Below are 121,896 nucleotides of genomic sequence, written 5' to 3'. Positions count from 1 at the left end.
CTCACTTATTGTCTTTGGTCCTGCCATAGGCTCCGTACATATTGGAGCGCTGTGGCAGGAGTAATAGAGAGGGTCTTGGGGATCGAAGTCAAGGTGGATCTGGTCTCTTTGCTACTCGGATTGCTGAATTTACCTCCCTTTAATATGCATGGGAAAAACATTTCTAACATTTTGTGTGAGGAAGAACATTCTGATGGGCAGGGTGTCTGAGAACCCCACCCCAGGTCTGTCAGGGTGGCATAAGTTAATTATAGAACACATTCCTTTAGATTTTCTTACAAAAATGGTGCACCAGAAAACGGACAACCTTTACAAGATATGGCAGCCCTTTTTGAATTATTTGGAAGCAGATCTGTTCAGCATTTTGATTTGGGCTTTTGTTTAGCCATGATGGTTTGGTCTGATAAACTTAATTCCATGAGAGGAAGAATTTCAAACAAATGTTGGTTTAATAACTGAAGCTATGGTGTGGTTGTGCTCAGTGACGTTATTTTTTGTTTATTGTTTTGGAATCAACGTAGTGTTGATTTATTTTGTTGAGTAGTATAGTAGTTGGTTTATTATTGTTTTTGATGTATGATGCGACATTTTCATATTTTTGTAACTTTTTAATTTTGTAAAGAAAAAAATTTCAATAAAAATATTTAATAAAAAACCCTTTATGCCATTAAATATTAAAGATAACACTCATCAGAGACCGAGGGCTTGCTACTCAAACACCACTTGCAATATAAATCCACCTAATTGATGAGTTTCTAATGGAATATTATTGACTTGAATTATTGGGAATACTTTTTCCCATTGGCTTTGGAACCCCAATGCAAACCTCAATCCTACACCTTGTGGAAAACACTCACTCAATTTTCTTAAATTAGCCAAGTATTGGTCAGCAGGCAACCTTTCCTTTCAATTAAGGGCAAGGGAAAAATGCTGAGAAGAACAGCAGGCTGCCTTTTCAAACTCAAAAGATGAAGCAAGATAGAAATGCGCTCTCTTCAACTTTTTTTAGATATTTTCTTATCAACCTGTTCAGAGATGTTATTACACACCACTGGAGCAAGGACATGAACCTGGGTCTTCAGATCCAGAGGTAGAAACATTACCACTATGCTACCAAAGTCTTCGATGTCTAGGTCCCATGAATGAATAGAAGAAAATCTTAAATTAAAAAGGATTTAGCTGCTGGCCAAAGGTTCAGTTTTGCTACCCTCTTTAACAACAATGTTTCACACTTCGAGGTTAGAGATGATCAATCTGTGTTATTCTGCATTTTGGATGAGTGATGCAAAACCAATCAGCTTAGTGAATACTGGTGGCATCAGATCAGGTCAGGGGAAGTTGTTATGCTTCACATGATTGGGAAGGGTTATGTGACTCGTACAGAGATCCATTAGAACTTGCCAATAAAGAATACATTAAGGTTATCATGGGAATCAAAAAGATAATAATTTCCTGAATTCATTTGATAAATAAATAATTAGCAGTGAAAATAGAGCCATGAAAGAAGAGCTTCCTTTTTGCATCAGTCATGCAAGTGTTGGCAGTCTTGTTCAGGTAATACCCTGCGTTAGTGAGACTAGACGGTAGTAAATATATAAAATTGCATTTAATACAAAATCATTTTTAAAATCATCTGTGTAATAAGTGCACTTAATGACTGGGTGAGAGATGGCTTCACCTTGTTGACAGGATATCTTGGTTCATTTTTCACTTATCTTTAGTTTCTAACTTCATTCAATGCAATCCTCTCCCAGTGCTCCACTGGACATTTTGCAGTCAATCTTCCGTTCATATTAAGTAAGTAAAACAAGAGTAAGAAACTTACTTAAACACTTAATTATTAACTCATTTTCATACACATAAATACTTGTGTTGAGTTACAAGATGTCCATTTATTTTCTTATAACATAAGAGTTGGACTTCAGTAGCAAAAGTTGAGATTTCCTGATCTGGAAATAAAGATGGCACAGTGGAGCCTCTCTGTACTTTAGTGCCCTGTACGTTTAATTTTTAAGCAAACAAAATTATCAAAAACTAAACTGAAAGATTCTGAAAAAACTATACAGGACTTATAATTTTTTGAACAATTTGACATTTTGTGTAAGTCAAGTAGTGCATTGCAATTAATTCACTGTATTATCTTACTTCTGAGTAGTTATATTTCCTGTGCCAATTTTAGCCTGAAAAGTATATGAAAGTATTCTATTTGTAACAGAGCAGAAATCATTATGGGCAAATCGTGAATATCAATTGTTTTATGCCTTGCTTTATGGCATGCTGTTCTATGAAATGTGTAAGATTTTAAATTTCAGATCAGAAACGACACAATCCTGTTTCTGGATACTTATTTTGCTGTGAACCACAATTGCAATTTATTGTCCAAACATTTTATTATAGATAAGAATGATTTCTTATTCAGGTGTAATGGATGTGCAGATACACGTTGTGTCACTTTGCATTCTCACAAAATGTGAAAGGATCAACTGACTAGTCATTGCAAAAGCGGAGAGTTTCATTTGTGGCATTTAATTTTAACACACGCCCAGCATGAACCGATTTAAAAATGAACATCAGAAACTCTAAATACATGAAGCTAAAGTATAACCATATGTATAACATTTGTTTCAAAACTGCATGATTTTTAGGAACGTTAAGTGATAGTCATTATTGCAGCTTAGCAATGTTTGGATACCATCACTGTAGTGGCTGATTTACACAAGTGCAGAAGCCAGTATCGGACAACAAAAACAGTTCAGTGGTAATGCTCCCATATTTAATTTGTTATTATTGTTTTGTAAATACCCGCAATACAAATCTAATATGTGACTGCCTGGCTGTCCTATGTACAATATACACTGTTAGCTGCCCAGATCACATTGTGATAACCTGATGAAGTCACTGTTGAATACCTTCCCATTACTAGAAAGTAGCACCAATTTCACAAGATACCTTGAAATCACAACATCATTATGGACTGATTAAAGAGCTACCCTTCAAAAAATAATTCTGATTCTAATTGAGCATTTAAGCTGTGATCCTGAAAGTTTTAAACTTTAAACTGCAACCTGTAACAATTAGGTTAGAATAAAGAGAAAGGCTGTTAGATGTTCCCACCTTTTATAAATACTTAAAGTAATGTGCAGTGTGAAATACAGACCCAGTGTGATCTCATTATGTCCTGCTCAGAATTGCCACCCATTTGCTTTGGATCAGACAATCAAAGTTTTGAGTGGACAGTCTGAACAACCCTCAAACATAAGCTGTGATCCTGTAAAAATCCACAGCTTCGGGTCATTATCCAAGAAATAATAAATCTTCCTTTGGTCTCCCTACATCTTATGACAAAATGCAACATGTGACTGGCTGGCTCAGAATTGAAATGTGGGATTCCAGAAACATTACAGAAGTGCATACAGGAATATCTGCAATCCTAATCACATCTTTCAATTGTCTCTTAATGATTTCAAATTTTTGGCTGCCTTGCCTAGAAATCTATTTCAAATATTGATTATTCTACAAAAGAACTTTCAGACATTAGACCTAAATTTACCATTCGATAGATTGCATCTGTGTATTGTTTCCCTTTTGTAAGTCTAACTTGGTAAAGATCCAAACTTTATCATTCTATATTGTCCTTAAGCTAACCGTTCAGTCATTTCCTGTCATGGTGGAAGAAATAATGTTTCTATAGGGTTCCCTTATAACTATATTTCTCCAGCATTAGGCTACATGCTTCAAGAATCTTCTATGCACCACCGAGGGGACTCAAATGTCTTTTTAAGAAACACTAGCGTTTAATAGATTAATTCTTTTTTCAAACTTATGTATGCTGTATGTAGCTCAAACTTGCAACTGCTCTAATATTATTTAACTTCAAATGTCAACTTGAGAGACAACCATAAGTTTCTTCTGGTTTTACCCTCATGTGTGCCAAAATAATTCATGGTTTATCAATCATTTTCCTTCTGATGTGCAATAATTTACATTTACCATTACTCCTATTACCACTTAAAGATATAACTAACTCATTCTTTAGTTTCTTGACTATCTCACTAATATTGATTGCACCACCTGATTTAGGAGTTTTTTTCATTTTTGATGTATTAACTTTTAGATTTCGACAGCCAAAGTGCTGTGGCTTACTTGAAACAAAAGGAATTCCCGTACAGAACTTATTGGCTATACAGCACAGTAATTTTTCTGTCCACTATCCACCCCACTGGTGTACTCAATAAAAGTCAACAAGTGAATGCTGCTTCCTAACCACCAATCACTTTCTTAACCATTTCCAGGTTTTACATTAACTTTCATCAATTTGTTCCAGATTCTTGGACATCACTCTATCAAAACCTTCTGGAAGTCTAGTTAACACAACAATTAATTACATTTTTTAATGATCCTCATGAAAAGAAAAAAATACAAGTGTTTGACATTGGAAAATGTGAACAGTAGAAAGGAAAGATGAAATGTATCTAAGAGAAAGTGCACAATAAAACAGTATGTGTTTCAGAGGTTTGGAAGGCAAAACAAGAGGTAGGAGGAGAACAGGCAGAGAGCATCACAGCTGAAAGTGTGCCCAATGTATTTAAAGTCACAGAAAACAAGAAGTTGGAGTTAACTGTGTTTGGGTAAATGGATGGAGGAAATGTGGGAGGGAGCTATGGATTCCAGGTAAAGCATTAGAATCTTGAAGTCAGTATTCTTGGAGTGTAGTAAACCAACAGAGTTTAGAAAAGACTGGAATGATGCAACTGAAGAATTTTTGCGTGCAGGATGAGAACCATAGAGTTCTGAATAAGTTCAAGATGGAAACAAGAACATGAGGTGAAGGTGGAAGAGGTGTAGCAATGTAGAGGTAGTCTTAATAACTGAGAATGAGAAATGCGACAAAGTTCTATAGAGTCTCATTTAGACTGATGTGCAATTACAGAGATTAATGGACATTTGGGAATCATCAGCTGCTGAAAAGATTTCAGATTTACTGAAATACTAGTGGAGGAACATTTAGACCACCCAACTCTTTCTACTGGACTGGCAGATAGAAATTGTATCAATAGTCTTTGGAGGAGATGAAGAGGTAGAGTTTGATTCTGTTAATGATACGCCTAACCTGACCCCATGCTTCTCCATAATTTCATTAGGGGTCTCCATCAGGTGGTGCAATCAATTCCCTCTCATTGAGGGAATTATGGATAAATAATGAAGAAATAACACATCATAAAACTTCCTGCAGTTCATAAAAAGTTAAAAGTGAAAGTTATGTTTTGCTGTATTTGAGGGCAACCTTGACGATCTTCTAGCATTTGTTAAACTAAAGGCTGCAAATGTGAATTCTTCCAAAGTTGAATTATGTACTTGGCAAAAAGTGATGACCCCATACTTTAGACATCCATTACATGCTGACATACAACATTCTTCTTAAATCAAAGCCATTTGATGTCAAATTATCCTCATGCAATTTCCTCCACTAATTGACTATCTCCATTCGATTACAATTCTGACTCCAATCCAGGGACAGGTTGTTTAATAGATTCGAAGTGCTAACAAGGATATCCTCACTCTTTATGTACAATATATTCTATAGCTTTCAGAATATAAATGATCCATAATGGGAATTTTTAACAGTTACCTCTATCCAGTTAGAACTCTATCTTGATCTAGCTTGATAAGAATGACTGTAATCAGCAGGTTTTAGTTTTCGGCCAGGAGAAAGAAATCTGCAATCAGCAGGCATCAGCCTCTAGATTCCAGCCCAGAGTAAGGTTACTGTCAAGGAGACCCTGCTTTCAGCCTAAGAAGGTAAGCCAGGACTTCTGGTAAACTATTTTTGTGATGCTTTTATGGCAGCAACAACCAAACCTATCGGAAAGGCACAAGTGCAAAGCTTTAAAAACAAATTGATAAAGTTCTTTGGTCCTCTACTAAAGTGAGTTGAAATGACCTTCAGTACGTAGAACAAGTGTGACCACATTAGAATCATAATGTTGACAGGACATCCCATTGAATCAGCTAGGCCCAAGTAATAGGAGAGTAAATGGCAATTTCCAAGTGTTTGTAGTAAGTTACAGTAAGTAACTTACAAAGATACAATGGAATAGCAGATATCTCCCAATTACACAGCTGTATTATTGAAGCTCACTGAATGTAATTAGTGTAACTGCAATAAGTCTAAGGTATGAAGAAACAAGGCAATTTTTTTGTACCTGCTCCAATGAATGTATGATTTTTCTAAGACTCACTGTAGTTATCAGCAGTTGTCCCATCACCAAATCATGATGATCCTAGCCAATATTCAGAAAATCTTCTTTCAGTTAAGGAGTGGTGATTTTTTCAGAGGACTAAAGCAATGGGATTAGATAAAAAATATTTATGAATTAATCCTAATGAATAATGTGCACATATGGTATTAGTTATTTCAAGCCTTGTAGTTCATCATTTCTAGCCAGTGAAACTCCTCTTGGAAGCCTTCTCAGGCCAGGCTTCAAACCTTTGTACCATCCCACTCAGCACAATTTAAGGGTTTGGAGATAAAGAGCAATGGAAAGCATTCCTTGGAACCACATCACAAATTCTTTTAACCCGATAACACTGGCACCATCTCAAAATACCCCAAATTCTCTATGTTTCTTATGTTAATGCCTTATTTAACATCATTGAGCAGGACTGTATAAAATAAAACAACAAAATTGAGAAGTAATGTCACCTGGACTCAATGACTGTGACCCAACTGCGAGCCATCTAGTAACAGCATCAATGAGAGAGTCAAACCCATTCCTGCATTGACCGTTTACAGTACAGCAGGAGTCTTGGTGTGCCTTTCTTCTGCAGCTGGAGTATGGCATAGATCAATCCCAAAATGCAGAGCAGCAGAATTAGTGGAACAATGACAATTACTATATTCATTGTTCTGGTATAGTCATCTACGGGGATGTTAATATGGATATCCACCTCTTCTTCTCTCTCTTTTTCCTTCTCTTCCGTTGTCTCATCTTCTTCATCATCCTCATCATCAATATCATTAGCATCATCAAAATCATCAATATCAAAATTAGGCTCCTTTTCATCAAAACCAGGTTCAACATCCTGATGGCATCCCATCCAGTCACGAAGAATGGATTTTGGATAACCAGGTTCTGTTCTCAGCAACTGGTTATTAAACTTCCAGTATTTGGTACCTTTGTAAAAATGCGTGTAAGCTGTCAATCAAAATATAAATAGCTTTAGAAATGACATTGCAAGAAAAGTACCACATAATTAGTTCATTCAACATTTTTACTTGATAGATACTTTATGTATTGATGATCATTATGTTATTGACAATTTGAACACAAGATGAAAACATTACATTTTTAGATGACATCAATTTGGGACAGTGATGCTTAGTCAATACTGAGGAGGGCTGCAAAAATTTACATGACTCCATAAAAGAATTCACAGAATGGACATTGCATTTCATTGGACATGGCAATTTAATTTCAACACATAATGGAGATATTTTAATTTTTGTAAGTAAAGAGGGCACATATTACTTGTAAAACAAAAATGTATATAGGACTGAAGAGTAAAAGATTTGTGAGTGCAAATACGTGAATTACAATAGGTAGCAAGACCAGTTAACTGGGTCATAATGAAAAGCAGCAAGCACTAAGGGTTATTCAGAGTAACAGAAGAGTCCATACTGTACTTGGGCATAGAAAACTCATTATAAAGCAGTAACTAATAGCTGAATCTTTTTGGCTAAGTCCAAGTTGCATCAATTTTTTTTAAGAGGATCTGTCGCTGTGAAGCTTAGTGCTTTCTCTCACTCTATCCTAACAAACTCTCCTAATTAATTACCAATCCTGCCCGTATGGAGCCTCTCTTGTCCAATTTCTGCCCCATCTTACCATAACCCATTCCTAGAACAACTCGCTACTCACCAGTAGAATTCACTGGCATCCTTTGTACCCATGCCATCATACAGACCTGTTGTGCACCCAGTCAAGCATTCAGTCCCGGACTGCCTGTATGGTTCCTGACATTTGCTCTTTGCATAGAAGACAGGGGGAAATTGACAGCTCACTTTGTTGGCAGGGTCCTGTAGGCTGTGCAGGGTGGGATGGTGCTGACATAGAACTTCCTTTCCCACCCCAGGACCAATAGTGATAGTCACAATATCAGGCAATGCCAGCTCGGTTCGGGATTGTCATCCAGGTTAAAGATGTTTGGAAGAATGCCCAGCACTAAAAAAAGATCAATGTTCTTTGCCACTCCACCAAGATTAGGCTCAGCATCTCCTTTCCAATGATTCACACTTACTCTATTATTACTACTGCACTCACTTCCCACCAAGGTTCATGAACTACTACTCTCACTACTGTCAACATCTTCCCTCACCTGTTCTCACCTATCCCAATCTCCAACACCACTAGCCCTGCACGCCTTCTACACTGCTTATACACTCTCTTGGACCAACTCTCCATCTGCATCAAATGTGCAGTCACTGTAGTCCCAGAAGATCAATAGGTTCACTCTTTCATTAGACAGAGACAATTGGTGGTGGGTTTAACCTGTGGGTCACCACAGCTCAGGCAAGGGGCAACATTGGGAAGGCAGGGACCTTCATGGCAACCTCAGCTACTAGAAAAATTGAACCCTTGCTGCTGGTGACATGCTGCATTGCAAACTAGCTATCACGTCAACTGAGCTAACTGGCTTACCAAATGTCATAGCTGATCCAACAAATTTTATCTCCCCTTACCAGCCTTCCTCTTTCATTCCCGGAGGGAACAGCCACAGTAGAAAAGAAAGAATCAAGACAGGTGGAGTGCTGCATGATATGTAGCTCCTCACCCTGATGAGATCCTGACTTTGACCATCCTAAGAAGGTCCTGAATTGGCATTGGAGGCTGCCCTTTGTTGTTCCAGGACCCCAGAGTGAAGATGATCCTCTTTGACTTGGCTAAGGTCCGCTGGTAACAATGACAAGCGTCCCAGTTTTGCGACTGCACAAAATGACAAGGCAAGACAGCTGTTCTGTGAGCCTAGTATCAATGTCTGAGTGGGCAAAGCATAAAAAAGCAAGAAAAGGTGATGCAAGGCAGGAACGCAATGAACACCCAGGTATGTTCAGACTGAGTAAGCACTATAAGAGCAAGCTAAGAGCCAAGAGATGCAGCCTGGCCCAGTTCATGATCTGGGCACATGCCCCTGAGTGCACAGTGTCCTTGCTGTAGCATTAAAATGATTGCGGACTGCGATACAGAATTGAAGTGCAAAGGTGCAGAAGCCACATGTAAGTGAATCGGAGATGTGCCATGAGGGTCCTTATGGGTTGGCACATGTCCAATGTCGAAGTCTGTGGACATGGGGTGCATCTGTCCACCATCTACAAGACACAAATCACAAATGGGGAAGGCTATTGCCTAGTGGTACTATTGCTTGCCTGTTAATCCAGAAGCCCAGGTAATGTTCTGGGGACCTAGGTTCAAATTCCAGATGTTGTCAGATGTTGGAATTCAATAAAAATCTGGAATTAGAGTCTAATGATGACCATGAATCCATTGTTAATGATGGAAAAATCCATCTGGTTCACTAATATCCTTTAAGGAAGGAAACTGCCATCCTTACCTGGTCTGGCCTACATGTGTCTCCAGACCCACAGCAATGTGGTTGACTCTTAACTGCCCTCTGGGCAATTAGGGATGGGCAATAAATCCTGGCCTAGCCAGTGATGCCCTCATCCTGTGAATGAATTAAAAAAAGAAGTGTGATGGAATACTCCCCACTTACCTGGATGAATGCAGCTCCAACAAAACTCAAGAAGCTTGACACCATCCAGGACAAAGCAGCTCACTTGACTGACACCACAACCATTCACTTCCTCCAACTACCAACACTCAGTAGCAACAGTGTGTACCACCTACAAGACACACTGCAGTAATTCATTAAGGTTCATTACACAGCACCTTCCAAATCCATGACCACAGCCATCTAGGGCAAGTTACAGTAGAACACCACCACCTGCAAGTTCCCCAAGAAACTCACCATCCTGCGTTGGATGTATATCACCATTCCTTCAATGTTGCTCGGCTAAAATCCTGGAACACCCCCCCAATAACACAATATGTGTTTATCTACAAAAGATCAACTGCTGAGGTTTAAGAAGACAACTCACTACTACTTTCTCAAAAGCCAGTAGTGATGAGTAATATATGCTGGCCCTGCCAGCAAAGCCTACATCCGATGAATTGTTTTTTCAAAAATGTGGCTAATGCTCATGGAGAATGCCCTAGGATATTGGAGTACGGTTCCCAACAATGGTTCAGGGCAAGGGGCAAATTACATCTGCCAGGTGCTCATTCTGGTCTTCTTGTTGAGTTTTCCAATGTTTTGCTTATTTGGTTAGACGAGAGTTTGAACAGTAATAGAGTGATTTGTGGCATTAACAAGATGTTTAACAATAATGGCCATCAACTGGCATCACGCCACTGCCTTTTAAGAATCTTGCTATGCTGCTTCTGAAAATCATAGAAGATTGAGCAAGACTTTCTCAACCTTTGAGATGGGCCTCAGTGCGCGTGATGCCTGATACTACCACACAGCCTGCTGTAGTCCACATCACTCAGACCTCATTAGATTCTGCCCTAAGTGACTATTTTTTCCATTATGTGTTATACTATTATTGACCTTGCACTCTTTATAAAAAATGATGTTTCATGTTCACATCATACAACAGTATAGCCATTACCTGAAGTTAAATGCAATTTCTTTTCATTTATCAAATAGAAGCAATTTCCAGCATTCAAAGTGCTCAGCAATTTCCACTTAACCGGGCTTGCTATTTTCTTATAATTCTCCAAATGGAGATTTTGCTTACCTCCATCATCAGTAAGGAAGGCCCCCTTTGGTGAAGGTGGGACTCCTTTCCAAACACTGATAGGCTTTGGATAGCCATTATCTACTGCTCTCCTCTCTTCACTGAAGCGCCAGTATCTGAAATGATCAGAAAGTCTAATCAATATCCAGTGTTAAGCAACACCATAAAAGACAAATCAGTCTCTCTTAAACTCACATTATTGTCTACATAAGGGATATTAAGTCTGGGTAGGTAACTCTACATCAAAGGCCATACAAGGTCAATGGACCAGGTCAGGTAATTAAATTCAAGGCAGCAAATAACTCAAATGAAATATGAGTAGACATATTTATACAAAATACTTTTTGAAGTGCATTGGGCAGGGATATGTTATTGAATACTTCCAGTGCAGAATCTGTGCCAGATCACAGTCAGTAATGGCCTGAAAACATTTTTTTGTTATTATGGAAGTAAAATGTCTTTGCAGTACAGTTAGAGAAGTGAAGATCGTTGCAATTCTAACACTAAGGCCAGAGCTCTCTTCTGCAATCCCACACGAATATCTAAATGTAAAATGGCATGAAACTCAAAACAAACCTGTCACCTCTGAAGAAGTATGTCTGACCAGTGATTTCCCACCAAATAGCTGCATCAATCCTGTCATGAGGCATTCCAGCACCAAGTTCCATCAGATGACGAGGGTACCCTGGCTCCAACATCGCTTCATTGAACAGCCAGAATTTGTCACCTGGAAATGAAGAAAGAATACTATTAACCTTTTAACCTAATTTGAATTCTATAAAACATTGAAACCTCAAGACATATTATTCTTATGCTGCCATAAAAATATCTTTATTTTCAAACTTAGAAATTTAATGGGTGACATCTTACATCCTGAATAAGCTGTGTCATCAGTTTCTAACCATTTTGTGTAAGGTGGATATTGTTACAGATATAGGTAGATCCTACCTAAAACACTGGTGTCAGGAATTTCCTTGGGTAAATTTCCTACTCTGCAACTATATTATTGCAATTCTAATGAAGAAAAAGAAATCAGGAGAAAACATCCAGCACAAGTCCACAACAATCTAAGAAGAGCACTGGCATAAATGGGTTTCTACCAATGTGCACACAGAATGAGCACCATGGTTAATACAACAATTTTGAAGCAATTTTGGCCCATTTGTTTCGTCTGGCATTTATATAAAAAATGTCATCCCCAGCACCATCACTGAAACTAGTTTCCCAAATGAAATATCCTTGCTGAAATGTTTGGGACAAGTTGAGGAGTATCTGAAGCAATTCGTGTTGTGTGAGAGGTATTCTAATATCTACCTGGTATTCACATATATGTATATCTACAGACAAAGGTCAAAGGGCCTTGAATAGCAGAAAATCAGAGCCAGGGGTGGGGGAGTCCTAAGTTTCTAGTTAGGTTGTTACAGGAGGTATAATGGCGCAGTAACTTGGAAGACTGAGGAATGTTTCAGAGCTTCAGAAGTATACTATGCTATCAGGATGCTACATAAAAGACGTGCCAAGTGATCGTCACTCAGTGAAACCAACTGCCTACATGTGCCAACATGCTAGTAAGTATATCAGTTCTGCACTTGCCTTGGAGCAAATGAGGGGATCTGTTTTTCACTATATTCAAAGAGATGTGCTACCTTCCTGTAAATCTCTGCTTAAACTCAATCATGACAGTTTTATCCCAGTCAACTGGAAAAGTCAGCATCAGATGGCATCATGGCAGATTTAAAGGGCTGACAGCCCTGTACTTAAAGAATCCATCAGATTTATTGAGACACCCGAATTGCATCTTCATAAGCCAAGTGGCTTGCTCAATGGTCACATGTTGTCGTTTCATAGGTGTTATAACTCTCCTTTGCATCTGTACAAGAGATACTCATAGACATGAGGATCCAGAGCTTTAGTGGGTAGATCTTGTCAACATAGTACTCCAGCTGCAGTCTAACCAAGCTGTTATACAACTGAAGGAGTACTTCGCTACTTCTGTGCTCAAATCCTCTTGTGACAAAGGCTAACATTCCATAACCTTCCTAATTGAATATTGCACCTGCATACTAGCTTTCTTTGACTTATTAACAAGGATACCCAGTCCCTTTGTATGCTACATTTACAATTTCCAACCTCTCGCTAGTTAAGAAATAATCTGCAAATTTGTTTCTCTTACCAAAATGGATAACCTCACATTTTCCCATGTTTTCTGCCCATTCACTGAGCCTGTTCAATCCACATGAAATCCTTTACACCTTCCTCACAATATACATTCCTGCTTAGCTTTGTATCAATTGCAAATGTGGAAATATTTCATTTGGTCTGTATGTCCAAATCATTGATATATATTATGAATATGGGGCACATGTGCTGATTCTTGTGGGACCACAATAATCAATCTGCCAACACAACAATGACGCATTTATGCTGACCCTGTTTTCTGTCTGTTATCAAATCCTTAATCCATGCCACTACATTAGCTCAGATTCCCATATGCTTTAACTTTGCTAACCAACTTTATGTGGGGGCCATCAACAAAAGCATTCTGAAAATTCAAGTATACTACATCCACTGACTCCCCTTTATCAATTTTGTTAGTAACATCCTCAAACAGCACCAACAGATTTGTAAAACACAATTTCCACTTCACAAATCCATGCTGATTATGCCCAATCAGATCATTTTTATCTAAATGCCCCTTTATCAAATCCTTTATGATAAATTCCAGCATTTTCCTTACTACTGATATAAGACCTACAGGTCTGTAGTTCTTTCTTGTCCTTTCTTAAATAGTGTGGTGACATTTGTGTGCTTTTAATCTTCAGGAATCATTCCAGAATCTATGGAATTTTGAAAGATAACTACCAAAGCACTAATCACCTCGATAATCAGCTCCTTCAACACTGGGATGTAGCCTATCAGGTCGTGGCATCTATAAATTTTCAGCACTATTCAAATTTCTCAATATAGCCTAATGTTAATTTCCTTCAAATTCTCATTCTCTCAAGTCACTTGGATTTCTAATTCTGGGAGATATTTGTATCTTCTTCAGTGAAAACAGATACAAAGTAATCATTTAGTTCTCTGTTGCTTCTCTATTTCTTGTTATAAATTCTCCCGAATCTGTCTATGTTTCTCACATATTTGTGGAAGTGTTTAACAGTCCAAGTTTACATCTCTTTTCCTAAATTGTATTCATATTCTATTTTTCCTTTTCTTCTCAGTTTCTTGGTCTTCCTTTGTTGCATTCCAAAAACCTTCCAGTCCTCACATTTATTACAATTGGAGGCCACTTTGGAAACAATTCTTTTAATCTTATACGACCCTTGATTTTCTTTGTCACCCATTCTTGACTGGCCTTTCTGCACCTGGGAGAATCAATGATGGCCCCAAAGCTGATGATCCCACTGAATGACTGTCTGGATTGGTGTGGTAGCATACACAGTTAACAGCCCTCTTAAATGTCCCTTGGTCACATCCTTAATTAAGATCTGCAGACTGTGAAATTTTATTCATCTCTCCAGTAGATTCCTATATAGGGCTGGAAAGTTGATAAGCACAGAGATCTTTGGCGCAACTGACATCAGGAGTCCATTAACTTTAGTAAATGTCAGTTCATCCTGTAGAACAATGCAGAGATTGATGACAGTCTGTCTGGAGAGTGGTTGGCTTCATTGACACTTGGACTTTTGAAACAAGTTCAACCTCATGCATTCACATTCTCCTCAAGATAGCTTTTTCTGTACCTTTGGCTTGCTCCTATGCACATTTCTGTGACTGTTCCTGAGATTTCCAATGTGCCCCTATTAGTGGCTGAACCTCCCTGTCCCTGAGATGGAACTCCTTAATGAGGATCCAAGGCCAAGGTGGATGTGCCTTACAAGATGAATCTCGTCCTTATTTCTGGTCTTTCTACTGAGTAGGCTTCCCCATCCTAAAACACATCTATCCGTTCTTCTTCAGAGAGGTGCCACTGCTCCAGATGAACATGCCAACACACCCCACAGTTCTGCCGATGTCTGGTAGTTTCCTTTGTGAACCACACATGCTGCCACTGCATACTGGCTCTTTCGATGAATACTTAACAGAGCCAACACTTGACTCCTAATTTAATAGGGTTGGACTCAAAAGTTAATATGTTCCCATGCATACATGGTAAAATGAGAAATTTGCCATGAAATTGCAGTAAATTGGTAATTCAACAAGCTTAACTGGTATTTCTACTGCCTTGATGTCTGAAGTCTGTGCTCCATGCTTCCTGTTAGATAAATACAGTCTTACCATTTTCTGGCCGCTCCTAGCTGCTTCCAAACTCACTTTAAATCAACAGGTTAAATTCTAGTCCATATTTCTGTTGAAAAAATACTGGCTGTTATTATCAGCAGCAGAGTTAATGTTTGAATCCAGTACAAATCTTCCTCAGAACTGAAAGGAGCTGGGTAATGCTCTTGCCATGACTGTCTGCAGCAATGATCCAGGGAGAAAATGGGGACTGCAGATGCTGGAGATCAGAGTCAGAAAGTATGGCACTGGAAAAGCACAGCCAGTTAGGCAGCATCCAGGGAGCAGGAGAGTCGATGTTTCGAGCATAAGCTCTTCATCAGGAATGAGGGGATGGCCCCAGGGAGCTGAGAGATAAATGGGGAGGTGGGTGTAGCTGGGAATGTGATAGGTAGATGAAGGTGAGGGGTGATGGTGATAGGTCGGGGAGGAGGGTGGAGTGGATAGGTGGATAGGAAGATGGACAGGTAGGACAGTTCAAGAGGGCGGTGCCAAGTTGGAAGGTTGGACTGGGATAAGGTGGGTGGAGGGGAAATGAGGAAACTGGTCAAATCGACAGTGATCCTGAGTGGTTGGAAGTTCCCAAGGTGGAAGATGAGGTGTTCTTCCTTCAGACGTCAGGTGGCTAGAGATTGGCGGTGGAGGAGGCCCAGGACCTGCATGTCCTTGGCAGAGTGGGAGCACAGGTTTTGCACTTCTTGCCCTGAATGGAGGGTGGATTGGTGGGGGGCGTGGACCTAACAAGGGATGCGTGGAGGGAATGGTCTCTCCAGAATGCAGTTAGGACTCTAAGTTCTTTGAATTCTTTCCTTAAACGTTCTTTCTTCTCTTCATTTTCATCTTCTGAAAAACTACCATTTTTATCAAGTTTTGGGTCATTTGCCCCAATAATTCCGGGGGTTGGTTTGATGTCAAATCTTGCAGTAAAGTTCCTGGGAAGCATCTTCAGGTATTTTATCGAGGTGAATGCACTATATGAATACTGTTGTCACTGTCAGAACAAGAGCATGCCTGCAACCAAAAATTCTCCTCGGCTGATCCTCCATGATGAGGACACTGCACAGTAATCTCAAGAACAAGAAGGTCATTTTAAAATTGGATATTATAAACGTGGTTTTGGAGAATGGGAACGGATTGAACAGGCAATACCTTTGCTGCACAGGCACAGCCTTTGACGTGTGTGAACTCTTTAAAGGGCATGGAAGAAAACTGAAGTCCCTTCCCCCCACCGCACCCAGTATATATTATTCAAGACTTTCCTAACTTAAGACAAATAATACTGTTTGGCCAACCTAAAAAATGTTGTAAAAATATTTATGATTGCTATTCTATGACTAGTAACTATTTTCTATAACAGATGCTTTGCTAAGAAATTATTTTGGACCTGTGAAACTACTAAGCCTATTCACTTTCCACAGCCAGCATCTGTCCAATTTTGGATTTGGCAAAGAGCAATAGCCCTATCAGTATGCTGCATGGTTTCACTCATTGTGTGTACTTGTAAGGAAATAGAATCTGTAAACAGCCTTCTGGGAGTGCTCATGTGATGCAGAGGCTGCCTCACCCACAGCTGTTCTGTGCTTATGTCTGGGAAATCTAAATGTTCAGCCTTAACCCTCTATACAAAGTAATGATGTTTCATCCTGCCTGGAAACAATGGTAAATATACAACAAACACACATTTTCCTGCACTTTACACCAAAGTCTCCTGAAAAAGCAGATAAGAAGTCCAGCCACTTCCCACCTATAAAAGAATCGTTGTTGAGAAAATACAAAAAAAATAAGAAAAAGGCTGAAGGTCAAAGGTTTAAACATCCTTACAAATTAAAAAAAATTATATTGTTTGCACTTTCAATTACTTCCATCGCTGAACTCTCATTTGCTCTGCAGGGCACAGAGCCAATAGACATAGTCATGCAGAGGGAAATTTCAATCTCTCCCAGCAGGTGGAAACTGGACAATTAAACAGAGTAGATTTTACACTAACAACAAAAAAAATCTATTTACACAGCATCTTTAACATAGTAAACATTCCAAGGTATTTCACAAAAGCATTATGAAAAAAAGATCTGACCCCAACCTACATGAGGAGATATGAGAGTGGATAATCAGAACTTGATTTTATAACATTTTAAGAAGTGTCTTGAAGGAGATCTAAGAGGTAGAAAGGCAAAGGATTCAGGGAGTGAATACAAAGTGAAATAACTCCATGAAGGCTGTTATCCTGTCACCAAGTCACCCTTTGTTTACATGTGCAGAGTACAAGACACTGATCCAACTAGCTCAATGCCAGCTCCAAGAGCGAACAGAATCCCTGACACTCCTATTTAAATCTGTCTGCCAGCACTCATTGACTGGATCAAGTTAACAGCCCAAATCAGGAACTCATATTCTGAGATCTACCTGGTTGACCTTGTCCTAATCACTACATCCCTCCCACATCTAATTTCTGGTTCGTAAGCCCATTCTTACTCCTGTAGTTTCTCACAAGGCATTTTCGCACCAGGTCTAGTTCCCCCAACTCTGGCTCGAATACTGGTGGCATGTACTGGACCATAGCCCACCTCTTGCACCCAGAGGACTCAGCCAAATCTCATCATCTTCTTCAGGCGGTAACAGTGTGGAGGCTGCGGCATCTGCTGTGTCCACCTCATCCTCAGGGGTTTCTTCAGCAGAGGGGAAAAACCCATTAGTTCTGACAGCCTTGCTGGATGTTTTGAGGAGCTGGGTATGTTTTGTTCCTACCCAGTTTGCAAGGTTGCAGCTTTCACGTGATCCATGTGCTTGTCCAGGACCACCTCACTGACCCGAACTTTGTATGTCATAGGACCTGACCTCGCATCGTTGATGCCTCTTACCCATGCAGAGCTATTCTCATGATTTTGACACCAAATTTTGTCCCCTGAAGTAAACTGTCTCTCTCATTTCGAGGCAAACGATGCTCACAATTTTTCAATCCCCAAGTTTGACAAATGAAGTCAATGCACATCCAACCACTTTGAATGGGCATCGACAATGATTTAAAAAGTTCAGCCTAAGAAAGAACCTGCATAGTTGACATGTAACTGAGTTCAGGGTTTATCCGACCATTCCTATGAAAGTGGGGGTGCTCTGGCAGTAATTTTTGTCCTTGTTCACACTCTGGACACTGCCCCATCAATGCAATTATATCAGCATCCAATCCTGGCCAGCAGACATAACTTCTTGCCAACATCTTTATTTTAGAAATCCCTGGATAACCCTGGTGGGGTTTCAGCCAGTATCTGTTGGTGACCTTTGCTCAGGACAATCTCTCTTGCTCCCCATAATAGTATGTGTCTCTACATTGATCTAGTCTTGCTAGGTCCAGAAAGGTTTCAATTCTGGTTGTGATGGCCCTTTTGATTCTCCCATCACCACCAGCTGTTCAGATCTTTTTGTACCCACAGTCTGATATTGTCAGCGATGATCAAAACAGTATTCAGAAAGTTTAAAATCAGAACGGACGCTTCTTGTGGCAACACCATAAGTGTGTATTACCAGTGGGAGGCGGCTCAAAGCATCCCCATTTGCTACTTGGCCTCCCAGACTGTAGTCTAACTTGCAACTGTACTCACTCAGAACGCTGAATTTATCCTGAAGCTATGGGCGAGATGACGCGGTCCTCTTTAAATAACACTAGCAGGGGGTGTGGTCCATTACCATTACAAAATTCTGTCCGTTAATGCATGGGTGAAACTTTCTCAAACAAAGATGACCGCCAAACCTTTCTTCTCGATCTGGGCATTTCTTCTGGGCATAAAGTTTGGGAAGCATACGCTATCAGGTACTCCTCTCTGCTGAGCCATCAGTGAGCCAACATAACCCCAATACCATAGAGGGAGGCATCGCATGTTAGCATTACATCTTGCTTGGGATCGCTTTCTAGCCTCCTGATCTCTGCCTCTACTTTTGCACGTAAGTATTATGGCACTGGGCAGGCCTTGCAGAATTGTGGAATTGCTTCTCTATTGACATATAAAGTCAGAAGTTATATAACACCAGTTTACAGTCCAACAGGTTTATTTAAAACCACAAGCTTTTGTCAGGCAACAAAGGAGCAGTACTACAAAAGCTTGTGATTTCAAATAAACCTGTGGGACTATAACCTGGTGTCATGTGATTTCTGGCTTTGTCCACACCAGTCTAACACCAGTACCTCCACATCACAACATATAAGGTGGCCTTGGCTCCTTTGATATTCCCTAGACCTTCCTGAGAAATGTCCAGGTCTTTATTTAGGACTTCACTCAGTGACCATTTCATAACTGAAAAATGTTGAGTCAATCAAGTTGAATCTTTCTCAACCAATTTTATCTCATCAAGCTTGGGCCTAGGTCTTTTACTGCAACCAATGTTAACTGAACCAGTTGCTTTTCATAAAGGACTGGTACTAAAGTTGTACCATTAATCTGTAGGGGCTCCCCTGCATAGGGTCTCAACTTGGCCGAGGTCTTACACAAAATTAGGGGTTGGAGTCAAAAGCAAATTTTAGTAAAGATTGGTTCTGCAATCATTGATGCAGCCGTGCTGGAATTGACGTCCATTAGAATGGGGTGACCATTTAACCAAATAGTTTTTTCATTGTTTCTGGTGGTCTTTCCAGGGTGTGCACTCTCATGGAAATGGGCATATGAGTTCTCTTACTCAATACAGGCTCAATATTAGGATTCTTTTGCTGCCTCGGATTCACATAATGGCAACAACTACAATGGCCTGCCAGCCCAGATCCTTGAGAAATTTTAAGGCGTTTGGCAAGGACTTGGCTTTGTTTTGGGGTTTTGCTATTAGCTGAGCTAGAATCCCTCTGTTCAGGATATGTCTTGAGTGAGGTTATACAATTGCCTTCTGTCAAGTGGTGTTCCCCAAGTTCAGTCAGCCTGGAGAGGATGTCCACTTCTGTCCGAATAACTTGTAATTCATTAGCTCCACTTGATGTATTCTCTAATGATAAAGCCAGTTGTACTGCTTTTTAAGTCCATTTGGGCTTCAGTTAGTAGGTGCTTTTGCATGCTGCCTGAACTGCTGTACTCTTCCAGCACCACTAATCCAGAACGTCATTAATGCTGCATATCAAACAGTCCCTCAGCATCTCACTTAGGATTAAACCAAACTCCCAAGGCTCTGCTCAGGAATATTACGACCCCAAGCTTCCTCTAATTCACAGGTTCTAAAAAGAAACAGTGCAAGATAACAGACGATGACACATCCCGCCCAGATCTGCTCAACGCCTTCTATGCTCACTTTGAGCAGAATTTCGGCGGAGAGGTAACACCTATTCCAACAAGTCCTCACGAACCTATCCCAACAGTCACTGCATCAGGGGTCAGGTCAGTTTTCCTTCGTGTGAATCCAAGGAAAGCGATGAGACCAGACGGAGTACCAGGCCGTGCACTCAGAACATGCACAGATCAATTGGCAGGGATCTTCTCGGTCAGCTTCAACCTCTCCCTGTAGCAGGCCACTGTCCCTGCCTGTTTCAAGAGGGCCAACATCATCACTGTGCCTAAGAAGGCTCATGCAGCATGTCTCAATGATTATCCCCCCCAGTGGTCCTAACTTCGGTGGTCATGAAGTGCTTTGATAGGCTGGTCATGGCATTAAGCAACTCCAGCCTCCCCACTACTCTTGACCCACTCCCATAGATCCATGTCAGATGCCATATTACTTGCCCTTCACTCCTCCCAAGAACATCTTGACACCAAGAACAGCTACTTAAGAATCCTACTCATTAACTACAGTTCAACTTTCAACACTATTATCCCCTCAAGACTCATTACTAAACTTAGTGATCTCGGACTAAGCCCCACTCTCTGCAACTGGATCCTCCATTTCCTGATCCACAGGCCACAATCAGTAAAGATTGGGGACAATATTTCATCGTCACTAACACTCAACACTGGAGCCCCCAAGGGGTGCATATTCAGCCCCCTACTGTACTCACTGTATACTCATGACTGCGTCACCAAATACCAGAATAATGCCATTTACAAGTTTGTTGATGACACTATCATAGTCTGTCAAATCTCAGATGGCGGCGAACAGACTATAGACTGGAGGTGGTCGACCTGGAAAAATGGTGCACTGAGAACAACCTAGCTCTCAGTGCCTGCAAAACCAAGGAACCCTATTTTTTTACTTATGTCCCCCTACACATTAACAGCACAAAGGTGGAACTAGTGGAGAGTGTCAAGCTCCTGGGAGTGGTCTTCCACAACAAGCTTTCTTGGATTCTTCATGTGGACGCACTGGTTACAAAAGCCCAACATCTCTTCTTCCTCAGGCAGCTGAGGAAATTTGGTATGACGGCGAATACCCTTGCCAACTTTTATAGATACGCTATTGAGAGCATTCTGTCTGGATGTATCACTACCTGGTATGGCAACTGTACTATTCAAGATCAGAGATGGTTACAGAGAGTGGTGAACTCGCCCCGGACAATCACAAAGGCCAACTTCTCATCCATAGAATCTATCTACCAGGTCTGCTGTCAAGAAAAGGCCACCAGTATTCTCAAAGATCCATCCCACCTTGGCAATGTTTCTCTACAACCTCTACCATCAGGAAGAAGGTACAGAAGCCTGAACACACGCACCAGCCAGTTTCGCAACAGTTTCTACCCTACTGTTGTTAGAATATTGAATAGGCTCACAAACTCTTAACATTTGCCTGTACCTGTGTTTTTGTTTTTGCCGCTGTTTACCTATTATTTACTATCTATGCTACTTAACTATGTAATCTGCCTGTATTGCTCGCAAGTCAAAGCTTTTCACTGTGCCTCGGTACACGTGACAATAAATTCAATTCAATTCAATTACCCCAGCTAATGAATCAGTGATCCCCCATTCCATGCCCTGATGATAGCAAAGACACAGAATGATGGGAGAGCACAGGGTGTGGCGATGATGACTCAGTATGAGGAGGAACAAGTGCTACATTGAGAATTGGTATGGTTGAAAATTTGGTTTGGTAGGGGTAAACAGTTTCTCTTTGTTATAATATTTCTCAGCCTTTAGTAGCTGAGCTTTAGTAACTTAACTGATTAAACAATTAAATAAACCAGGTTAGACAGAAATGGAAAGGATGGTATTGCACTGTGGCTGCAACATATGGGAATCTGTAGAATGCTGTGCTGTCCCTGATGACCTTATCTGTAGTAAATGTCCATGGCCTGAGCAGCATCAGCTCCAAGCTGTGAGTGCAAACATTTTGAACATCTAGTAGGGAACAGTTATTGGGCCAGTTTGTTCGAGCAGACACTCATAGGCTAGGTTAAACTTAAGAGCAGAGCTGGAAATGTGTTGCTGGAAAAGCGCAGCAGGTCAGGCAGCATCCAGGGAACAGGAGAATCGACGTTTCGGGAATGAAGAAGGGCTTATGCCCGAAACGTCGATTCTCCTGTTCCCTGAATGCTGCCTGACCTGCTGCGCTTTTCCAGCAACACATTTCCAGCTCTGATCTCCAGCATCTGCAGACCTCACTTTCTCCTGAACTTAAGAGTAGACCAATACTAAGAGGTGGAGCTTAGCACTGAGTTAAGTGGCTATGGGTATCTAATAGATCATGATGGACTTAGCCTTTTGACTTTTAGAAATTTGTTGATCTCTACTTTAAACATACTCAATGACTTAGCTCCCATAGCCCTTTGGGATTGCAAATTCCAAAGATTCAAAACTTGCTGAGTATAAAAGAAATTCACATTTTGCTCCCAGTGGTAGCCTTGTTATTTTCAAATTTAGTTCCCTAGTTCTAGATTCTCCAATCATGAATTTTACATCCAACTATACAGTTATCCCTTAAAGTATCTTGTAGGTTTCATTGAAATCACCTCTCATTCTTCAAAATTCTAGAGAATATGGCCTATTTTCCCAATCTCTCTTCAGGGGGCAGTTCCATCATCCTTGGAGTCTGATAAACCTTTGTTGCACTCCCTCTATATTAATAATATCTTGCCTCAGGTAAGGGGACCAAATGCAAACAATACTCCAGGTGCAATCTAACCAAGGTTATACACAATTGAAGCAAAATTTCATGACTCACCTTGTGATAAAGGCTAACATACTATTAGCTTCTTAAATGCTTGCTATACATGCGCCTTACCCTTCAATGATTTATTGACTAGAACAACTGCTCTCCTTTGTATATCTAGACTTTCTAAGCTCACATTTCCACATTATATTTCAACTGCCATGTTCCTGCCCACTCACTAAGTCTGTTTAGTCCCTTTGAAGCCACTTTGCATTTTCCTCACATCATTAATATTCCTACCTACTCTTGTGTCATTTGCAAACTTAGAAATATTACATATGATACTCACATCCAAATCAGTGACGTATACTGTGAGCACCTGGGACTCCAATACTGATTCTCGTGTTACACCAATAGTCACTGGCTACCAATGTGTACTTGGTCCATTTATTCCTACTCTCTTGTTTTCTACCTGTTGGACAATAATTATTCCATGCGAGGACATTACTTCCTACTCATGTGTTTCATGTTTCTAACCAAGCTGCTTTGGAGAACTTTATCAAAAACGTTCTAAAATTGCCAAGTATTCTATGCTCATCTATCATCTTTATCAATTCTGTTAGTAACATCAGCAAGAAAACTCCAAAAGATTCAGCAAACATGATTAAACATTCCCAAATCCATGTTAATTATGTCCAATCATATTTTCCAAATGTCCATTTATCTCATCATATATAATTGATTCTAGCATTTTCATTACTTCTGCTGTAAGGCTGAAAGATCCATTGCTCCCCTTTTTCTTTTCCCTCTCTACCTAACCGAGGGCTAATATATGCTGCTTTCCAATCTCCAAGAACCATTCCAATATCTTAGAATTTTGGAGGATGATCACCAACACATTCCCTATCTCCATAGCTACCTACTTCAATACTTGAAAAGTAGAATATTATGTCCCAGGAACTTATCAATCTTGAGTTCCACTTATTTCTCCAGCACAACCTTCTTATTACTACTTATTTCCACTAATTCTTCATTCTCTCTACTTTCTTAGATCAATAATTTTGGGAGATTTCTCATAACTTTATGTCTGCCTTCACTGAGGAAGGTAGACATAAAGTTATCATTCGGCTTCTCCGCTATTTCTCTATTCTCCATTATAATTTCTCTTGATTCTGCCTTTAATGGATCACTTGTACGTTAACCAAGTATTTCCTTTTATGGACCTACAGAATGCAGGTTTTTTGCATACTCGTTTGCATTCATATTCAATTCTTCACTTATTTATCAGTTTCTTAGTCTTCTTTTGCTGTAGTTTAACATCCTCCCAATGTTACTACTTTAAGGCCTTTTAATTTTAAATAATCCTTAACTTTCTTCATTATCCATAGACGACTGACATACTTTTCATACTATGAATGAATGCATAATTGCTGCAAACAAATGTAGTAATTATCTAAGGTCAATGGATTACATATGTATCATTAACTGTTTTTAATATATTGACCCAATCCATTTCAGCTAATTTGCTCTCATACCTTCAGGTTTTATTTTATTCAACGTTAACAACCTGGCTTCAGATTGAGTCTCACTTTCAAATACAATAGAAAATTCCATCATATTATGATTACTCATCCCGAAAAATTTTTTTATACAAGATTATTAATCTTTTGGCTGTATATCACCAGCTCTAAAAGACTATTCTATAGTAAGTTCCTCAAAACACGGTCCCAAAATACTATCCTCAACACTTCCAAAAACTCATCCTCCACAGCATTAGTGTTCATTAGGTTTACCCAACCTATATGCAGGTTAAAGTCAACCATGAATCTTATGTTACCCATGTTACATGCTTTTCTATTCTCCTAATACCATGTCCCACACTACCACTGCTGTTTAGTAGTCTATAAAGAACTCTAACTAAAGTTTGTTGTTGCTGAACTCCACAAAAACAGATTGCACACTTTCTGATGAAGAGTCACTGGACTTGAAATATAACCGTGCTTTCTCCCAACTGATGCTACCAGAAGATTCTTCAGCAATTTCTATCTTTGTTACACATTTGTTCTTCTAATCTGAGATCTTCACATACTAATGAATCGATCCCATCAATTATTATAAGCACAATATCATCTCCTTTTCCTTTCTTCCTGTCCTTCCTAAATGTTGAATGTCTATGAATATTCAGTTCTCAGTTTTGGTCTTCCTGCAGACATTGACAATGAGATTGTACCTGCTCACTTCTATTTTAACAACCAATCTTGTCACGAATGCAGCACATATTCCTGGCTTCTAATTTCACTTTGCATTTTTTTACTTTTAATTACCAGCTTTACTTCCTTCGAATTTGTACTATTCCTCAGATTTCCAATTGCTTGACAAGATAGGTCAAACCCTCAACTACACCTGCAAATTTCCCTGTAACGATAATGGTCCCAGTGCTATTAAGATGTAACCATCTAATTTGTACTGCCAGAACCAGTCCTAATGCCCCAGAAATCCTCTCCTAACCATTTTTTCAGATAGTGTTAAATCAATCAATCCTCTTATTCTTATTCTCATTACCATGTGGCACTGACAGAAATCCTGAGATTACTACTCAAGGAACTGCTTTTTAATTTCCTTTCCAAATGGCTAAAATCCACTTTCAGGACATCATTCCTGTTCCTAAATATGTACCAATGTGGACCATGACCTCTGATGTTCAATGTCTCCCATAAAGATGACCTGTAATTGCTCCCCGAATTCCTTGATCCTGGCACCAGGGAGGTAACATTTTGAAGTCATGTTTATGGCCACAAAAACATCTGTCTGATTCTTCAGATTATTGAATCCTCAATCACTATCATTCTTTCATTCTTATTCTTCCCCTCCTAGACAGCTGAGTTCCTCATAGTGCCTGTAAAGATTGCTTCTTTAAAATCTGTGGACAGCAAGGAGAAAGATATGTTTTTACAGATAGGGCTTTACCAGGATGGCTGCATAATTTCACAGCAAGGAATTTGATACTTGTTGTGAACTCTGCTTTGTATGCATTAGCTCTTGTAATGTACAGACAATAAGAAGCCAAGAGTTGTTTATAAGTGAATTTGTTTGGATCTTGGCAAACTAAGCAGGTTAGAATTGGAAACAAATTAGAGAGATACAGAAACAGAGAGAGAGAAATGAACAGAAAGGTGTGCAGAAAGGTCTCCCCAGTAGAAACCGCCTGTTTCTGTGGTAAAAAAAATCTCAGTTGAAACTTGACAAAACCAGTTGTCTTTGCTACAACAATTGCTGTGGACTGTGACTATTGAGCTGGTAAATCAAGAGACATTTTACAAGTGAACCATTCATTCTGAACACAAATGGCACATTCAAATAGAATGTGTGTGTGTGTGAGAGAGAGAGAGAAAGAGACAGAGAGAATGGGGGGTGTGAGGCAAAGTTATAAGGCAATTAGAGTTGTAGTTACTTGCGTTATAAGCTGATGGTTTATATCTGTTAACTGTAGCTATAGTTTGATTATTTTTTAGTGCAGAAATCTGGTCCTTGTTCTCTCAAACATCAGTTGTCAGGTAAACTGAGTACTATGCATACCCTAAAAAAAACAACTTTAACATTTGGTACGATTCGGGAGTGGCAGGGCTCAATTTACTATCATAGAATCCCTACAGTGTGGAAATAGGCCCTTTGGCCAGTAAGTCCACACCGTCCCTCTGAAGAGTATCCTACCCAGACCCATTCCCTATTATTCAACATTTATCCTGGACTAATGTACCTAACTGAACACATCCCTGAACACTATGGGCAATTTAGCATGGTCAATTCACCTAACCTGCACATCTCTGGATTGTGGGAGGAAAACGAAGCACCCGGAGGAAACTGATGCAGAAATGGGGAGAATGTGCAAACTGCAGTCACCTGAGAGTGGAATCGAATCTGGGTCCCTGGCACTGTGAGGCAGCAGTGCTAATCACTTAGCCACTGTGCTGACCTCTAAGGAGCCATTACTTCCCCAATATCTGAGGCCTGGACCTCAAACTTCTGAAACTGGTGACACCTTCTGCAGATGCATTCATTTAAGGCAGTTGGTCTATCTGGACCTCTGGCTTACCACACTAAGTATATTCCATTTGGCAAAGCTGACCTGCCTTATCATAGCTTTTACAATGATTGTTTACAATTAGAAGAAGAAGAATAAGTCACCAGTTACTCACCAATCAGGTTCTTCACTTTACCAAAGTAAGAGCTAATTACTGGAGGCTTAAAATATATAAAAATCGCATTGTTTGATTTTTAGATCTGGTCATGTTACTACACACCACATGCCCCACCCCATCTCCTTTTCTGTTAAGCTGGCATTGAGGGCCTGTTATTACATTCGGTAATCTTTGTTATGACCCCATCACCCAGGTAGGGATTCCCAATTCATTATGATTCCAGATGAGACACCCCAAAGTCATTACATTCCCAGTGAGGAAGAGGAACATGTTCACCCTCTTTATTCAACCTCTATGCAGACTAGTAGCAATGAGGGTGGCATCTTTTTCTGTTCTCAGAAAAAAAGTATTCAAGCTTCTAAACCCATTTTACGATAGCCAACTCATTAGCTAGGTCCAGCTGCTCTTAGAGAGCTTATACATTTCTATTTTAAGGCTGGAATGAAACATAATTTCCTTTACTTAAAGACTAATTAAGGGAAGCACAGAATCATTATGATGCAGAAGATAGCCATTTTGCCCACTGAATGTACCAGCTCTTTGAGCATTTGAGTCAGTGCTGATCTCTTACCTTTTTCCTGTTGTTTCAGTTTAATTATCTAATGCCTGCTCGAATTCCTCAATTGAACCTGTCTCCACCACCTTTTAGGTATTGCCTTCCAAACTCTATACCACTTGCTGTATGAAAATGTTTTCTTCTCATCTCACATTTGATTTCTTTCACAACACTAAATTTTAGTAAATTGCTAAATTAAAGATAAAATAAACATTTTCACAGAAATTAATCCTTATAACATTCTCACTCACAAAAGCTCTCACTACTATGGTATGCACTAATTGTCATATGGTGATGCAGTTTAGATAATTAAATGCTGACCTGAAACAGTGGTGAGAGAAGGGGTTTAATTTCAAGGTGAACTAGCACCAGTTCTTAAGAAAGACAAGGAGCTGTTCCATTAGGATGGGACCCACTTAAATTGGACTGTGAATAGTATCTTGACGAATCAAATAAGAAGGCCTATGGATTAGACTTTAAGCTACATAGATGCGGAAGGAGAATTTAGCTGAAAAAGATTTAGAAATCTTAAGAGAATAATTGAGGCAATGGAGTAGTATAGCATGTGGGAGATGATACGACGGGTGGGACAGAGAGGGAACTGAGTAAGTTCTATGTGAGGAATAGGAAAAAAGAATAAAGACTCTGTATCTGAATGTACAAAGCATCCACAACAAGACAGATCACAGGAGTGACACAAATAGACAAACATGGTTTAATCATAATTACAGAGACGTGGTTACAAGGTTACCACAGTTGGGAAATAAATATTCCAGGGTATATAATATTTTGAAAAGACAAACAGAATGATAGAGAAGGATGGGTAGCCCTGGTAGTAAAGGAGACATAAGGACATTAGTAGGGAAGTATCTTGGCTCAGAAATTATGATGTAAAGTTCATAGGTAGACATTAGTAATAGCAAGAATCAGTAAACAGGACTCCTAACAGCAGCTATACCATTGAACAAGATTCAGAATATTGGAGTGGATCACAAAGGCATTGCAATAATTTTGAGGTACATTGGACGAGGCAAGGTATCAACAAGGGAAGGATTCCTTGTGTGAAATTAACCTTGATGCAACCAACCAAGGTAAGGGGAGAGGTTGAATAAAGAGGGTGGACATGTTCCTCTTCCTCATTGGGAATGTAATGACTTTGGGTTGTTTCATCTGGAATCATAATGAATTAGGAATCCCTACCTGGGTGATGGGGTCATAACAAAATTACCGAATGTAATAACAGGCCCTCAATGCCAGCTTAACAGAAAAGGAGATGGGGTGGGGCATGTGGTGTGTAGTAGCATGACCAGATCTAAAAATCAAACAATGCGAAATGTCCAACTGGATAGACTAGCTGGGATTTCTACCCACCTTCCATGCTACTGCTTCCCTTCACCATCCCTGCACTTAATCCTGGGTCGAATACTGTTTGACTTAAGTACTAAAGAAGAAATGGCATTTGGCTAAATTGATGCTTTTAATCTTTGTGCCAGGGAAATCCAGGACCTTTTTGCCCTTCTATTTGAAATGAGGCTAGAAAAGAAAGGGAGATGAATTGACAGTGGGAGGTGGTATTTATGAGAAGGATTCTAGGGATTACCATCCGGAATGACCTCATAGCAGTTCACAATTTTTACAAAGACCACGTAGGCTCAGTAAAATGAGACTGGGTCAAATTATTTCTGACCAAGCTAGTAGTATCCTCAAATTTGTGTCCCATGAATGTCAGAGAGCAAAATGGGAGATGGTGCAGAGGTTATGGGACAATGAAGACTTTTCTAGTGTTGAAGTATTTGAAAATAGAGCTGAGGCAGTGTTCAGCACATCAATAGCTGCAGCACTGTTCATTTGAAGGTAGCTTCCAAATGAAGGAATTGAACAAATAGGGAAAACTCAGAAGTCTACTGAGCAATATAACCATATTCATCTTCACTTTTGGAACATCAACAGCATACTGCCATGCTTCCAAAGTGATTAAGCTATTCTGCCAATTTTTTGTAACAATATCACCCACTTTTACTTTCAGAATTTAAATCTGTCACATCTCAAAGTCAATAAACTTACCCTGTAAAAAAAATCAACCTGTATCAATGAAAATGAGTAATAAATCGACACTGAATTCGATATGAAGTACTGAACATTTGCTACAATGCCACTATCAAGCAATTCACCTTGTCAGATGAATTGTAATAAACTCTTCCTTCCATACCTTGGGAGTAATAAGCACACAAGGGCTAATTTTAATATTTGTTGAAAAGCAGTAATTTGGTGGGCAAAGTATATTCTCCAGCCATCTTTGTTTCTGTCTTGTATCCAGGTTAATTTTAAATCCTGAACCACACTTGGATATAACTGATTGGCTTATGGAGCTAGCTTGTTGAGGAGAACAAACTGGCCCCTTTGCATAGTGCCGGGGTCACTGGGAATTAATTGCAGATTAATTGGAATATATTTTACTGGGTCAGAAGCACCATTTCTACACCTCCTTACATTATAAAAATAAGTGTAACAATAACCTTAAGCAGATTTTTGACTGGTCTATTTAAGGACTGCTGAGAGGCAGCTCCATGCAGATTCAAAATGGTACTCCACTTTTGTGTTACTCAAAATTCCAACATCCATTGGTTCCCAAATTAAGTACAACCTTCAGTTTGAAAAACCCCAGTGATCCATATATCTCTAGTGTTGCTACTGCTGAAATAAAACCATCACACCTATACAGCAGATTAATTTTATAGCAATTAATACAACAGTTAATTCATGAATCTCAAGGTTGCTACTTGTGACCATTGGCTTTAGTAACAGTCTTCAACAAATGTAAAGTAATACATTTGTAGCAAGTTCATTGACAATATGGAGATGTGATTGGTGAGGAGTTTTGACCTCTTCTTTCCTGATGTTCCATCACCTCTTATCTATGCTGCAGAACTATTGGAAGTCACCTGCTTTTGTAGAGTGCAGAGCCTCCAGAATAGCAGCAACTTTATTTATGCTGGTTTGACACTGATGATAGCACAGCTCAAAGTGGTAACCTTCCAATGTAAATAGGGTATTAAACTGTACTTGAAAAGATGGTGATTAAAAAAAAACACGTAATGCGCTGTCCTCATTCTCGTTCCCTACTGCATACAGTCAGTCAGAATTCATAACCAACCTTTAAAAAACACAAACTTTCCATCATGCCGTTCATATGCTGCATCAATATTGGGTGGCAGTCCTCTCCAGAAATGACCGATAGGCATTGGATAATTGTCGAGTACTCGGTTATTTCGAACCCTCCAGAACCAAAGACCCTATTTAAAGATGAGAGCAAAATCAGGCCACACAGATTTTGGATCTGTACAAGTTCAGAATTTCTCACGTAGTATATAATTTATAGATTTTTTAAAAATGTCTGTTATCATCAAAAATAATCCATAGTTGTAAGGGACCAAACAAGCCTAACTGATTAGTATAATTGTTATACAATGGTATAACTGTAGTCCTGTGAATCAGTAAACTTGGTTTAGTAATATCATCCTTGTGAGCATCTTACAATAATAAGTGATCCAGCATCAAAATTATATTACTAACCCAAAATGTGGGTACACATCTGGATAATTCCTTTATTGTTATTTCCAGTTGTCTAGTAATATATGTTTACATAGAACAAGACAATCAGATAACTTCTTCTGCAGTTACTGCCTCTCCGCACATTGTTAAGAGACACAACTAATTATTTATGATTATTCCTCTTTTCTGCATTACCTACAGGGAATGGCAAGAGTGTCTGTAGACCACAAATTTATCACTGTTAATTCTGCTGCAGGTTACTTGACATTCATTACCACATATTTGATCTTAAGATTTTAAAAATTTACTATACAGACTTACTCTGGTATACTTGACAAATAACTACATTTTTTTAAAAAACTCAATAATAACATGTAGTCTATTTTTACCTTAAATACAAACATTTCTCCCCGCAACATGGCCATAGAATCAAAATTGCCATCGCATATGTTCGGACCATATTGGGTAGGTCCATCGGTAGACCTGGGAATATTTGAATCAGGGTCCCTGGGAGATGGTTTTCTCTCCGTAGGTGTTTTGGGTTTCTTTGGTCTCCGTGGTGTCACAGTTGGCAATGAATTTGTAGGTTTGGGTTTGCTATCTGGTGGACCTAGAAACAAAGCAATGAATTTTAAGAACCTTAAAGCAATCAATAAATTACACACTTGCAGGGGAGAAGTGAAGAAGGAATGAACTGAGGGAGAGATGCAAATAATAAAACTCACCCATACAGTGTGAGGTACAGACTATTAATTATATGAAAGATAATTGACTGATAGGTTAACTCTAGTTTTCTCCCATTTGTTTTCTACTTATGTTGCCAGAGCAGCAGAGTGCTTCCTGGAACTTTCTGCTTTTATATCAAAATTTCAGCATCTCATTTTGATTTATTATTTTTACTAGATCTCTTGTGATTCAATGATTAAATAGATGTAATAGTGTGGCCCTCAGCCACAAAGACCACCAAAGTCCTTGGTTCATCACTGTTCTGTATTGAACTAGATAATCTTTACTGTGACTGAGAGCACTGTAATTGATGTCTTTCCAAGCCAGCAGAGGGAAAAAAAACAGAAAATAACCAAGGTTACTGCTTCTGAATACAATCCTAGTGCAAAACTGACATGGCATAAATGTCAGGAGACTATGTTGGCACTGATGCCCACTATATTTGGAGAACAGTTACTTGGATCAGTCCAAAAAGCTGTCAGTGACCATGGAAGCATACTTCAGTGTGAGCCAAGCTTTTAGAAATGCATAAGGCATCTGTGATTAAACTGAAAGTCATGACGCAATGGAAGCATAGACCAAGCTTAAATTAGAACTGTATTCAAACAAAAATTGGTGAAGAAACTCATCAGGCATGACATCATTTGTAGAGAGAGAAATAGAATTAACATTTCAAACCTAGCAATCTGTCTTCAGAACTGGAGTTCTGAAGCAATTTCTTGTTTTGTTTGTTTTGGACCTCCAGCATCCACAATTCTTTGTTTTATATGGCACTGCATTCACTCTTGCTGTGCACTGTTATTAGGAATTTGTCCAAAGGCTGAAACACCTCCTGTGTGTCTACCAACAGTCTTCTTTGCCTTCAAAATATTAGAGGGCATTCTTTACCTGCTGTGAAATTTCTTTAATACATAGACAGAGCTGGGAATTACAAATGAATGATCAAAAATGAATCTCATGTCAAAATATAACTTAGAGGATAAAGAAAGTAATATCCCTCAAGCTCACCATAAATTTGCTGTATCCCCCTCAGATCATCTTCTGGAAGCACAAATTTCTCTGTATCCATCCATTGGTAAAAGGGTGCCATAATGGCACTTGGGTTATTCGAATGTTCTAGGCCCAGAGCATGGCCCAACTCATGTACTGCCACAAGGAACAGGTCATTTCCTGTAGACAAAAGCAATAGATTTTAACTAAAACTAGTTAAACAGTAACATACCACAGTATAATAATTTTGAAAACCATAGTAAGATACATTTTTCATTTCATGTCAGAGAACAAATAGGACAGAAGACACGGGGAAATCAAAAAAGAAATGCAAATGTACTGGTTAACATAGCATCAAATATGACATTGGGATCAACATAATTTGTAGTTCAGGGTACAGTTAGAATAATGCACATATCATTTGACTCTACTAAATGGGTAACAAAATAAACATCGGATCTATAATTTTAAAAATTGCCAAGAAGCAGCTGGAGAATTGTAGTAATGTTACATACATTCAAGAAATAGTCATTTGTCAAAGATAATTAATTTATCTCCCATCATAAACTTCTCGAAGTAAATCAAGTTGATGTTGCATATATTTCATAATGTTCTCTAACAATCCAATTTACTTTGAAGAATTTTGTAGAATGAGTTTCGTTGTCATGTGTACTCAAGTACAGGAATACAAGTATATGATGAAAAGTGTACAAAGTGGCCATTCTATGGTGGCATCGTAAGATACAAAATCAGAATTTACAAAAGAGAAATGAAAGAAACCACTGCACTGAAAAACGACCGACTCTCCTTTATATACATGTTAATAGATATTTTCTAATCAACCTGTTCAGGAATGTTATGACACATGTCTGAAGCAAGTGGAACTTGAACTCAGGCCTTCTAGTTCAGAGGTAGGGACACTATCACCGTACCACAATAACCTTAAAATATACAAGTCAATAAATTGTTCATCTTCAAGACAGGTCCTCACTGGCAAGGCAAGCATTTATTGACCATCTTTAACTTCCTGCAGCGGATGGCTGCAGATTTACTTTTAATAAACTTGTTCATATATATTATGACAGCTCTGGAGCAGGTAGCATCTGTATCTAAACACCCTGGCTCAGATGTAGGGACATTACCACAGCATTACTCGAGCCCAACGTACATGCTGATTTTTTCCCCTAATAAACCTGGTCAGAGACGTTAATTCATTATTGAATTGAATTGAATTGATTATACAATCTTTAATATGAATTATTATACAATCTTTAACAAACCCTATATTCCACTCATCTTGAAACAAAAATTCTAACATGAATATTTCTATTTTATCACAATTCATTATAACACAAGGACATCAGCAAATTTCTTGAAAAATCACTTCCTTTTGTTAAGCTGTCCAATGTTTACTTGTGTCACCCCACGTTATTTTTAAAACTGACTTTTTTCTTAATGTCCTTTACATACACAAGGTTCATTCTTAATTTCATTTCTGTAATACTGTGCATCAAGTGGACGTGACCCCAGAGTGAACAATCATCAATGTTGCATTCTGTTGGCACATTTTTTCCCCCAGTTGGCCCCTATACAAGTTCCATTAAAAAATGAATACATAGCCATATCTGGCACTTCTACCAGCACAACTATCTCTGTAACCCAAGGTGATTTCAACTATGCTTTTTACGTTTGTCGATTCCAAAGCACATTTCCTCCCACTAAAAATTTAATGAATCCTGCAGCACTTGACAAACTATCAGGATGATTAGCAAGTGAGGTATCATTAAGAATTATGAATTTAATTCCTTCCAGATCACCAAGGATCTGGAATTTATATTCTGGAAATCTGAATATATAGTGTCATAAACTTAATATTTTTAATATCTTATTTGCCTTGAGCACTTCTTTAACTATCAAATTTCAAAATGGTATTAAATTCTAATACATCAAGGCATGCATCCAGCAGTTTGTGTGCATAACCAGTTTATTTACCCAATTAAATTTCTCAGCTAGTCTGTCTCTTCCTTATTTATGGAGTCTTCCTTTTACTTGGATCTAATCTGATTTATCAATATCCTATTAACACTCTTCAGGCAACACTGTTAATTCAGAGTTATTCCCAACTCAGTCTGGTGAATATCTAATCCTATATATTTAAATGTTCCTGAAGCCTAAGTACAGGTACCAGATCTGAATTCTGCCTTAAACCAATTAATAACAATGATTTCAAATTCCTTACTTGATCTGCACAAAAATATGACTCCATCTATCAGAAAGTTTCACCCATAGTGCCAATAAAACATGGCAAGGTCTGCAATAATTGGAGTTAACAAAATTTTAATGGGATGGAATGTACTGAGAAATACTGTATTCTAGAGGCATCCTTGAGGAGAAAGTGAGGTCTGCAGATGCTGGAGATCAGAGATGGAAATGTGTTGCTGGAAAAGCGCAGCAGGTCAGGCAGCATCTAGGGAACAGGAGAATCGACGTTTCGGGCATAAACTGTTTCGGGTCCATTCTTGAAGAAGGGCTAATGCCCGAAACGTCGATTCTCCTGTTCCCTAGATGCTGCCTGACCTGCTGCGCTTTTCCAGCAACACATTTCCATTTCTAGAGGCATCCTCCAGGCAACAAAGATTTATTTAACTTCTAAAGAGCTCAAGTTCTTTTCGAGAACGTGGAAACATTTACTTCCCTTTCTGCTGACTGGCCTACAAATATGCAGTTGAATATGAATTGATCTATGTTCCCAAGTATTTGTTGCTAACAAACCCAGTAATATTTTCAAAATTGCTTTTCCTGTAACAGGTGAATCTACTTTTATATCTTCTTCAAAACCTCAGACCACAAGCCTGGCTTTAGGATTGTATGTTCCATCAGGAAGCACCTGCATTTCCATACATAGCCATCTATATGATAGGGCTGGCTGTTCCCTATTTTGCACTAATGTGTACATCCCAAATCTTCTCCACCTTTGCAATTCTGGTTAATCAGCATCTTTTGCTAGTTTATCTTAGTCATTGAGGTCTATAGCATAGAAGGCCCTTTGACCTTCTATGCAGGTCAAAATCAACCATCTAATTATTCTAAACCCATTTATCAGTACGTGCCCCAAAACATTGTATGCTTTGGCACTGCAAGTGCACATCTAAATACTTAAATGACATGGTGGTGTCTGCATCTACCACCCTTATAGGAGGTGAGTTCCATATTTCTATCATCTTCTGGGTGAAAACATTTTTTCCTTACATCTCCTCTAAACCTTCTGCCCCTTACCTTAAATCTATGCCCCCAGTCAGTTATCCCTCAACCTAATCACATCTTCTAATTTGTTCATTGCTACTTAGTATTTTACCTTTACTTTATCTATCACTTGCTGCGTATGCTGTTTTGTAGCTTCACCATTTCCATCCATATCCATCTATACGATAGGACTGGCTGTTCCCTAATTGTACATTCCAAATCTTCTCCAGCTTTACAATTCTGGCTGAGCAGCATCTTTTATTTATTGTGGAGCACAATTCTGCTGCTGCTCACAGCCCACAGTGCCTGAGCGATGCCCAGTCTTGAATTGACCGATGCCCAGTGTTGAATTGCTTGGTCTGTTCAAAGTCTATTCCATTCAGCGCATTGATCATGCCGTACAACATAACGGAGAGTATTCTCAATGTGAAGACAGGAGTTCATTTCCACAAGGATTGTGTGGTGATCATCAATACCAATACTGTCATGGACTGCAGCAGGCAGATTCGTGAGAATGAAGTCAAATATGTTCAAAGATGGTTTTTCCCTCTTTTTGGCTTCCTTTAGGACATTACCAGCACAGTCAGTAGTCCCCCTTGGTGGTGGACAGAGGGCACCCTTTTCACCTTCAGTGTTTCTGCTAAATGCAGTTCAGCATGAAAGAGTACTGAGTCACCAGCAGCAGGATGGAGGGGTACAGATTCAATGTTGAGGATTCCTCAGGCAACTCACTCCTAAATGTACACTATTTTTTCACCACTTTTGCTTGTCTGTCCTGCAGGGGGATGGTGATGGGGCATGGTGTTTTCATGATTCCATGAGTATGACTATTTTAGGCTGTTGCTTGACCAGTCTCTAAGACAGCTCTCCAAATATCATCACTAGCCTTGAAATGTTATTGAGGACTTTGCAGAATCAACAAGACTGTGTTTGCTATTGTCATTGCCAGTGCTTCAGTCATACAAATTCATTCCTTTTTTGCTTGCTACTGGTTAAAACAATAGCTAGGTCATTTCAGACGGCAGTTAGGAGTTGACCACATTACTGTGGGTTGTATGTCATATATAGTCCAGACCAGATAAGTACAGCTGTCTTCTTTTCTAAAGGGCATTAGTGAAGCAGATGAGTTATAAGACAACCGATTGTGGTTCCATGGTCATTTTATTTTAATTCTAAATTTTTATTGAATTCAAGTTCCATAATCTGCCCTGTTGTATTTCAAACCCAGGCCCCAAAACATTACCTAGGTCACTGAATTTCTATTATATGACAATACCTTGAGGCCTTTATCTCCCCTTTACTTTGCCTACTATCTCCTTCTGGGCAGTTTAACTTCTTTCTCCTATGAATAGATTTGTTTCAGTGGTTGTGGTCTCTTTCTGAGGGCATGCTCACTCCCAGACCCATTGTCCGAGCTTACACTGTGTTTTCTGATCTTCAACGTGGTAATATTTCATATTACTAATTTTTTATTCCCAACCCTGATCTCTGGTTGTACATTAAACCAACGTAGAATCATAGACTCATGGAGATGTACAGCATGGAAACAAACCCTTCAGTCCAACTTGTCCATGCTGACCAGGTATGCTAAATTAATATAGTCCCATTTGCCAGCACTTGGCCCATATCCCTCTAAACCCTTCCTATTCACATACCCATCCTGATGCCTTTTAAATGTTATAAATTGTACCAGCCTCCACCACATCCTCATTCCACATATGCACAATCCTTTGCATAAAAAAGTTACCCCTTAGGTTTCTTTTAAAGCTTTCCCCTCTCACCCTAAACCTATGTCATCGAGTTCCAGACTCCCCCACCCCAGGGAGAAGACCATGTCTACTTACTATTTACTTTCTCATGGCCATCCTTGCTGCACTTAAATAATTGCCACATTCTCCACAGACTAGCTTTCTGGCACGTGTTTAGCTGTAGTACCCATTCATATCAGTTGTTCTTTGAGACAATGCAGCCTCATTTTGATTATCAGGCCTGACTTGTCCATTATCAACAGTTTGATCCGCATTGTTGTGTAACATTTGGCTATGAGGTGTACCTGGTTCCTCCTTGCTTTCTCTGATTCCTTTAGAATCAGCAAGTTTACGATCCATACCAAGCAACCATGAAAAGTATACCCAGTTACTTCCCATGTTGTACAGTTATGTTTCTGTCTTTACCAATATCCTTTCCTGGTCCTTTCCATTCTTTAAGCCTCTTTCTCTAGTGGTAAAACACAGCTCCATGTAGTAAACTGATTTCCAACGGTCATATATTATATTTTAATGTTCACTAAATTCCTTGAGTCCTTGGCTTCAATATAAACTTTTCTGTTGGCATTGAGTGCATTCCCTTCCCAAGCTGGGGGCTGATCACGTATTAATGATGGAATGTTAGGAGTTCTACCAAAAAATAATGGAAATGGATTATGTCCTCAGATTATTTGTTCAGTGATAATACCGTTGCATCACAGTGCCAGGGACCTGGGTTCGATTCCAGCCTTGGGTGACTGTCTGCATGGAGTTTGAACATTTTCCCCGTATCTCTGTGTGTTTCCTCCGGGTGCTCTGGTTTCCTCCCAAAATCCAAAGATGTGCAGATTAGGTGGATTGGCCATGTTAAATTGCCCATAGTGTTCAGGGACGTGTAGGTTAGGTGCATTAGTCAGGGGTAAAGGTAGAATGATAGGGTAGGGGAATGGGTCTGGATGGGTTACTCTTCAGTGAGTCGGAGTGGACTTGTTGGGTCAAATGGCCTGTTTACACACTGTTGGGATTCTCTGATAGTGCTCATGATAACTTATAGTTTAGTTGCTATGCCAAAAGCTCTGAGCTGTTTTGTCCATTAGGGCTAAAAGGAGTTCTGCTGCCATATTTATATCCTTTATCTTTATATTTGTACACATATTTCTAAGTTCATTGTTATCAAATTATCCCCTATTATCAGTGAAACATTTTGTCAGTGGTCCAGGTCTGATCCTTACCCACTTTTCTATTACCTTTTCCACAATTATCTTATCTTTGCTAGTATTATCGTCAACAGAAAAAATCTGGTCGCTAAATCAACAAAGTGTAAAATGATTTCTTTTCTCGATCCAATGTTTTAAATGCATAGCCCCTACATGGTTGAAATCTCTTGGTCGGGGCAGATTTACTATAGTTTGTGACAGTGTTCTTCGGTATTCCTTACAAATCTCAGATTTATTATTCATCCCTTCTATAACCTTATTAAACACCCTATCCCTTTTCCTATATCCTTTACTAAAATTCTTAACCTTTTTTGATGGCAAAATGCCATTGCAGATTTACTTCAATTGACTTTTTGTTCAACAGAAGTATTCATTTTTTTCAATAATACAGAAGATGAGTAGTGCTGAAAAATATACATTTTCTCAAAACTTTCCATCTTTCACTCATCAGGACAATTCACAAGAATGCCAATTCAAGCAGAAAAACAACATTTATACCACAGGAGAGGAGAGTGCTGATTGATGGCCAAGTGGCTTTGGATTGGAAGAGGTATTGTTGTATAGAATGCATCCATAAATGGTGATTGAATTTAACTGCCAGGCTTTAAATTTTAAACCAGACAGGTTGATTCTGATTGGTTAGGGCATTATTGTGGGAAACGAATGAACAAATGGCTATCACATATTTTAATGAGTGGAAAGGCACAGTGTCTGCATATATTCTTTCTGTTTGCAAAGATCTGGGCTCTGTATATTATTATATATAGTTTCCAGTACAGGCACTACATTGCCTTACTGTCAACAGTCCAACAAATTGTTTTAGCAATAGCAGAGGATGGTTTCGATCCATCGACTGCAGGGTTATAGGCCCAGCACGCTCCCGCTGCGCCACTCAGACCAATGACATTTTAGCAATAACAGAGGATGGTTTCAATCCATCAACTGCGGAGTTATGGGCCCAGCACGCTCCCGCTGATGAAGGGCTTTTGCCTGAAATGTTGATTTTCCTGCTCCTCGGATGCTGCCTGACCTGCTGTGTTTTTCCAGCACCACTCTAATCTAGACTCTGGTTTCCAGCATCTGCAGTCCTTGTTTTTACCTAGCCCAACAATTGTTGTCTAACTGCCAAATCGCATTTAATGATGGACACTGCGTTGAGAGTTTTGCAAATTTGGGCAGGATGGGTATGGTCATTACCTTGCATGTTGCAAACAGTTGAAGGACTATGTTGTTTGATATGATCTGCCATTCACATAGCCGACATAGCTAGTGTCATACCAGCACAGAAATTCACATGCATTACTAACATGTAGATAGGCAAAGTGTACTTTTGACTTGACAGCAACATCCCGAGTCAAACACCACTTGTGTTGAGACTGCATAATAGCAGTGTGAATTAATTAGCTTCACCTGTTGCTCGAACATTGAAATATCTTATCCTGCCAGGGTAACCGGAGGTCAACTGGGCACTTTTCTAGAACAAGAGTTTAGGTCCTTTCACGCATTTGCGTGATATATAGCGAGAAATTATCTGATCAAGGTAGCCATAATCACAGAGATGGGTTTTGATGCGCCCTATTTCAGCATCAAGTTGGCAGGGTGGACAAATCACTAAAGCCATATTTACAAGGTTGCCAATCTCAGAGTGCATAGAACTATGGTATCAGAACCTTTAGGGATGAGTGATTATATGGTTGAATATGCTTGAAATCCAGTCTGAATCCAAGGTATTAAGTTGGAACAAAGGAAATTATGAAAGTTTGAGAGACAAATTCATTGTGGTGGATGCAGACAAAACTTCAAAATGTTTGTTAGTAATTGGCAATAGAGAGTCTTTAAAAAATTATTATATACATTATAGCAACTATATTTTCCTTCAAAACAAAATCCCAATCAGTCAACTGCAGTTAACAAAGATAATTAAGGATTGTATAAAATTAAAAGAAAAGTCTTGAAAAGAAATAGTAATGAACCTGTGGATTGGGAGGGTTTTAAAATAGAACAAACGAGAACCAAGAACTTCATAAAGAAATGAAGAATGGAATATGAATTTAAACAAAGGAAATGAATTGCATAATATTCCACAGCTCCTCTGAAAGCCTTAACTGCGACATATGTCAATTGAAATCCCAAGATTTTGTAATGGAGAATAAAGAAATGGCATAAAAGCCAAATAGCCAGATTGTGCCTATCTTCACTGAACAAAATACAAGAAATCTTCCAGGATTAGAGATGCAAGGGACAAGGGAGAATAATAAATTAACAGAAATTAGTATTAGTAAGAAGGTTGTATTGGAGAAATTAATGGGACTCAAGTCAGTAAGCCTTTGAAAGCTAATACTCTACATCTCAGAGTGATGGAAGAGTTGGAGATCAGGGATACATTAGTTATGATCATCTAAAATTTTACAGATTCTGGAATGGTTCCTGCAGATTGGGAGGTAAGGAGGGAGAAAGAAAACAAGGAATTACAGAACTGTTAGCATTATGCAGTAATAGGGGAAAAAATAGAATCATTTATAAAGAATATGATGAATGAATACTTGTATAATAATAGTTAGCTCAGATTTGTGTATTGGAAATAATTTTTGGTGAACCTGTTGGAGATTTTTGAGATGTTACTAACATGTTTGATAACGTAGACAATTAGTTTCCTCAGATTTTCATAAAAATGTTCCCAATATGAGATTGGTTAGCATAAAAAAATGCACGTGAGAGGAAATGTATTAGCTTAGATTAAGAATTGGCTAACAGACAGAAAACAGAGAGTAGGAATAGATGGGTCAAATAGGCTATGACTATTGAAGTACTGCAAGGATCAGTACTTTGATCCCAGCTGTTCACAATATTTGGCACTGAATTAAATGTGTGGACAAACGTCCTTATTCCTGAACCGAAAGGCCCAGGTTCAAGTCCAACCTGCTCCAATGGTGTATAATAACATCACTGAACAGATTGATTTAAAAAATAGGTATTTTTTTTAAAAAACAAATATTTCCAAGTTAATGGGTGACTCAAACTAGGTGGGAATGTGTGCTGTGAGGAAGATGCAAATCAGCTAGATGAGGATTTGGACAGACTTAGTGAATGGACAAGAACATGGCAGGTGGAACATAATATGTATGTGTTAGGTTATTCACTTTGGTAGAAGAAACAGAATGCACAGTATTTCTTAAATGGGAAGAAATTATAAAGCACTGATGTACAAAGAGGCCTCATCATTAAGTCACTGAAGGCTAAAATGCACGTGCAGCGAGCAGTCAGGAAGGCTAAGATTATAGTGGGTATTATCGCAAGTTGATTTGAGCATAGGAATAGTGAAATCTTGCTTCAATTGTATAGAACCTTAGTCAAATAGCATGGAGTATCCTGTACGGTTTTCTGCCCTTACCTTAGGAAGTTATTACTGCCTTACAGAAAAAGTAACAAAGGTTCACAAGACTGTTACCAGGGTGGTGGTACAGTCCATAAAGAGATATTGGAGAAATTGGGCCTGTATTCTTTTGTTTCAAAGAATTAAAAGTGATTTCAAACTAAAAGGAGACACAAAGTCAAAGCTTTTCAACTTGTACTCGTCAGTTTTTGGATGCAAGAAACAGACTTGAGGAAAGGAACACCAAGTTATAGGGCATGAGAACAGGGTGATTATTGGTTGACCATCATTGGCATAATGATGCAAGAACAATTAACTATCAATTTTAGTTTTCAAAGCAGGAAGGCAGACTCTGATTGGTCAGAGCATTCTCATGGTACAACATAGAATTTGGCTGTTTCTATGAAACAATTGTAATGTATATAGGATTTCTTTTTATCTGCATCAAACAGAGTCCTATGTAGACTGTAGCACTTGCAAATGCATCACACCGTAAGCTCGACCAGTGATCTTAAATTGGCTTCCAGTGTAATTCAAAGCATAGTTCAGGTTATTTAATAAATATTTTCCAATAGAAGAATCATATCTAATGGCAGACACACTATCCTGAGGATCAACAAGCATAGACTGAGCATGGTTGGTATGCTGTCCGCTGAGAATTGTCAATGGGACATGTTGTTTGATACAGTCTGCCAGTAATTGGGATTTATAGCCCACACACATGGCATCACACAGACAATGAATCTCATCCATCACATTACTCTTTCGATCACATAAGTGGTTTGATGGCAGAATTCTGTTATTGGAGAAAACTACTTGTGCGTTTACTGTGAAGTTGCAGCATGAGATATCTAGCTGTTATTCAAATCTTTTAGACATCTTCACCTACTCGGGTATCTAAGGTTAATTGGATACTGTTAAGGTTAAAGGTGATGGACATAGAACCTTGCTTGAGTTTTTCTGACATACAGCAAGTGATGATTTGATAGTCACATAGAAATAGTTTTGATACGATTATCTCAACATCCCTCCATTCAAGCCTGTTTCTTGCATATTAGTCTTGATGTACAAACAGATCTCGGTGTAAAGCTTTGGCTTTTTAATCTCCTTTTGCAATATTTAAATGATGATCTCATTGAAACCTACAAAATATGTGAAGGGATAGATAGAACATGCAGGTAAGACGCTTCACCTAGATCGAGAGTCATTTCAAAATAATGGGGCAGCCACACTGGATCAAGTTGAAAAGATTTTTTTCTTTTCACTCAGAGGGTTGTGAATCTTTGGAATTTTCTACCCCAGAGAGTGATGAAAACTCAGTCATGATTTAAAGTAAGATTAACAGATTTCTAAACCTCAAAGATGCAAAGGGATAGTGTGGGGAAAAGGTACTGAAGTGGATGATCATCCAAAATATTACTGAATGGCAGAGTAGGTTTGACGAACTGAGCTGCTTAGTTCTTCTCCTAAGTTCCCCTGTTTCTGCGTTGACTGCAGGCAACTCTTAGCTTTCAACTGGAATAGGTAATTGCTGCTTGGATCCACATGTCATGGCTCTCAGCAAGTGCTGGATCTCCTGCACTTTCTCCATTCACCAACTGTTCCTTGGGTCATAGGTTTTATTGGAGAAAGTGAGGTCTGCAGATGCTGGAGATCAAAGTTGAAACTTTATTGCTGGAACAGCACAGCAGGTCAGGCAGCATCCAGGGAACAGGAGATTCGACGTTTCGGGCACAGGCCCTTCTTCAGGATTTTATTGTTAAACCTGTCTTTCTTTTCTGTAGGCCTGCTTTCTTTCACCTTGAATTTTTTTTTAAATTTTGATGATGTTTCCAGTTCATGAACACCTTACACTTGTGGTTTAGCTATTGCAGAATCTCCTGGTCATTCTCATCAAATCAGTCTTAATGCTTCCTCATACAGAAATAGTATCTTCATATGAGCTGTTTAGGACACAGAAGGGCAGCCAAGCACTACATCTTTGGTTCCCATACATTGATCATTATCACGCTGACTGTGAGACACTCAATGAGTAGGTCTTTCTCGTCATCCATCGACACTGTAGTTTTTGTGGCAGCTGTTCTGCTGCCTCTGCAATTTTTGGACCAGGTTAAGAGAGATAGTAAACAGGATTAGGCTATGGTCAGTCCAGCAGTCATCTGTCATGGCGAGGATGAAGCAGGCATATTTCCAGTTCTTTGCTCAGATGATGACATAGTAAAGCAGGTTATCAATGTCAGGAGTGAGGTGTTACCACAAAGTTTTGTATTTGTCTCTCTGATAAAACAGGATGTTCATTATGATCAGACAACTTTCCAAGCATTTTGTCAAAAGGAGGCCTCCAGTGATGTCAACCACACCTTTCCAGAAGTTTGAGTCCTTTTCAACTCTGGCATAAAAATCACTAAGAAAAATCAGTCTATCTTCCTTTGATATACAGGTCAATAAGACTGGAGTAGAATTTCTCTTTGTCCTCATCCATTGCTACTAGGGTTGGGGCACTGTTGTGCATTGATTACTGTGGTACACTGTTTCTGGATTAGGCTTAACCAAAGGGTCATGTGATGGTCATTTATCCAATAAGGGGACTCACTGAGATACTCAACTAGTTTGTTTGTTTTGGCGAATCCAGCCCCTTGAAGTCTTCTGATTTACCTTTTGAGAAGAAGATGCAACCATTTTCTCCTCGGAGCTGGCCTTCTCCTGCCCATCTTGTCTTGCACAGGACACTGACTTTGATATCATAACACTGAAACTCCTGGACAATGAACCAGTTCAACATTCAGGTCTGTTGCTTCTGGGGTTGTCTATGAGAGTCTTGGTGTTCCAGGTCCTGTATGAATTACATTTTGAGAGTGGAAGATGCCTGTATATGGGTTCTTTTAATATGAAGTCACAACTGCTTGCCATGTTCACTACAGTCCTAGCAGAATATGGTTTTGGCCTTCAAAAGGATAACGGAGCCAACTGGAGACCTGGCTCTATTGCACAGATGGAAAGGTGGTGATGTAGTGGTAATGTCAACGGACTAGTAATTCAGAATTCTTGGCTAGTGTTCTGGGGGCAAGGTTACAAATCCCACCATGATAAATGGTGAAATCTGAATTCAATAGGAAAAATTTGAAATAAAAAGCTAATCTAACGACAAACATGTAACTATGATTGTTGTTAAAAAAATGCCCCATCTAGTTCAGTAATTTCCTTCAGGGAAAGAAACTTGCTGTCTGGCCTAGATGTGACTCCAGACTCATGGCAATGTAGTTAATTTTTAACTGCCCTGTACGCAGTTAGAGATGGTAAACAATAGCTGTCCTGATGTGACTCAAGGTGTGTTATCCATATATTGAGATCATTCATATTAGAGATTGGATTTTGAATTATAGGCATGTAGATTTTGGTTTCCATGTTTTAAGGGATTTAATGATTAACTTGTCAGTGTTTCTGGAACTATGATTTATTTTTAAACTAATATTTTAAAAAAACACAAAATGCTGAAGAAATTCAGCAGCATCTGTGAAGAAAAGGTAGTGTTTCAAGTTAAAAGTTTGATATGACTCTTTTTCAGAATCCTGAGAGAAAGATCCCCTGGATTGATAATTGGAACTTCTTTACATTTGGAAAGCTTTAAAAGTGGACAGTGTAAATGTTGAACAGAATCGACTTGCTTTCTGGAAGAAGAATCAGGAATTGATTTTTTTTTTAAACATTGCTCAGAGGAAAACCTATAGTTTGCAAAGCTTTTGTTTTACAGAAACATGGAAAAGTAGTAGCATGAATCAGTCCTGCCATCCCAGGAATCAGTCTGCTAAACCTTCACTGCATTCCCTCTATAACAAGAACATACTTCCTCAGATAAGGAGACGAAAACTGCACACAACATACCAGGTATAGTTTCACCAGCGCCCTATATAACTGCAGTGAGACAACTATGCTCCCACAGTTGAATTCTCTCATTATGAAGACCAACATTGCATTTCTCTCCTTTTCTCTCTGCTGTATCTGCATGTTTACGTTCAGCGACTGTGTATGAAACACCAGGTCTCATTGCTCTCTCAACTTATAGCCTATGAGATAATAATCTGCCTTCTTATTTTTGCTTCCAAAGCAGATTACTCACATTTGTCCACATTGTATAACATTTGACATGCATTTGTCCACTCACTCAGCTTGTGCAAATCATATCAAAAATTTCAGTTTGCAGAATTCCTGGTTGGAGTTAGATGTGAAAACCCATGTATAAAAATTCCACAAATAACATTCCCACCCCCGGGGAACCTTTCACAAGCTCTTGACTCTGCTGACTGTGCTTTTAAACAGTCTCTAGCCCCATTCACCAGTATCCAGCCTCGCTCCCTAGGCTCTGGTGGCACTGCTTCTCAACGTCCTTGGCTCTCCCCTCATTTCCTGGGCTGTCAGGATTTCAGTTATCAGTGCTCTTCAGTGTTGTAACCCTGCCAGAGCAAATCATTTTTGCTCACCTCGAAAGGGATATTTTTCTTTTAATTTATCAGCTTCTTGGAATCGAATGTTGGCTCATGGAGTTCATCATAATACAGCAAACCAGAGTTGACAACCACAGGTTAAAATGTGGTAAAAGAAAACAAAAGTGGTTGGAGATGGTTCTATTATGGAGAGATGTAAATCAATAGACTTTATGGATTGCAGGTCAACAGGTTGTCCAAGAATAAGATAAGAGAATTTACGCAAGAGGCAAGAGTTAAGGAGGACCATAATTGTAGCTAATTCAAAAGATAGAAGGCCACAGAAGCTAAAATTGAGATTGAAATCACTGAGGATGAGGAGTTAATTTGTGCAAAAGCTGAGGGAAAAAGGATGATCGAACCTCAAGCCTGTGATAACTCAGGAAACTGGACTGGAAAAGAACACGATTTATTGTTGAATACCAAAATTCAGTCACTCCTCATGGTCTACATAGACCTATCCCAGCATGGGACAGATAGTTCTGCACATCCACCCCTGGGTCTGCATTTTTTAATTTTTATGTCCAGAAATGCTCTTACACATAACTAAACCTTTTATTAACCACTGCCAGTAAATCACATATGTTTCCAATTGAATAATTTATGTGCAGAGGTGACTACACAGGCCTCTCAGGTCCAGGGGCAGGATCACTACCACTGCATTAAAAGAGGGCCCCCAAGTACACGTGTGCATCCAACTCAGTATTTAAAAGCAAAGCTCAATATGGGCAATGCAAATATTGAGTGATTTTGTTTTCTATTTAACCTATTTTTCTGCTCATAGATATTATTACACATCTCTGAAACAGGTAGGACTTGAAGGCAGGCCTCATAATCCATGGGTAGGGATTTTACCACTTTGCCACAAGATGGGTTCCCCCTAGGTCTGTTTTATTGTTTTAAAATGTTTTTGATTATAAAGGGCTCAAGAGATGAGTTCCAACTAACCAAGCCATCACCAGTTACCAAGGGAACTCATATCCAACGTTTTCCACAAGGAGATTAATTAGAATTCCCCATGGGCCTTATAGGGGCTATCACAAAGCCCATTTATTGTTCACTATTTTCTTTCGCATCTGAGAGAGAAACAAAAAAAAACTCTTACCCTGAAGGTCAATGTTATCCAGTGTCCAGGGCTCATCTGAATCAAAATGTGTGTCGCCACCCATTCCAGGGCCAGGGAAATAGGCATGAGCAAGGAAACCACCCTCACCATCGAATGGGGAACTGTCCCCATGGAAACCAGAGGCAAAGAAGACCACGATGTCTGCATTCTTCCTGCGGCCATATCGAATATCGTAATAAGGAATCTCTTCAAAGATTAATGGTGTAGCTTTCTGCCAGACTGAAAAAGCCTTCCGGATGGCCTGGTATGACTTATGTTCCCCCACTTTGGGTGTATAGTTCTGAATACTGTGTGAAGAAATAGTAACAACATTAATTTGGAACTGCACTTCTTAGCATAAGTTTTGAAGAAAGATATTGTGCACATAAATCAAACTTAAAAAAATGATGCCTCATGCTCAGATAGAGTACACATTTTAAAAAGAGTTAATTGTAGACAGACTCACACTATAAACAGATGTAGCAATACACAAACAAACAGAACACCATAACATATGAATGAGGTTTTAGGGTTGTTTGAATTGTTTACCTGAATGTGACACGTTCCCGGTTCCACTTTTGTCCTGTGAGGGCATACCGTTTACGACGCAGATTTGTCTTGATTTCTGTACCAAAGTTGTCAGGAACACCACAGCGGGGTTTCTTCATCCACCTGGCAGGGGTTATCAAAATAAAAGTTGAAGTGAAACCTACATCCTGTTCTCGACCATTATTGATGATGCTGCTTGTTTGTTCAGGCCACCCTGAATATGCTTTCCATTCCTAACTGGGTTTGCCCACACTGATAAGATTAAAGCTTTCTAGAAAACCTGACAGCAACTGAACATGCTTACAATTGAAACTTAAATACTTTGAATTAGATTTCCCTCTGGGTTATTTCTTCAAAGGCTTGAACTCACCACTGGTAAGGTTATGGATTGGATCTCCAGCTGATGCCCTAATCTACTTCCCCATATTGGGGGGTCATAATGCATGCAGGGGAGATTTCTGACAGCACTCCTACAAAACAGATGGCGCTCACAACCTCGTGGGTGCAAAAGTAGCTGATACTACACCAAACACTTGCTGTAACATTAGTAAAGGGAGCAATAAGCTTTTGAAAAAAGCTGAGTTGTATTTGGAATTTTGTTTTACTTTCAAGACAGACTGTACATGGGCCAAGGGATTTCTGATAAGATTTAATACTAAATTTGCTCCAAAATTTTCCAGAAAAGACAGACTCCTGCTGCCTTAGGATCTCTCGTTTTACTGATATTTCCATATAATAAAACAGGTGGTGCTATGCAGTAGGGTGGGAGGTGACAGTGGGTGTGAGAGATGATGGGAAGCGGAGAAAAAGCACCTCATGGTGCTGACAGAGGTTGAAATGGAACAGCAAATCTTCCTGTCTGACCAAACAAAGTTATCTGAGACTGGGAACAGAAAGTGCGCTTTGATATCTTCACCATGTTATGCTTTGATCTGGCAGTTCTTGATATTAATGTTGAATGCGTGATTTTGAAAAATGTTGCATTCATTTGAAACATTTCTTGTTTTATCTTGTAAATTCACTTCATGTTTAAAGTTTAAAATTTTAAAAAATCAAAAGCTAACTAAATACAAACTAAACCAATGATATTAACAGCCCCAGGACATCACTGCAGGCATTCCTCGGGTTAGTGAGTTCAGCCCAATCCCTGTTCAGCTCCTTCATTAAGATCATAAAGGCCAGAAGTGGGGCTATTCACTGAAGGTAACACAATACACAACACAATTCCCGACTTTTCAGACACAGAAACAGTCACAGAGTCCTAAAGCACAGAAAGACCCTTCATACTCACACTGGTCATCAAGCATTCAGCTTTTCTAATCCTTTTTTCCAGGTCTTGGTCCATAGCCTTGTATATTATAGTATTCTGAATAGTTCTTAAATGTCATAAGGATTCCCGCCTCTACCATCTTGTAGGGAGTGAGTTCCAGGTATCTACAACCATCTGACTGAAAAATATTTTTCCTAAAATCCCCTCTAAGCTTCCTGCTCCTTATCTTAAAACTATGCCCCTGGTTACAGATCCCTCTACTAAAGGAGAAAGGTTTGTAAAATCATGAGGGGCATGGTTAGGGTAAATAGTAAAGGTCTTTTCCCTGGATTTGGGGAGTCCAGAATTAGTGGGCATTGGTTTAGGGTGAGAGGGGAAAGATTTAAAAGAGATCTAAGGGGCAACTTTTTCATGCAGAGGATGGTGCGTATTTGGAATGAACTGCCCGAGGAAGTGATGGAGGCTGGTACAATTACAACAATTCAAAGGTATCTGGATGGGTATTTGAATAGGAAAGATTTAGAGGGATATGGGCCAAATGCTGGCAAATGGGACGAGATTAATTTAGGATATCTGGTCGGCATGGACGAGTTGAACCAAAGGGTCTGTTTCCATGCTGCACATCTCTATGAATCTATGACCTATCCTGTCTATGTCACCCCTCCCGCTCCCCCTCCCCACCACCGAACTTTGTGCACCTCAATAAGATGCCCAATCAGTCTTCTCAGTTCTGAGGAAAACAATCCAAGCCCTCTTTAGTTTTGCTTCATTGTTAAATCCCGCCAGCCCAGGCAACATCCTGTTGAACCTTTTGTGCACCCTCTCGAGTGCAATCACACCTTTCCTTTACCGTGGTAAACAGAATTGCTGACAGCATGCCAAGTGTGGCCTAACTAATATTACATACAGCTTCATCATAACATCTTTGTTTCTATATTCAATGCCTTGATTAATGAAGGCAAGCAGCCTGGATGCCTTCTTCACTACCTTATCTATCTGTTTACTGCCTTCAAGTAGATGAAGATTATCCTGAACCTATGTGCTTCCAAGTGTCCTAACATTCAATGTGTATTCCCTTGCCTTGTCAGTCTTTTCAAAATGCATCGCCTCACATAGAGTCGTAGAGATGTACAGCACGGAAACAGACCCTTTGGTCCAACCCGCCCATGCTGACCAGATATCCCAACCCAATCTACTCCCACCTGCCAGCACCCAGCCCATATCCCTCCAAACCCTTCCTATTCATATACCTATTCAGATGCCTTTTAAATGTTGCAATTGTACCAGCCTCCACCACATCCTCTGGCAGTTCGTTCCATACACGTTCCACCATCTGCATGAAAAAGTTGCCCCTTAGGTCTCTTATATATCTTGCCCCTCTCACCCTAAACCTATGCCCTCTAGTTCTGGACTCCCTGACCCAAAGGAAAAGACTTTGCCTATTTGTCCTATCCATGCCCCTTGTAAACCTCTATAAAGGTCACCCCTCAGCCTCCGACGCTCCAGGGAAAACAGCCGCAGCCTGTTCAGGCTCTCCCTGTAGCTCAGATCCTCCAACCCTGGCAACATCCTTGTAAATCTTTTCTGAATCCTTTCAAGTTTCACAACATCTTTCCGATAGGAAGGAGACCAGAACTGCCCGCAATATTCCAACAGTGGCCTAACCAATTGTCTGTACAACCGCAACATGACCTCCCAACATCTGTACTCAATACTCTGACCAATAAAGGAAAGCATACCAAATGCCCTCTTCACTATTCTATCTACCTGCGACTCCACTTTCAAAGAGCTATGAACCTCCACTCCAAGATCTCTTTGTTCAGCAACACTCCCTAGGACCTTACCATTAAGTGTATAAGTCCTGCTAAGATTTGCTTTCCCAAAAAACAGCACCTCGCATAGCCATAGAGATATACAGGATGGAAACAGACCCTTTGGTCCAACTTGTCTATGCTGCCCAGATATCCTAACCTAATCTAGTCCCATTGGCCAGCATTTGGGCCATATCCCTCAAAACTCTTCCTATTCATGTACCCATCCAAATGCCTGTTAAATGCTGTAATTGTACCAGCCTCCACCACTTCCTCTGGCAGTTTACTCCATACGCACACCACCCTCTGCACGAAACAGTTGCCCCTTATGTCCCTTTTATATCTTTCCCTTCTCACCTTGAACCTATGCCCTCTAGTTCTGGACTCCATCGCCCCAGGTGAAAGACCTTGTCTGTTTATTCTATCCATGCTCCTCATGATTTTATAAACCTCGATAAGGTTACCCCTCAGCTTCTGACGCTCCAGGGAAAACAACCCCAGCCTATTCAGCATCTCCCTTTTGCTCTGAGGATTAAATTCTATTTGCCACTCATCTGGCCAACCCATCTATATCATCCTATAGTCTAAGGTTTTCTTCCCTGTTTCTGTCATCTAAGAACTTACAGATCATATCTCCTACATTCATGTCTAGATCATTAATGTACATAACTGTGTAGTACACCACTAGACATAGACTTGCAGAGAGAATGGTAACCATGACACCTTGAGGTTCATTGGCAGTACCACTGTTTAATTCCCACTATCAACATCTTGGGGGTCACCATTGATCAAAAACTGGCTGGACAAGATATACTATGGCTACAAGAACAGGTCAGAAGTTAGGAATTCTGCGGTAAGCAACTCAATGCCTGCACACCATCTAAAAGGCGTTAAGTCAGGAGTGAGTTGAGATACTCTCCACTTGCCTGGATAAATGCAGCTCCAATAACACTGAAGAAGCTTGACACCATATAAAGTGGATAAAGCAATCCACTTGGCACACCATCCACCACTTTCAGCACTCCTTTCAACTATGATGCACAGTGACAGCAATGTGCACCATCTACAAGATGCACTGCATCAAGTCACCAAACAGCTCCAAGCTCCAACAGCATGTTCAAACCTGCAAGCTCTACCTATTAGAAGGATGAGGACAGAAAATGCATGGGAACACCACCTACAAGATCCCCTCAAAACCATAGGGTATCCCGACTTGAAAGTGTACTACCAATCCTTCAATGTTAGTGGGTCTAAATCCTGGAACTCTCTCTCTAGCTGCACTGTGGGTGGCCCTACACCTCAAAGACTGCAGTAGTGTAAGAAGGCAGCTCTCCACAACGTTCTCCAGAGCATTAGGGAAGGGCAATAAATATTGGTCTAGCCAGTAACGCAACCCATGAACAAATTTTTTAAAAATAAGCTTAGCAAGGGTATACATTACTCATAATAACAAAGCAAATAACTGCAGAGTCTGCAGACATTCATCTTTGATATACAAAGTCAAAGCAGGCACTTCAACATAAAGTTATTTTAACAAACACTTATGTTAAGTCTGTGCACAACACACTTGGAGAACAGGAAGGCTGGAAAATGGCAGAAGTTCCAATAAAGTTAGAGTCCATTTCAATCTCTGAAACAATATCTAGAAGCATCTCATCTTTTTCCTGGGCAGCAATTAGCCGTTTGTGATAAAATTTCATTTGAATAATCTATCACATTAACACAATGTGCCATGACAACTGCAGAATCAGTGCACATTTCAACCAGCATTCACTACAATTATGTGCAATAAATATTAACTGATCAAAATTATTGTAAAGCAATTCACCAGTCTCTGCTTACTCATTTCACTTAGTAACTGTTGGACCTGGGAGCATCTTCAAGAAGTAAACTACAACATCCAATCTTGTAATAATAGAAACAGATATCCTACAACAAGGTATCGAAAGATGAGAACATTGATTTTGTATCGGTAACATTCAGAAGAAATGCAGATATTACCTTTTTGTAAATTGCTGGGAGCCATAAACAATGCAATTGTAGCCAGTCTACTTTACTCATGCAGTACAAACAGAATAGAAGACACAGCTTTAAAACGCATTGTAGGGAACTAAGTTGATTACAATTAATCAGTTAAAAATAAAGCTGCAGGAATTCCTACTGAATAATGAAACTGCATGTCAAAAAGCATGCTTTCAGAATTATCAAATTCTTCCTCCGATACAAACATTCCCAAAATTGATGAAGTGATGGGGCACTGTGTCATCTGTGAAGCAGGAGACCATGGTAGGCATCTTCTGGTCCTGGTGGTGATCTTGGAGATGGGAAGCACCATCCAATCCCAAGACCTCTGCAATCCAGAAGGACAAGAGTAGCCAATGCATAGGTACATCATCACCTGAAAGTTTCCTTCCAAGCTAGAAACAATCCTCCCCTATAAATATATCATTGTCCCTTCACTGTTTCTGTCTCAAAAACCTTGGGTTCCCTTCTGAACAGTACTATAGTGTACCTTCACCAGATGGACTGCAGTAGTTCAAGGATGCAACTCACCATCACTTTATCAAGGTAAATAAGGCATATGCAATGAACGCTGGTTTTGTCAATGCTGCTTATACCTCATGAAAGAATAAAAATTATATGTTGTGAAGCAAAAATATAATATGGTGGGAGTTCAATATATTGAGCCATTTGGCAATTAGTTTACTACAGATCAAACATCTTGTATTATTATGTTGTATTGAGGGTGGCACATATCTGGGTGTTGATCAGAGACTGGTCTAAGACTGAATTATTTTCAAGCAAGCTCTTACAGTTTTGTGTTTTCATCCAGTTCCCCTGTTACTTGAATTCCGTAGAACCTCTGCATGTTAGCAATGGCATTGGAGAGTGTCTGCGCTGATCTCATCGTGGACATTCGTAGGCCACCTTGAGGAATGTATCCATACGTCTGTAGCCAAGACTAAAATATAAACAAACAGACTGGTGTACGATCTAATTAATTCAATCATGTACATACTTGCACCAGAACAGTGATTAAAATCAGTTTGACAAATGGATAGAGTGGTGGATTAATCATAAATGAGCCTTAACATCTTAACAGACATTCATTACAGTAAATCCTCTGTATCTGCAAAATCATGAATTTTTTGGCCTATCTGTGCCAAAAAAAACCACCAAAAACCAACACTATGGGCAAAAATCGCTTATCTGTGATTTTGAACTATTTTTAACCTATTTTTAATGAGCTCTGCACTCACGAATTTCATCATTCATGGGGGTTCTCAGAAACAGAAACCTTGCAGATACGGAGGAATGACTGTTTAATCAACAGAATGGCAATGACAATGTGTAACAACGTTTCTATCAAAACCATCATAATCATTGTTAGTCATGTCGAACAAAAGTAAGTCCATCTGCTGATGCCATCATTCAAGTCTGCTTGTTTCGCTCATGCTCAATGTGCATTAACAGACCACAGATTCAGCAAACATCCAAGTAAAACCTCAGAATAAAATCATAAGATGCCGAAAAGGCTGAAATAATATTAGAAAAAGTACTGCAGTAAAAGAAAACATGATCTCAACTGACGGCTACCAGGTGAGTTGGAGGGGAAGGGAGGAGGAAACATGTCATTCAGGCAGAACAGTTGTGGCTTTGGTTGTTTGCAGGCTGGCATACTTTGAAAGAAAGACAATCTTTGATAAAGATAATGACTTTGACTTATAGGTCTTATTTTTGACTTGGAAATTCTCAGATTCACTTTCTGCTACAACTGTACTAGAAGACCAACTGTTCTTGGTAAGGATTCTGTCCATACTTCATAACCTGTTTCTTACATTGCTTGAACCAAAGCTGCAAGTGGCTCTTAAATGAGGCAGCAATCGGGGTACAGAGCTGTGAATGACATGTATGCTTTTGTACATCACCTAAAAGGGGAGATAATTCAAAATAGCAGGAAAATATACATACATATACATCTTTAAAGGCCAATGTAAAATGAACCCTCTCTGTCTCCGTTTAGGAGAGACTTTATGATTTGGTGTTAAATTCCTGAGTCATCACATTTTCCCAACTATAACAATAATAGTTCAAAGGATTTTACAGTCAAGACAGGAAGATGATGTTGAGACGGCAACCACATCAACTATGATATTACTGAACAGCAGTAGGCTTTGAGCAGGCTCAGTGTTGAAAGACTTACCCTAACTCTTAATTCCTATGTTCCCTCAAGTAACCTTTTTATTAAATATAAAACATATTTAAGTTTGAGGAAGCAACATAGTACATTTACTTAGTAAAAATGCTTTTAACATTTAAGTTAGAAAGTGCTAAATGTAAAATAATAGAATAGCAGGATTGGTCTCGAAACTGCTGCTCATGTCAGTGCTTCAAGAATCTAAAGATTCTCAAACTGATGACAGATTCCTTTCTGGCACTTCTGGTGAGACCCTTTCTTATTCTCATGCTTCAAGGGCCAATTGTTGTCATGCTTACACTAGAGGCATTCAGAGTGAACAAATTGTATGGAACATCACTCAAAATCTAATGCTGTTTTGGTAGACAATCTGTCATTATCGATTTCCTGTATTATCGTGGGACTTTCAGGTGAGGTATTTTTGACTTTTAGTGGAAGCAATTCTTACTGTGCTGTTGGAGAATCTCTCAAATATTGTTGGCAGTCAGAAGGGAGTGATGCTGTTTTTTCCAAGGAGTTCAGTAAAGTCTGAGGATGCCTCACAAAGTGCTATCCAAATATGGCTGGTAGAAGGCTGCTGACTTTCATACGAGATACTGCAGATGGCCTTACAGAACAGCCTTGAACAGCTGTGGGCCGTAACAGCCTGGCTTCAAACTGCATCACATTAGCTTGGGTGAAGCAATCTGGACGGGCTGGCTAAGGGACATCAGTACTACTAGAAAAGCAGTAGTAATAGGATCAAGAATGCTGTCCTTCTGAGAGAGAATAGTGGATCTGTGTACTTCAAAGCAACAGCCACTTTCTCCAAGATGATGTCAGCAATCTTAGTAATCTGCAAGGGGATAGGTTACTGGACTGCCTTGAAAGCCATCAAGGAAAGCCTTGAAGCACTGACGTTGAGAGTCATGATGGTAGCAGCACTGCAACAAGCAAGGATTGCATGGCAACATATTCCAATCTTATAGCCTCAGTCTGCAATTCTACTGTAGAATTCAAGTGTTAGGTGGCTTCTGTACACTGTGCCACAATAGAAGCCAAGGCTTTAGTCACCAGATGTTGAAACATGGAATAGGCCACCACTTCAACAATGGAAAGGAAGATATAATTTTCACAACCTTCAGTATCTGGAAGTGGGCTTGGAGGGCATATAAAGCAGGCTGTCAGCACGCAGCATTCCTATCTACCTTGGCTTCAAATGACAGAGGCAAGAAAGATGTCAGGCAGCTTGTCCTTCTTTAGACCTTTTGAAGCCTTTAAGTGACAATAAACTGACTTTTTAGTAGCTCAATACAGTTCTGTCATAAATTTTGAGTCTGTGGGAGAAAGCAGGGGAAGATGAATAGCCTAGCATTTTTCAATGCATCGGCTGTTGTTGAGTGTGAAGGTGTGGATTCTTTCTTTGGGGTCTCCTGTCCTCATTAGGGCTACATTATCCCTTTAGCCTTACCCTTTCAATCTCTAAATGTGAAGCCTCAACATCTGCTAGACTGACCCATTTAAAATTCTTTGACAGACATGTGTTTCAAGATCCAGGTCAGTAATAGCCTTGGGGTCCCAGCAGAGGGCAATACATAATTCTGGTGTGATTGGAACTACAAAGCCCTCTAGAGCAAAACTGACTATCCCAAATTATTGCTGTGGGCAGCCAGATTTCGACTGCTGCACTGCCAACTGGTTTTACAGCTGGGGACTAATCTGTTCCCCTGCAGTAATCTTCCCAGTGAACTCCAAGCATTACATAAAGTCCTGTTCCAATGTAAGTGAGTCATGTGATTTGTTCTGAAAACTGTTCGACAGTAAGCGCCTGAGTGGTTTTATTGTTAGAGATCAAACGCAGGCTTAGATTGTTTTATTGGAAACAAAGTGGGAGATATTTATGAGTGGAGACAATGGCAGCAGGTACTGAGTTTACAATGAGTAGACTCTTGGTTTCCAATGTCACAGAAAGGAGTTATAGTTATGGTGTATAAACAATTATGTTGTAAGCTACCTATTTACATCTAAGATAAAATAGAATTGGCATCAAGGATTGCTAATGAACAGCTCTATTTGAATGCAAGTTTAATATGTTTCATTCTCTGCTCTCCTTACCAACTCCAACCTGTCTTCCTCTGAATGTGTTGCACTTTGTTCTCTCAAGCTGAATTTCCTATATTGTAGAAGTTACCACTGCCCAGAAACTGAACTGGACTACCTATTTAAGTACTGTGATTATGAAAGCAATTCAGAGGTTACAAATCCTGCAGTGACAGACTCACCTGATTCCCCGAAACCTACTTATTATATACAAAGCACAAGTCATGAATATGATGGAATAGTCCCCATTTGCCTAGGTGAATGCAGTTCCATTAACACTCAACAAGCTTGATAGCATCCAGGACAAAGCAGTTTGCTTGATTGGCACAACGTCCATAAACATTCACTCCTTCTATCACAAGCATTCAGTGGCTGCAGTGTATACCCATCTACAAGTTGCAATGAAAGATTTTACCAAAGCTCCTTAGACATCATCTTCCAAACCCATGATCACTACCATCTAAAAGGACAAGAACAGCTGATACATGAACACACTATCATTTGTTAAGTTCCCATGCAAGCTGCTCACCATCCTGACTTGTGAATATTTTTCATGGTGGAAGGGTCCTCTTGGGTCGGTGGGAGAAGAAAAAACGGAGGGCTTGGAGGTCTTTGTCATGGTGGATGGACATGTACAAGGACTGGCTATCCATGGTGATTATGAGGCATTGGGGACCGGGGAACCGAAGGTCATGGATGAGGTGGAGGGCATAGGTGGTGTCCTGAATGCATGAGGGGAGATCCTGGACCAAAGGGGACAGGACGATGTCAAGGTATTCCGAGATAAGTTTGGTGGGGCGGGAGCAGGTGGAGACAATGGGTCAACAGGGCCAGTCAAGTTTGTGAACTTTAGATAAGAGATAGAACAGAGTGGTGCGGACTATGAGGTCGGAGGTTGCCTCTTTGTAGGGTACATGGAACAGTCCATCTTCCACAGTTACACCAGCACCTTTTCCTCCGCGATATCGACGACTGTATTGGCACCACCTCGTGCTTTGACAAGGAGGCTATACAGTTCATCAACTTCAGAAACACCTTCCACCCTGACCTCAAGTTCACCTGGACCATTTTGGACACCGCCCTCTCCTTCCTGGTCCTCTCCATCTCCATGTCCGGCGACTGACTCAACATAGACATCTACTTCAAACTCACCGATTTCCACAGCCGACTGGTCTACACCTTCTCCCACCCTGTCTCCTGTAAAAGTGCTATCCTTTACTCCAAATTCCCTGCCTCCACAGCATCTGCTCCCAGGAGGACCAATTCCATCACAGAATATCCCAGATGGTCTCCTACTGCAAGGGCAATTTCTTCTTCCACATGGTCAATAATGCCCTCCAGTGCATCTCCTCCACTTCTTGCACCTCCACCCTTGAACGTCACCCCTCCAATTGGAACAAAGACAGAAGCCCCCTAGTCCTCACCTTTCACCCCACAAATGCATCATCATCCACCATTTCCACCACAGTCAGACCCCACCATCGGAGATGTATTTCCCTCCCCACGCCTTTCAGCATTCCGCAGAGACCATTCCCTCCAGAACTCCCTTCTTAGATCCACAGCCCCCCACCAACACACCTCCACACCCAGCAGGTTCCCTTGTCACTGACAACTCTCCCCTCACCTCCATTCAAGGCCCCAAATGATCCTTCCACATCCAACAGAGATTTCCCTGCATATCCAAACACCTCGCCTACTGTGTCCCTTGCTCGCGATGTGGTCTCCTCAACATTGGGTAGATAGGATGCTAACTAGCAGTACGTTTCAGAGAACATCTCCAGGACACACACACTAAACAACTCACCGCTCTGTGGCTGATCACTTCAACGCCCCTTCCCACTGCCGGGACATGCAAGCCCTGGGCCTTCTCCACCGCCAAATCCTTGCCACCCGACGACTGGAGGAAGAACACCTCATCTTTGGCCTCGGGACACTCCAACCACATGGAATCAATGTTGATTTCACCAGTTTCCTCATCCCCCGTCCCCCCAGCCTTATCCCAGATCCAACCTTCCAATTCAGCACTGCTCTCTTGTTCTGTCCTACTTGTCCATCTTCCTTCCCACCTATCCACTCCACCCTCCACTCTGACCTATCAACATCACTCCCCCCCCCCCCACCTTCATCGAGCTATCGTATTCCTAGCTACCTTCCCCCCAGCTCAACCCCCCAGACATTTATCTCTCAGCGCTTTTTCGGCACCGCACCCCCCAATATTCTTGATGAAGAGCTTATGCTCAAAACTCTTCTGCTCCTCGGATGCTGCCTGACTGGCTGTGCTTTTCCAGTGCCACACTTTTTGACTCTGATCTCCAGCATCTGCAGTGCTCCCTTTCTCCAATGTTAGGTCAGGTCTAGTAATGAGTAAACTTTGGGTAAGTGCAGCATTCCCAAACAAGCATGTGGACAATATGAAAGCTGCACACTCGCAATTGGTGCTGGAGCAAAATGTGCCCGACTCCTCAACTGCCTTTCTGATTGTTCTGGAACCTGTGGGTTCTTTGTCTCTATCAAGCATTTCCAGTATCCCTGAATCTGAGATGGACATGGCAGATGTTGCCAACTCGATGCCTTTGCCACTTGAAAAGATGAATTTCTTTAGAGCTGTTCCAGGCGCAAGAGACAAGCTGCTGTGCATTACACACCACATGTATCAGAGGCAGATTTGGAAGAATCTGACCCCGCGCTAAAGCACACCAGGATGAACTACGAGAAAAAAGTCTATGTCCTTATACTCAGTGATTGGAATGAGGTTAGTCAGGTGGACCTCACAGAATGTGTGTTCCTTTATTGAAGCTGTGAATCTGGTCCAATCAGGGACCCCAAGCTGACAGTTATAAACAGGAGTGTCCGCAGGGAGTGGAGTGCATCATTCCTCCCTCCAACTCTATTTTGATTTAGTCCCTACCCTCCCCTTCACTGTTTTGATCACACAGCATTGTCCTTTTATGTGAAGGGCAGTGTTTGTCACTGGCCACTCGGGTGTTTTCCTATCTTCCTGGTGGTGGAATTTGAATAAAGATTCGTGCACTTTGTGTCTTTCACTGTGTCTCACACCTGCACACACACACCATGGGTGCTGGGGATAAAATAAGCACTACCGCAGTTAGGAAAAAAAAGAAAAAAAAAGAAAAAAAAAATACACAGGAGTGTCCGCAGGGAGTGGATTGCATCATTTCTCCCTCCAACTCTATTTTGATTTCGTCCCTACCCTCCCCTTCACTGTTTTGATCACACAGCATTGTCCTTTTATGTGAAGGGCAGTGTTTGTCACTGGCCACTCGGGTGTTTTCCTATCTTCCTGGTGGTGGAAATTGAATAAATATTCATGCACTTTGTGTCTTTCACTGTGTCTCACACCTGCACACACACACCATGGGTGCTGGGGAAAAAATAAGCACTACCGCACTTAGGAAAAAAAAATAAACAGGAGTGTCAGGCGTTCTATTCACTCTGAGAACTGGCTCTGAGACAGCTGGATTACTGTTAAGGAGTTTCCACATGTAAATAAAGGGTGACTTGGTAGTGGGATACCTGCTTCTGTGGAGTTATTTCACTGCCTGCATCATCTTGATCAGATATGGGGTAACTGCAGAAGAATATTTTTAATTGATGTTCTTTTTGATGAAGTTAAACATGGCAAGTAAAGTACAAAACATGAACAACCTTTTTTCTGGTCCTCAGAAGAAAAGCATTTTTATAAATAAAGGATTCTCTCAGATAAGATTTATTGACTTGTATCTAATGTCTATATGTTTTGAAGGAAGAATGTAATCATTTTCTTTTCATGTTATTTAGCATATTTTTTTTAATGCCTCTGAGATTGTCCATTATTTATTGTGTCACTGAGACAGCCATCTGTGCTTCTTACAGAGGAGTTTTACATGAAGAATTTTTTTTTCCATGGCCCACAACTCAGAATTTATTATTGGTGCAAAATGAAATTTTATTCCCCAGGAAATCTCAGCCAAAATGTGAAAAAATTCTCAACTTTCAACAGCTCATGCAGTGACTACCAATCCTACTCCACCCAATTCCAAATGCACTTTGTTGAAAGATTGGCTCTTGGCCATTAATCTTTGCCAAAATAATAAAGCATGGATAGAAAATCCACAATTAACTACCTAAAGCTACAGTATTGAGGAGTATAAGGCTATTACACCAAATATGGTTAATAAAACCAACTTGTTTTGTTCCCCATACAAATCTAAGAGCTTGTAACAAGTAAACCTAAAACTTTCCCTGTAGAAACACAACAAAAAGAGGTCTTTCTGCAAAATTCATACCTTTTCTTTGATGTTGTTTTTTCAGTTATTCTAACTGGTTACATCAAATTCTCAAATGTTTTGTAATAGGATAAAATAGGACCTTATTGCATGTATTGTGGGTAAAATAAATTTCAAACTCTATTATTAACTGACTTTTCCTAAAAGTTCAAGAGGGATCACCAAGGGAGTAATGCAAGGAGAATATTAAGTCATCACAAGGAAAGAGCAGAGATGATTTAATGGCCACTATGAACTATTAAAGATGGAGAGAAAACAGATTGCGAATTACAATGAAAAGAGGGATGATCTTAATGAGGTATTTAATTATAAATGCTAAAAACATTTGAAAGAAATGATTAAACATGAGGCAGGTGTTGCATTTGGAGCTATTGTGTAATAGGGATTTCAGAAACTTGAACTAAGTTCCCAATGTCAAACAGAAACAATGTCAAACAAGGGTTAAGACTGCTTCGCAGAACACCTAGATTCTGTCTGTGAAAAACACTCTGAACTTCCAACTGCTTGCCACTTCAACACATCACTGGTCAACATCTCTGTCTCAGGCTTGCTGCAGTGCTCCAGAGAAACTCACTGCAAGCTGGAAGAAAAGCACCTCATTTTTCCACTTGGGAACCCTGCAGCCTTCTGCACTTACTATCGTGTTCAACAATTTTACAGCTTGAGCACCTTTCCCATGATTTCCTCCATGCTACCATATTTTACCCATTGTCAGCCACTAACAGTCACCATTAGCAGCTAATGCTTCCCTCAGACTGACTTCTAACTACTCCTTTGTCTGTCCAACTGTTTTTCTCTTTCTTTGGGTTTTATCTCCATCTATCATTTATTCTCCCCCCTTCCTCCCACCCCAAAAACATCCTTTTCCTAGCGACCATCACTCCTGAAGAAAAATCACTGGACCCGAAACACTAACTCAATTTTTTACTCATAGATACTGCCAGACTTGCTGGGAATTTTAAAGAATTTCTGTTTTCAATTTAAATGTTAACAATATTCGACAGGAAAGGTTCTGAAGTAGTTCGTTATGTCAGACGTAGGAAGTTAATCCATTTTATGAGGTTTTCCAAAGGGGTGTTTTGTACTTATCAGGATACAAAGAATCTTTTTTAAGATTAGATTAGGTTCCTTACAGTGTGGAAACAGGCCCTTTGGCCCAACAAGTCCACACCAACTCTCTGAAGAGTAACCCACCCAGACCCACTTCCCTCTGATTAATACACCTAACGCTATGGGCAATTTAGCATGGCCAATCCACCTAACCTGCATATCTTTGGATTGTGGGAGGAAACTGGAGCACCCGGAGGAAACCACACAGACACAGGGAGAATGTGCAAATTCCACATAGACAGTCACCCGAGGCTAGAATTGAACCTGGGACCTTGGTGCTGTGAGGCAACAGTGCTAACCACTGAGCTACCATGCCACCCAAGATCTTCTGCAGTTTTTCAGATCAAAGCAAAAAATTTATAGGTAACTGTACACATAGATAAGAAAAGTGAAGCAGGTGCCCAGAATTAGCAAAAAAAAAGGGAGCATTGACACTGATATGATCATGAGATCACCAGAAAAACAGGAAGTACTGGAGAAACTCAGCAGGTTTGGCAGCATCTATAGAGAGAAAAATAGAATTAATGTTTCATGTCCTGTGACCCTTCATTCTCCTCTCTCTCGCATTTTAGATATTGGTGATTGCCTTCATGTCCTCCTCTCTTTCCACTATTAGATACTGATGACTGCCTTTGGGTTCTCTCTGCCTCTCACACTTTCAGGTGCTGGAGACTCTCAAAGGGTCCTCATTTCTCCTTTGTAGTCTAATAATATGACACTGACTCAGACGGTCACACACATATAGGAAGGACTGCTGAAAAGAAGAGTGAGCTAAGAGTGACATTAAGGCCTTGTATGACCATATTTGGCATCAAGGAGTCCCAGCAAACCTGGAGTCAATGGGAATCATGGAAAACTCTCCACTGGTTGGAGTCATACTTGGCACATAGAAAGATAGTTACAGTTGTTGGAGGTCAAATATCTCAGCACCAGAATGTATCTCCATGAGCTCCTCACAGTAGTGTCCTCAGCCTAGCTATCTTCAACTGTTTCATCAGTCACCTTCCACCCATCTTAAGTTCAGAAGTGGAGATGTTGCCTGATGATTGCATCACTCTCAATACCATTTGTGACTCTTAAAATACTGAAGCAATTCATATCCAAATACAGCAAGAACTGGACAATATTTGGGTTCCTGCTGAAAATAGTAAAAAAATTTCAGTGCACAAATATCAGGCAATAACTGTCTCCAATAAGAGAGAATCTAACTATTGACTCTTGATATTCAATACTTTTATCATCACCGAATCCCTCAGCATCAACGCTATCAAGGAATCTTGCAATGAGTAACCTAACTCCGGATTCTTGTGAGCCTGTCTGGCATCTAAAAGGCATAAGTCAGGAGTATGATGGAACACTCCCCACTTGCCTGGATGACTGTAACGCCAATAACTTGCAAGCAGTTTGACACTACCTCGATCAAAGCAGTCACTTAACTGGCACCACATCCGCAAATATTCACTTCCCTCCACCGCAGCAGTGTGTACCATCTACAAGATGCACTGCAGAAATTTACCAAGGCTCCTTAGATAATACATTCCAAATCCATGACCAATACCATCTAGAAGGACAAGAGCAGCAGGTATATGGAATCACCACCACCACCAGTGAGTTCTTCTCCAAGTCACTCATCATCCTGATTTGGAAATATATTGCCATTCCTTCAGTGTCATTGAGTCAAAACCCTTGAACTCCCACCCAAATGACATTATGGGATTACATACAGCAAATGGACTGCACTGGTTCAAGAACCCAATGATACCCAAATCCCATGAATGAATTAAAAAAAACTTTTGCAGGCTTTGTTAGCTGCAAGGGGCACCACCTATGATGTCACTGCAAGTGATGCAGTAGGTAAAACTGTCTGTATAAAAGAAGAGACATAACTAAAAGTACTTATTTTCAAATATTCTTAAGTCAATTTATAACTGTTTTAAGAGTGATCAATTTCAAAGAATCCACATTGAATAAAGTTTGTATAGTGAATGTTACTGAGTACAGGTAGATGAATCTATGATTGTACTAAAATTAGTATGTGGCTAAATCAATGTCATTTTTGCTAAGTTGATGGATAGTTGATAATTAATACTAGACAATGCTACAATGCTACTAGACAGCTAAATTAAACAGCTAAAAGCAAGCTTTAGCAAATAGTATTTACCGGTCTATAACCACAGCAAATATAAACTACAGGAGAGGATCAGAGCCGAGAGTGTGGTGCTGGAAAAGCACAGCAGGTCAGGCAACATCTGAGGAGCAGGAGAAACAACGTTTTAGGCATAAACCCTTCATCAGGAATGAGCTTGTGGGCCAAGGGGCTGACAGATAAATGGAGGGGGCGGGGGGGGGGGGCGGGGGGAGGTTGGGGATGTTAGGTGGAAGGCAGCTGGGAATTTGATAAGTAGATGAAGTTGGGGGTGAAGATGATAGGTCAGAGAGGAAGATGGAGAGGATAGATGGGAAAGGTGATGAACACGTCAAGGGGGTATGCCCAGTTGTAGGCTTGGGACTGGGATAATATGGGGGGAGGCAAAATGAGGGAAATAGTGAAATCCATATTGATCCTGTGTGGTGCAGGGTCCCAAGGTGGAATATGAAGCATTCTTCCTCCAGGCATCAGGTGTTAAGCACTTGGACTTGCATATCCTTGGCGGAGTGGGAGAGGGAGTTGAAGTGTTCACTCACGGGGCGGTGGGGTTGGTTGGTGCGGGTGTCCCAGAGATGTCCTCTGAAATGATCCGCAAGTTGGCTTCCTTTCTCCCCAATATTGAGGAGACCACATCAGGTGCAACGGATACAGTAGATGACATTGGTGGAGGTACAGGTAAATTTTTGTCGGATGTGGAAGGATCCTTGGAGGCCTTGGACGGAGGTGAGGGTGCAGGTTTTGCACCTTCTGTGGTGGCAGGGGAAGGTACCAGGACTGGGATGTGTGCTGGTGGGGGTCGTGGATCTGATGAGGGAATTGCGGAGGGAATGGTCTCTCTGGAACACTGATGGGGTGGGGAGGGCAATATATCTCTGATGGTGGGGTCCATTTGTAGGTGGTTGAAGTGGTGGAGGATGATACGCTGTATACATAGCTTGGTGGGGTGGAAGGTGAGGACCTGAAGTTCTGTTCTTATTGCGTTGGGAGGGGTGGGGTTCAAGGGCGGAGGTGTGGGAAATGGAGGAGATATGCTAGAGGCCATCAACAACCACATGGGAGGGAAAATTGTGATATTTGAAGAAGGAGGTTATCTGGGATTTTCTACAGTGGAATTGATCATCCTGGGAACATGCAGAGGTGGAGGATTTGCTGCAGATGTCCAGCTTCTGCAGTCCTCACTTTCTCCTACAGGAAAGGATCAGAAAGATATGACTCAACATCTTGTTTGTCACAGAGGGCAGAAAAAAACTGTACCATCTTGGATTTTTTTGGATAAAATAGGATCTTGCTGGATTTTAAAATAACTGCTAATGAACATAGGAGAAAGTGAGGACTGCAGCTGGAGAACTGAGTTGAGACTGTGGCACTGGAAAAGCACTGCAGGCGAGGTAGCATCGAAGGAGCAGGAGAATCGATGTTTTGGACATAAGCCCTTCATCAGGAATGGACATAGCTATTGAATATGGAATGGGCAAATTAGATGCTTCCAGAAATTTCCAGCAATTACCAGGACAAAAGTGAACTCATCACCTCCTGGAATACATAGCAAAGACATTCCAGCCAAGTCAATGCAAAGCAGATGTCTATGCCAGCCAGCTCAGAACAAAGAATGCATTGGGACCCACGTGTGTTCAACTTGGTGCTAACAATTCTACAATTATCTGCTACAAAAGATAAAAGGTTTTGACTTGGACATCGAAACTCATCTCTTTCGCTTAGTAACTAAACTGGGAGCTCTAGTCACATGACTAAAACTGTTGGTTTGTTTGAATCTCCTTTAATCGTACTGCTTTCGACGTCCTTCTGAGTCTACTTGTAACACCAGAAGAGTAAGTAGCTCCAGGTTTAGTTAGCACCTGCCTCTGATCACAATTACTCTCAACATTCTGAGAAAATCCTGTATTTCACCTGCAAACTAAACCAATTTCCAGTTTACAACTGCTGCACTGTCACGTGAAATGCACCTGCATCAGAGTTCCTGTGAAAGGGACTTACATACACAACTAAATACAGAACAACCTCACTTATCTGAATGAAATGGGCGGGGACTATTCTGTTCAAATAACTGAGAGTTCGGATAACAGATTGTTCGGATAATAGATAGTGTTTTTACCAGACCTTAATAATCCAAAATTTGGCTAAATGATGTTTGGATATTCAAGGTTATTCTGTATTCACTTGCTTGACTGCTTAATTCATTAGAACTAATTCTGATATTTTTGATGTTGTGATTTGTAACTCCTTTTTTTGTTTTTTTAACCTTAATGAATTTGCTGTAGATCATTTTAAATTGGATTTCTCTATCACCTTCTTAAAAGGAAAAATAAATAAAAAAAATAACAACACTTTGTTATAGGTTGTGGAGGAGGATTGTAAAAATGATTTATCTCTAGGACATGGATAAAGGAAAATTAATTCAAATGACCTCACCCCAATTGATACAAGACCTATTAGCACACGGTTCAATGCCTTGCAAAAACCCATATATAGTAATTAAAACTGTTACTTCAAAAAAATACTCCTCAATCCTTTCAATGCCCTTATTCTAAATATTCATGGAAATACAGAGGAAACTAATTTAAGTATTAAATGAAATTGAACAATTGCTGATGTTCTTGATTCGGGGAGACCAAGGCTAATTTGTCTCTTTATCTTAATGCATACAACTGTTTCCCTACTGTTGCTATAGCATTAACTCAATCATAAAATAAATAAAAAGGCAGCATTCTCAGGGCTGAATAATATATTGCCATACTGTACGTTTCAGTAAGTGTACAATAACTCCATCTAGACACTTTCATATTGTTAAGCTAAGGTTTATGATTCACAGCACAGAACACCACCAAGATTGGAAAATGAAACAGTGATAATTCAGAGTGTAGGAATTAGATTACATTAAGTTTAAGGACGTAAAAAACAGGAGAGATGTAGGTTACATAGCCCCTCAAGCTCTCACTCAGCTACTCAATAAGATCACGGCTAAATAAAAATCAAAAGACCTGTGGACCTGTAAATCAGAAACAAAAACAGAAGTTGCTGGAAAAGCTCAGCAGGTCTGGCAGCATCTGTGAAGAGAAATCAGAATTAACATTTCGGGTCTGGTGATCCTTCCTTGGTTTTCGTAACTAGGTTAAAAGGAGTTTTCTTTTTTGTTACTAAGAGCTCAAAGAGATCCCATGTGGTTTCTTGGAATTGAGGTCAATAATCTAAACTAGGTTGTGAGCCACCAACTGATTATAGAAAGTCAGATGGCCTTAGAAAAATAGTCAAGCAAAGCCTTTTGGGAGATAAGAGATGAGATTAATCACCCTCAACTGCACAGAATCCAATGATAGTGTTTGTCCAGTAAGCCTTTCTGGCCTTTTTTTACAAACCTGGGTAAAATGCTTCCAAGGCTATAATAAAAATACATGTCTCCATCCTCTTGGTTGAATACTTAAGAACCTGATAAAATTTTTACGTTTCAGTACTTTGACTACCTTCTAAACCCTGGAAATCTGAACTGTGTCGAGCATCTAAAGATGGACACAGCTTGATTTCCATACAAGCTGAAGCCTTACTTTGAGGATGTTCTATTGGTCTATGGCAGTCAGCAGCATGATTTTGTCAATAAGAAACTAATGCATTGTGAGAATTCACCAACTTCAATCCTCTGTTTTCTAGACTATTTGCCAATACTGATGCTTTTCATTTGCTTTTTAAAAAAAAAGATTTCTTCAAAATCTATGTTGTCTTTTGTGTTGTGTTAGTACGTTTATGTTAGGATTAAAAGGGATATGGTTTTAATTCTGGATTATAGCTTAGATCTTAACCAGTTTCCCTTTTTTTGTGAAATGACTTTTGTTTTTGAGTTAATTAAAGACACTACTGAGAGTTCCTTTTATTCTGGATTGCATTACAAAAGGAGACAATTGAGCATTTTGATGAGTAAATCAAAATATGTATTATAATACTGTTTGAGTTTAAAAGCTTATTGGTGGTAGGAAGCAAAGAATGAGTGAGGCCATTCTATCTCCAATTCTGACGACAGGTATCATTTCACCTGCCTGCTTAAATTTCCGTGCAATTCTATAATTGAATGTCAGAATACTTTTGATTGTGTTATTTCATCATATATACAACAGTTTAAGATTCAAAATGGAACTTTACACGTGCAAAGGCTTGCCAGCTCTCTCCACAGATACTGGTTGACATATTGAGCGTTTTCAGTATTCTCTGTTTCTGTTTCTCTTTATGACATATCCTGATTAGCTAACTTGAATCTTCCGCTTTGACATAAGCAGTTAAAGTTCAACAGTTAAATGAATACAGTGGCTCTGTGTATGACTGATTAAATATAACCTCTCAGGCTGAATTTCCTCCATGGTATTGTCTCATTCAGTCTTTGCTTTTCTATTCAATACAGTGTCAGCAGCATCTCAACTGCTGACAGGGTTACTTAGAAACATAAAGAAATCTTTAAGCCACAGAAAAGTTTCTAATCAGTAGACCTTATTCTGAGGGTGTTTGCCATCTCCCATCACTACACTGATCCTTTCACCAAAACCTTGAATCGGGGTTTATAACTGTTTACACCAGAATCATAAGTAAGTTATGATAAAAGCTGAACAGACACATATTGATCATCACTAAAAGATTATTTACTTATTCAAAAAATTTTTTTCAATATTTCCACATGTTCCCTGAACACATTTTCAAGCTTGGAAATTTATCTTTCTTGCGGGTGTCAATCAGAATTTTGTTGTTTCTGAAGGATTCACAATTCTGTCTTTAAGACCATAAGACCATAAGACATAGGAGTGGAAGTAAGGCCATTCGGCCCATCGAGTCCACTCCGCCATTCAATCATGGCTGATGGGCATTTCAACTCCACTTACCCGCATTCTCTCTGTAGCCCTTAATTCCTTGTGACATCAAGAATTTATCAATTTCTGCCTTGGAGACATTAAGCGTCCCAACCTCCACTACACTCTGTGGCAATGAATTCCACAGGCCCACCACTCTCCGGCTGAAGAAATGTCTCCGCATTTCTGTTCTGAATTTACCCCCTCTAATTCTAAGGCTGTGTCCACGGGTCCTAGTCTCCTCACCTAACGGAAACAATTTCCTAGTGTCCACCCTTTCCAAGCCATGTATTATCTTCTAAGTTTCTATTAGATCTCCCCTTAATCTTCTAAACTCCAATGAATACAATCCCAGGATCCTCAGCCGTTCCTCATATGTTAGACCTACCATTCCAGGGATCATCCGTGTAAATCTCCGCTGGACACGCTCCAGTGCCAGTATGTCCTTCCTGAGGTGTGGGGACCAAAACTGGACACAGTACTCCAAATGGGGCCTAACCAGAGCTTTATAAAGTCTCAGTAGCACAACAGTGCTTTTATATTCCAACCCCCTTGAGATAATTGACAACACTGCATTCGCTTTCTTAATCACGAACTCAACTTGCATGTTTACCTTTAGAGAATCCTCAACTAGCACTCCCAGATCCCTCTGTACTTTGGCTTTACGAATTTTCTCACGTTTAGAAAGTAATCCATGCTTCTATTCTTTTTCCCAAAGTGCAAGACCTCGCATTTGCTTTCTGTGTGTAGAAATTGGCTGTAGACCTGAAAATATCAGCCAGCATTCTGGGTGGCAGAGTGCCATAGAATTTCCATTTCAAAGATGTTCTCTATACAGAACCTTCACAAAGAGACTTAGTTAAGTCACTTGATAGGAAGTGAAGCAGTGAGCTCTGTCAGTAAATGCTCACTCTAATGCATCACTGCAAGTTCAATAGAACAATGGAGACTATCGTTTGTTATTCAGCTGTTTTTAAGTAATATTCTGCTTGCGTCTTCTCCTACAAATATATAGAACAGAGCCAGACTGTATCCACCACTGACAAGATATTTTAACAGATAGAAACACAGGCTTCTAACTCTGCAAAAAGTGCTAAAGCAAGCACAGGTTATTAATTTGCCAAATTTACGCCACTAGATTTAAATTTTCTGATGTGTTATTTTCCTACCAACACCAACAATTTATATTAAACAAGTAAACACTGGAGTTAAAGATATACCAATCACAAAGTTCCAATGCCAATTTGCAGATTAAACTTTCTGCTCTTTCCTGCTAAGACCCAGACTGGTCTGGCTGGTGTGTCCAGAAACCCAGCCTGCAAACCCGAGATACAGTGGATACTTTAGGTGCCATTTCATGTTCATTAATATGAGGACTTCAGGCCTAACTAAAATAATAATGATACATTTCAATGATCTAGTGTCACCATTTAACTTTACTGGCTCAGCTGCAGCATGGATTAGAAGCTGATTAAAGCTCTCCTTCTATTCTATCCAACACTGTTTCTGAAATGCAATGCCAAAAAGAACATACTACTTATAGAGGCAATAAAGGGGAAAATCTTAGCCAAATTATCTAAAATTGCATGTGAAAGTCAGGACACAAATATTGACTTCATGAAGTTTTATTTTACCAAATATAAATGTATTATAATACATGGCTTGTATCAGAAGACCTTATTCAGTTTCAAACAACTGGATCATCCTTAGTGAGCTGACTAAACTCTAACCAGGCAGGTAAATTCTGATTCGTAAGGTCCTTGCGATGGGGAATGTAGCAGGAATTGGCAAACTCCACAGAGGTTTAGATTTTTTTTAGATTACTTACAGTATGGAAGCAGACCCTTCGGCTCAACAAGTCCACACTGACCCTCTGAAGAGCAACCCACCCAGATCCATTCCCCTACATTTACCCCTTCATCTAACACTATTGGCAATTTAGCATGGCCAATTCACCTAACCTGCACCTTTTTGGACTGTGGGAGGAAACCGGAGCACCCGGAGGAAACCCTCGCAGACACGGGGAGAATGTGCAAACTCCACACAGACTGTTGCCTGAGGCGGGAATTGAACCCGGGTCTCTGGCGCTGTGAGGTAATAGTGCTAACCACTGTGCCACCGTGCCACCATGCCACTCCTAAGTTATTATTATTCTTTATGCTACTTGTTTCTATCTGTAAGGTTCCACTCAGGCATGAGACTTACTGAGTGAGCAAAATCAAAGATTATACTAGATCATCAGACTCAGTGAATGAAAGTCTTTATTTCACCACTATTGTCTCCAGTCCAATGTCCTGGATTTTTAATGAAAACGGTAATAAACACAGAGACAGCCAAATTACACTCTGCACTTTGACCATAAAAACATACATAACAACGTATGGTATGATAAAGACTTTTAAAAACTTAGGTTAATGTTTACAAGCTGAGTCCCAGTCATGGATTAGTAACTTCCCAGAGAGGAGGTAGGAGAGATAGTTAGATTACAGGATATTAAATGCATGCCACAGCGACTGATGGATTTTTTTTTTTGTGCAGACATATATGATTTGGACTCATAATCTTAGTGGTGAGTTCTTTGATATTCTGCCAGAGGGGTGAGATGCCAAAAGCTGTAACCAAGGTCTTAACCTCTAAGCAAGATATTCAACTTAGCTTTTTGTTTTACTTTTTACTGTGGAAGAAGAAATGGAAGCTACAGAACTCAGGGAAATAAATATTGATATTTTGAAAACAGTTCATATTACAGAAGAGGAAGTGCTGGAGGTCTTAGAAAATATAAAGTTGGATAAATCTCCAGGACCTGATCTAATGTATCCCAGGATTTTGTGGGAAGTTAGGGAGGAAATTGTGGGATGGCTTTCGGAAATATTTGCATAGTCTATAAATATGGGTGAGATGCCAAATGACTGGACAGTAACTAATGGTGTGCCTTTGTTTAAGAAAGGATGTAAGGAGAAGCCTGGGAACTATAGACCTGAGAGTCTGACTTCAATAGTGATAAGTTGTTGGAAGTGATTCTGAAAGATAGGAGTTACATGCATTTTGATAGGCAAGAAATGATTAGGGATAGTCAGCATGGTTTTGTGTAGAGGAAATCATGCCTCATAAACTTGATTTGAACTTTTTGAGGAGGTAACCATGGGAAATGAAGAGAGCAGAGTAATAGACATTGTTTACTTGTACTTTAGTAAAGCCTTTGATGCGGTTCCACATGGTAGACTAATTAATAAAGTTAGAGCACATGGGATTCAGGGTGAGCTTGTCAATTGGATACAAAATTGGCTTAATGGCAGGAGACAGAGAGTGATAGTGAAGGGTTGTTTTTCATCCGGAGGCCTGTGACCAATGATGTTCCACAAGGATCAGTGCTAGGTCCACTTTTGTTTGTCATTTATATAAATTATTTAGGTAAGCATATAGAAAGCATGGTTAGCAAGTTTGCAGATGATATCAGGATTGGTAGTAGAGTGGACAGTTAAAAAGGTTATCTAAGATTATCAAAGAGAGCTTGATCAATGGGGTCAATGGGCTGAAGATTGGCAAGTAGAATTTAATTTAGATAAATGCAAGGAAATTTCACTTTGGTAAAACAAACAAAGGCAAGACTTATACAATTAAAAGTAGGGCCTTGGGCACTGTTGTAGAGCAGACAGACCTTGGGGTTCAGGTACATAATTCTTTGAAGTTTAGCATGCTTGCCTTCGTTGCTCAGACCTTTCAGTATAGGAATCGAGACATTATGTTGAGGCTATACAGGGTGTTGGTGAGGCCTCTTCTGGAGTAGTGTTCAGAGGGATATATCAGTCAAGCATAGGCAGGTGGGACTAGTTTAGTTTGGGATTATGGTTGGCATGGACTGGTTGGACCAAAGGGTCTGTTTCTATTATGTATGACTGTTTTAGTCTATGGTAGATGGCGGATTAAATTCAATTATAAGAAAAACTTCTGGGAATAAAAGCAAAACAGTTGAATGGGACTGGTGGTTTAGGAGATGGTATAATCAACTCATCAATTATGATGTCCAAACATGATTTGGAGATGCTGGTGTTGGACTGGGGTGTACAAAGTTAAAAATCATACAACACCAGGTTATAGTCCAACAGGTTTAATTGGAAGCACACTAGCTTTCGGAGCGACGCTCCTTCGTCAGGTGATAGTGGAGGGCTCGATCGTAACACAGAATTGATAGCCGAAATGTACGGTGTGATGTAACTTAAATTATACATTGAAAAATTGATTGTCTGGTAAGCTTTTCACCTGTTAGAATACAGTGATAGTTTCACTTCTTTCATGTGTAAATCACAAAACCTTTTTTTTAAAGTTGCATTCTCGGGTTAGCTGTTAACAATGGTGGTAGCTAGACAATATGTTGAAGATGTTGGCCCCCTGTGTTCTCTGTCTATGCCATGATGTTTAGATTGATTCTAATCTAAAAAGTTAGGTAACGGAGTTTTACATAAATTCATGCAGTTTTTGAGCTCAGAGTTCTACATGAATGCATGCAGTTTTTGAGCAAAGTACAATGTAACTCTGCAAATACAAATTCACCCCACAAAATATATGTGTGCATGTGCGTCTTTGTCAGTCTGGGGTGGGGGTTGTGAGTGTGAGAAAGTGTGTGTGTGTATGTATAGTGAGTGCAGAGTGTCTTAAGTCTGTGAGGGGGTGCATGTGTGAGTGTGGGAGTGTGTGTGTCTATAAGGGTGTGTGTGGGTGTCTGTGTGCGCGTCTGTGTGTACCTGTGTCTGTGTGTATGTGAGAGTGTTTGTGTGTAGGACTATCTATGTGTGTGTGTAGTGCAATGGTGATCACCTGTAATGTGGCATAACCCAAGGTCCCGGTTGAGGCCCTCTGCTGAGAAAAGTGGCCGAGCAGAGGCTGATAGCTAAGTTCAGTACCCATAGGGAGGGCCTCAACCGGGACCTTGGGTTCATGTCACATTACAGGTGATCACCATTGCACTACACACACACAGATATTCCTACACACACACACTCTCACATACACACACAAACGCGCACACAGACACCCACACACACACTCCCACACTCACACATGCAGCCCCTCACAGACTTAAGACACTCTGCACTCACTACACACACACACACTCTTTCTCATGCTCACAACCCCCACCCTAGACAGACACACACACACAGACAGACAAAGACCCACATGCACACATATATTTTGTGGAGTGAATTTGTACTTGCAGAGTTACATTGTACTTTGCTCAAAAACTGCATGCATTCATGTAGAACTCTGAGCTCAAAAACTGCATGAATTTATGTAAAACTCTGTTATCTCACTTTTTAGATTAGAATCAATCTAAACATCATGGCATAGACAAAGAACACAGGGGGCCAACACCTTCAACATATTGGGCTGGAAATGTGTTGCTGGAAAAGCGCAGCAGGTCAGGCAGCATCCAGGGAACAGGAGAATCGACGTTTCGGGCATAAGCCCTTCTTCAGGAATGGGGAAAGTTTGTCCAGCAGGCTAAGATAAAAGGTAGGGAGGAGGGACTAGGGGGAGGGGCGTCGGAAATGTGATAGGTGGAAAGAGGTCAAGGTGAGGGTGATAGGTCAGACTGGGGTGGGGGCGGAGAGGTCGGGAAGAAGATTGCAGGTTAGGAAGGCGGTGCTGAATTCGATGGATTTGACTGAGACAGGGTGGGGGGAGGGGAAATGAGGAAACTGGTGAAATCCGAGTTCATCCCTTGTGGTTGGAGGGTTCCTAGGCGGAAGATGAGGTGTTCTTCCTCCAACCGTCGTTTTATTGTGGTCTGACGATGGAGGAGTCCAAAGACTTGCATATCCTTGGTGGAGTGGGAGGGGGAATTGAAATGTTGAGCTACAGGGTGGTTGGGTTGGTTGGTCCGGGTGTCCCAGAGGTGTTCTCTGAAACGCTCCGCAAGTAGTCGGAGCGTTTCAGAGAACACCTCTGGGACACCCAGACCAACCAACCCAACCACCCTGTAGTTCAACATTTCAATTCCCCCTCCCACTCCACCAAGGATATGCAAGTCTTTGGACTCCTTCATCGTCAGACCACAACAAAACGACGGTTGGAGGAAGAACGCCTCATCTTCTGCCTAGGAACCCTCCAACCACAAGGGATGAACTCGGATTTCACCAGTTTCCTCATTTCCCCTCCCCCCACCCTGTCTCAGTCAAATCCATCGAATTCAGCACCGCCTTCCTAACCTGCAATCTTCTTCCCGACCTCTCCGCCCCCACCCCAGTCTGACCTATCACCCTCACCTTGACCTCTTTCCACCTATCACATTTCCGACGCCCCTCCCCCTAGTCCCTCCTCCCTACCTTTTATCTTAGCCTGCTGGACAAACTTTCCCCATTCCTGAAGAAGGGCTTATGCCCGAAACGTCGATTCTCCTGTTCCCTGGATGCTGCCTGACCTGCTGCGCTTTTCCAGCAACACATTTCCAGCTCTGATCTCCAGCATCTGCAGACCTCACTTTCTCCTCAACCCTTCAACATATTGTCTAGCTGCCACCATTGTTAACAGCTAACCCGAGAATGCAACTTTAAAAAAAAGGTTTTGTGATTTACACATGAAAGAAGTGAAATTATCACTGTATTCTAACAGATGAAAGGCTTAACAGACAATCAATTTTTCAATGTATATCAGTTACACCACACTGTAAATTTTTGCAATAAATTCTGTGTTACGATCAAGCCCTCCAATATCACCTGATGAAGGAGGGTCGCTCCGAAAGCTAGTGTGCTTCCAATTAAACCTGTTGGACTATAACCTGGTGTTGTGTGATTTTTAACGATGTCCAAACAGTGTGAGAAACCAATAAACTAAAACAAAGAGAACAGGAGGTAGGATTATACTGCTAAACTAACTCTGGAAATCATGCTAAAGCTGTACTGAGGATGGTTAGATCATGCCTGAAGGGCTTAAAATACAAAGGAGAAAAGCACTGAGAATATAGTTAAGCTTTCATAGAGCTGGCACAGACAAACATTTATCAGACTGTCTTAAATTGTGTTAAACAATTTTATGATCTGGTTATCTCGACAGAAAAGAAACACATGGGGCTTAAGGACAATGCAAAGAAAATGAGAAGCTAGCTTGTGACAGTTACACAAGTATGGCTCATCAGTTTCTTAGAAACATCCTTGTATTGGTATATAAGATACATAAATGAATTGAAAAAGACAAAATTGGCAAAATATTTTTAGTAGTTAGATGTGTAAGGTTAGCCATTTTTAATATTTATTATTTAGATTTGAACAACTTTGGCAACACTTATTGCTAATCCATTACATCGCCATTCCTCCAATGTCATTCTGTCAAAAAACATTTTCTTCTGAACATAATGTCATAAGACCATAAGACACAGGAACAGATATTAGGCCATTTGGCCCACTGGGTCGGCTCTAACAGTCAATCATGGCTAATAAATTTCTCAACCCTATTCTGCCTCCTTCTCCCCATAAACTTTGATCGCCATAACAATCAAGAACCTATCTATCTCTTAAATGTACTCGCTGATCTGGCTTCCACACCTTCTGGGGCAAGGAATTTCAAAGATCCATCACTCACTGCCTGAAGAAGTTTCTCCTGATCTCCATTCTAATGGGTCTTCCCTTTACTCTGAAGTTGTGCCCTTGCATCCTAGTCTCTCCTGCTAACGGAAGCATCTTCTCAACATCCTCTCAAACGAGGCATTTCAGTATTCTACAAGTTTCAATTAGATTCCCTCTTGTCCATTGGGTACAGACTCAGAGTCCTCAAACATTCCACATATATTAAGCCTTTCATTCTTGGGATCATTCTTGGAACCTCCTCTGAACCCGCTCCAAGGCTGGTACATCCTTCTTGATGTATCCTGATGAAAATTGCTCACAATATTCTAAATATGGTCTGACCCTGCTTTTATGTTCTCGTCCTCTCGAAATAAATGCCAACATTATATTTGCCTTCCTAACTACCGACTCAACCCTTAAAGAATCTTGAACTAGGACTCCCAAGTCCTTTTGCACATCAGATTTCTGAATTTTCTCCGCACTTAGGAAATAGTCTAAGCCTCTACTCTTCCTACCAAAGTGCATGACTTCACATGTTATATTCCATCTGTCACCTTTACCCTCTCTCCTAACCTGTCTAAATCCTTCTGCAGCCTCCCTGACTCCTCAATCCTACCTTAAAGACAAAAACTGCAGAGGCTGGAATCCAAGGCAGACAAGCAGGAGGCTGGAAGAACACAGCAAACCAGGCAGCATCAGGAGGTAGAGAAGTTGATGTTTCGGGTGTAACCTTTCTTCAGGATTGGGGTGGGTGTAAGGGGAGCTGCAATACTACCTGTCCCTCCACCTATCTTTGTATCATCTGCAAACATAGACATCTAGATCATTAATATATAAAGTGAAAAGTTGTGGTCCCAACACTGACCCTTGTGGAACACTACCTTTTATCCCCACTCTCTGCTTTCTGACAGACAGCCAAGCTTCTATTCATGAGAAACAGATGCAAAAATATAATAGCGAAGATTTGTCTCCAAAAACATTAGAATACAAAAAAAAGGTGCACGAGTAAACTCTCTGACCCTTAAGATGGTTCCACTATTCAATAAGTTCATGGATGATCTTTTATGACTTTAACTCCACTTTGCTATTTGCCCCAAAATCTTTTATTGCCTTCTCGATGAAAAATAAGTCTATATCCGCCCTGAAGATATTCAATAAGTCAACCTCCACCACTGAGGTTAGGAATTTTAATTGTAAACAATCCTCTGAGAGAAGAAATTACTTTTCATTTCTGTTTTAAATGGGGGACCTTTAAACCAGTACCATGTTTTTCCCTCATAGGGTAAATGGAATAAAATGCTCCCCACACATAGTCCAATAAAAAGCACTTTGAAATAAAGTTATAGAAATGTACAGCGCGGAAGCAGACCCTTTGGACTAACTTGTCCATGCCGACGAGATATCCTAACCTAATCTAGTCCCTTTTGCCAACACTTGGCCCATATCCGTCTAAACCCTTCCTATTCATATTCCCATCCAGATGCCTTTTAAATTCTGTAATTGTACCAGTCTCCTCCACTTCCTCTGGCAGCTCATTCCACACATGCACCACCTTCTCTGTGAAAAAGCTGTCTCTTAGGTCCCTTTGATATCATTCCCCTCTCATCCTAAACCTATACCCTCTAGTTCTGGACTCCCCCACCCCACCCTTGCCTATACTGGAAGTTTTAAAAAGACCAACTCTTACTCTTCTAAATTACAATGACTTTCGGCCCTACGTGTCCAAACTTTCCTCATAAGTGAACCCCTTCATCTCAGGAATCAACTTCTTTGAACTACCTCCAATGCAAGTATATCCCTTCTTAAATCATGTTAACAAAACCCTACACACTACAGTTTCACAAATGGTCTGTACAGTTGTAGAAATGCTTCCTTAGATTTATACTCCATCTTCCTAGTTATTTTTTGGATCTGAAAGCTAACTTTTTGTGAATCATGCATGAGAACCGGCTTGGGTTGACAAGTGGCAAGTAACATCCATGCCACACAAATGCCAGGCTATGACCATTACCAAGAGACAATCTAACCACTGTTCCTTAACATTCAATGGTGTTACCATCACTGAATTCCCTATTATCAACAACCTGGAGGTTATCATTGATCAAAAACTCAACTGAATTCACCACATAAATGAGCAGGTCAGAGGCTAGGAGTATAGCAGTGAGCAACTCATTCCCTGACTCCCGAAAATCTGACAACCGTCCACAAGGTACAAGTGAGGAGCGTGATAGAATACTTCCGATTTGCCTGGATGAGTGCAGACCCAACAACAATCAAAATGCTTGACACCATCCAGGACAAAGCAGTCCGCTTGATTGGCACTACACCTACAAGCATCCACTCCATCCACTACCGACACTCAGTAGCAGCAGTGTGTACATCTACAAGATGCACTGCAGAAATTCACCAAAGATCCTTGAACAGTACCTCCCACAACCAATGACCGCTTCCATCTAGAAGGCCAAGGCAGCAGATGTATGGGAACACCACCACCATGAGGTTCCCCTGCAAGTCACTCACCATCCTGACTTGGAAATATGTCACCGTTTCTTTACTGTCACTGGATCAAAATCCTGAAATTCCCTCCCTAATGGGATTGTGGGTCAACCCACAACAGTTGGAATGCAGTGGTTCAAGAAGGCAGTTCACCACCACTTTCTCAAGCCAACTAGGGACAGGTAATAAATGTAGGCTAGCCAGCAATGCCCAAATCCCAAAAAATATATAAAAAAAGAACATCCAGATCCGTCTTTACTATAACATTCTGGAGTCCCTCTCCATTTTAACATTTTGATTCTCTACTCTTCCTATCAAAGTGGACAAACTTATTTTATCTCAATATACTCCACTTCAAGATGTTTTGCTACTTTGTTAAACTGTTGATATTCCTTTGCAGTTTCTTTGGCCTAGAAATGGAACACCTACCAAGCCATTGGGGATGAGTCCCATGTCTCAGAATCTGGCTCTTCCATTCACAAAGCCCCAGTTTTCATCACCTTAAGAAAAGAGTGCAGATAATGAGCCTGGATCCTGCACTTCTGATCTCTAGAGAAAGGTATCTCCTTGTCTTCTGCAATTTTCATGGAGTCAGGCCATCTTCTCTACGATTCATGGTTCATAGCCGTGCAGATGGAATGATTGTGTGGATTTGGAACCTTTCCAAAAACAAGTTTAAAATCTCTCATGCAAGCCTCCTAAGTACCCTCCATTTCAGCTCAATGGCAACTTAAACCTCAAACCTCCACGATGACCCATTACAAACTGCTGTTCCTAGGGGTTTTAGCATGCTGCATGGGATAGCATGAGTGGCACTGAGATTGAAAGTATTATGCATTGTGGGCAAGTGGTGATACGTAGTTGGCGTAACAGCTCACTGTCCAACTGGGATGGAACCCGAGAGAACTGAGGTGGGCTTTCTATCTCAGCACTTGACTGCATCTATGACTACCTATGCTCTGTTACTTCTGGAGTCATTAGACTGTCTCTATGATGCTTCTGGGGTCATTAGACAGTCTCTGTGACATTCCTGGGGTCAGTGTGCTGTCTCTATGATGCATCTTGGCCCCAGTCATCAACCTCTCCCACCCTGAATGACACCCAAGTGAAGAACGTAACATTTGAGGGCTTTCTTACCAAGACAGATTCAGCCCATCATGAAACTGAGCAACTTTGAGCCCTTTCAGTTTCTCTGACAACTTGCTTTTTCATCTATCTTTGTATCATCTACAAATGTGACTGCAATGCACTAAATCTTTTTATCCATGTTTTAAGTATCAATTATAAATAATTGAGGCCCCAGCAATGATCTCTTTGACAGTACACTGGTTACTGTCTGCAAACTTGAAATTGACCCCATTATCCTGACTTTGTCTCCTGTTAGTCAGTCAATACAGGCTAAAATATTATCTGAATATCATAGGGTTCACTGGTATTGATGTGAATCAAGGCCATGGTTATTCATGCTCCCTCACAGGGTGCTCTGCAGCCAATCATTGACATCCATGTCTCTGACATCAGAATGCAACATACCACACTGGATTCATGTTGTGACTGCAGAAATACCCATCCGTTACCCTAACTATCAACTCTTCTACGAGTATTGCTTTTACAACCTTCTTCATTTCCAAGCCAGAGTAACTGAAAATCAGGTCTAGTGAATTACAGCTTGCCTGAGATCAGCATCTAATAACAGTTACCTCAACGAATTGGGCTCAGTAGTTTTTCTTCTTGTAGGCAAAGTAAAGACTTCTTTCCAGCCAACAACTTGAAGACAGAGATGGAGGTGCAGTGATTGGAATGAGGTTAGCCAGGTGGAATTCATAGAATATGAGTTTCCCAATTGAAGCTGTTAATTTGGTCAATCAGGAAATTGTGGCTGACGGATATAAACAGGAGTCAGCAGGCCTTATGTTGAGGGTAGTCCCTGTTTTGTGTGTAGATGCTGTCCCTTGTGGTTTGCACTGTTCGCTATGTGTACATCAAGATTGCCGTGCTGTGCCTGAACTGTGTTTCTATATGTGTTTTGTGTAACTCTGGGGATAGTTAATTTTGCTGGGGGTGTTTGCATGTGGGTCTGCTTTTATGTGCTTCTTTGGCTGTTTACTGTGTGTTTTTATTTGGAGGATTGTGATGTGGTTTACTTTGTTGTTTCTGTGTATTGCTTTTACTGTTGGTTATAGGGTGACTTGAGGCATTTGTTTTTGGTACCTCCATTTCTTTGCTTTTTTTCTGAATGTTAACTGTTAGTGTCATTTTGTCAATTTGGATAATGTTGCATAAGAAATTTTTAAAACAATTAGGAGTCAGGAGTCCACTTATGGTACAGTGGTAGTATCTCTACCCCTGGGATGGGAGGCCTGAGTTCAAGTTCCACTTTGTAAAAACAAGGACTCCAGATGCTGGAAACCAGAGTTTGGATCAGAGTGGTGCTGGAAAAGCACAGCAGATCAGGCAGCATCTGAGGAGTGGGAAAATTGATGTTTTGGGCAAAGCCCTTCATCAGGAATATTCCTGATGAAGGGCTTTTGCCTGAAATGTTGAATGTTTTTTTTTTCCTGCTCCTCAGATGCTGTGTGACCTGCTGTGTTTTTCCAGCACCACTCTGATCTAGACTTCAAGTTCCACTTGCTCTAAAGGTGTGTAATAACATTCCTGAACAAGCTATCTAGTCATGGAGATGTACATAATGGAAACAGATCCTTCAGTCCAACTTGTCCATGCTGACCAGATATTCTATTCTAATCCCATTTGCCAGCATTTGGCCCATATCTCTCCAAACCCTTCCTTTTCATAGATCCAACCAGATGTATTTTAAATGTTGTAATTGTACCAGCCTCCACCTCTGGCAGCTCATTCCATTCATGCACCACCCTCTGAAAAAGTTGCCCCTTAGGTCCCTTTGAAATTTTTTCCCTCTCTCCTGAAACCAATGCATTCCCACCCCAGGGAACAGAGCTTGTCTATTTACCCTATTCATGCCCCTCATTATTTTATAAACCTCTAAGATCACCCCTCAGCCTTCAATGTTCCAGGTAAAATAGCCCCCGTCTATTCAGCCTCCCTAGAGCTCAAATCCTCCAACCCTGGCAACATGCTTGTAAATCTTTTCTAAACCTTTCCAAGTTTCACAACATCCTTCTGATAGGAGGCAGACCAGAATTGCACACAATATTCTAAAAGTGGCCTAACCAAATGTCCTGAACAGCTGCAACATTACCTCCCAACTCCTGTACTCCATGCTTTGACCAATAAAGAAAAGCGTAACAAACACTTCACTATCCTGTCTAACTGCAACTTCACTCTCTAGGAACTATAAACATGTACTCCAACGTCTTTGTTTAGCAACACTCCACAGGACCTTACTGTAAATCGTATAAGTGTTGCCCTGATTTGCCTTTCCAAAATGCAGCACCTCACATTAATAGCAATTAAACTCCATCTGACACTCCTCAGCCCACTGGCCCATCTGATCAAGATCCTGTTGCACTCTGAGGTAATCTTCTTCATTATCCACGACACTACCAATTTTGGTGTCATCTGCAAACTTACTAGCTACTTGACAAAGCAGCAGTGCTCCAAAAGCTTGTACTTCCAAATAAACCTGTTGGACTATAACCCGGTGTTATGATTTTTAACTTTGTCCACCCCAGTCCAACACCGGTACCTCCACATTATACCTGCTATGTTCACATCCAAATCATTTACATAAAGGACGAAAAACATTGATTAGAAAAATAGTTTATAAACAGCAGTGGCAAGTGTCCTGCTCACTCTAGGAGCTGGCACTTAGTACATGACACTGACCAAGCTAGCTATGCACATGTAAATAAAATGTGACTTGATGACTGGATGCCTACAGGGAGTTATTTCAGGAGGGTCTCAGGCAAACTCCCAATTCAGCTTATTCTTCCTTTGAAAGTCAAAATTTGCTTTTAAACAGTTCAAGCTTTGATTTCACGTGACAAGGACAAGCATTTCAATTGATGATGGCTCAGTGGACTAACTGGGAGGTCATTAAGATGACACTGTAGCCTCACTTCCCCAATGGGAGTTTTCACAATGAGGTGTCAAAGTATTCATAAAAGCATAGCATCAATTTTAGCATAATGGGTCTCGATATTTTTCTGTGGTTGATGGTTCATCTTCGGCACTTTGTGTCAACTTTAGCTGGAACATGTACACAATGCAGGAATTCAGAAGCTTCTGGAAATTTCATCATCTGATCATACCTTGGTCATTTTATGAATCCAGTAAGGTTGTCCATTTTTCAAGGAAACAGAAATTATACACCAAAATACAGAGGAAAATTCAGTTTTCTTTTGCCATGTCACTTTTCAAATGGACAATAATTAACTGCTTGAATCAGTTGCCAAGAATCTAAAATGTATGACACAGGTTATTCAGTCCATTGTATTGCTGTCAGCCAAAGAAAGTTATCTATTTTAAGTTATATTCTTGATTTGTTGCTTTGTAGATGACAACACATCCACTTTTTTTTTAAATGCCATGAGCTTTTCATCTCTATCATTCTTTTAGACAGTGAGTTCTAGAATCCCAATATCATGAATCATTCAAAATTACATCCTTACAATACAGTTCTAGCATAACTTATATCATCCCTCAGCTGGTAAAGGCAAGATATTTTCTAAATTAAAGAAAGCAACCCGTATGTCTTTTTAACTCCCAATGTATGGTTGTCTCCAATTCTCCGCTGCCTCTATACAGATATAAATCCACCCTGAGGATGCTCCTTCTCAGGGAAGGAATACCATCGCCAGTTATGTTAAAAAGAATGACTGCTGTCAGAGCACCAGACTTATTTAAGAAATGTTTATTTGCCCTAACAAGAAAAAAGCATTTGGTTTTCTATGAAGATCATGTGGGCTGAAAGTTTTTCATCCCAAATTTTCTTTCTGACCTTGTCAGAATAAACTGCTTATTTTATTCCAAGCCAACTGGACTGTGCCAACATGTAAACACTGAATTGCAACTTCCTCCAGCTGAACTGTGTGATAACTAAAATAATTATCTTCAGCTGCCATCATCACAGAACCATTCTCCTCTTTGGTTATTGTTTCCTCTGAACCAGACCTTGCAATCTTATTAGCCAGTTAATCCAAATTTAAACCAATTATCTTGTCCATTACAAAGACCATCACTTTCCACTTCTACCTTTACTTCTGCTTACATGCTACTTATCCAATGCCTTTGGCACTTCCATTCTCAAAAGTTCCAATAAAAACAAAAAATTGGAAACACTCAGTACCTGCTGCAGTATTTGTGGAAAAAGAGTTAACCCATAGGATTTTGTTTTATGTGAGGACATAACATGGAATATCAAATATGGATATTGGATCCCACACCGTGTCAGGTACAGAAACATGACATTACATTTTACTGTATTAGCCAATTAGTGGCCAGAATGTCTACATACAAATTGAATATACCGAGTCGAGCTTTTGAAGCTGGAGGACTGAAAATATTAGAACAGAGAACACCTGACACCTACATAGGTACAATAGACTGAACATTTTCCTTATGGTCTAATTTATGATATATACTACACACTGTATTAAATAGTTTAATTCATGGCCACATTAACCTTAATTCTTTTATCACGGTTTGTGAGTCATACTTCTGAAGTCAACATTTTATACTACTCAAATAGTATATATACATTTACTGTCATGCTCCAGTTGCCATTCTTTGGAGCTAGGCATTCAGTTCTGTGACAGTTTAGTTGCCTGAGAAATACTAACAGGACAGTTATTTAATAAATTTACACCACTGTACCATTACTTACCATTACATTATTTTGTTTATCATTTAATAATCCCATTCATAGCCGTTTCTTTTATAGATATGCACGTGAAATATTTTCCTATTTCATTTTCTTGATTACTTAATTTTACAGTTCCTCTTTGCCTTTGTGACTTCTCTCTTAATCTTTTTGTATTTACTCTTACCATGTATCCTCTTCTGCTTGCTACCTACTTAATGTGTGTCTATTCCTTATCGAACAATTATTACTTCTGCCTCTATTCGTACATGAAGTCTCACTTGTATTTATACTGTTCTTTAGAAGAATATCATTTTTTTTGTACTATGTTGTACCCATTTTAAATCTTTCACAAGTTTCATTTTCAGTCTCTCAAAATTAGCTTTACACAAAACCACTAACTAGGTTTTCATCAAACTTACATCCTTCTCTACCGTCATTTGAAAGCATATGGTGATTATTGCCTACATGTTCATGTATTTTTATTGCTCTTACACTATCTAGTTAATTTCCTATTAATAAACTCAGTAGTAATTCATACCTTGTCAGGTTATCTACATATTGGTTAGAAAAGAATCGTATCCATATTGTAGGAAACTTATTTCCTTATTCTCTTTACCCATCTCTTCTCTCGAATTAACATAAAGATAACTGAAATTCTCCATGATGATTCTCTCTCTTTTCTAGATAGTCTGTAGACTATGTGGAAGAAGAACTATGTCTATTAGTGTGATTGATCCTTTAGTATCTTTTATTTATATCCATATGTATATTTCTTTTCTCTGCCACGGTTACGCTATGACTAAACTGTACTGGAACTCCAGTTCCCTATTTCTTTTAAATATGCTTTATCCTGCACTATTAATTCCCAGTCATGATTTTCCTGTCTTAGTTAACCCTACCATGTATGATTTCTCCCAATACATGGTTGTCTCCAATTCTCTGTTGCCTCTATACAGATATAAATCCACGCTGAGGATGTTCAATCTGAGAGAAGGAATACCATCGCCAGTTATATGCCAGCTGAGACATTTAATTTGGCAGGCTTTCCCAAAAACAGGAGGCATGCGGCCCTCAACAGCTTTTCACCTGGAGGGGAAGAAAACTGTCATTCACATTAATTATCACTGCAGCCGTATCATACAATCTCACAGTCATACACTAGACCTTTTGGTCCAAACTATCTGCACCAACCAGATATCCTAAACTGATCTAGTCACATTTGCCAGCATTTGGCTCATATCCCTCTAAAACTTCCCTATTCATGTACCCATTCAGATGGCTTTAAATGTACTCTCCTCCACCACTTCCTTTGGCAGCTCATTTCATACACATGGCACCCTCTGCATGAAAAAGTTTCCCCTCAGGTCCCTTTTAAATTTTTCCCCCTCACTTTAAACCTATGCCCTTTAGTTTTGGACTTCCCTATCCTAGGAAAAAAGACCTTGGCCATTCACCCTAACCATGCCCCTCATGATTTTATAAACTTTTATAGGACACCCCTTCGCATCTGACGCTCCAGGGGATAAAAGCCCAGCCTATTCAGCCTCTCCCTATAGTGTATGATTGCTCATCATAATTTCACTTTTTAAAAAGTTAGTTCTTGGGATGATTGCCTCTCTGACAAGGTTAACTTTTATTCCGCATTCTACTTGTCTTTGGCAAATTTTGGCTTTGATTGATGTACAAATGGTGCACTGTGCACCCCAAAATAGCCAATCATATGTGAGTATAATCTAATTTTCTTTAATTTGATGTGACTTGTTGTAACAAAATCTTTACTTGGTGGCAGCAATTTTGGACATTATTCTCAATAATCCACATATCACCATAAAATTGCTTTCACAACAATTAAAGCCACTGTGTAGGCAGCAACCTAACCCATTCAACTTATCGATCAGCTATTGGCCAATAATAAACTCTTAAGAGAAACTGAAGGAAAGTGAGCAATGGAAATGGAAGAATTTAAATAGATTCTGAAGACTGATTATAGATTTGATCTCAGTTGGTTCATGTACTGCCAATATATTCTCTTAGAGGTGTAATTAACCCTACACCACACCAACTTGGAAATATAGTATGTTCTTCCACTGTCACTAAGCCAAATTCCAATTATGTGGGTATAGATTTGATACACAAACTGCAGCTGTTCAAGAAAAAGATCTTTCACTACACTGCCAAAGACAAGTAGAATGCGGAATAAAAGTTAACCTTGTCAGAGAGGCAATCATCCCAAGAATTAACTTTTTAAAAAGTGAAATTATGATGAGCAATCATACAAAAACCTCAACCAAAGTACAGCATAGTTACATATTTTCCAATCATCATCAACAATTTTCAACAGCTTTTAAGCAGTCAATATAAAATGATGCTCAGCGGCAGATTGTCACCATACCACCAATTGTAACTTTGATTGGGGCAATGCAAAAGATCCAAAGTCTGTCTGTCTGTCTGGGCCTATTAACCCAAAAACTCAGCTAATGTTCTGGGAACTCAGGGTTTGAATTCTACCATTGCAGATGGAATTTGAATTCAATAAATATTTGCAATGAATATGCTGATGATGACCGTGATATCATCAACAATAAATAAAAAATGTTATTTGGTTTGCTGATGTCTGTAGGGAAGGAAATCTGCCATTTTCACTTGGTCTGGCCTACATGTGACTCCAGTGCCACTGGTTGACTCTTGACTGCCTGCTGAAATGGCCTAGCAAGCCATTCAGTTGTATCAATCACTATGGAGTCTCAACAACATAATGAAACCAGACAGACCACTTGACCTCAACCAAGGCATAGAAATGACAATGTCAAAAATAATCCTGTTAACTCAAATGTCCTCCTTACTGGAGGCTGGGGGTTAGTGCCAAATTAGGGGAGCCTTCTGATAGGCTAATCAAGCAACAGCCAGATCTACTCATACTTTCAGAATAATATCTTCTCGACAATGTTCCAGACACCATCATCACCATCCCTGGATATGTCCTGAACCACGGGTAGGACAGATCTAACAGAGGTTGCAGCACAATACATACAATCAGAGAGTTGTCCTGGGAGTTCTCAACATTGACGGTGGAGCCCCTGTGGTCTTATGGCTTCAGGTTAAACATGAGCAATGAAATGGCCTGCTGACTACCACATATTGTCCTCCCTGAGCTAAGGAGTAGGGTGGGTAATAGAAGTTAACCTTGCGAGTGATGCGTTCATTCGAAGAATTAATTTTTTAAAAATGTGAAACAGTGATGAGCCAATGATGATATCCTTCCCTCCATGTTGAACAAGGCACAGCTGCTGTACTGGGTCTCTGGCCAGTGTTGAGGGAACAGACAAGACTGAAAAACTTGTTTGACCTCATCCTCACCAATCTGCAGGCTGCAGGTGTATCAGTCAATGACAATATTGATAAGAGTGACCATCGCATGGTTCATGTGGAGACATTGAGACTACCCTGCATTGTATTGTGTGGCATTTTCACTGTGCTAAATCAGGCAGGCTTTGAACAGATCTAGCAACTCAAGACTGGGCATCTATGAAGTACTGTGAGCCATCATCAGCACAGCATCGTACTTCAATATAGTCTGCAACATCATGGCCCAACTTAACCATTACCATCAGGCTAGGGAATCAACGCTAGTTCAATGCAGAGTGCAGGACGGCATGCCAGAAGCAGCATCAGGAATACCTAAAAATGAGATGTCAATCTGGTGAAGTCACAAAATAGGATTACTTGCTTACCAAACAAGTGAAAGAGAGTTAAACAATACCACATCTGATGGAATAGATCGAAGCTCTGCAGTCCTGTCACATTCAGAAGTTAGAGGGCTACGGAGATAGGGGTACAGAGTGGGACTAGCTGGGTAGGTCTTTTGAGAGCCTGTACAGGCACGATGGGTCAAATGGCCTCCTTCTGTACTGTAAAATTCTATGATTCTATCAGTCATGAATGGCAGTGGACAATTAAATTACTCACTGGAGGATGTGGCTCCACAACGATCCCCCTCTTCAATGATTGAAGGGTTCAGCACATCAGTGCAAAAGATTAGCTTGAAGTATTCATAACAATCTTCAGCCAGAAGTTTTCAAGTGCATGATCCATCTTGGCTTCCTCTGGTAATTGGCACAGATGCCAGTTTTCAGCCAATTCGATTCACTCAATGTGATATCAAGAAACAACTGGAGGCACTAAATACTAAAAAAGCCATGGAGCCTTACAACATTCCAGCAACAGTACTGAAGAAATGTGCTCCAGAATGTGCTGCATGCCTAGCCAAGCTATTCTTGTACATCTACAACACTGACAATGTGGAAAATTATCCAGGTATATCCTGTAATTAAAAGGTCAAATCCAATCCGGCCAACTACCACCCCATCAGTCTAATCTTGAATATCAGTAAGGTGATGGATGGTGTCATCAATAGTGCTATCAAGCAACACCTACTTAGCAACATCATGCTCACTGATGCCCAGTTTGAGTTTCTCATTACTGAGTTCATTACAGCCTTGGTTCAAACATGGACTAAGAGCCAAATTCCAGAGGTGAGTCGAGAGTAACAACCCTAACATCAACACTACATTTGATCAAATGATCAAGGAGCCCTAGCAAAACTGGATTCATAGGAAATCAGAAGAAAACTCTCCACTTTTTGGAGTCATATCTAGCTGTGGGACAAGATTTGCTAACCCATGATGGGCCCACAAAAGCAAAATTGGCTAAACTGTATCAAAAACACCCAGAATTCCCCAGCAGGCTCACAAGCCAAATTAGACAGCCCACGCAGACAAGAGATACACTTCAAGCTCCTACTAACAATGGCAGAGCACCACAAACATCTCAAAGCCCCAAGGGCAGTTTCACAACCCAGCAATGCCAGAGCCACATAAAGAGCAGGTCAGACAGAGAGGCACCAGCAAGGACATGCTCCAGGAACAGGACAATGGAGGCACCTCACCACTTCAGAGGAGCCATTAACATCTACCTGTGAAGAGGAATGGAACCATTGATACTGTCAGGATGTTGCACTGTGTGAAGGAACAGGACATTCATCCGATAACTGTTTTCTAATTAGCATCCTTGCAACTAGATTACTCCATTTCCAGATACATTGTAGTTTCCCACTTCTTAATCAGTCTCATTGTGCAGCATTATTATAAAACTGGTCTCATCCTCAGCTCTGGGAAGAGTAATCTGATCTACCTGTACAGATTGTCAGTTCTGTGTCAGCCGAGTCTGTTTCTCTTCCAGCTATAAACTGCTTGTCAATTTCACTTCGAGCTATGTTTTATGATCTCTAACCAGTTGAGCAAATTTCTACAACACTAGCACACTGGAAGACAGTTACAGTTTGTGGAGGTCAGTCATCCAGTACATCACTGCAGGAGTTCCTAAGGCTAGTGTACTAGCCCCAACCATCTTCAGATGCTTTTTCAATGATATTCCCAGCAAATAAGGTCAGAAGTGGGGATGTATGCTGTTGATTGCACAATGTTCAGCATCATTCATGACTTCTCAGATACTGAAACAATTCATGCTCTAAAACAACAAGACCGGGAAAATATCTAGGTTTGGGTTGGCAAGTGGCAAGGAACAGTTGCGTCACACAAATGCCGAGCAATGACCATTCACAATAAGAGGCAATCTAACCAGCACCCCTTGACATTCAATGGCATTACTATCACTGAATCCGCCACTCTCATCATCCTGGGACTACCACTGACTAGAAACTCAATAGACTGGCCGTGTAAGTACAGTGGTTACAAGACCAAGTCAGAGGCTAGGAATACTGCAGTGAGTAACTCACCTCCTGACTTCTCAAAGCCTGTTCACCATCTACAGACACAAGTCAGGAGTGTGATAGAATACTCTCCTCTTGTCTGGGTGAGTGCAACTCCAACAGCATTCAAGATTTTGATACCATCTAGAGCAAAGCAGTCCATTTGATTGGCACCACATCCACAAGCATCCACTACTTCCACCATCAACAGTCAATAGCAGCAGTGTACACTATTTAAAAGATGTACTGCAGAAATTTACCAAAGATGCTTAGATAGCACCTTCCAAACCCACAACCACTTCAATGTAGATGGACAACAGCAGTAGATACATGGGAACACGATCACCTGCAAGTTCCCCTCCAAGCGATTCACTATCCTGACTTTGAAATATATTGCTGTTCCTTCACTGTTGCTGAGTTGAAATCCTGTAACCCCAAACAGCACTTTGGATGTACCGACAGCATACAGACTGGAGTTGTACAAGAAAGCAGCTCACCACCACTTTCTCAATGGCAACTAGGGATGAGCAATAAATTTTGACAAGCCAGTGACACTCATGTATCACAAGAGATTTTTTAAAAAATACACCTCGACACATATAAGTAAATTAAAAAAAAAAGGAAATATATTGGGTAGTACTTAATAGGGGACAAAGAAGATCAGCACTGCTTCAGGAGGCAATCATACCCCTTAGATTAACTATCTCAAATTTAGCCAATCGTCAGCTAGAGGAAGGTGTGACTCCAAACAAGGTAGGGAGCTTGATCTAGAATAGAGTGCTGCAGTAACCTCAACCACTGAGTTTGTCTGACAGGTTTGAGGTTCTTGCTCCCTGTGTGAATGACAGCAGAGGCTGCAGGGAGAATGGGCAAACTGATAATACCATGGTACAGGGAACCATTCAAGAGGGGGGAGAAAAGAGAAATGTAATTGCAATCAGGGACAGTATTATCAGGGGAATGAACACTTTTCTCTGTGGCCAGAATCGAGAGTCCTGAAAGTTGTGTTGTCACTCTGTCTGGTGCCTGAGCTACAGAGGAGCTTGGAGCAGGAGGGAAAGATCCAGTCATTGTGGTCTATGTAGGTACCAATAATTTAGATAGAAAGAGGAAAAATGCTCTGCTGATGGGAAAATGAGCAGGTAGGAGTTAAATTAAAAAGCAAAACCAAACGGGTAATAATCTCCAAATTACGACCTGAGCCATGAGCTAATTGGCATGGGGTCAATAATATTAAAGAGGTAAATGGCTCAAGGATTGTTATGGGAGAAATGGGTTCAAATTCAGGGAACATTAGCACCAGTAAAGTGGAAGGAGGAATCTGTTCACCTGAATTGAGCTGCTACCAGAGACCTGGTGAATCACATAGCTAGAGCTGTAGATACATCCTTAAACTAAATTGTGGGATTACTGGGTTCACTTACACAGAAAATTAGAAAGTCAAAGATAAAGGAGAGGTAGGATTGCAGGTTAGTGATGGGACTAATTATTACCAGAAAATGAAAGGAAACGACAGAATGTGTAAATGTCATATTGCACCAAGGAACCACTGAAAGTACAGGGAAAGTCAAATAGAATAAATTTAGAGGATTTGTATCTCAAAACATAAAGCATTCAGAATAAGATAGACAAATTGACGAGGTGCAAATCAAATGAGATAAATATGATCTCATAGCCATTACAGAAACATGGTTACAAGGATATCAAAACTAGTAACTTAACACATAGAGATATTTGATCTTTTGGAGAGACAGAAGGGATGAAAAGGTGAGCACTATTAATAAGATTTGAAATGAGGACAGTTGTGAGAGACAATCTAGGTTCAAATGTTAGGAAGTCCAGCAAGGGAAAGAAGACATTGGTACGAATAGTGTGCAGACCCCCAAACAGGAAAGGCTATAAATCAACAAATAATAGGAGCGTGCAAGACGAATAGAACAATAATTATGGGTGACTTTACTCTTCTTGTTGATTGCGTTGATCAAGTTAGTAAAGGTGGCTACAACAATGAACTTGTTGATTGCATGAGGGATAGTTTCCTAGAGCAAAGTGTCAATGGAGTCAACCAGGGAACGGGCTATCTTGATGATGCGAAATGAAGCATGTTTTAATAAATGACCCCAAAGTAAAAGATCTCCTAGGAACTAGCGATCATAACATGATAGAATTCAATATTCAGTTCAAGTATAAGAAACTTGTCTTGGAAACAACTATGTTTAGCTTAACTAAAGGGAACTGCAATGAAATAAAGATTAGCAGGAATATGGCAGACATTTAAGGAGGCAATCATGATTCTCAGTAAAATACATTACAGTAAAGAGAAATGACTCTAAAAGATGGATAAAACAACCATGGATAACAAAGGATTTTAGGAGACTAATAAGTTGAAAGAAAAAGTATACAAGGAGGCCAAAGTCATTTTAACCCTGAAGACTGGGACAAATTCAGAATCCAGGTTAGGAAAACTATGAAGACAATAAAAGTAGAGAAAATAAACCATGACAACGCATTAGTGAGGAATAGAAAATTGACAATATAAGCTGTTTTAAATATATAAAAAAAAGGTCAAAGTGAACACAAGACCCTTAGCACATGAATCTGGGGAGATAATTATGGGGAGCAAAGAAATGGCAGATGAGTCAAAACAGATATTTTGCATCAGACTTTATGATGGAAATTACTTCAAACATTCTTAATGCTAAAGAATATGGAGCAGGAATTAAGTACTATCACCATCACAGACGTAGTAGTATTAGATAAACTAATGGGGCTAAAGGTAGGGAAGTCCCTCGGCAGATAAGTCCCTCCTAAAAGAAGTAGCTACAAAGATAGTGGATGCATTAGTTGTAATTTTCCAAAAATCCTTGGATTCTGGAGAAGTACCAGAGGACTGAAAATTGCTAATGTAACACCCCTATAGAAAAATGGAGGAGGACGAAAAGCAGGTACCTCGAGGCCGATTAGCCTAACATCTATTGTTGGAAAAGTATTGAAATGAATTATTAAGGAAGTAATAGCAGAACATTGGGAAAATCATAATCAAATCAAGCAGAGTCAGTATGGCTTTATGGAAGGGAAATCATATCTGTCTAATTTATTAGAGGTTTTCTAGGAAGTCTCAATCAGAATGGATAGAGGGGAAGTGATTAATGTGTTGCATTTCAATTTCAGGACAGCGTTCGGTAAGGTTAAGTCATAACAGCCCTTGATATTGGAGGTGGTATATTGGTATGGTGAAAGAATTGGCTCATGGGCAGGAAACAGCAACTGGGAATAAGGGGTTCTTTTACAGAATGGCGACACATGACCAGTAGGGTTCCATGGGGATCATTGCTGGAACTGCCGTTGTTTAATGACTTGAGGGAAGGAAGTGAATGTACTGCAGCCAAATTTCTAGCAGATACAAAATAGGTGGGAATGCAAGTTCCAAGAAGGATATAAACTATTTACAGAGAAAAAGTGATGGGTTAAGTAAGTGAGAAAAAATTTTGTAAATTGAATAATGTGGGAAAATGTAAGGTTGTTCATTTTGGAAGGGAAACATAAAGAATAAACTTCAATGTTGAGGGCCTGTAATAGTCATTGGGGCAATGGGGATAATAACAATTAGGTATTGCATATTAAGGGCAGAGAACACTATGGGGTAAAGAGTTGAAAGCGTGGCGCTGGAAAAGCACAGCAGGTCAGGCAGCATCCAAGGAGAGTCAACATTTCAGGCAAAGCAGTTCATCAGGAATAAAGGTGGGGGAGGGGACTGACAGATAAATGGGGGGCGGGGGGGGGGGATTGGGGTGAAAGCTAGCTGGGTATGCAATAGGTGGATGCAGGTTGGGGGAGTGCGTTAATTGTGATAGATTGGTGCTGAGATCCTTGTGGGAGAGGAAGAGAACTTCTTCAAGGTGGGCATCCTTGGAAGAGTCTTCGCAATAAGGTTTTTAGCAACTAGGAGAAAGTGAGGACTGCAGATCAATGAGATAAATTGGTGTGCCAGGGAGGGAGGAAAAGCAGTGGAATGGAATGATGAGGGTATAAGGATGAGACTGGGCATGTGGGTCACATTGGACATGGATGAAGGGGAAGAGCAGGAATATCCCAAGAGATGGTGAAAGAACTGATAATCAAAATGGGGACCTGAAGAAGGACAGAGAGAATGTGAGGTGGAAGAGACCATCAAAGGTTATTGGCTGAAAGCATACTCGAAAGATAGAGGGTAGGGAGTCGAGGTTAAGGTATAACACTGCCTTCTTGCACCAAACCATTTTTATTTGAAGATTTCAGAGAATGTGCAAATCAAAAAGGAAGGGTTCCAGATCTCTTTGCAGGTGCTCAGGTAGAGCCACCCCATACTTAAAATAAGATATCAAAACTGAAAAAGCTAGATGCTATTGCAAGAGCAGTCGTTTAAGAATACTGCTAAACAATGTTAAACAATATTTGAAGGTGTTTATGATCTAAAAGCAACAAACAAGTAAGCCCCAATCATTCATTCATTCCTTACACTTTCATAAGGTCAGCTAAGGTTCAGCAGTCATACTGATGGTGGGATTTGGGATAGCTGGTAGAGAGTAGGGAGAAACTAATGCATAATTATTCACACTCAATGAATCAGAGGTCCATGCACGAGCGAGTTATGTAACTGCGATGCAAGCTGCACCTTTACTTCTACACCAGCACTGGTTCTTTCCAGAGCACAAATGAGCACTTGCATGGCATCTCCCTTGACAAGAAAGGTATTAGGTTTGTCTAGTTCACCATGGACCCCAATAGCCAAGCTGCCCAAACTGTGCATTTTGCAGCTTTTGCTGCGTTGCCTCAGGTGCAAGTGGTTATCAATTGGGGCACTCAGAATCCCCTGGCATTATCCATCCAGCTTCTTGAACTGGAAGGGATTTTACCCCTCAATATTCAACTTTTTTTGACTACACAAACACATTTCTCAGGTTCATCCCATGTTTGTTTCTTACATCATCTCCAAGGCTGGCTTATGATTGACAAGAAAGTAGGGCTAATAAGCCCAGTGTAAACACTCAGATGGATGTCGAACAGAGCCACAAATGCAGCTTATGCATCTAGAATATACAATTGGTCGTTTGAGGATGTGTTTCTGTTGTCTGGATCACTTAGGAGGACTCCAATGGATAGTAGTACAAGCATCCCTTAATTTGTATTAAAAATCTGATTCTTGATATGCAGATGTGAGAAGCTGTTTTAAATGTTTGCATTATATAGGTGGACATATCCAATTTTCCATAGCGCACAAGCCTACTTCCCATGTTCAGCAGTTTGATCTTCAAAAGTGGCGAGGACTTGGAATTCAGGCATGCTGCCCTCTGTGTTATTACAATTTCTACAGTGTGCAACAGCTTCTCTTGTAAAAGAGTAGTGCCATTAAGAGACCCTATATGAGAACATGAACAGTTGATGTGGATTGATAGTACAGGTAAAGCTACTGATGTGAACTCGCAGATCTGTGATTGTCCATGTGAGCCTTGCATAAGAAGAAACTAGTTTGGAGAACAGTATGACTGAAAGGGTTCTGAGTGAAAGGCACCTGCTGTGGTGAACAAGCTAAATTGATGGATTTCAGTGAAAGTTCATATAATGTGCATACATGATTTTTTTTCTGAAGTGTCGATGGTAAAGGCACTTTTTGTAATAGTGCCCTTATCCCACATAAGCCTTTGGTGAGAGACATGGAATGTCTACATTATTTAAAAGGTGAATGAATTGATGATGAAATGATGTGTGAGCTGCTGAGTAATACAAGTCTACTTATGTTTAAAATAGCACATGTGTGAGATCCAATACATTGAGTTGCTCTTAGTCCATGGCTAAGTCCAAAAAAAGACACTGATTAGTCATGAGGCATATGATGAAGGTTATAATCAACTAGGAGAAAGTGAGGACAGCAGATGCTGGAGATCAGAGTCGAAGAGTGTTGTGCTGGAAAAGCACAGCCAGTCAGGCAGCATCCAAGGAGCAGGAAAGTCAATGTTTTGGGCATAAACCCTTCATCAGGAATAAGGCATGTTGGCCAAGGAGGCTGAGAGATAAATGGGAACGGGATGGGGCTGTGCGGAGGAAGGTCGCTAGAAATGATAGCTGGATGAAGGTGGGGGATGATGGTGATAGGTCGGAGTGGAGGGTGGAGCGGATAGGTGAGAAGGAAGATTGACAGGTAGGACCATTCAAGGGCGGTGCCGAGTTGGCAGGTTGGGACTGGTATAAGGTGGGGGGAGGGGAAATGGGAAATCTGGTGAAATTCACATTGACCCCATGTGGTTGAAGGGTCTATCATCCAAGGGTGTGCGTATTGGTAAGCTTATTATGCTAAAACATAGTCATAATGCTATGAAACAATTAGTAGACATGGTACTTACTCTGGCAGACTGCACAAGGTAATTCTTCGTCTTGCAAGACTGCACAAGGTAATTCTTCATCTTGTGGCACTGCACCCAGTTACATCTTCAGGTTTATTGTGCACTGACTGATTGAGCCACCTCCACCTCTACAGAATAGCTTTTTGTTGCTATCCCTGAGGAACAGAATCTCCCAATGCTCATATAAATCCCTCAACGGTGTGGTCACTAAATGTTGGGTCTGTCTTGTGCAACTTTTCTGCCATCTCCAGGATTGGGTACGAGTCCTTTGGGGCTGAGGTTCAGAGAATAAAGTGCTGTCCGAGTGTCTATTAAATATGGTTTCCAGATATTAGAACACAAAATGCCCCAGCAGGAGCCAGCACCTCCTACCTACCCATCACAGGAATTCACGGTGGGCATGTTGGATGCTTCCAGAAATCTCTAGTAATTAACAGGTGTTACAATCAGTTCCCTAGCAAAATTCCTCAGATGGAATACTCCAAATTGTCAAGCTTTAGTGAGGACAGATGAATTGATTGCCCTTCTTTATACACCCACCCATCAACTGGTCACAAGGTTAATTTCAAAATGGTTCCTTCCCTTGTCGATGCCTTTCTCTCAGACCAAATGAATTAATGTTTTTTAAAAGAGCCAATTTAATTGGGCTTTCTTGAGGTAGCAAAGGGGTACGTTCATTAATTACAAAACACAAGAAGAAATAATAACACATAGAGATTAAAAATATAAGATGAGTTTTTAAGAAGTGCCTCTCGTTCAGGTTGCTCTCTTTTCTCTCATCATGTTCACACATTGAGATAGCTCACAGGAACCTGTAGTTCCGTTCTCGGTGTCTTTTACCCTTTGAAACCTTCACTTTGAAGCTTCCTTAACACTGGGTATGACATTTTGGGGTGTCTCTCTGGGCTGACAATAATCCATACAGGCTTTTCAATCACTGAAATATGTTGCTCAGAATTTATACTCTCAAACATTTTTTTTGGCTGTATGTTTTCTTTTTAAAAACAAAATTAAATGTTCAATATTTCTTAAGGTGGTCTAAGATAATGATCCAATGTAACAATACAGGTCTAGCCATTACCCGTAGGCTTTCTGTAACTTAAATTCACTCTGATCAATCATATGACAAGTCTATTCATCTTCAGCCAATCTGAGTTATTAGTGTGGACTTTTGGTTTATATCGGGCATCATTCTTTGGGATGTACTACTCTGCTGGAGGGAATTCTTGATAAGATTAACACAACTAATTTTGTGTTTTTCAAGTTTATCTCATTGTGATTTCACTATATGTTCTTTCTTCCTAGCTTTTGTACTTAGCTAATTATCAACTGGCATTCAGAATTAAAATAATCACAATTTTATTCACATGCATACAATAAAGGTTGAAAAATCACAAATTGAGTAAAGCCAACTCCACTGCTTCATAAATCATGAGACTAACTCCTAAGAATCTAAAGATCTGGCATAAAAGGCATGAGTTTTTCTTTTTCAAACATAAATCAACATAGACTGTAAAACTATGAAACTCACTAATGGTTTACTTAATTTCTAACATTTCAGAGCTCCTTACAAAAATTACATTTTGTATCTGAAAATGGTTTCAAAAGAAAATCTTACCAACTACTGGATCCAAAACATCATTCTTTTCTCAGAAGTCAATGAACCTGCATCAACAAGCACAGGTTGTAGAACTCAGGCCTTACAGCCATTAGATGTCAAAGAGAGAGAGAGAGAGGAAATTCTTCATCATCACTTTATTGCATATATATCAGTCTATTCGTTAGATCAATGCATCTTGATTGTTACCACTTAAGTGAAATGAGCTGTAAATATTCATTTTTATGAGCGCTTATGTTAGTACTTCATGTACATGACTGTGCTATTTTAAATACATTTGTGTATTTATTGATTAATAAGTATGATTTTACCTACGTATGTTTCTTATAAATGTAGTTATGTGTTGTTAATCAGTGGTGAACCTTCCTTTTTTAAAGTAATCCCATGCAGTTATCAACATATATTCCTGCAACTTCTGAATTTATTTATACAGATTTCTGTCTTGTATTTGTTTATTTCTCTCTGCTTTTCTCATTCCAAATAGCTCTGAGACAACAGCAACAATCAGAAATAGTATTCACCAACATATTACACTTGCTGATTGCCAACAGACTTCCAGTGGCAGAGGTGACTAAAGTGGAGCTAGAATGAGAAACATCTGAACACTGTCTTGGATTGCAGCCCAGAACCTCTCTGAGGATTCTGTCACTGACAGAGGTGCCCAAGGCTGACTGTCCAAGTGCCACCATTCCCTGATAATGACAAAGCGAGTGGATTGGGGAAGATGCAAGTAAAATCAGGCCCAGAACTCAAACAGCAAGTCAGTTTCAGGCTTTAGTTGGCTCTGATTTTTCTGCAGTTGGCCCCCTAGAATCTGGGCATGTGCCAATGAATGTATATAACTTAACAACTAAGTTTTGTCAAAAATCCCAAGATTACAGAGCCTGCTCACATGACTGTGAATGATGTTCAATTAAACTTTGAAATCTCATCTCTTGTGATCAAATCCTGAGACTTAGCCTATCAATCTGAAACCTACTAATTGAATAAGGGAGAGAGCAAGGAAATCACTTCAAAATACTTCTTGCAAAATCCTTACAGCTGCCATTTCTTCACAGTATCTTAAATAGACTCCTCAAAAGCAACTTCGTAACTCAATAAACAAGAAAAACATGAAGGTCACAGAATGATCATAAATAAAACTTGTGAAAAAGTTCTAATTTTGAATCTCTTAATGCACATCTCATAGATTTGTGCACCACGGAAACAAACACTTTGATCCAACTCACCCATTCCAACTAAGTTTCCCAAAACTAAATCCCATTTGCCTGTATTTAGCCCATATCCTTCGAAACCTTTCCTATTCATGTGCCTGTCCAAATGTCTTTTAAATGTTCTAATGCATCTACCACTTCCTCTGGCAGTTAATTCCATATATACACCACCAGCTGTGTGAAAAAGTTGCTCCTCAGCTCCCTTTCCAATTTCCAAGATGGCGGCAGAGTAGCTGTTTCTTTCTATCTTTTCATTTTTTTTTTCTTTTTCGCCTTTTTTTCTTTCTCCTTTTCTTTACCCTTCGCCTCAGCACAGACCTAGTGAGGTGTCATCTCAGCCCGGTACTGTCTCTGCCCGGTCTCTTGGCTTGGTGCGATGATACCTTGGCATGCGAGTGGGTACTGCCCGAGCATGGAGTTCCCGTGGTACCTGCAGCGGTGCTAGCAAGAACAGGCAGCTGAGGTCTCTTGAAGACCTAACTAAGCAGAGGACTCATCAAAGACTATTGAACTTTTAATCTTATCTCTTTATTTTTCCAAATATTCTATTAAAGTGATGCTTAATATTTTTAATTTTGTGTCTTTTAGTACCTTGTACCTAAGATGGCATTGAATGTGGCAACATTACATACATTTCACTGTACTCCTGTACTTGAGTACACGTGGCAAAAAAATCTAAATCTTTTAAATCTTTCCTCTCTTACCTTAAACCAATGCCCTCTACAAGGAACGAAGAGCAAAACAGCACAGGACTAGGCCCTTTGGCCCTCCGAGCCTGCGCTGTTACATTTCTAGTTTTGAATTCTCCTACCTTAAGAAAAAGATCTTTTCTATTCACCTTATCTATACCCTTTACGATGTCACCCCTCACGCTTCAGGCTGAAATGTCCCAGCCTCTCCATCCACTCCCTTTAACTCAAACTCTCAGTCCCAGTAATATTGTTTAAGTATTTTCTGTACCCTTTCCAATGTAATAATAGCCTTCCTATAGCAGGGTGACCAGAACCATTGCCAGTACTCCAAAAGTGACCCCACCAATGTCCTATACAGCCGCAGCATGATGCTCTTATCAGGAGATCTCAACATTGCTCAGAAGCCTGGAACTATATACGGTATGAGGCCTATTCACTTTTACTACATTTTTCACTGAAACTTTACACATGATTTCTCATTTTGTGCATTGTCTTGAGTACAAACAATAAGATGCACGAGTCAATGTCTACTGAACATGCAGTCACATGTCTGTAGCTTCTATCCTTCCATCATTCATACACATTACCTCTATTGTTCACACGTATGCAACCTCTTTTCCATCTTGCATGTCTTGAACCTGATGCAAAACAGCAGTCAATCAGAATCAGGGAATGATTTGGAGGTGCCGGTGTTGGACTGGAGTGTACAAAATTAAAAGTCACACAATACCAGGTTGTTTAGATTAGATTAGATTAGATTACTTACAGTGTGGAAACAGGCCCTTCGGCCCAACAAGTCCACACCGACCCGCCGAAGCGTAACCCACCCATACCCCTACATTTACCCCTTTACCTAACACTACGGGCAATTTAGCATGGCCAATTCACCTGACTTGCACATCTTTGGAATGTGGGAGGAAACCGGAGCCCCCGGAGGAAACCCACGCAGACACGGGGAGAACGTGCAACAGGTTTATTTGGAAGCACTAGCTTTCGAAGCACTGCCTCTTCATCAGGTGGTTGTGGAATATAAGATCGTAGGACACAGAATTTATAGCAAAAGTTTACAGTGTGATGTAACTGAAATTGTATATTGAAAAAGACCTGGATTGTTTGTTAAGTCACTCATTTTTTAGATTGGGCACGTTGGTTTCAGTTCTTTCATATGTAAATTCCAGAACTTTCTTAAAATTACATTCTCAAGTGAACTTTAACAATAGGTGCCATGTTGGCCCAGATAATGCATAGAAGGTGTGAGGTGCCCTGTGTGAGGCTGTCTGTGCCCAATGTTCAGACTGATTCTAAACATTGTGCAATCATCAGTGAACATCCCACTTCTGATCTTATGAAGGAGGAAGGTAATTGATAAAGCAGCTGAAGATGATTGGACAGAGCAACTCTGAGAAACTCTTGCCATGATATCCAGGGACTGAGATGATTGGAGTTCAATCATCTCAGTCCCTGGATATCATGGCAAGAGTTTCTCAGAGTTGCACTGTCCAATCATCTTCAGCTGCTTTATCAATTACCTTCCTCCTTCATAAGATCAGAAATGGGATGTTCACTGATGATTGCACAATGTTCAATATCATTTATGATTGCTCAGATATTGAGCTGAAAATGTGTTGCTGGAAAAGCGCAGCAGGTCAGGCAGCATCTAGGGAACAGGAGAATCGACGTTTCGGGCATTAGCCCTTCTTCAGGCCTTCTTAATGCCCGAAACATCGATTCTCCTGTTCCCTAGATGCTGCCTGACCTGCTGCGCTTTTCCAGCAACACATTTTCAGCTCTGATCTCCAGCATCTGCAGACCTCACTTTCTCCTGCTCAGATATTGAGTCAATCTGTGCCCAGCATCCATGAGCAACAGACCCTGACAGCATCCAGGTTTAGCTGAAAGATGGTATGTAATATTCAAATCACACAGGCAGTGATCTTCTCCAACTAAAGAGGATCTAACACCTTCCCTTAGCATTCCATGGCATTACCACTGTTGAAACACCATCAATTTCCTAGGAGTTACATTGATCTGAATATGAAATGGACCAGCCAAAAAAATTATGGCTACGAGATTAGGCCAGAAGCTAGGAATTCTGCAGCAAATAACTCACTTCTTGATTCCTTAAATTCCCTGTCTAAGAGATACAAGACAAAATTAAAATACTCTCCACTTGCCTAATTGAGTGCAGCTCTAAGAACACTTAAGAAGTTCAATGCTATCCAGGACAAAGCATCACAGTTGAATGTCACCCATCCACCAACTTCAACATTCACTCCTTCCACCATTGATAGACCATGGCAGATATTTGCACCATGTTCATAATGCATTACAGTAACTTGTTCACTCATCTCTGACAGTGCCATCCAAACTCACAACCTCTTCCACCTAGAAGGAGGGAAAAGCAGACATGGGAAGAATACTACGTGCAAGTTCCTCTCCAAGTTAGATACTATTCTGTTTTTGAAACTATGCTAGCTCCTTTACTGGTGCTGTGTTAAAATCTTGAATGTTTCTATATCACGTGGACTGTCACAGTCCGAGAAGACAGTTCACTGCCACTTTTCAAAGGGCAGTTAAGGATGGACGGGAAACACTGGTCTAATGTCTGCTGCCATCCCAAAACTGCGCTCTCTATGCATTAGCAAACCAGGGATGCACAATACCCCTGCCAGCACTGTTGGTGAAGTTATTCCATCCTGTTTGTTGTATTTATTTTGCTTATTTCAGCACCATTCTCTTTACTAGCAGAGCATTTCACAAAGTTTGCATGAGCAGAATATTCTACATGCATAATACGAACCTTTCAAGATGTCAGGAGACACAGCTTATTCCTTTTAAGAATAAAGAAAATACCATCTTGTTGCAACTGCTGAAAGATTTCAACATTAACTAAGACGTTTATTTCCAAGTTGTAGTATCTATTTCCTCCATTTCTACTCACTCTCACTCAAACTGTTCTGGTATTGATGGTGGGATAGAAAAGTCCAGAGTGAGGAAAAATACAACAATGCACAGGACTATATGAAAATCCTGGAATTTGAGTTTAAATAACACCTAATCTGATTAGATTAAACATTCCTATTATTTTCTACTTGTAAGTGGATTATGTGAAATGTTTGAGACATAAAACTGCCTCTAACTTGCAATTAATTATCACCAAATTTGAATCTTACTCAGAGACTTTACAGGGTGACTGACCTGACAAATGAAAAAAAAACACACAGCAGATGTAAACAGTGGTCTTCTACAATTAGAAATAGACTAAAATATAAATAAACATCAAATCCTTCATCTGGAAGTGCTTCATCCTAATCCTGGATGTCTGGTAGCTATGTTTCCTGGCATTAATATTCATCACAGAATTAATAAAATGTAATCATTATATACTATAAGGCGAGACAATAGGGGAATCCTGATCAATAAGGGAATCAAGGGTTACAGGGAAAATGCAGGAAAGTTGATGTGAGTAATGTTGAATCAGACTTGATTCTATTGAATACCAGAGCAGGCTTGAGGACTGAACAGCCTATTCCTGTTCTTATCTCTTATGGCCTTTTTTGGCAATTCTGTTCAGCATGTCATTGAGTTCACCAAGATCAATTATAAAAACACTCTACAGCAAGACTTTGAATATTCTGTATAGCACATTTCTGTATCTACATATAGAGGATACTGCATTTGCATGTATCTGTATCATTCTTGTATTTTGTTACACAATTTATTTACTACTAGAGAGTTCCTCATGAAAGCATTGTTAGCAAAGTGAAATCCTTTAAAAGAAGAATTACTCATGTTAGGAATATGTTTGACTTAACTGTTCAGTATGGCGGCATGATGAATCACGCAAAGCAACTCTTCTCCACAATGAGCTGAATGGATATATAGATATAAACATTATGTATAGCACAGAATTAGGCTATCTGGCTCAACTGGTTCATGCTGGCGTTTATGTTTCTTATCAGCAGCTCCCAACCCTTTACATCTACTATCATCATAACCTAGTACTCTTTTCTTACTTTGTATTTATCCAGCTTTCCTTAAGTGATTGATATTTGTTCAAACTAGCTCTTCCACATTCTCTGAATACAACAGCTTTTTTAGAATTTCCAATTCGATTTAGCAGTCTCTATGTATTTTCCCAGTTTTTCCAATGTTTCCCAATGTAGAAACATTGATGGAAAATAAGTGTGGGAATTCTATTTCTCAAACTTTGAGCTGTTGGTAACTTAAAAGATGATAATATGCAGCCCAGTGCTGCGTGTGCTACTGAGGGGCTGCACATTTCACCATGAACCAAGTTCATGAAAATCTAGCACCATTTAAAAAGCTGGATTGCATTACTTAAACAGTCTGTAATTCTTACACAGAAGGTGCATTCTGGCTGGAGCGGGTGTTGACAGAGTCTGGGGAAGAGTATCTAACCTGAAAGAATACTGAACATAGTACCACAGGACAAAGAGTGTGCTGCAAGGTTCTTTTAATAACACTGCAGAGTATGATGCAAGAGGTGGACAGGAGTGAAACCCTTTCCCCAAAGGGTACTAGGAGATCCAATTGGCAGGCACTGAGAAGTTGACAGCAATAGATAGACATCATAATCAGTCTTGTCCCAAGAATGTGAAAGCAGTGTCAAAAGAAGCTCAATGAATTCACAAGTGGTCAAGTTCATTGAATCTTCAAATGCCGTACTCTTGCAAATGAACCATTCAGTCTCCACAATGTTCCATTCACCTCAGACAATGTCACACATACCACCAAGCCTGCCACATACATCCCAATTTCACTCACCCTTCCTCATTTTCAATTTCAACATTTTACATCAGAGACAACTCACAACTTTACATCACCTACACAATTGTACTGTTACTGCATGCCTCACTCATACATCTTGCAGCTTACATGCACTACCAGCTATTTAAACATGACAACAGCATTATCCAAACAACTGCACCTTATCACTGATGCATGTCCTTCTCTCTTGCAGATAAGGCAACCACAGGCTGAAGCACCAAACCAGCAAGGAACAAACACAAATGCTGTCTTCACCCTAATGGAGGACACTGCCCCAACTATTATTGGTACAGTTGCAACCATCCACAGGTGATCTAATGACCTAAATTTTTTTCTTGTATTCCATTCCCCATCATTGCACAAATTCTTCTAGGCGAGCATGTATCTTCTGATTTTTGCCTATTTCCTCAATGGAACACTACCCTTATCTCCATTCAAATTGTCAAGAACACCTAGCTTATGCTATGGCATAGCAGCACAGAATCTGAGGGGAACAAGACAGCATGAAAGAAGCACCATCTCTCAATCTCTCACTTGCAGCCTACAGCCCAGACACTGGCATTCTGCATACTTTAGAGGTCAACACAGAAGCAGGATCTGCACATGGTGAGTCAGCGGGTATGACTGGCCAGCAGCCAGGACAGAAGGAAAGGCTTGCATAAGTTCCATTTCCTGACAATGCTGCTAAGAACTTTACTGCAAAAAGCTAATGAATATGAAAAATGCTCTTTGTACTGGTAGGTCTGCCAGACAGGCTGTTGTTACGAACTACGAGCATTGGGGAGTCTTGTACAAACTTGGCACAGGGTTTTGTTCAGATACGAGAGCCCAATTTTTAAGTAGTGACTGCAAGTGGACACATGCATATCTTAGTACCTTAAATGTTGATGCCTTAACTTACATTGCAATACCAAATAGAGCCAGCCAGTATCTGAGTTCAGCAGTGGCAGCACAAGTTGAGGTCATTTCAGGTCGCATTCAAGCAAGTTTAGATTATGCTGTATTGTCATGTATAACTTTGCTCAAAGGGGCTTGTATGGCCTGACAGCAGTTCAGGAGAAAGTGAGGACTGCAGATGCTGGAGAGTCAGAGTTGAAAAGTGTGGTGCTGGAAAATATACAGCAGGTCAGGCAGCATCTGAGGAACAGGAGAGTTGACGTTTTGGGCATAAGCCCTTCATCAGGAATGTAGAGGGGGGAAGGGGGCTGAGAGATTGATAGGTGGGTGGGGATATGGCTGCGGTAAGGTAGGTGGGATGGCAATAGGTAGATGCAGTTAGGAGGTGATTGTGATAGGTCAGTGGGGAGCAGATGGGTGGGAAGGAAGATGGAGAGGTAGTTCAGGTCAAGTTGGAGGGTTGCATCTGTGATGATGTGGGGGTAGGGAGATTTGGAAATTGGTGAAGTCAATGTTGATACTAAGTGGTTGTAAGGTCCCGAGGCAGAAGATAACGTGTTCTTCCTCCTGTCGGCAGGAGGCTTTGATTTGGCATTGGAGTACGCCCAGGATTTGCATGTACTTGGGGGAGTGGGAGGGGGAATTTAAGTGGTTGGTCTCAGGTTGGCGGGATCGTTTGGTGTAAGTGGACCAGAGATGCTGCCTGAACTGCTCCGCAAGTTGGCGCTCGGTCTCCCTGACGTCAAGGAGACCACATCGAGAACAATGGATGCAGTAAATGAGGTGAGAGGTTGTGCAGGAAAATCTCTGCTGGATTTGAAATAATCTTTTAGGGCCTTGGATGAAAGTGAGGCAGGAGGTGTTGGTGCAGGTTTTGCATCTCATGTGGTGGCAAGAAAAGGTGCCAGATGTAGAGGGTGGATTGATGAGAAACGTGGACCTAACGAGGGAGTGTAGGAGGAAATGGTCTCTGTGGAACGCAGATAGGGATGGGGAGGGAAATATATTTTTGGTGATGCCAATGCCAGTGTCCCTGCTGTTGCTAGTCAGTCAGCCAGTAAAGATTGTTGCTACCAATGTCAAGGAGATGCAGTCAAAAGGCAAGCCTTCTGTGTCAGAGCTGCCTGACAACACCCTCCATAGCCATCCATTGTCTCTTCTGCTGAAAATCACTGCCTTTTCACCAGCGCAAAAAACAGGCACCTTTGCTGCTCCCAAGATAATGGCCATTCACTTGCTTGATATGTTCACCATGGTCATACATCAAGAGCATCAAATGTAGTGCTTCCAAAACCACCAATAAGCAGTCACTGATTGACACCATGCATCAAAGGGAAGCCTGTTAACCTGACAAAGCACACATCATGCAAGAAATGTACATGCAGAATGCAAATGCCACTTTGATATCAAAATGGCACCATAGCATTAAATGTACAGGCACTCAGAAGCAAACTTTGCAACCATGCTATCTGTACCTAACTCATCACAAACTGTTTCATAATTAGCTTTCCATTTTTCAAAAGAAAGAACCCCAGCCTGCTAAATCTTTATTCATAGGCATAATCTCCCAATGTTGGTATCATGTATTAAAATATTTTTTCCCATTACCTCTATAGCGTATAGATTAATACCATGCACCATATTCCAAATATAGTCTCCCTAAGATTCACTATGGCTTCTCTACTTTTCAGTTTTCCCTACAGAAAAAAAGTCCATAAATTTGTTTGCATAATTTATGGCGTTATTAAGCTGTGTTGCTAGGTTTAAGATTTGCATAGTCACAGAAAAATATCTGATGATAATGTTATATTCCCTGAAATTATAACATTCAGTATATAAGTAAAATCTTTAATATTCCTGAACCTCACTGCTAACAGAATATTTGTACTGAACAGCAAGTTGTTCTGCATGCATTTAATGAGTCATTTGGGGTCGGGCCGGTTAACTCAGTTGGCTGGTTTGTAACGCAGAGGGACACGAATAGTATGGGTTTAATTCTTGTACCGGCTGAAGTCAACACAAAGGTCCCACCTTCTTGACCTTAACTGAGGCATGGTGATCCTCACATTAAACCACCACCAAAGCGAACTCTATGACAATCAGACCTTTAATAACTCAATTAGTGTTGTGCAATGGTTCCCCACTATTAACAGCATGAAGGACCAACAATGTTGTATACTTTACAGAGTTTATCAATGCACAATAATCACACCCTAAAGTCAGTCTCAGCTCAAAAAACAGACAATGTAATCAGATGTCCAGTTCAGTTAAGATCAGTGTCTGAGCAGCATACAGTTAGCAAATGAGATGCAATCTAATTGTATTTGGTAATATTTAAGCATAATAATAAAATATTACTGACTGTAAATGAATGCACTCAATATGTTAAACAGCCTTTTCTATTCCAAATCCATTGTATTCTCATGCTCCAATCCATCATGCATATTGATATGAAGTTGATTCATGCCTATTAATATTGGGCAATGAGTTTATATATATGCAGTTTAAAATTACAACTTTATTAGCAAGTTTATTGCATTGAGTATATGCATGCATTTGAATACTGCAAATTAACCAGTACAGTAATATTGGACATTGAGCACATGCATGCATCTTCATGTTTTCTTGCACACTGTTACTGGACAATACACCCATGTGACTTAATACTAGGAATTTAGAATTTGTTAGAGCATTTTAATATTGAATAATGAGACAATGCATGTATATTAATAAAATACTTTGAGGCTTTCCTTCATATTAGTGTGATCAACGAATCTATTCTTACATATCAGCATTGTAGAATGAATAAATGCATGTATTGGAATAAAATACAGTTTTATTAGCATAATTTAATACTTAATAAGGTTAGATGTAAATATTAATTCTGTACAGCGAATCAAACGTTTCAAACTATGGACGATGAGTAAACAGTGCATATGAATATTGCAGGGTTACCACACTAACACTGGACAATACTGGCCTATGCATATTGATACTGTAATATTAGTAAAGCCATAAATATATTATTAAACATATCAATCGTGCATATTAATACTATACAATTTATTTGCATGCTTTAATATTAAGTCCAATTACGCATATTTAATATTGTACAGAAATAAAGTGTATCATCATTGCATTTCCCCGTGCTGTTAACACTGTACAGTCAGATCGACAATAGCTATACGAAGGTGTGTTTTGTCTGCACGAATACTGTAGCTGCTGTACATGCATGAACCCGACTTGGAAACTGACTCCAACCGGAGTTTGGATGTCTTCTTTACCTCTGCACTAAAGTTGTCCTCCTCAGCCCGACTAGAAATAGCGCAAAGCCCTAGAATGAGAATGGGCACTGTCCAGCTTCGGTTCCAACACAACCCTCCGGCCATTTCTTAGCGATATGTTTTGGCTATACCACCCCGAGCCTGGGTGATCCCCGCTGCTCTCCTTTTCCTTCTCTCCCGATCTGTGAACACACTGATCGAGAAAGCCAGCGCCCTCTACAGTTTTAACACAAGACCACAAGTACTTAAAGTCGAAGGACTGCCTCTTCCCGAACTCTAATTATCAGTGTTTTATCATTCCACTTCCTCTTTCACTTGCAATTAGTGACCGCGGTGTTCTGTCGATACTTTGCTTTCAGCTGCAAATTCGTCTCCCTACGTTTTACAATCACGGATCGTACAGTAGAACAATTCCTACCGGTCATTTTGCATTTCTTAATTTTTTTTGTGTGGTTTCTTGGACAAAGGCAAAATCAAGATCAAAACTTTCCCATACGAGTGCTGCAATTTTCTTAAGAACACACATGAAAACATATTTATACTTAACATATACGGTGATAAGTACATACAACCACACTTTTCAGCATTAATATACATGAAATGACATGTATATAATGTATATTCACAGTACTGTATAACGCGTTAATGCAATTATGTAAATAAGACAGTCGACATCATCTTTTGGAAGTGATGTAACGTCACATGACAACAAGTCTATTCCTTCCAATACCTTCTTGGCAGAAGTGGGATTTTGATCTGTGTATAGTTAGTGCGTAAACAAACAGGCAATATTTGAGCTTACATCAAAATGTCCTTATAATATTAACCAACCTCGCTGTTAAATCTAACCACAGTACTGTATATAGTGGCAGCAGGTGACTGGGTAACTGAAAAGAACAGCCAATGACCTAACAGCATGTACAGAATAGCAAACAAAACCAAACTGGAGAAGTCGTTGCCATTCCAAAATGCTAGCCCAATCCAGCCTGATAAGTAACTAAACTGGCACCAGAAATTCACAACATACTGCACTTCATTGGGTGAGCTACAGCAAAAAGTAGGTCGAAGACTCTTGTGGTTTATGGGAGGTTGTGCAGATGATAATCTAGTGAAGACAGGAAATTACATTGGAAATGAACCAATATCTATGGATGAGCTGACCAAGGTGTTCAAGTCCTTTAGAGAGAATAAAACTCACGGAAGCGACAGCTTACAGCCGATTTGCACTCAAATTTGTGAGTCTTAAATGGCCAGGACCTGCTTATGGTATACGACAGCATGCTTCCAGCAGGTACCATGTATGAATCCATGAGAAGAGATGTCATTACCCTTACCTACAAGCAGTAGGGGAAGAGGGAGGAAATTAGGAATTGGCAACCAATTTTACTGTGGATTATAAAATTCTGTCTAAGGTCAGGTCTGCTGTAGGATCAGTGATTTACCCCAACCAAATCTGTTCCTGATGAAGGGCTTTTGCCCGAAATATCGATTTCGAAGCTCCTTGGATGCTGCCTGAACTGCTGTGCTCTTCCAGCACCACTAATCCAGAATCTGGTTTCCAGCATCTGCAGTCATTGTTTTTACCAAATCTGTGCTGTACCAACCAGGAAGATCTCTAAAAGCCTTGCATTCCTCAGCATATGATCAACTACATGCAGGACAAAATGGATGGACAGCTGTCTCATCAGCCTGGACCAAGAGAAGGTCTTTGACAGATCACAGACCTACATGAGGGATGTATTCTCCAAAATGGGCTTTGGGGAGAGAATCTGCAATTGGATCTGACTGCTCTCCACTAACATCAGTAGTGCAGTCAATGGGTGGAATCAGAAAGCTTCAAAATCAGATCTGGAGTCAGACAGGGCTGCCCACTCTCTCCTGCTTTGTGTGTTGTAAAGAAACCTTTGCTGAGTCCATCAGGAAGAATACCAGCCTGAGAGAGGTGACTATTCCAGGCAGCAGAGATCTGCAGGTCAAAGCCTTCCTGTACATGGATGACATCACTGTTTTTTGCTCAGATCAGTTGTCAATGCACAGACTCATATGCACCTGTGACCAGCTCAAACTGTCCCTGGGAGCCAAGGTAAATTGAAGCAAGACCGAGTTCTTTGGGAAATGGCCAACTGATCATTTATCCCCTTCACCATTGGTTCAGACTATTTGAAGATGCTGGTTATATGGTTCAGAGAGGCCAGGGCATATTACCAAACATGGGAGGACCTTATTGTCAAGGTGAGGCAGAAATTGGGCAGATGGGAGTACCATCCCTTCTCATTGCGGGTAAAAACGTCATCGGGTGTGAGGTATTCTTGGTGCTGCTCAATGTGGTGCGGGTCTGGCCTATTCCCTGAGCCTGTGTCACTGCAATCATCCGAGCCATCTTCCACTTCATCTGTAAGTCAAAGATAGACCATGTCTGAAGGGACACCATGTATAAAGTTCTGGACAGAAGTCGGGGATGAATGTACCCAATGCTGCCCTCATCCTGATGGCCACCTTGTGTGCGGCTGCATCAAGCTATATGTAGAACCTCGGTTCGCACAAACTGAGGTTCAGAATTAGAATACCTACAGTGTGGAAGCAGGCCCTTTTGCCCAAATTTTCCACACCGACCCTCCAAACAGTAACCAACCCAGACCCAATACTCTACAATTCCCCTGAATAATGCACCTAACCTACACGTCCCTGAATGCAATGGGCAATTTAGCATGGCCAATTCACTTAACCCTGCACATCTTTTAACTGTGGGAGGAAACTGGAGCACCCGGAGGAAACGCACATAGACACGGGGAAAATGTGCAAATTCCACACAGTGGCCCGAGGCTGGAATCAAACCTGGGTCCGTGGCATTGTGAGGCAGCAGTGCTAACCAGTGAGCCACCATACCATCCGGGGACAGGTTCTACCTTCTATAAGTGGTTGGAGAATACAGTATCATTGTCCCTTGTGGAAAAATCTGTAAAGGACCCTTGACCACAAGTCCATCAGGCAGTGATCAGCACAGAGTGTTCTTGGGACCCTGCTGGAAAACAGAGGGCTAACCAAGACATTGCTTGACTAGTGATGAAAAGGGTAATCGTGACTCTGCGCCAATGCACACTGCCCTCAAAGTGACTATGCTTTGTGGGGGAGGAGGAGCTGTTACACACCTCCTTCTGGAATGTGCCGTTGCAGAGTAGATCTAGAAAGAGATGCGGTGGTTTCAAGATTATTACTTAGCAGCTCCATGATGCAGGACTCTGGACCCTATGGTCTGTTCCCAGGATGCACACCAAGATAAATATCGGCTACACCTGGAAGACCATCAACTCGGTGAAAGACATGCTCGAAACTTGTTGGACTTTAAGTGTAAAGAGCTGAAAATGAGTTGCTGGAAAAGCGCAGCAGGTCAGGCAGCATCCAAGGAACAGGAGAATCGACGTTTCGGGCATAAGCCCTTCTTCAGGAATGAGGAAAGTGTGCCTAGCAGGCTAAGATAAAAGGTAGGGAGGAGGGACTTGGGGGAGGGGCATTGGAAATGCGATAGGTGGAAGGAGGTCAAGGGGAGGGTGATAGGCCGGAGTGGGGTGGGGGCGGGGAGGTCAGGAAGAAGATTGCAGGTTAGGAAGGCAGTGCTGAGTTCGAGGGATTTGACTGAGACAAGGTGGGGGGAGGGGAAATGAAGAAACTGGAGAAATCTGAGTTCATCCCTTGTGGTTGGAGGGTTCCTAGGCGGAAGATGAGGCGCTCTTCCTCCAACCGTCGTATTGCTATGGTCTGGCGATGGAGGAGTCCAAGGACCTGCATGTCCTTGGTGGTGTGGGAGGGGGACTTGGAAGTGTTGAGCCACGGGGTGGTTGGGTTGGTTGGTCTGGGTGTCCCAGAGGTGTTCTCTGAACCGTTCCGCAAGTAGGCCCCAATATAGAGGAGGCCACATCGGTGCAGCGGATGCAATAGATGATGTGTGTGGAGGTGCAGGTGAATTTGTGGCGGATATGGAAGTATCCCTTGGGGCCTTGGAGGGAAGTAAGGGGGGAGGTGTGGGCGCAAGTTTTGCATTTCTTGCGGTTGCAGGGGAAGGTGCCGGGAGTGGAGGTTGGGTTGGTGGGGGGTGTGGACCTGACGAGGGAGTCACGAGGGAGTGGTCTTTTCGGAACGCTGATAGGGGAGGGGAGGGAAATATATCCCTGGTGGTGGGGTCCGTTTGGAGGTGGCGGAAATGATGGCAGATGATCCGCTGTACATGGAGGTTGGTAGGGTGGTAGGTGAGGACCAGTGGGGTTCTGTCCTGGTGGTGGTTGGAGGGGCGGGGCTCAAGGGCGGAGGGAAGTGGAAGAGATGCGGTGGAGAGCATCGTCGACCACGTCTGGGGGGAAATTGCGGTCCTTGAAGAAGGAGGCCATCTGGGTTGTACGGATTTGGAACTGGTCCCCCTGGGAGCAGATGCGGCGGAGACGAAGGAATTGGGAATATGGGATGGCGTTTTTACAGGGGGCAGGGTGGGAGGAGGTGTAGTCTAGGTAGCTGTGGGAGTCAGTCGGTTTATAGTAAATGTCCGTGTTGATTCGGTCGCCCGAGATAGAAATGGAAAGGTCTAGGAAGGGGAGGGAGGAGTCTGAGACGGTCCAGGTGAATTTGAGGTCAGGGTGGAAGGTGTTGGTAAAGTGGATGAACTGTTCAACTTCCTCGTGGGAGCACGAGGCAGCGCCGATACAGTCACCGATGTAGCGGAGAAAAAGGTGGGGGGTGGTGCCAGTGTAGCTGCGGAAGATGGACTGTTCCACATATCCTACGGAGAGGCAGGCATAGCTGGGGCCCATGCGGGTGCCCATGGCTATCCTTTGGTTTGGAGGAAATGGGAGGATTGGAAAGAGAAGTTGTTCAGGGTGAGGACCAGTTCAGTCAGTAGAAGGAGGGTGTCAGTAGAAGGGTACTGGTTGGTACGGCGAGGGTCGATCTGAACTTTGAGTCAAATGGCCTGCTTCCACATTGTAGGGATTCAATGATTCTATACATTACAAAATAAATAGACGAAAATTAGAGAATCCTTACACAAAATCCAGAACCAGGCTTGTTCACATTTAATTCAAATAGTTTCTACAGATATAAAGCCAATTCACAAAGTAGAGGAATTGGAGACCGAAAGAAATTTAGATTTTTGAGTTGAATTTCTAGAATTGTTCAAAGGATTGGGGAGCTGAAAACAGCTTATCACATCACCTTGCATGCTGAGCAAAACCTGCATGCTTGTTTCCACCATGAAAACTTCTCACCCACTTTTTCAGAAGGTAAAGCCTGAAGTTGATTCAAGATTGCAACTGCTTCTTTTGTTATTTGGAACAAAAGCTACATGTTGGTGTTCAGGTGTGATTCCAATACCCAAATCAAATGGATTGTTAAGAATCTGTGTGGGTCTCACACCATTGAATAAAGCAGTTGAATGAGAAATCCGCCTAATGTCTTCTGTGGACGAGAGTTTGGCAAAGCTGGAAAAGAGTTCAATTTTAGATACTTATGGCAATTCCTTTGGATGAAAAATTGGAATTATTTACAATATTACACCATTTGGGAGAGATTGTTTAACTGGTTATTCTTTGGTATCATGTCTGTACCAGAACACTTTCAGCAGAGTAAGTATCCTGGAAAGACTGGAAGGAGTAATTTGCCATGTGGATGACATTATAATCCATGGATCAATGAGAAGAAAGCGTGATGCCAGAGTGAGAGCCGTGCTAAATCTCCAAGAAGCAGTATTTTCCCTCAATAATAAATGTGGGTTCTCACAATTGACTATTAAGTTCCCAAGGCACATTGCACATGCATCAGGGGTCAGAGCAAATCCTGAGAAAATCAAAACAATTAAAGAATTTCCACCTCCTCAAACTGTTGCAGAGCTTCAGCAGTTTTTATGGATGATGAATAAAGTGGGAAAGTTTTTACACAACTTGGCAAATGTGAATAAACTGTTACATTAGTTGCTAAGCCAACTCTAGGTCCGTTGTTGGGAAGAAGCCCAACAGATGCTGTTTGAATGTATCAAGGATATTTTAAAACAAAACCAAAGCACTGCAAATGCTGGAGATCTGATACAAAATCAAACTACAGGTGAAATTCATCAGGTTTGGTAGCATCTGCGGAGAAAGAAACAGAATGAACATTTCAAGTCTAATTTAATTCTTCTTTGGAACTTCAGAACTTTTGAAAAAATGTCATTTTGTACTCAAAATATTAACTTTCTGACAGAGTTGACGCTTTGAATCTAGAATGCTTCTGTTTTGAGTTGAGAAGAACGACCTGATAAGATAGACCTCTCACTTCCCTAGTCCCTCTTATTAAGGAACCATCCATGTAATAAGGTCCTATGACAAAGGCTGATCCTGTAACAATGCAACCACAATATCCTGTAAATAAGTCCATGTGGACAAGGACAGAAGTCACAGGCGTTCAGAATTAGCAAAGCAAGGAGCAAGTAAGGAATCAAGATCGTGGCAGAGCAGCAGGGCTGCGTTGGGCTTCTGAGCTCGGGACTTGTGCCCTTCCCATCTGCTTTCTTTTCCTTTTTACTTTTGCTCCTTTTTCTTGTTTTCTTTAAACCCTTCTGTGGCCAAGTTATTAGCATCGACACAAGAGTTGTTTGTGGAATGGCAGCAGCCTCTTGGCAGTTGGAGGCAACAGCAACAGCAAGTTTGTGATTCCTCCCATCAATTGGGACCAATGGCGGCAGTAGTAGCAAAGCTGCTCCTGAAGGAGGCAGCGGAAGCATCAGAATCAGCAATATGTTCATGACTCCTCCCAGCAATTGGGGCAGCGGAGGCAGAGCTCGTCCCTGCGATTGTAGGTAGCAGCAGCAGCAGCAGCAAAGCTTCACCCAACGATCAGAGGCGGTGGCAGCATAAGAATCGGCAGTATGTTCCCAACTCCTCTCAGCAATCAGGCCAGTGGTGGCAGAGATCCTCCTGGCAATCGGAGGCAGCAGCGGTGGCAAAGCTTCACCCAGCAATCACAGGCAGCAACAGTGGCAAAGCTTCTCCTGATGATTGGAGGTGGCAGCTGTGGCAAAGCATCTCCCAGCGATTAGAGGTGGCGATGGGAAAGCTTCTCTTGGCTATCAGAGTCAGAGGTGGGAAAGCCTCTCCTGGTTATCAAAAGCAGCAGCAGCCGCTGCAGCAAAGCTCCTCTTGGTGATCTGAGGTGGCAGTGTCAGGAAAAGACTACAGGCCGTGGCTAGGCTACTTCGGAGGCTGTGCGTTCCATACAGCTTTATTGAAATGGGACTTTTAACGTCTGAACATTTTTCTCTTTTTCAGATCTGAACGTTTTTCTTTTCACTTGGCTCTGTTCGTTACTTCTACTTTTGTTTTGTTTTAATTCTGGTTTTGTAACTAATGGCGATTTTGAACACTTTTCAATGTACTCCTGTATTCCTATATTTGAGTACGTGACAATGAATTCTAATTCATCTCATCCTCAGCCACAGGGGAACATCCCTTAGAAGCAGATAGGAACAAAAATTATCATATTGATAGATGTACTTTATATGTCACCTTGGTGATGTTTTCTCAGTTTTTACAGTCATGAAGGTGTCCTTTAATAAAGTAATAGAGTTAGTGCTGTGGAATTATTATAGCAGTGAAGGAAACTATTTAATCCATTGAGTCCTTGCCTGCTCTCTGTAAAACATTTCAATCAATTCAATTAACCAGCAAGTTAGGCACGCAACTCTATTTCCCACAAGTGCCCGTCAAATTATTTTTGAAACTACTGAATATCTTCATTTCCATCACCCTTATACTGACAATTAGACTTGTATGTTATTGCTTATGTCAAAATGAACAGAGAGCTAAGGGCCAAGGTTGGTGGGGGATGGATTAGGGACTGTATGTTTCCTGTGATATATTTTGGGGGAGATTGCTAGTGTTGGAGACCCCATTTTCAATCTATTGAGAGATATTGGGATTATCAAGAATTGTGTGTTTTCTGGATAATCTCTGTTTCAAATGGAAGGTGAATTACAAAGTAAACTGTCACAGAACTAAGAACCACCCATATGAAATGTTGCTGAATTAGCTTGGCCCTTCCAGCTATGCCAGCCTATTGCCATGAAGCCTGCCACAACCTTGACTGCCTCCCTCCAATGCCTGACTGCCTGGCACGTCTGGAACACACCCTTGTCCTCCTCTTCCCCCAATCCTCACCCAGGGAAGGTTGGTGCTCCAGGCCTACCTCTTTATCCAGTTCCATGCCTCTCTATAATAGTATATTATACAGCATGCAGCATATGACCACAATGCAAGACACTCTGTTGACTTGTATTGCAGGTAACAGCTGGCCAATTAAGGACATCTTCAAAATGCCCATGGCCTGTTTAATACATGTACATATCTGTAGATGGCTTTGATTTTGGAGTCACTGCACATTGTGATTGGATACCAAACAGTCATCAGGTGGCACCACTTCAGAGGATAGCCTTTAGCCCATAGTAGCCACCCACTGACACATAGATACTGGTTTAAAGAGGTGTGAAGAGTAAAGGCATAATGACTGGTGCCTGGGCAAGTTATGCTTCTTGTGATCATAGTCATTCATTGAGTAAAAGCCTGAAAGTAGATACATGGGTACAACTGATGATGGCAAATCCTTTATGCCTGAAATGCCATTTATTCCTCAACGTGGATGTATTCCCATGCCCTCTAGAATAAGGCATCCATGACCTGTGTAATGGCATGATGCAAAATGGCATTGAGATCAACAGCTGATCCTGGAATGAGCCAAATGCATAAAAATTCATTCAACAGTGACTTTGATGACTGCAGGCAGATTTTCATGAGACTGTGAGGCATTAGGTCATTGTGGATCCAAAGCAGTATTTTATAGCAAAAAGCACTCTGTCATTTGTAAGTAGCTGACTCCTGGGCAGTCTCCCTGATGTCATCGGCAGTGCCTTTCTTTTGCAGCATCTCACTGTAATCTCTTGGCTTCTTCCTGAACCAGGAAAATGTATTTGGTGAAGTTCTTCCTTGGTACTCTGCCCATTTGCCAGTGTAACTTGTCCAAATTTAACCCCTCTGCTTGGCACACTTCCATTCACAAGTGCTTCCTCTGCCAAACTCTACTGTCCAAGTGATGACAGCTGCTTCATGTCCCTATCAAAAATTCTGTGATGCACTGTTCATAAATGCATACCTCTCAGTGTCAGTAGGGCAACTCTGTGACACTGATTGAGAAGCTAAGTCTTATCTTTCACTTAAGTATGCTCATCAGTGCTGTGGACATGACAGCTGTACCTCAAGGTGTCTCAGACACTTCAGTTTCTCCTTGCTTGCTGACTGAGTTCAAATAGGGTAAATTTAGAAAACAACAAGGTGGCAGTTTGTGGTAGCACTATGGGTAATAAGAATTGTGTGACATGAAGGACAGAACATAAAAGCAAGGGTTATGGAAAATAAAGTCAAAGCAGGAAAGAATGATGAAGAGGCAAAATTAAAAGCTCTCGATCTTAATGCATACTATATTTGTAACACAACAGATAAAATGATGACACCAGCGATAACAAATAAATATCATACAATGTCAATCAGAGAGAGATGTGATTACAGGTAACCAAGTCAGGAATTGAATATTTACGGGTACTTGAAATTTAAGAGAAATAGACAGAAAGGATAGAGAGGTAGGGTACTCTGTTAATAAGGGATGATATCTGTAATGAGAAATAGCCTTTTTGGAAATTCAGGGTGTCGTATCAGTTTAGGTGGAAATAACACATAACAAGGGAAATAAATCACTTAAAGGACTATATTATATATTAATATAATATACAGGGTATCCTCACTTCAAGTCAAGTTTGTGTTCCTGAAAGTTGTGCATTGAAGTAGGAAGATTTGATTGCTATTGAAAACCACCTCCAATTAATGTTAAAGCCAGAGTTAGGATAATATTTGCCCAAACGAAAAATGTAAAATTTGAAATACTATGTAACACTGTTCATTCCTAGCTGAAATAACTTACAAAACAAAAAAACTCACCGAATACAGTAGAAATATTGTATAAATGCAAATTAGACAACACTGACTAGTCTCTGTTAAGCAGTCCCTGACTTGAGATGGCTTACTTCTGCTTCAGCTGATGGGTTCTGAGTTGTCTGGTAGGTTCGATGTGCAATCTCCAGACTCTTCCACATTCAGACCAGTGTTACTTGGAAGATTGCTGTTTCTCTTTTGCCGCTGCCTTCTGAAACAAACCATCTTCAATTTTGGTTGGTTATCATGAACTGCTGAAGATGTTTGACAGCTTCAGAAAGGTTTGAGGAAATATTAAAGCATTTCAGTGGAGATGACTTTGAATGATTTAGAGCCTCAATACTATGCAGTTTAGCTCAGGGGAGGACTTTGCTGTTGTCTTGCCTTTCTTGTCACTGAAGTTTGAGGATCTTTTGAGACACTGTTGGTTTTGAATTGAAGAAGGCATGCAACAATGCAGTGAAGTTAATGGCATTAACAGCCATGATCACCAAATTTAGCTGAGGACTGTTGGATAGCTCTGTTTTCCTTTTCCCAGTAGATTATTTCTAATAGTTAGTGGCACTATTGAACTTTATATTCATTCTGTCCGGGTCACTGTGATGATTATCATTATCTCATCTACTGGATGTTGGTGATTTAGCACACTGTCTTCCTCTTCAGGTTCTTGAGCTGCAATAAGTCCTCAATGGACAATTCCTCTTCAAGGAATGCAAGCAATTCTACCATATTAGTCTCATTCTACTTTATCACAGCTACTCTGCCTCTGCAAGGTCATGAATTCATACGAGGGCCTCACTCTTTGCCATAGAC

General features: G+C 40.5%; 1 protein-coding gene across 1 annotated transcript; it reads right to left on the bottom strand.

The window, feature by feature from the left end:
* Window positions 1–2,371: 2,371 nt before the first annotated feature.
* Window positions 2,372–111,583, bottom strand: LOC122558630 (matrix metalloproteinase-15-like). Its single transcript, XM_087996037.1, has 10 exons — window positions 111,089–111,583; window positions 54,753–54,901; window positions 48,859–48,981; window positions 48,310–48,617; window positions 33,164–33,325; window positions 31,819–32,039; window positions 31,032–31,170; window positions 11,435–11,585; window positions 10,859–10,974; window positions 2,372–7,196 (listed from the first exon to the last, which is right to left on the bottom strand). The coding sequence occupies exons 1-10, from the start codon at window positions 111,191–111,193 to the stop codon at window positions 6,763–6,765; spliced, it is 1,908 nt and encodes a 635-aa protein (XP_087852163.1). The 5' UTR covers window positions 111,194–111,583; the 3' UTR covers window positions 2,372–6,762.
* Between the last annotated feature and the right edge of the window lie 10,313 nt (window positions 111,584–121,896).

Source organism: Chiloscyllium plagiosum, unplaced genomic scaffold (assembly GCF_037043375.1).
Source record: "Chiloscyllium plagiosum isolate Xiang-an unplaced genomic scaffold, Cpla_swu_hap1 HiC_scaffold_17, whole genome shotgun sequence".
NCBI classification, from domain to species: Eukaryota; Metazoa; Chordata; class Chondrichthyes; order Orectolobiformes; family Hemiscylliidae; genus Chiloscyllium; species Chiloscyllium plagiosum.
Note: the sequence above shows the minus strand (reverse complement) of the source record. Positions and strands in the feature narration are given on the sequence as shown.

Bases quoted from the DNA above. Each gene is read 5' to 3' on its own strand.
- LOC122558630 (XM_087996037.1), bottom strand. From the start codon at position 111,193: ATGGCCGGAGGGTTGTGTTGGAACCGAAGCTGGACAGTGCCCATTCTC. The intron at 32,040-33,163 runs GTGAGCTTGAGG...CTTTGTTTCTAG, and splicing joins GGGGATACAGCAAATTTATG to GTCCACCAGATAGCAAACCC. The intron at 11,586-31,031 runs GTTGGTTATGAA...CTTCATTTCCAG, and splicing joins AAAGTTTGTGTTTTTTAAAG to GTGACAAATTCTGGCTGTTC.